Raw genomic sequence first — 144,179 nt, forward strand, 5'->3', positions numbered from 1 at the left:
TAGCTCCTATCAGTTAAAAAGTGCCACAAAAGTTCTCCAAAGACAAATTCTGAAATCAAAACAACAGAAGGGGGGGGGAGAAAATATTTATTTTAAAAACCACTGATTTTGATTACTGATTTTGAATACTGATTACTAGGTGGTAACATGAGGTTGGATTTATCCTGTTTGGGACAGATAGATCTTTCTATAGATTTTCAACCCTCTACCAGAAATCAAATTCAGGGGTCATTTTATACTTGTGGCTCATTTATCAGATTTGATTTTAACAGTAAAATTTGCCTGAAAATTTCATCCCTTGGTTCAGTCTAGGATGACTTGGATCACTTCTTAACTCTAGGTCAGATTCCTAAGTGAATTTTAATAATCAAAATCCTAGGCATCATTTATAGAGCTACAAGCTTTTAATTGCCCTTGAGATGGTGTTTGCAATTTTATATCAATTACTCCATTCTACATTGCCAAATTCCAAGGCAGAGCCAAAACCAACCAACCAACCAACCAACCAACCAACCAACCAACCAACCAACCAACCAACCATCCATCCATCCAACCAACCAACCAACCAACCAACCAACCAACCAACCAACCAATCAACCAATCGTTTTTACTACCGGTTCTGTGGGCATGGCTTGGTAGGCGTAGCATAGCTTGGTGGGTGTGGCTTGGTAGGCATGGTAGGGGAAGGATATTGCAGAATCCCCATTCCCACCCCACTCCAGGAGAAGGGTACTGCAAAATCCCCATTCCCTCCCCACTCCTGGGGGAAGGATATTGCAAAATCTCCATTCCCACCCCACTCTGGGGCCAGCCAGAGGTGGTATTTGCCAGTTCTCTGAATTGCTCAAAATTTCCGCTACCGGTTCTCTGAACTGCTCAAAATTTCCACTACCAGTTCTCCAGAACCTGTCAGAACCTGTTGGATTTCACCCCTGCAACCAACCAACCAACCAACCAACCAACCAACCAACCAACCAAACAAACAAACAAACAAACAAACAAACAAACAAACAAAAGGCTGGGTAAATAAAAGCCTCCCACTCTTAGTTTCCATGCACAGTTTCCATGGCTCGGAAACAGGAGTGGTTTAGTGGATTGAGAATTATTTGGATTCCAATTTAATCTCAGAGCTCACCGAGTGATTGATTTGTCGTTATCTCTCAGTCACTATCAACTTTGTAGGATTGTCACTGAGTATCTAAAAAAGGGGTGATCCTTGGCTACACGCTGCCTTGAGTTCCAGAAGGAAAAGCAAAATATAAATGTAACTTAGTATCAGTTTCGGCAAAATGATTTATAATTAAGAACTAATTATTCCCAGGAAATGACTAAATCCATACAAGTGCAGTGTAATTCTCCTTAGGTGCATGATTCAAATGGGTATGTTGCATCTTTCCATTCTCTTCATAGCAAAGGATAACGGCAAAGTGTTAAATGAATGAATAGTAAGTCGAAACAGATAAATAAGATTTGAAGGATCGATTCCTAATTTAAACCATCTACTGTCTAACTTGCCATTTTGGACTGGCTTGCCTTTGACAATATTCCAAGCTTTTGTCCTGCCAAATTACCTATTTATGGTTCAGTTTTTCTCATGTAAGCTGCTTTAAATCCCTTGTCTTCTATCCTCTGGCCAAATGACAGGCTAGGGAATTTGAAATACAATCTCTCTCTTGGCAGGAGAATTGATGGATGAAAAAATTCTCACACAATTGGGGATGTTTTCACCCTACTTCACTTTCAGAATTGGTTTATCTACTTTATTCACAAATGTTCCCACGAGACCTTATTTGTTATGGCACCTTATTTGTGTGAAATTATTCTCTTGAGCTTGTTAGCTCTACTTGCTTCCCACTGTGGAGTTGTTCTCCTAAAACAGCAAGATGTCATGGATGCTATTTTTCCCAGGTTTTTTTTTTCTTTTCTTGCACGTGTATTTTTTAAAGCCCTTCTCATAATGCTTAAACAACTGTGATGCATGTGAAGCAACCTGATGAAAAGAAAGAGAACATATCAGGGCATTCATTATAATTACAGCAACCTGTACAGTTAACCTGAGAAATGAATTAATCAGTTCCATTGTAGCTTGTTTTCCTTTGCTCTTACCTTGGAATAGAGTAAACAGCCTGGGCTGAAAGTAAGTAAAGGTAAAGGTTCCCCTCGCACATATGTGCTAGTCATTCCTGACTCTAGGGGGCGGTGCTCATCTCCGTTTCAAAGCCGAAGAGCCAGCGCTGTCCAAAGACGTCTCCGTGGTCATGTGGCCGGCATGAGTAAATGCCAAAGGTGCACGGAATGCTGTTACCTTCCCATCAAAGGTAGTCCCTATTTTTCTACTTGCATTTTTACATGCTTTCGAACTGCTAGGTTGGCAGAAGCTGGGACAAGTAATAGGTGTTCACCCCGTTACACGGCACTAGGGATTTGAACCGCTGAATTGCCGACCTTTCGATCGACAAGCTCAGCGTCTTAGTCACTGAGCCACCATGTCCCTCTTCATGCTGAAAGTAAGCCAGCATAAATTCTGAAAACTGATGGGAAAGGTCCTTATCATTCTGTGTTGGAAAATATGTAAACACAGTACTAAGTTTTAAAATAGGCATGTCCCATTTAATCAGCAAAGAAAATAAATCCTACATAGAACATTCCATCTTGTCATTTGTGACCAATAGCCCACAAGGGCATTCTCAAAGGAAGTCAAAATGGTGGGTACGATTGGGTAGCTGAAGCCTCACCTCTTAACATGCATCACAAATGTAGCATAAAAAGGAGCAGGACTTAATTGTCTGGTTGCGCCTGCCAGTTTGATCTTGTTGACCACTTCTGTGGATGCCTCTGAAGGCCCCACTCAATTCTTGCTCCTCGGCTGCTGCAAAGCTTCACACATGACACCTGCCCAATAAAAGATTGCCCAGATTTCCCATAAAGCAAAGGCAGTGAACATTTCTGCAGATAATCATTCAGAAATTGCTTTTCATCAGTGAGTTAGCCAAACCCAGCATGAGTGGAGCCAAAGACGAAAGTATTCAGTTTCTTCCTCGCTGCCACTCCTTTGTTTCTATTATTTCTTTCTGTTTCATGTTTAACATGGTCTTGCATCCTTTCCCCTTTTCCTCCTTTTCCCCCTGCCCAGTGAGAAAATGAGAAAGGCATAAGTTGTTTTTGCAGGAAACTGTAAGGAGCATCTGCAGTGAGTTTGAGAAGATAAGAGAACCATTTGCAATGGTGAGCTACCTCTCATTGGAAAGGTGAGTTGTTGGACAAGAGGCTCCAACAAAAGTCAACCTTTGTGTTGAGAAAAAAAAATCCTTAGAGTGGAAAATTTTATTTATTAGAAAAAGTTGACAGGTAGAGGGACATTTGGCAAAGTCAAGAACAATGCAAAAGAATTGGTTTGGTGGAGCCACAATTTCATCCCTGCCATACAATTTTTATCTAGGTAGCAGGAAAAAAAAGGTTTTACAGACTCTTGTTGAGTGTAAGAAACTGTTGTGAAATCTACTTACAAATGATAGCGCTTTGCTTCTTCTTTGGATATTCTTAATAAGACTTTAGCTATAATAGTAAGGGGCCAATATTTGATAATTTAACATTAACAGAATTGGAAGGGACCTTGGAGGTCATCTAGTCCAACCCCCTACTCACGCAGGAGACTTGTACTAGGGATTTGAACCACCAAACAGCCAATCTTTCTGATCGACAAGCTCAGTGTCTTAGCCACTGAGCCACCTAGTCAGGTTTATATTTATTATATTTATGTTTATAAGTATACTATTTATACAATCTTAATATTTAATATAATCAAAGGTGCACAGAGAGTCCTTTGTTCCAGGATGGGAAATTTTATGCACCTGGAAATTCTTTTCACTCAATCTACTTATCAGGATTAGTAAATCCTTCATAATTTCTCTTTGTTCTGCCACAGTTTAAGGGAAAGATGTCTTCCCAACCTTAGCCCTATTTTTTTTTCTCCAGAATTGTATCCAGTTTTCCTCAGCTTCAATGTTGGCTCTTAAAGTTCACTGAAAAGAATCCATCTCTGCTAGATCATTACTAGGGTTACAAATTGTGCACTTTTATTTTATGATTCTTTCATCATAACATAAAAATCTGGTAATAACTGTTATTAAAACATTTTTGATTAGAACTGAAGCTGTGAATTTATTACAGGAAATGGAAGAGATCAGAGGGTTCTGAAATAAAATGGGATTTGATCTACATTCTAAGGTATATTAGAAGGAACTTTGTACTTCATACAAAAAAGAAATATTGGGAATTAGATAAGCCATCTAATTGCTCTATGTTCTATGTCACCACAGTGTTATGTTTAGAAACAGTGCTGTTCATGCCATCCATTTTAATCCCATAATAAGCCATTCTTCATTTATTGACTTCTGTATAACAGGAGAGTATTCAAGAATACCATTAAAAATGGATCAGCACCTTACACCTTCCAAATTTGCTGAAGCCAAGAGCTATTGGATTTATCTTTGCCAATCCAGTATCCCTGATGGATAATAGTTCACTTCAACCTGACCAATCACAGTGATGTTATCTGGAGCAGGGGTCTCCAACCTTGGCAACTTTAAGCCTGGAAGACTTCAACTCCCAGAATTTCCCAGCCAGCTTTGCTGAATTGAATTCTGGGAGCTGATGTCCGCCAGGCTTAAAGTTGCCAAGGTTGGAGACTCCTGATCTGGAGGATAATGGGGAAGAGTCATCAGACATCTCAATTGAGGAAGACAGCAATGAGCTGTTGCTTTGACTATGATATGCCAAACATATTGATGAGCTTACATAAAGAAGTTAAATTTTATGTAAAATCTGTATTCTATTTTATATTTTATGTTAGGTATATATAGGGCTTTTTATTTTTTAGATACATTTTAATAATGTCTCCCACTGATTATGTGTTTAATAGTTTTAATAATTTTTATTACTTTAATTGCATTTTGTTAGTATGATTTTGCTTAATTTTTTGTAAATTTTGGAAAACATACAGGTGAAATGGGTAGCTATATAAATTGAATGAATGGATGAATGGATGGATGAATGAATGAATGAATGAATGAATGAATGAATGAATGAAATATAAGACATCTTCAAAAAGCAAAATATATTATTCCTGATTGTTGAATTAAAGGAAACACTTTGACTGCCAGATATCAATAATATATGGTGGACGGAGAACAATTCATTCAGTTTTTATGTTTAGCATGAAGTCAGCTAACAGTTTTATTGTACTGAATTAAAGTATCTGCTTGTAAACCACAAGTGGAAATAATAAAATATATCATTATTATTATTTCTGTAACCCTCTGAGTATGCATGATATGTTACAAAATAAAAGGAGTCAGGTCCTTTCCCTCAGTAAGATTATGCACTAAAGCTTGATTTGATTGAATAACAGAGAAAAATAAAGCAGGAGAAGAATGTGTGATTATTACTCATATTTTTAGGTTAAGTTGTACAGAGGCATTTTGACATTATTTCTAAAAATCAAGGGACCCAAGGGAATAAATTCATAGTTAGGAATAAAAGCTACCTTGCACTGAAAGTTCTCTCATTCTGCAACCGTTCTCCCATCTATTATGTTCAAGAATGGGGCCAATTCATTTCTAGCCTTGTCCTAATATTTTTGAAAGTGCAGTAAGTTAGGGTTGATTTGTTTTTTTGAAACTTGCAGCTACGTTGTGCTTGTGGATAGTTCTCACAAAGATGATTTTCCAAAGGTAACTGGACTTTGTTTTTCCTTGAAGATGTTTCATATCTCATCCAAGAAGCTTCTTCATTTCTGACTGTAAAAGCACCATTGGGACAATCAATGGCAGGGGGGCAGAGGTCGACCTCGAGGCCTCTTATATGTGGAGTGCCTCAGGGGTCGGTCCTCTCGCCCCTCCTGTTCAACATTTATGTGAAGCCGCTGGGCGAGATCATCCGTGGCTTTGGGGTGAGATACCATCAGTACGCTGATGATACTCAGCTGTACATTTCCACCCCAGGCCACCCCAACGATGCCCTTGAAGTGATGTCCCAGTGCCTGGAGGCTGTACGGATCTGGATGGGGAGGAACAGGCTCAGGCTCAACCCTTCCAAGACTGAGTGGCTGTGGTTCTCGGCATCCCGATATAGTCAGTTGACTCCATCACTGACTATTGGGGGCGAGTCTTTGGCCCCCACAGAGAGGGCTCGCAATCTGGGAGTCCTCCTGGATACACAGCTGTCCTTGGAGGAACATCTGACGGCTGTAACCAGGGGGACCTTTTATCAGGTTCGCCTGATCCGCCAGTTGCGGCCCTTTCTTGATCGGGATTCCTTGTGTACAGTCACTCATGCCCTCGTGACCTCTCGCCTTGATTACTGCAATGCTCTCTACATGGGGCTCCCTTTGAGGAGCACCCGGAGGCTCCAACTGGTCCAGAACGCAGCAGCGCGGGTAGTGACGGGAGCAGCGTGGCGCTCCCATGTAACACCGCTCCTGCGTGAACTGCACTGGCTCCCGGTGGTCTTCCGGGTGCGCTTCAAGGTGTTGGTTATCACCTTTAAAGCGCTCCATGGCATAGGGCCTAGCTATCTTCGAGACCGCCTACTGCCACCGACGACCTCCCACCGACCCGTGCGCTCCCACAGAGAGGGCCTCCTCGGGGTGCCATCAGCCAAACAATGCAGGCTGGTGACCCCCAGGGGGAGGGCCTTCTCTGTGGGGGCACCTACCCTCTGGAATCAGTTGCCCCCTGAGATAAGGAGAATCCATGACCTCAGTGCCTTCCGCCGTGCCCTTAAAACTTTCTTTTTTCAACAAGCCGGGCTGGCTTAATTTCTTTTTAAGGGTTTTATTAATTGTTCTGTTTTGCTGATCGTTTTTAATTAACGGGGCCAAATCTATATATATTTTTAAATGTGTTTTAATATTTGTATCTGGTGTTTTTATCTGGCTGTTCACCGCCCTGAGTCCTCAGGGAGAAGGGCGGTATACAAATTCAATAAATAAATAAATAAATAAATAAATAAATCATGACCCTGGATGACTGAGAATCTCCATAAACATTGTGGATAGTCCAATTACACATTGAAAAGAATCCTTCCTTACCTCATGAAAATATTGGCACTCAGTGAATTTGACTGGTGAAGAGATTTATTTAATTTGCATTAAAACGTGTTTTCAGGATTGTATAAATGTTAGTCTAGGCAATTAAAATTCTACAAAGCAGTTATGTATAGCACAAATCTCTACCTTGTTTTCTTATTATTAAGTTTAAGTTTTATTTGTCAAGCATATATAAGATAACAGGTAAAAGTATAAACATAATTTGAATACATGAAAAGAGTAAGTAAAAAGGAATATTAGAACAGGGACGGTAGGCATGCTGGTGCACTTATGCACGCCCCTTACAGACCTCTTAGGAATGGGGTGAGGTCAACAGTTGTTGTGGCTCCGTTGCCTGAGCCTGGGCTATCGACAGATGCAGACTCTGAGAGTGAGGGAGAGGAGTTGGCAAGGCCTCCCTCTCCAGGACCCTCCTCTCTGGCAATGCCTCTGAAGGCCAAACGATAGGCTCAGAGCCAAGCACGTCCCCGCAGCCACAGGTGGACAGCGACGAGGAAGATAAGTGCTGGCTGGACCCTTGACAGAGGTGCAGGGAGAAGTGTGCACAGCAGAGGGGAAGGCGTGCCAGAGATTAGCTGAGTCACTGGACCACACCCCACAGGGTATAAATGTGGGTGTGGTGGCCGGTTCAGTTTGTGACGAGCAAAAACTGGAAATACTCCATGATCTCTGCATTACTGGACTTTGCCTGCTTTATCGGACTGCATTTGGACTAATCCTTGTATTATTGACACTCTGCCTGTTTTATTGGAATGCTTGCAGTCTAATCTTTGTTTTGTGTGAGTAAAGTCTGAATTGGCAGCTAGCCACTGGGTTGCTGCCAGCTTTATCTTCAAAGAGTTTTGTCGTGTGTCTTATTAACTCCGGGCCGTCTGTGGGTGTGTGTGCGTGGTACGGAGACAGAACAACAGTGGACAGTTTAAGGTTAAAGTTTGGGGGTTTGGGGATGAAAGCACAGAGTCAGGTAGTGCATTCCAGGCATTGACCACTCTGTTACTGAAGTCATATTTTCTGCAATCGAGTTTGGAACGGTTTACCTTGAGTTTGTATCTATTATTTGTTCATGTATTGTTGTGGTTGAAGCTGAAGTAGTCACTGACAGGAAGGACATTGTGGCAGACAATTTTATGTACTATGCTTAGGTCAGACTGAAGTCGGCGTAGTTCTAAGTGGTCTAAGCCCAAAATTTGGAGTCTGGTGGCATAAGGTATTTTATGGCGGTTAGAGGAATGGAGGACTCTTCTCGTAAAATATCTCCGGACTCTCTTGATTGTATTTATGTCTGATATGCAGTGTGGGTTCATTTATTCTATTACTATCAATTACAGGAAAAGGGCAAATGACAGTCCGGTATAATGAAGGTAGTTACAAAACTATCTGTATTTTGGCAGTTGTAACTGGTTTTTCTAACACTTTCAAGTGCAAATTCACTTGAAGGATTAGAAACCTTTTTTTAATCAGTGAAGAAACCAAATTTTGCTGCTATCACTACCACTAAAAAATAGGCTGTTTGTGTAAACACAGCACATAGACCCCGGCTAGGCTGTGTTTATCTTATCAGACCATATTTCCAATCTGTATCTTTTTTATATGAAATAAAGACTTCACTCTACAAAAGAGAAACATCTAATTATACAGACGCTATAACCAGCAGGCTGATTTCATGGTGACTGCGCCAGATAAGGAAGAGGAAGAGTAGGTTTATTAGTTCCAAATCTGGCAAATGAAATTAAAAAGAAATACCAAGAGGCATCAGCACTTACTGATGCTCAAAAAAAAAAGCAATAGAGCTTATTTATTTTATGCATTCCACAAGCCTGAGGTTCCTTTTGCTTCTAAACAATGTAACATCAGCTTTGTTGTATGGTTAGCAGTCTGAAAAATGGCAAAGCTATTGAAATTCTCTGGCTGTCCCCATATAGCAAGATGTTCTCAGCAGAGAGTGACAAGTCATCAACATCAGGGTAACGTCCTGCCTTGCCATCTGCACAAGCAATCATTTTCTAGTTGCCAGTTATTTTAACATTTCTTAATCAGGTATCTTAAATTCCACTCAAATCAATAACCCAGATCAGCACAAGAAATCTGAGCAGCCTAATCAGCCTCTAGTACTGATCCTTTCATTCAGAAGTGGCCGGTTCCCACTGAGCTAATCTGGCAATGGGCAGACCCAAGGCCAAAGTTGGGTTGAATAATCCATACTCCTTCACTTTTAATTTCATCGTTTCTCCCGTAGACATCCCCTTCTCTTTATTTCCTTTTGATAATGTCTTTCAGCCTAGCAGCAGTATAAATTATGAAAATGCCATTGATAAAACCAGCCAGAGAATGATATACAGAGAGCGTGTCTTAAAAAATTTGCTAAAGTCCATCTGGCTTTCCCTTGGGAAAAATTTCCAGAGCCTCGGTGTATCCTACTGTAATTATAAGTAGACAGAATCTGCTTAAGTCTCAATGGAGATAGGAGGACATGTGGGAGAATAAAGAGAATGTATAATATAGGGATTTAGGAGGAAACAATTTTGAAATTGAAATCTGGCATTGAACATGACCTAGCCAGAAAAGTTTGCTTTCCCTGCATGGGTGGGAAAAATAAGAGGCAGGCAAATGACTTAGTAGGTTTTGCAGGGGTCATAACCCATGATGAGCGTTACCCTGGCCCTATTGCCAGTTCATTGGAACTGGCCCAAAATTTCTGAAGTTGAGCTTAAAAACAGCCTGAAGTGGCACAGGAAAAAAGGAACTTAGGCTGCAGTGTGGAAGTAATGAAGCTTATACTGTAGTAATTTCTAAAACACATAAGTCATACTCATTGTGCTAATTATAAACCTATCTCATTAATACATGTGGATGTTAAAATATTATCTGGGATTTTTGCAAAGAGATTCAAAAAGATATTAATAAGGCCTGATAATTCTTTTCAGGCAGGGTTTATCTATCGTGAAGGACTAAAAAATTGAAACCATTAATTAAGAATTTAGCTTCAAATATGCTAAGATGAATATCGCTAGGATATTGGATTAGATGCAGAGAGATTTGATTAAAGAATTATTAGCAGTGTCTCTTTTTTATTCTTTCCAAATCATCTTGTTTTGTCTCCATGAATTCTTAAAACAGCATGCAATTTTCTATTCAAATCCACATGAGGAATAATGAGATTTTTCCTTTTTATTAGCGGCAGATATGAGGCAAGAATATCCTGTTTCAATTATTATTTGATGTAAATATACTACAGAACCTTTGGAATCTGCAACCAAGCAGAAAAGTGAAAATCCTAGTTTGATATGTACAGGTAAGGAAATTCATTCATTATCTATCCTTTCATCCAGTTATTGAATTTATATGGCTGCACTATTCAAAGTGAGTCTAGGTGGCTTATCACAAATTTAAATCCAATTTAAAACATTAAACCTTGCAAACAAAAAACTCTAACAGCTGAGGAAAATCACTAAAGTCTATAAAACATTTTAAAGATGCATATCTTTATACTAACTTTATACTAACTTTATATAAAATATGTATATGTTCTTACTGTCATTCTAATTATTAAATTGAACTGTCATTATAATTACTAACTTGAATTTCTAAGCCAACATTATTTATTTATTTTATTTTATTGGTTCGATTTATATGCCGCCCTTCTTCAGACTCGCTATGGACAAAATGTCTTTCTGTATGTGAATCTGTGTATTAGTCATATATGTCATAAATGTTATTGTATATATTTTATTATATATACTCTCTCTCTCTCTCTCTCTCTCTCTCTGTGTGTGTGTGTGTGTGTGTATCTATGTATGTATGTGTATCAGAGAGAGAGATAGCAACTATTAAGCAGTGTCTATATACATACTGGGATATCCATCATATGGTGCTGGAGAAGACTCCTGCGAGTCCCTTGGACTCCAAGGTGATCAAACCAGTCAGTCTTAGAGGAGATCAACCCTGACTGCTCTTTATAAGGCCAAATCCTGAAGATGAAACTTAAATACTTTGGCCACTTAATGAGAAGGAAGGACTCACTGGAGAAGAGCCTAATGCTGGGAAAGATTGAGGGCAAAAGAAGAAGGGGACAACAGAGAACAAGGTGGCTGGATGGAGTCCCTGAAGCAGTCGGCGTGAGCTTAAATGGACTCCAGAGGATGTCCAAGGCATGAGCTTAAATGGACCCCACAGGAAGGCCTGCAGGAATGTTGTCCATGGGGTTGTGATGTGTTGGACACGACTTCGCAACTAACAACAACAACAAATATTCATCTTTGATTCCTCTCTCCAAGTAGGTTTTCGCCAACATCTTGACTGTTAGGGATCACAGAAGGAGACCTCTGGCAGAAAATACTTGCTTCTGAATCCCCTTCTGCTTTGCCTCTTTAGGGATGGGATTCTTGGTATTTTCACTCTTATCGGGAGATCTTGCATGGACCAATTTTTGTTTGCAGCAAATAGTTTTGCAGATAGCTAGGTCCCAGGACAGAGAATTTTTAACTTTTTAGTAGCATCATGAATCACACCTAGAAACATACTGGCTGTCAATGCAGTTCTTGTATTACGCACATTACTCAGTGAAAATGCTATGTTGTTCTCCCAAATTACACGGAATTTGTTCTTAGATAAAAAAAAAATATTACATTTGAAATAAATCACATTAATACAGGGTATTTAGACAGTTTGGCTTCCAATGAATATTGATGAAAAAGTTGAGCATGATTTTTAAAGAGAGATTAATATAACAAAGCAGGAATATGAATTTTATAAGGACATGTTTTTGGCATTTCCAATGGACTGCGCCTGTCTACTTGATAATATCTGTACATTTATACATCACAGAGTGGCCTCAACAATATATGGCTGTGCCTTAATTTATATTCAGTTATGTTTGTAAGTGACTAGATTTCTCATGAATCTTAGAGCAACTCTGTTTTTTAAGAAAAAAATATGAAGTATTTTTTTCCTGATATCTTGGAGAATTTTTCTATTGAAAGAAAAATGAAGGAGACTTGCATTTCGTCTTGTCTCTTGGGTTTGTTTTTGTTCACTTATTTGATTTCTGTCTCCCTTGTTGCACAATGTATCTTGGGGAGGGAGCTGATTTGGGATTAACTATTATTAAAAGGCACCAGAACATCAGAAATGAAAGCACAGTATTCCTAAAGCCAATCTCATTCAAATCCACTAATTCCTAAAGGTAGGCCACTCCAGATTCTGACTAATACCCCAGGAAAAAACCAAACCTTCAATGTCTTACAAAAGATTGGTGGGATTGGGACCATTCTGATATCAGGGGTTATGTTGTTCCAGAGGCCAGATATAGAGACAGAAAGGGCATGTCTCCTGGATTTCAATAAAATAAATACAGAGAGGACCACAACATGCTTATTCTGTTGGACTTTGTGGGACCCAGGCAGAAATATTCAGAGATAGTCCCATTAGTAACCTTGTGCCATGAAGGCTGGTTTATTCAATAGTTTGGATGGACATACTAAGATGCATCCATAAGCATCTGGACCACTGCCTTCTGGACCAGTTAAAGTTCTAAGCGGTCTTCAGGAAAGGTGCCCAAAGCATGAATGACTGTGAACTGGACCATTCCTGGATCTAAGAACTGGTACAAAGACCTGCAAAGGTCTTCCTGATTACAGTTGCCACCTATTCCTCAAACTGGATCTAAGAGTTCAGAGGAAGTCCCAATTGTGTATTAGTTCTGTCTGGAGGATTGCTACCTACATCCAGACCAAATAAGGGAATCTCTTCTGATTTGAGTGGATCTAAAACCCACAGTCACTTAGTCTTGTTAGCATTAAGCTGAAGCCTGTTCTTCCCCATCCAGTCCTTCCACAGCTTTAGATGATGAAAGAGAATCTTGGTAGCATTACTTGATCAGCCAGAGGTAACGATATATAGCTGAGCATCATCACCATCTTGATTAATCTCATACCAATGAATGGCCTCACTCAGTTGTTTCTTGTACAATAGGGGTGCCAAACTCGATTTCATTGAGGGCCACATCAGGGTTGTGTTTGACCTCGGTGGGCCAGGGTGGGCATGGCCAGCTCAACGTCACTCATGTTGGGGGCACCTGTGGAGGTCCAAATGCTCTGCCAGCAAAAACAGGCTACCGAGCTCTGTTTTTGGCTGTGACAACCTCCTACAACCCTCTGCCAGCAAAAATGGAGCTCGGGAGGACCACCTTTTGCTGACAGATGCATCGTGGGCTGGTCCTTTGCAGTTTCCAGAGTGGCCACCCAGATCTAAGTGCCCCATGGGCTGGATCCAGCTCCCAGGCCTTGAGATTGACACCCCTATTGTAGAGGTTCAATAATACAGAGTAGAGAGTAGAGTCCCAAAGAACTCCACAAAAATGGTTTAGTCTTAAGACTAAGGTTCTGTCTCCACCAACACTACCCAGAATAATCTTGGAGAAAGGAGGAAAATCACAGTCCCAGAAAATGGTAATGTCAAACCCATTCCACTTTGTTAACAAACCACCTGGACATGCTTAAGGGGTCATTAAGAGTCAAGATTGTCTCAAGAGAATATTTTTTTTAATGTCTAGAGTGGTGTTTCTCAACCTTGACAACTTTAAGATGTGTGGACTTCAACTGCCATAATTCCATGTTGCCAAGTTGAGAAACACATTTCTAGAGCAGGCAACATACTTGACATGATGTCTACAGTTTTTGCTCTAGTGATATCATTTTAAAGATGATAGATTAGACCAGAACCAAACCACCTTTTGTGGGTCATGTAATTTAATTGTTAGTGACCTTTGAGAGGGATTTTAACAAGATGCAGATTGAGATTAATCAAGAATTCACAACTGAACCTTTTTCAGGGTTGAAAAATACTTTCATTTTATTAGTACCTTGTAAATTAGAATGGATGGACAGCAAAATAAAAAAGAGGGTTCTTCATAAATTAAAATGTGTGAATTAAATGCTTAGCTCTTCTGTTGAATGATAACTTTTTGTTGGTGTGTTGTGAATGGCATCAGAGAATATAACATTACAGTGGTTTTATTAATATCTGTGCAGCATGCCTGGTGACAACAAAAGCTTCATGCTCCTTTTAGTAAAGAAGATAGATTGGCCCATTCACATATAGATTTACAAAGGCTCGTGTCTAACATCTGAATCCCATTAAATACACATGCGCATACACTTATATTTATTTTTACTTCCTCTGATGGATAGCTGTTGTAATTGTCAGGTTTCGATGCTATCTCAAAATAAAGGAATTTCCAAACTGCCGATCTTTAAGGAAATTTTCTCTTTATTGAGCATAGTGATCCGACCCTGGCTCGTGCGCGGTCAGTACTGACCTTTGCCCCCCAATCCCTCCCTTTCCGATCCCCAATTCTCTGCATCTCATTGGCTATCTTCCAAGCCACTTTCCTCATCCCTCCTCCGTCAGATCACAGGAATGTTCCCCTCCTCCCATCTCCGAGGAGACAGAATCTTCAAAGAGATTAAGTAGGCAAAAGTTCAAGCTTCTCCTCTCCTAATATATGTCAGTGCTGGGATGCTGACAGTAATATTCTAGATTTCTTCAACCTACAGTTTCCAAATTTTTTCACAAATGTTCATGCTTTTTAGGGGCATTGGAAGATTCAGTACACCAAAGATTAGGAAGCTAGTAGGCTGCCTAACCTCCTCTATGAATAGCATGCAAATTAGTGCTTCAAAAGCCAACTTTACTTTTGTAGGGAGCCTGCCCAAAAGGAAAATCAATGGAGGAACAGTCTTCCTGAAACAAGGCTCCCCTGAAATAAAAGCCAACTTGCATCCTCTCGCTAACAGGGAAATTACTCAAAGAAGTTTTCACAATAAGCTGAGTGCCCGTGAATGAAATACTATGTATCCATTCATAAAAGCAAAGCGCTCCTTATGAATGGATACTCAGTATCCAGACAGCTTCATTCATAAGCAAAGTGCTACCGGCTGCAGGTTTCGCAAGAAGCTGAAATTGAGCAGATTAAGGATAGAAAAACAATAACACTTAAATCTACATTTCCCTACTGAACTTCAAGGACGGCATGACCTCCCAATCACAATAGGAACCAATATACTATAATTAGAATATTAAAAAGCAAAATTCAAGTCTATTGCACAATGAACCCAGATATCTCAATCACAAAGCACAAAAATCATATAAAAATCCTTATATTTACCAGACCCGGTTATCAGCTGTCCCAGAACCGATTGCTGTATGACACTTCATTTCTGTTACAATAAAGAGACTCCTTTCCAGCAGCTGGCTTCTCGTCCTCACCTCATTGCAATGACACACTCTCTCTCTCGGATGGATCCCTTTCCCGGATGGAGAAGCAAGCCCTTTTCTTCCGACACTTGAAACTGCTTACATCCAACCACAATGTCTTTAACACTATTAAGCAACAATATCTGCTTATCCCAGTTCTTTGAGAAGGACTCAATACAGAACTGGTATTCAGCCGGTTCAGATGAACTGGCAGTGGAAATTTTGAGTAGTTCGGAGAAGTGGCAAATACCACCTCTGGCTGGCTCCGCCCTCCCACCCCTGCCGTTCCCTATTTCCTTGTTTTTTAGCTCAGCTGATTCACATGGCAGAGCAGATTGCCGCACCTCAGCTGAGCTTAAACAACATTTCAGCTCACCAGCGCCGACACCGAGTGCAATCCTTGAGTGGTGTGCATGCGCGCGAAGTGCGTTCTTATAGAACCGATAGGAAAAGATTTGGAATCCCACCACTGACTCAATAGGTGAATAAAAAATGACAAATCCAGTCTAAACATCTGGTTGATGCTGCAGCCAACCATAATAATTTTATAAATGAAAAATTGATATGTGATTTGTTCAGAGAAAAATGTGCTCGAGATAGGTCAGGCAATTCAGTAAGACCCTGTGCTAGCAGTAGATTTGAGGTCATAGTTTTACAAAGGGAGAACTTTGCTGCTAATTATATGTTATCTCAACAGAGCTCAAAGGAGGGGGAAGATAAAAGTCTGTATTTCAGTTAGGTGCCCTAGTCTCCAGAGAATGTAACATTACTGCATTAGAAGTAGATGTAGAAAAGGGATGTTACTAACACCTAAAATGTTTACATGGAACGATTTAACACACTCACTTCCCATATTAGCACTCCATTAAAATAAATGATTAGGCAAAGATCTTGAACTAAACTATATGTGAAAATGAAGATCTGGGTAATGATGCAGAAATAGTATCTCTTCTACAGTAATAGCACCATCATTCATAGCTGGAAGCAGAAGCAAGCAATTGTAAATCTAGTGTTGAAACTTACAGCTCCTGATCAAATGCTTATTTCAAATCTGCCTACTCCTTAAATGTTGGACAACCTTAGCCGAGCTGATCGTGGCTAGGAGCAGCCGTCCACGCCATGCCTCCCTGCCACACAGTTGAGCCACATCCATTGCTGTTGCAGCTGTCCCAACACCCCCATCAGTGGTGCTCCATGGTCGCCGTGATAATGGTCCTGACACCCCTGTTCACCCGCCCCACTTTGGCAAGCCCAGGCCTTAGGGCTTGACATACTTATTATAGAAGTGTGTTGGATCTAGTCTTGAATCTACTACTTCCAAAAACTTGGGCTATATACTATACCAGCTGAGGTTGAATAATAGGGTTATCTTTACAGGGGCAGTGAGATTCAAAACAAAAAATATAACATATAACATGGTAAGAGGGTGGTTGGATTACCATCAGTGCTAGTTATAGATTTCATTTTCTTTTTTGGGTGTGTTTTTAACTAAAGTTAGCATTATCAGTGTGAAATGGGCAGCCATATATATTTTGAACACAATAAATAAATATATGAATCACAAATTCTCCAAATCATTTTAGCTAATGTGCTTCACAGACTCCACTAAAAAGAGAAGAAGGTGAAGGAATCTGTGGAATTCTGTAATCTAGAGAGATTTTTCCAGAGAGTACAATATTTCAATCTCAACACTCATGAATGACATTGTTGCACATTTTCTGCTGGTAGATACTGCTTCCAAAAACAATGGATTTAACAGTCTGACATAATTGCTTAACTTTATGTCTCCATAGATTATCTGGCCCATTCAAGCTCATAGGTTAAATGAAACTTGAAGCAGGCAACCAGAGAAAGCTAACTGAGAGAAATAGACATGCATTGCCTCTATATTTTGGTGAAAAGCTATAATAGTTAAATTTCCAGTACAGTGTTGCTAGGGTTTAAGTGAAGAAAGCTTTACTCTATGACATTCTTCAACCAAAGGGAGGTGATAAGAAAATATGAAACAACCAACCATGAATTCAAGGTGTTGGTTACCACCTTTAAAGCGCTCCATGGCATTGGACCTGGGTACCTTCGAGACCGTCTTCTGCCACCAGTAGCCTCCCACCGGCCAGTCTGCTCCCACAGAGAGGGTCTCCTCAGGGTGCCATCGGCCAAATTATGTCGGCTGGCGACACCCAGGGGGAGGGCCTTGTCTGTGGGAGCCCCTGCCCTTTGGAATGAACTCCCCCCAGAAATTCGCAAAATCTCTGATCTCCGTGTATTTCGCTGTGCCCTCAAAACCATGTTGTTCCGCCAGGCTGGGCTATCAATATAAAGATTTTAATTGGTTTTAAATTGGGTTTTTAAATTCGGGGTTTTATAAATTGGGCCTATTATTTAATAATTTTAATTATTTTTAAATATTGTCTGTCTTTGTGTTTTTAATTAGGCTGTACACCACCCTGAGTCCTTCGGGAGAAGGGCGGTATAGAAATAAAATAAATAAATAAATAAATAATAAATAAACGAAGGGACTTTCAAAAAAGGGAAAGAGCCTTGACTAAGGCTTTATAAACTAGATTATGTTCAAAGGCATTAAGTTCCTAAATTAAATTAAATGGCAGTCAGGTTTATCTCAGCCAAAATCTGGAACAATCAAGATGATCTGAATTTCAGTTCAGCTGGGCCACAGTTCACATGTCAGGCTGTATTTTCAAACCACAATTTGTTCTAAAGAAAACCCATTTCTCACTGAGCACCTTACAATATAGAGGTAACACTGATGGAAGCCATGAATGAAAATTCTTAGTGGAATAATAAAGTGAAAGAAAGTGCCAATGAGGGGAAAAAAAAACATTTACAAGATTGATTGCTGCAAAAAATGAAAACCAGAGAAAGAAATTGCCCAACATGTAGAGAAACAAACCAATAATTGTGTGACATGTTGCCAAAGAGAGAAAAGAATGGCTTAGATAGCGTACTAGAGAAATGGTAAAATATGGACATGATTTGTTTATGGTGTGGCCACAAACTTGTTTGTATATGAAGTTTGCATCTGTGCCTGATGTCTGGAAGAATGCTGCAATGGAATTTATTTTCTAGATGTGCCTGAGATAGTGTTGAGCAGAATTTTGATTGAAAGGCTATGGAAGATGACAGCGAATAAAATTTGAGAAGTTTAATGCAGCTTTATGTCAGACAGGGAACATTCAGATCAGATTTTGACTTGTAAGCGGATCATTGAGAAATGGATAAATACAAGAAAAAGAGTTGATTTTTCAGCTCTTGATATGGACAAAGCATCCATAATCAAGTAAATACATTTGAATGATGGGACATTTTATAGGAATATGTAGATATGATTACCATCCAAGTTCTAACCAGGACCAACCATGTTTAGTTTCCAAGGTTGGTTAGGTCGCTAGCAGATGAGACAGAACAAAGCATTACAGGAGAAGCTATGTTTCCAGCATTTTAGGCAAGCTGTTCTAATACTTCTCCTCCAACAGAGCTAACAAGTAGATAAATTAAAGGTACTGCTAATTGGAGGGTCATACTGTGTAGCTTTTATTCCAGAACAGTCACACGCTGTGCAACCTTTAATAATAATGCTATTGATTTTCCCTTTGTCTCTGATTGAATCACAAACACAAAGTCCAGGAATTTAGTTATTGCAAGATCCTGCAGGAGAATTTATAATTTGAAACCTTCAGATTTCCAATTACAGAAGTCCAGTAATCAATCTCCTTCTCTGTTTGTCTGTCTCTCTTTCCCCTTTCCTCCTCCTCTCTCTTTCTATTTCATATATTCCTGTGCCAGCCTAGTGCCAGACTTAGGACATATTACATATTATTTTACAAGATCAGTAACATTGTTTACTTTGGTTCCTTTCAGTGGTGGCCACGAGCCTGTAGCAATATATTTATTTTGAACTTCAGTAGGTTCTAGCACATGATTTTGTGATACGCCTCTTTGCTATCAGTGCCTAGACCTACTCTCTAAACATTGGTTAAAGCATCTGTGGCTGTATTTATTTGAGACCTCCATGGTGAAGGCAGATGCAAATCACTCATTACTTTATTTACTACCGTGTTTTCCTGAAAATAAGAATAGAATAGAATAGAATAGAATAGAATAGAATAGAATAGAATAGAATAGAATAGAATAGAATAGAATAGAATAGAATTTTTTATTGGCCAAATGTGATTGGACACACAAAGAATTTGTCTTGGTGCATATGCTCTCAGTGTACATAAAATAAAAGATATGTTCATCAAGAATCATAAGGTACAACACTTAATGATAGTCATAGGGAACAAATAAGCAATCAAATCATATTAGGAAACAGTCAATATAAATCATAAGGATACCAGCAACAGGGTTATAGTCATACAGTCATTAAGTGGAAGGAGATGGGTGGTGGGAACGATGAGAAGATTAATAGTAGTGTAGACTTATTGAATAGTTTGACAGTGTTGAGGGAATTATTTGTTTAGCAGAGTGATGGCGTTCGGGAAAAAACTGTTCTTGTGTCTAATTGTTCTGGTCTGCAGTGCTCTATAGCATCATTTTGAGGGTAGGAGTTGAAACAGTTTATGTCCAGGATGTGAGGAGTCTGTAAATATTTTTCACAGCCCTCTTTTTGACTCGTGCAGTATACAGATCCTCAATGGAAGGCAGGTTGGTAGCAATTGTTTTGGTAGCAATTGTTTGCGACCCTGTCTTATATATTTTTGAACCCCGAAATAAGTGCTTGGCCTTATTTTGGGGATGTCTTATTATTTTGGGGCACATGGAGCAAGACGGGGCTCCTCTTGCCATCTTACCTGATTTCCAGCTCTGTCTCCCTAACCCTAACAAGAGGAAATGGCGGGGACCGGCTGTGCATGCATTTAAATATTTTTGGGGAGGGCTTATTTTTGGGGAGGGCTTTTTTGAGGGGGGTCCTTATTTTAGCGCATGCACTCAAAAGCCCGATTGGGCTTATTATCAGGGGATGTCTTATTATGGGGAAACAGGGTATCTCCACATCTTCTGTGAACTTTCCTTTCATTCACTTATCACTTCCTGGTCCAGCAGTTCACTGATCAGTTTTATACTTTTAACATAGTTGAATAATGCTTATAGTTGGCTTTTATATTTCTAGCCAAGTGTTCTTCAAACTCTTTTTTTTTGTCTCCCTTATTACTGCCTTACATATACTAATTTAGCCTGTGCTTATGTTTACTTCAAAGTTCGGGAAGACTTTAGATTCACCGAAAGAGCTCTTCTTATGTTTTACAACCAGCTTGATAGCATTTGTCAACCACATGGGTCTCCTCTTGTATCCTTGCCCCACCTCCCTTTTCTGCACTGAGATAGACCTTCTGCCCAGGCTTCCAGGACTGTGGTTTTAAATAGCTTCCATGCAGGTAGAAGGGATTGGATCTTGTTAATTTTCCCCCAAACTTCCTCTTTCTTTAAAATTAATGTCCTAATTTGTGGGAGATTTCCCCTCCTGAAATCTAGGCTTTCGGTACTAGACTTCCTTGGCCACTGATTCATTTTCATTTTTCAAAATTAATACACAATTGAGACCAGAGGTTTATCTTTCAGGATTGATGGACAAACAGTTGGAAAAAAAAATCATGGATCTTTGTTTTTCTGCATGATAACTGCATCAAGATGGCTGTATGTGCAAAGATAGAAAGATTCGATTATATCCATAAGGGAAGAATGGGTGGTGAAGATAACAGAATTTACTGTGATGGCTAAATTGACTTTTTTGGCCAGAAAAACAATAGTATCTATGTTTGTTGCTGGCTGGATAGGTTTTTTTTTTTTTTTGCCAATAGCGAAGGGAGAAGTGAAGACAGAACTCAGATTGGCTTGTATGTGAATGTTACCAGCAGCTTCAGATTAAATCTCACCCTAAACCATGATTATTTAATCTAAATCTATTTTATTGCCGTAATTTGCTTGACTTGAAAGATGAGACTTGAAATATGTTTTAAAAATTGAAGTGACCACAACAGGTTAAGCTATATTGTAATTTGCAAAAGTTCAGAAAGCTGAAGAGGAAAAAGAAAGTCCAGATATTAAAATTTGTGTGCCAATATCTTGGGATATTATCTGCATAAACTGTCTAAAGTAAAAACATGTCATGAACTTTTAAGAATGTGAACGACCTGCACAATGTCATCAAGAAGAAATAAACAATGTGATGTGAAAATGAAATTCAGCACCAACCTTGTGGAAATAGTAGATATTTTGTATTAGTGTCTGGTAATAAAAAGAAAATGTTGCAAAGTGCATTTTACTACTTCCTCTGACAATTGATCTGCTGATTAAATCTATGCAATCTTTTCTGTATTTTGTGTCAGAAAGTCATTGGCTTTTGACTTCTCCACATGATGAAATCTATGAGCTCTATAAAATCCAGGATTTGATGAGTTACTAATAAACACAGATCCTGAATAAATGAATGAGTGAGGGAATGGATGGATGTAGGGACTCGCTGACTCCTAATAACTATGGGTGGATTACAGTTTAAAAAGCAAGTCAGTGAAATGAGTTAAATGCAGGGATGGGCTGCTATGGGTTCACCTGGCTTCGAGAGAACCCATAGCTAATATTATGGCCGGTTCGGAGAACCTCCAAATCCCACCCCTGGCTGGCTCCACCCACCCCACCCCGCACCTCCCAGGAGTCTCCATGCGGCCCATTTTGGATGTGAGATAAGTGCAGGGCCCATACAGAGGCTTGGAGAGGGGGAAAAATGGGCCTCCTGAAGCTCCGGAGGGCCTCCGGAGCCCGGGGGAGGCAGTTTTCGCCCTCCCAGAGGCTCAAGGAAAGCGTCCGGAGCCTGGGGAAGGCAAAAATGGCCCACCTGCCATGGTGCAGGAGGTCGACTAGGCCACGCCAACCATGGCCATGTCCACCCAGCAACCAGGCAGAGAACCCGTTGCTGAAATTTTTGAAGCCCACCCCTGGTTAGATGGTATGCATCCAGAAAAACAAAGAAAGAATAATGCAGAATAAACAGAAAAGCTTACAAGGACTTGCCAATCCTTACCTCAAGGTCTGAGAGAATAGTCAACATTTCAGTATCTTTGAAGTGTCATCAGGGTGGGAACTATGCAGATCTTGACTAGTATGCGTTCTGGAAGGAAGGTGTGTTGTGAAAGAGAAGATGCACATCTGAGGTCCCAATAGGTGACACTGATTAATTGAGGGTACCTGAAGCACATCTACTTTGCCAGAATTTATCTCATGGGCAGAAAGTGTTGGAGATAAGCATCCCCAGAAATTAGCTGGCTTTAGGCCATGAAGTCCTTTACAGAGGAAAAACAGTGACTACCGGATGAATGATCTCAAGTTCTGGCTAATGTTTTGTCTGGGCTTTTGACTTCAGAGCCCCTGCTTCAAATGCATACCCAAATCTGCTCAGCTGTCTCATGTGAACAAGTACTCCTTCTGTAACAGTCAATTATTGTTAATCTTCAAGTCTCCCTGACAAGATTTTCAACAGCCAGTAGTGTTTATGCACATAAAAGCTCCAAAACGTCGTATGATGAGGATTGTATCAAAGCCAAAAAGGCTCTCTTAAAAGGAATAAACTCCTTTTGTCAGGAAAATTCTTTGAGTGCTTCTCAATTACCCAAGGCACAGAAAAAAAGTATAAAGACCCTTTGAAGATAAAGAAAAGACAGGTTGTAAGAGAGAATTGGAGGAATTTAATTTCAGCAAAAAAACTTAAAATCTTCAAATTTAAGGTGTCATATCCAATATTTTGAGGGATGTGGTGGCTCAGTGGCTAAGACCCTGAACTTGTCGATTGAAAGGTCGGCAGTTCAGCAGTTCGAATCCCTAGTGCTGCATAGCACTAGGGTGAGCTCCCAGCTTCTGCCAACCTAGCAGTTCGAAAGCACGTAAAAAATGCAAATAGAAAAATAGGGACCACCTTTGGTGGGAAGGTAACAGCGTTCCATGTGCCTTTGGTGTTTAGTCATGCCGGCCACATGACCACGGAGACGTCTTTGGACAGCGCTGGCTCTTCGGCTTTGAAATGGAGATGAGCACCGCCTCCTAGAGTCGGGAACGACTAGCACATATGTGCGAGGGGAACCTTTACCTTTATCCAATATTTATCTTATTTTTCCAGAAGGGCTCACTCTTCTATTTATTATCCATTAGGATTCAGAATTTTTGCAAGGCTTACGCTTTGGCGAAGCTGGATGCCCAGCCGTTAGTAATCCTTTTTTGGACACTGTAAAGGTACTACAATGCATTTTCTGGTATGTTCATGTGGTGATGATTCAATAGAAACTCTCAGCTATATGCTATGTCTTCTCCCTCCCTATATAAGGACTCTAGACATTTCTACATTTATATTATCTTCAAAAATTTTCTGGGTAGGGTGTGTGATTTCCATTTAATATTACTTCGTTCACACAAGGACTCAAAAATGTCTTCCCAAGTCAATCACTTTTGTGCCATCATCTGTGTAATATGCCACACCATCAGTTAAATTTGGAACTTTTTATAATACTATTTTTATTCTGATTTATTTCATTATCTGTTCTTAATTATTTTTAGATTCTATTATAGTTAATTAGTTTTCTGTATTATACATAGAAGTATGTAACAGTTCTACTATTATTTTATTGTGTCTGGCCTTAGGTCTGTAATAAAATGATTTTATTTGATTTTGAGCACCTTGAAGCCCACTGGAAGCCAGTTGCCAATCAGTGCAGTGCAGTGGTAACATCATTCTGGACCAAGTGTAACTCCTGAGGGCAGCCCTATGTAGAAGGCAGTAGTCCATTCACAAAGTGACTAGGGCTTGAGGAACTGTCTGGAGGTCTCTCCAGTTCTGGAACTGGTGCAATTGGTTCACAAGATGGGTGTGAAAGCCCTCTTAGTCATAATTGCTACATAATTGCTTTGGATAGCTGCTGTGATTAGATCTTCTAAAGATGTCTGATTATTATTTCTGTGGGCAAATCTTCTGAGGGGGTTTGAATAAATCTTCAGAGAGGTCCTTGAGGTTATTTTATAGGCAGACTTTTAAAAAGTTTTTTTTGTGCTCAACATTTAGGGAAAAGGTATATATGTACACAAGACAGAATATGGGAGAGAAGTTCAACATGAAGAAAATAACAGCCATTTCCTATCAGGTATGCATTACTAACTCAAAAATTGCTTCTACCTGGACCAGCAGAGAAGCTAGTAACAATTTGTAACACATGTGCCCTTGTGTTCTTAATAGTGCTAATAAACTATAAAAATAGTTATGCTCTATATTTATTAGCTCTTGCAAGGTAATTCACACAAAAAACACCACAACGAATGCTAACTTTATTTTTATTTTAAGGTTACGTTAACAGAATCTTGCAAGACTGAATGTATTTCTACCCTTGCTTCCTTTCAGTCTCCAGAAAACTAGGGATGGTCTTTCCTGAAGTTTCCTATGCCAGGGATCTCGAACCTTGGCAACTTTAAGACTTTTGGACTTCAACTCCCAGAATTCCTCAGCCAGCTGGCTGGGGAATTCTGGGAGTTGAAGTCCAGAAGTCTTAAAGTTGCCAAGGTTGGAGACCCCTGTTTTATGCCATCTTCCCATCTGAGAGCTGAGATATCTTGAACATACTGGTGTCCAGTCCGTAGCTCGTCCTCCTGTCTCCCAAGATTAATCCCACATACCATTACATTAAAAAATGTGTTTCCAATTAATATAGCAGTGGACTCTTTTTACCAATTTAACAGAGCACATGTTTTCTTCAATACTGATGCTGACAAAAAGATTATAGATTAGCATTGTAGCAAAACAAAATAGAGACTACCCTCTTTCTCCCAAACTGTGTTGACATGACTTGAGCAAATTCCAATTCCCTGTTCTGCATAATCCCGTCCGAATCAGAAAATACCATTTTGCCTTTAGATCAAACTTCAGTGATCCAGTCAGATCAGAAGAGTTAGTTAGTTTACTTTATTGACTAGCCCTTGGGCCATATCAAAGGGCAGCATTCCAGAAACAAATTATTACTAAAATCTGGTAGTTTAAAATGGAATTGGATAAAATACAATTTAAAATGAAATTGGAATAAAATACGATTTTAAATGCAATTGGAATAAAATACAGTTTAAACCAAAATTGGAATAAAATACAATAATTTAATATATAGATAAATAAAATATGATAAAATTATATTTCGGTGTCAGCCCTACAATCTACCCCAATCAGTCCCACATATGCTGATCTCAACCGAACCATTTTGCTCAAGTACTGTGCTGTGTTAAATGTTATTTTCAGATTCTGGCTGAAATAAGATAAGTTGTTTAGATCAGAAGAGAATAAACCCCACATACCACTCACACACTATAACCCAACAGGCAGTCATAATAAGGAAACTGCAACACAGTAACTTCACAGATATTTCATTCCTAATCAAGGAGGTGTACCTGATTATTTTAGCATTCCATCTCCAATTGTTTTCTCCAGTTTCTTCTCAAGTGCAGCTTTTCTTTTACACAGAAATAGATCCTATTTACAATAGGGATTCTGCCCAGCTTCCCCTTTAAATTTGCTAAAGAATCAGAGCCCCAGGATTCCCATCCACAGTCTCCAGTTCTTATCAAAGTCTTCACCTTTTCATTATTCTGTTCATTTCTCTTGTAAAGCCCCACCACAGTTGAATAAACTGTTGGGTATTTTTCCCCAGTGTTGTGTATCTTTCTTCTGAAATTTCCCACAACATAATAAAGACAGTACAATATACTGCTGCATAAAAGCTGATTCATGGAGAAAATCTATTTATGTGGTCCCTAAGAAGTGACACTGAGTTGATGGCACATAATCAGTCAATCGATAAAAGCGGTTGATACTGAATCTACACACTAGATGCCCTTCCACATCTTCTTGGTTTCCCTGAGATCAAGAGAAAAGCTTCTGGAGGATATGATGCTTAATTTATAGTGCAACTGATCAATATACTTGAATTAATTTGTATCTCAAACCGTGAGGCAATATGGCAGTGCTTGGCAGTAACTCATGGCTATTCAGACATTTTACCCCTTACTTTGTAGTGGATCACTTTAGAAGATTCTCAGATATTTCTGCTCCAAAATGATATGGCAATGAAAGATGCATTACACAACAACCTGGGTTGACTTGAGTTTGTTGGTTATTCAGCTTTTGCATAGGCTAAAAAAAAAAATCTTCCAAATTAATTTGTCAGGAGCTATCCCAGGATTCTGCTTTTAGTGTATGTCATTGCTTTCCTAGTGAGAAAATGCAGTGTTGTTTTCTCCTAAACATTTAGACATTTTCTGCAACTTCTTTCTTGCTGAAGGCAAATAAAAAAAACAGCAGCTTGGTTAGCTTGTAAACTCTGAGTGCAAGCCTTAATTGTTAGCGTGAAGACAGTATTCATTCTGGTTCCAGCTCTAAAAGTTGGTGGCTGAGAAGCAATAAATGCTACTAAGTGAATTCTCCCAATTTATTCACATAGATTAGTAAATATAAAGATAGATGTTTTATTTGAAATGGAATGTCAAACTACCTTGTGTATTAAGAGAATTCTCAGACATTGCCATAAGGCAGTGGTTCTCATTCTTTACTTCACCATGGACCTCTTTTAAATACTTTTAGTGGCCACAGTCCCCCAAAACTTAAGTTTTAAATCATAACATTTCTTCAAGCCTTCATGGACCCCCTGTGATCACACAGAGTTCCACAGACCACAGATTGAGAACCACTGCATAAGGATTTTTTTGAATCCCAAGGAAGGAGAACAATATGGTCTACCATTAGATAAAATGAGGTAATTACTTCAGGCAACAGAGGTAGTATATGTTAACAGCAAGTTACTGAAGAGAGAATTATATGCCATGTGGCTTCTCTTTATTTCCAAAGCTAACCTGCAGTCTTCAAGTTCTGTGAAAGATGCCATGCGATCATCGGTTTTGAAAAAAAAATATAAAATACAAGTTCAGTTAGCTTTTTAAAAGACTAGGAATAAGTTTTTTTGCCAACAAAATGTCTTGAGATGGCCGAGGAAAACAATAGCTCATCACATTTCATGTTATTATAGCATTTTTATAACTGAAGAGCTTTTAACAAGGAGCCCATGCTATCATTAAATGCTGCTTCAGGAGGAAATAAGATAGTATAGAGAGTCTTCTGCAGCTTTGTCACTCCAGATTTTTTAGCATTATCACTCCCAGAATTTTCATTGATGATGCTTAATGGGAATTTTGTGAGTTGTTATTCAACACATCTGAAGGTTACTAGACTGAGGAAGGCTGGCCTAAGGGTGCTTTCATACTGTTTAAGAGACATAGCACTTACAACTTTCTGAGATTTATTATCTTGGTCATAAATCAGTGAACACAGTAGTGGGGAAAAAAATAATGTTCCAACTGAGGGAAATAAATTAGGTAGAGGTGTGTATGTAGTTAAAGTCGGTGTTCTTGCCTGGAGTCTTAGCACAGCATCATAATAAATCTGTTTGATGAGAATTGCCAAACAATTACAAGAAAGCTTGTTATTGTTCAGCTGGTGGGTTCCAAAAGACCCCTTCTAATGTCAAAAACCTAATATCCAGCTATAGAGGAATAAGAGAAACTAGGAATATGAAGCCAAAAGTTTATAGATCAAGTAGAGCAGGGTTGTAAAACTGGCAGCCCATGGGCTGGATGCATCACATGCAGGCCACACCCACCCTGGATCCGCAGAAGCAAAAAAAAAGTCATGATATGTCATGTGACACGATTGAGTTTGACACCCATGAAGTAGAGAGAGAGTTATATCCAAGAAGAATGGAAACTTGAGGGAATGTTGATTTATAACCAGAGTAAGTAGAGGATTTAACACCCTTTCTTCACAGTAGCTAATTATCTCAGCTCTTTTAAATAGGCTACATGTACTTGGATTTGACCCTTGCCCAAGTCAAAGCCTGAATCCTTATCAAAGTCAGCACTCATCCATTCTGAGTCTGAATTATTATTTTTAGGAATTGCTTAAGAACTGACCATCAGTGTCCCAATTATAAGATGACAATGCACCAGGCTCTCCCTATTTTTCTCTCCAGCTTCACAGTCTGAAATGGCTATAATAGCTTTGCAATTCATGGCTCTGAGTTGAATCCCTGGCATTAAAAAAAAAAAATGCCAGGTAGCTTCTGGTGGCTGAAATTCCTATAGTCTTATAATACTTTCTTTGAATTATATTATTTGCTTTGCCTTGTATAGAGCGAGATGATTTGGCCCTTGCATTGTTTCAGCTAAGTTGAATCCATAGGTTATCTGCAGAAAAAGCCTGCTAGTGATCTTTAAGAAATCTGCAATTTGATTTTATGACTATTGGATTATGATTGCAAAATTTTCTGGAGAGCTGTTCTTTGGTTTGTCAGAAAGACAGATGAAGTCAATTACACATCTAAAAGTCATCACAGAGGTATGCTTTAAAGATATATTTGCCATTTCTTTAGAAATTATCCCCTTTTTTTGAAGGCTTTGTTTTATTCAGCATATAATTTTTGCATAAATGTCACCTATACTTTTATATTTTTAAAAAAATCAAAGGGAGACATCCTGTGAGCTTTGGAAATTAAAATTTTAAAATAATTAAAATTTTATTTAACTAAGATTTCGTCAGCCATCTGCTGACATCGTCAGAGTATTAAACTACCATTACAGAGATCTCTGCCTTTATATGCCATTAATCAATTTGGCCCTTGTGTGTGTAATAGGCCCTTCCAACTGTCTCCCACTTGTAATCAGCTGTGTTGTTTTTGCTGTCGTCATGCTGGATGATGGAGGCTTACTTCCTACTGTTTTCTCCCTCCTAGCTTGCTTATCAGTGGGGGGTGATGTTAGCCTGTCAGCCATTGCAATTTGCTGCCTTGTCCATGACCTCGTGATCGGCCAGGTTCGTTTCTCATTAATCCTATCTGTTACAGTTTGAGACAGCCCTGCCGGATTGCTCTGTGTTTGGTCAGGACTAACTATGCCTTCACAGGCTGAGTCTGCATGCTCAGAGGTGGGGGTGGGGGTGCCTTTGGTCTCTGCTCACTGATGGAAAGCTGTCTCTGCTCATCCTGCAGGGTCTTTCTTGGTGTCTCAAAGCCTGGTAGGCCGGTGGCAGTTCAATATGCCTGTTAATGGAATTGTTAATGGAGAACCAGGCTTCTTTTAGTAGGCATCCTCCTTTAGTCCTATCATGGGCAATAACCTCAGCTTCTTGAAAATCAAATGTGTGGTTGTGCTCCTTCATATGTGTCCAGATCTGGGAGCGCTGTTCCTTGCATCGGACAGCCAGTTCGTGTTCGTGTACTCTGGTCTGTAACTGCTTGGCCGTTTCCCCTACATAATTGCTTGCACAATTACTACAGTTGATGCGGTAAACTATTGAAGATGTCTCCTCCTTGGATAATGCTTCCTTTGGGCGCATCACTCACATTCTCAGTGTTTGGTCTGGCTTATGCGCCACTTTGACTCCATGTGCCGAGAGGATGCGTGCAGCAGTTTCGGATACCCCCTGTACATATGGGAGCACCCTCCACGCAGCAATTCCACTGGCACCTTCAATAGGCTGCCGAACCCTAGGTGTAGCACACCTTCGGATAAAGTCCATTGAGTATTCGTTGAGCTTGCAGACCTGATAAAGATATGCCCACTCCTTAGCTTTAGCTGCTGGTGTACTACAATGAGTGTCTATCCTACTGAACAGTGCCTGACCAGTACAACTGATTTTATATGCCATGGGGTGATTGCTCTCATTATGTAAAATATGGTCTGTGTTCATAGTTTTCCAATATACACGTGTGTCAAGACTCCCATCTGGGTTGTGATTGACCAACACATCCAGAAAGGTCAGGGTAAAAGGCCAGAAAGGTTAGATAATAGGCCCTTTGCTCTGTTGATGATTTAAGAACTAGTCAGGTCCTGTTTCCTCTTTGTTTTACTTCATCCTCGCTCTCAGCAATGAGTTGCTTATATACATTGTGTGTGCTTGGCTACTAAAGAAATGGGTGTACAGTACACTTGAAAAGCAAGTTATTAAGATGGTGGCACATTAACTTGAATTGATTGAAAAATGGAGTAAATGAGGTTAAATTGCTTGTTATGTGTCTTGGGCTAAAGTAACAATCATAAACATATAATTTAAATTTTAAATATTCTTTGTCTTCCATCCCTTAGAATTTGCTTTAAAAATAATATCCAGGACAACTTTAGTTCTTTATGACACCAATTAAATTCTTTGCACATTTAAAAGCAATTGTTTCTGAGCTAATGAATATTTTGTTGCTGTTGCTTTTAATGTGCATTTATTTTGGAAACAAATTAAAAGCAAAGCAGCAGAATATATAGAAAGAGAACATATAAAAGTGAAATAGTTACAATATATATATATCAGCAGTCATTCATTCTAGTTCTACTTATCTAGATTTGCTTATCTGCAATTTATGATGAAAAAAATGGAACCTAAGATAATAAAAGAAATAATGCATGGTTCTCATATATTTATACTTGCTTTTCCTTTTCAAAGTTATTGCAAACACAAAACAAAGAAAAAGAAATGAATTCTAATGGATAATTTTAGAGATGTTAGTGTTTCTGTAGGAATGGACAGTAAAAAAACCTGATTGCTAATCTGATTGGGCTAGAGATATTCAAAACACCAAATTTGATTTCCCCTTAATTTACATATTCCCTATTTGTTTTCTAGCATCCTTGGTTTGGGCACAATGTCAGCCATATTGGTTATAGGTATCCATCATCTGATACAAATATCCTGCTTTTAATTCAATTGTCACAATATGAATTTTATAACACTGGTATGTTATGGAATTTGGAGTTTCCAGCAGTTGTGAGTTTCAATTTAGTTTGCTACCGGTTCGCTTGTGCACTCGTGCATGCTTGCATGTGCTTGCACGTGCGGGCAGGTGGGCGGAGCCTCCTGCCTCTGCTACAGGTTCACCTGATCCAGGGTAGCAACCCACCACTGTTCTCCTGTTTGAGTTCATTACACAGGCCTCAAATGCAAAACATCTGTTTTTCATGTGGAATCAGTTATCTCAATCACATTGAGATTAAAACTGGGTTTTCAATTCAAAACAAAGCTGTTTAAACTCAAAACTTCCATAGCATTTGAGACAGGCATTTTTGAAAATGAAACAATTTTCACAGTCAGAATAACCCTAAGGTTATAAATTTGAAATGGTTTGCAGTCCCCAACGTCATAACATTCTTTCTTCCTTTAATTAATATTTATATTATTTACAAAATATTAAAACTGTGCCAAACAATAACTGTGCCTCTACATTTAATTAGCCCACATAATCCTTCCTTCTGCTATAATTTCTCTCTCCTTTTGTGGGCAGGAGCAACATGCCCAGTCCAAATACAGCAGTAATTTAAACAGTACAATTTCTGTATGTAGCTGAAAGGCTGATGACCCTGAATTTATGATCCAACCATAGAATACACATAAACATTATAAATACAGACCCAAATTCTATGCAATGAAAACTTCTATAACTTCTTAGTCTAGGCTGATATTTCCAAATGAAACCAGCCCTTTCTTATAATTAATACCAGGTTTCCCCGAAAATAAGACCCTGTCTTATATTTTTTTGAACCCCGAAATAAGTGCTTGGCCTTATTTTTGGGGAGGTCTTATTATATTGGGGCACATGGAGCAAGATGGGGCTCTTCTTACCATCTTATCTGATTTCCAGCTCTGTGTTTAAATATTTTTGGGGAGGGCTTATTTTCAGGGGGAGGCTTATTTTAGCACATGTGCTCAAAAGCCCGATTATCAGGGGATGTCTTATTTTTGGGGAAACAGGGTAAATGTGGTACAATTTTAGGCACATAGAAATTATACACGGGCCTATATGTAATAGGAAACTACACTCAAAAAAGAACAAGAGCAAAGAGAGAGCGATCAAGAAAGATTTCAAATGAATGAATTCAAATGAATGAATTAAAAGTAATTGCCCATAGAGCATTGCCCATTACAGAATTAATTGAATGACCATTTGCATATACCAAACAATTTCTCTTTCATGCAAAAACCACTCCTAATAATAGTAATAAGTATGAAATACGTAATAAGTATAAAATGTCCTCCAAGCAGAAACCATAAAAGAAAAAAGCACATGATGATAATAGCAATAATATGAATTTGGATTTATAACTTTATCATATCAAAAGACCTAGGCTGTCATCATAAAAATACAAAAATAAAATCAAATATACAGAGGCAATACATTAGAGAAAATGTATAAATGTAGAGATGGGTTGGAGCAGAGAGGATGAAAATTGGAAATATACTGGAGGGGCCCAGACAAGGCAGGGGAAAAAGGTAAAGGAAGAGAATTTTGCTACAGTAAGGGTTGAATTCTACAGCCCCTTCTATGCAGTGAACAGTTAAAAGGTATCCCATGTTCTCAGCAGCACATTCTATACAGGTAGTCCTCGACTTACAACAGTTTGTTTAGTGACCGTTCGAAGTTACAACGGCAGTGAAAAAAGTGACTTAGGATCATTTTTCACACTTATGACCTTTGCAGCATCCCCACAGTCATGTGAATAAAATTAGGATGCTTGGAAACTGACTCATACTTATGACGGTTGCAGTATCCCAAGATCATGCAATCCCCTTTTGCAGAACTTCTGACACTGAAAGTCAATGGGGAAACAAGATTCAGTTAACAACCATGTTATAATTTAATAACTGCAGTGATTCACTTAAGCAAAGTGGCAAGAAAAGTCATAAAATGGGTCAGAACTCACTTAACAAATTTCTCACTTCACAACATAAATGTTGGGCTCAATTGTGATGGTATGTCGAGGACTACCCATAATCATTGCTCCTTCCTGCAAATTCCTTTGTTTTTAACAGCTCCTTCTACTGTTATTGGGAACTATTAAGACAATATCCTCAATTCACAAACACTGTAATTATTTGAGGTGGGGGTGAAGCATAATCCTAATGAGTAAATATGGTAATACCTCAGGGGTGGGTTCTAATTTTTTTACTACCGGTTCTGTGGGCGTGGCTTATTTTGTGGGTGTGGCTTGGAGGTCATGTGACTAGATGGGCGTGGCTAGCTGGTCAGAGTCATTTCTGAAAGGTCCTCGCACTTACGACCAGTCCTCGCACTTACGACGCAACTAATTTGTTTGCTTTTAACACTGATCAGCTGTAGGATGGCCCTTTGAAGCCCCACAGCAAGAGTTTAAACAGTTTTTTTCCCTCTAGTCATCAGCTGGGACTCAGGAGGCAGCAACAGATTGGGGGTGGGACCAAATAAAAGGTAAGAATAACGTGGGTTGGTGGGGGGGGAGGGCGGGGGGGGGGAGAACCGGTTCGGTGACATCATATCGTCACCGCTACCGGCTCGGCCGAACTGGACCGAACCGGGAGGAACCCACCACTGTAATACATATAATAACTGCAATTCTTTGGAGTCCTTGGTGCTCGCTGAGTTTGCACTGAAGATGGGTAATGAAACCTATGCAAAAAAGCAACTAAGCTCAGAGTGCCCCAAAGATTCTACAGTTCAACCCAGAATTATAAATATTCTTTTCTATTACTTTCTTCTTTTTCCTACCTGTCCCTTCCTTTCCCTTTATCTTTATTATTTCTCAGAATATTGGTTAATCTTCAAATGCCATAACAAGATCATTCTGTTACTGTTGTTTTCTAGAGTTTGCTATCTCTTTAGAATGACCAGATCTGGACTGCAAAGATCCAGAGAGCTAGTAGAAGGTAGAAATGGGAATATGAAAATTCTAGCTGTTTCTTTTTTGCAGCCCAGATCTGGTAGCTCTAACTTTTTTCCTTTTCTCATTTTAATATAATAATACAATATGCACAAAAAATCCAAGCAAGTAAGATATGTTGGTAACGAAGTAGGGTAACACCATCCTTCAACATAGAATGGAATAGAATTCTTTATTGGCCAAGTGTGGTTGGACACACAAGGAATTTGTCTTGGTGCATACACTGTCGGAGTACATAAAAGAAAATATATATTCGTCAAGAATCATAAGGTACAACACTTAATGATAGTCATAGGAAACAAATAAGCAATCAAATCCTATTAAGAAACAATATAAATCGTAAGGATACAAGCAACAAAGTTACAGTCATACAGTCATAAGTGGGAGGAGATGGGTGATAGGAACGATGAGAAGATTAATAGTAGTGCAGACTTAGTAACTAGTTTGACAGTGTTGAGGGAATTATTTGTTTAGAAGAGTGATGGCGTTCAGGAAAAAATGTCCTTGTGTCTAGTTGTTCTGGTGTGCAATGCTCTATAGCGTTGTTTTGAGGGTAGGAATTAAAACATGGCAAAGTTATGACAGTATGAATATGAAAACATGAAAATGAAAATATGAAAACATGAAAATGAAAATGAAAATATAAACTGTGAGGTGAGAAGAGAAGAGGCCCTAGGCTATTCCACTTATGAGGCCCTTTCACCTATAGTGAAAGTGTAATTTTAATTTTGCTAACAATTTGAATGTAGGCCCCTCTTGATCTTGAGGCCCTAGGCTGAAGCCTAGTTAGCCTATAGGAAAATCCGGCCCTGCTTTAAGGACACAAACTTCTTTATGAGGTATTTTTCTGAGCCATTTATGTGAAGCAGCTTTTCTCTTAAGCACACCAGCAAAGCTCCTCTTTTGAAAGGGCATTTTGCTTACAAGCTTAGAATCAATACAATCCATGCAGGAATTGCTTTATATGAATGGATTCCCCACTGGAAAGGCAGCCATGTGGCTTTTCTTCACCATGGTAACTAATGCTACAATGTGAAATGGCACTTGCTGTTCCAAAGTATGAATGAGGCATGTAAATAGCAACTTGAGACTTATCTATTGTGTTTATTGTAGCATGTTATGAAATGGTAAATGCTTAGTTTAGAATAGAATAGAATAATTTTTTTTTTTATTGGCCAAGTGTGATTGGACACAGAAGGAATTTGTCTTGGTGCATATGCTCTCAGTGTACATAAAAGAAAAGATGCATTCATCAAGAATCATAAGGTACAACCCTTAATGATAGTCATAGGGAACAAATAAGCAACCAGGAAACAATCAATATCAATATAAATCGTAAGGATACAAGCAACAAAGTTACAGTCATACAGTCATAAGTGGAAGGAGATGAGTGATGGGAACAATGAGAAGATTAATAGTAGTGCAAACTTAGTAAATAGTTTCGCTTATAACTAATACCAGAACAAATTTTCCCATCGGTCTCATAGAAAATATGAAAATAAATAGCAGTATATAATGATATGCATTTCTTATAGGATATGTGTTTATGTACATGTATTGTCAGATGTAAATGCCTTATTCTCTAATGTGTAAATAGTGTACAAACAGGGTATCAGGGGTTAACTTATTCTTCACTTCTTAATGTATTCATAACTCACCACTCCCACATATAGCTCCACCCATTGTATATATAAGGAGCTACCTACACCCTTTCCCTTGCTTCTATCTGTGAATATTCAGTGAATATAGAATGCCTATTGTAAATAAAAGAATATATAGTTAAACCTTCAACTCTTGCTAATCTTATTGAGTCTGATCCTGAAAATATTGCAACAAGCTGGTAGCAGAGGATGGTTAATTGACTCAATAAAAACTTAAAAATGTCTAAGAAAGATAGGCCCAACACCAGGGCCTACAGCAAAGAAATGGAAACGGAACAAGAAATAATCAACGAATCCACAAACGCAATTTCGAGAGAATCTGAAGAATACACCACTGAAGACGAAGAAATAATTGATGACCAGGAGGAAATCGAAATAGAGAATAACGAACTCAGGTCAGAGATATTAAGACTATTAAAAAGCCAGAAGAATGATGAAAGCCTCATCGCGAACCTCCAAGATATGCTGAAGAACAGCGGAGCAGCGAGAGAGAAAAACATCACTAATGAAAAGCCTAAAGACCCAAAAATAGTGAGTGATATAATTGCGGAGAAAATCATTACAAAGAAGAAAAACGGTGATCCCGCGCGAAAATTTGAATGGCAGCCATCTTGGTTTCAACAGACCTCCAAGGTGAGCGAAGCAGAGCCAATCAAAATGCTCAGTTCAAAATTTCTGGCGCGAAAAACTTTATCAGACAACGAAGATAAAAAAGAGGATTCAAACTCCTCGGAAGAGTCAGAATCAGAGAGTGATGATGACTCAACAAAATCTCAAGTAAAGTCAGCGATGAAAACGCTTTTTGCTGCTTTCGGGCCAAAACTAAAAATTACCAAAAAGACACCGAAGAAGAGAACGAACAAGCCGATACCTCAAGACCTGCCCGCTCCCACCATGACTTCGAGAGCGACGACGCCCGAACCTAGAGAGCCTTGTCGATTCCGCCCTACACCAAAAACCGAAGCAAGTGACTACACTTCCAAAAAGAAAAGAAGAACAGCCGCCGTCGTCAGAGCTCCCAAGGCCGAAACAGAGACCGACTCGTCTGAAGAAGAGCAGCGCGAGCGAGCCGCGGTGGAGAGAACCTTCCGTAACGAAGTCAAAGAAGAAATGGACAACGCGCATGCGCGAAACTACGCAGACGACCCGGGAAGACATGAACTGGTGAAAGAGCCACGCAGACTCGTTGCGAGCATCCCCATGCCGTTTTGCGATTTTCTACACTTGCGAGACCACGGACTACCTCAGGTTGTAAGTAATGGACAAAATAATGTGGGAAACTTACCCAGTGACTTCCCAAAACTAAGGGTTGATGGCATTAATTTGCAAGAATGGTATCAACAGCTCCAGGTGGTCTTTATGAAAGAAAACTTACTATTCTTTATCACTAGTCCCCCAAAAAGACCTTGGACTTTAAAAATAGATTGTTTACACCATAGAGCTTTTTACTTAATAATATCTAGTATGTCTCCTGCAATGTATCATAGCATCAAACCAAATCAGACTGTTTCTGAAATTATCCAATGTATGTTTAATTTGTTTCACAGCGACAGTGTAGCTACCACCACAAGAATGTCTAAGGATTTCTTTTCATCTAGAGTGAAACCAGGGGTTTCCATAAGTGAGCATTTAATATCTTTAAACAAAATAAGAGCTGAACTGCATTTGAGGGGGGAGGTGATCTCAGACCAAACAATGAAAAGTGTTATTATCAACTCACTTGATCCATCATGGGACAATTTTATGTCACATTTAGACACAATCAATCTAGGATATTTATCCATAGAAAGTCTATCCAACAAATTGATAACAGAAGATAATTCAAGGAGGAATCGTTCTAACAATCACACAGAACACAAACCATATAGGAAAGTAGCTTTCCAAGAAAAATATAGTGGAACATTTAAATGCCATAATTGTGGATCCAGGGAACACAATAGAAGAGGTTGCCCAAAATTTTTAAAAGAAAGATATAGATCAGAATACAGAAACAAATACGATTATAGACAGCCTTCCATAGAAAGGCATAGATATAGGAGCCCACCAAATCACAGAGAAAATAGAGGGGGCAGAGACAATTCAAAGGATAGAAAATCTGGTTCACTGAATGGATTAAATAAACAAGACAACACTAACACACAGCAAAGTGAGAACAATAATTGGCTTATTGATTCTGGAGCAACTAATCACACCACTAATAACAAAAGTATATTATCTTCATTTACAGAAGATAAATTTGTAATTAAGGTAGCTAACCAAGAAAAGGTTCAAGTATTAGGTAGAGGAAATGTAACCTTGCCTGGTCTAGGAAAAATAGAGGGGGTATTGCTAATACCTGAAATACCTCATAACATATTAAGTGCCATAAAACTAAGCAGAGATTCTGACATTAACATTGTTTTTTCAAAAGGAATGGCAACTTTGGAAAAGAATAAAATAAATATAGGCACTGTGGTGATTAAAGGAGGCCTACCTTATCTGATAACAAAAGAAAAATGGTTACATAACATTGATTCAAATATGGAAGATTGTATGGAAATAGATGATGAGAATGTTAGCAACAGTGACAATGATGAATGTAAAATATCTCATGATCACACAGATGCACACAACGATAAGAAGCCAAAAATAGGTAAACCAATTCATGATGAGTGTGCTCACATCTTACATAGGAAGTTAGGACATGCCAGTTTTCCTGTAGTACAAAAAATGACTGAACACGCAGAAGGTGTTAAAATAAAAAATTGTGAAAATTATCTGGAATGCTCAGTATGTAAATCTACAAAACTAAAGACTAGTCCCAGGCCAAGAAAATCTACTAGATCAACTAACAAAATTTTTGATTTAGTACACATGGACTTAGTTGGTCCATTAACTCCATCAGTCACTTATAGAAAACGTTACTTCCTGACAATAGTGGACGATTATAGCCGCTATGGATTTGTTTACACATTAAAACACAAAGATGAAACATTTCAAAAATTTAAAGAATTTTACAAACGCATAGAAACACAACACAACATCAAAATAAAACAAATTATGACAGACAGAGGATGCGAATTCATGTCTAAAGAATTCTCCCAATGGTTAAAAGACAAAGGAATGTTACATTACACATCTAGTCCTTTTTCTCCATTCCAAAACGGGATTGCAGAGAGAAAAAATTCCACATTACAAACCATGATTAGATGCACATTGGAAGATGCTGGCTTAAGCAAACAATTCTGGTCAGAAGCCTTACATTATTCAAATTACACACAAAATAGAACATGGTCCAGCATTGTAAATAAGACACCATATGAAGTGATGTATAATAGAAAACCAAAATTAGCACACATGCATATATTTGGAGTCACAGCAGACGTACACATACCTAAACAATTAAGAAGAAAGGGAGAAAATGTGTCCAGAAGACTCAGATTTATGGGATATGAGACTGGCACTAAAGGGTACAGATTCATTGATAGTAACAACAAATTTATAGTCTCCAGAACAGCTGTGTTCCATGAACAAGCCAACTGGTCTAAATTACATCTTAATGAAATATTCCCAAATAAATATAAAGATACAAAATCTCATGAGAAAGAGACTATAGAAAAGCAAAATATCAACAAATATAAAAACAAAACCAAGACTTGGACAAATAGTCAACACAAAATAAAGACAGACACACTAACAAAAAAGGAAGCAAGATATTTGCATGATAACGATAGTAAACCCGAAAAAATCATTAGAAACACCAGAAATCAAATGCCAAATAAATACAAGGATTATGTAATGCATATGGATGGTGAACCAACAACACCTAATACATATGAGGAAGTGCTAAAACTTCCTCGCGAAGAAAAAGAAAAATGGGAATTAGCAATGAAGAAAGAGATGGAAAGTTTACAAGGATTAAATGTATTTACACCTGCAATTGCACCTAAAGATAAAACAATTATTGGTACCAGGTGGATATATAAAATTAAGAATTTAGAGGGAGGTAATACTCTATACAAAGCTAGATTAGTTGCACAAGGTTATGCACAGAAATATCCGGAGGACTATACCGACACGTATTCCCCCACTGTAAGAACAGAGAGTGTCAAAACAGCTCTAGTGGTAGCATCAGCACTCAATCTTGATGTATTCCAATATGACATACAAACTGCGTACCTACACGCAAAACTAGATAAGGAAATATACGTGAGAGCGCCTCACAGTCAATACACAAACAGAAATGAGACTTGGTTGTTAAACAAGAGTTTATACGGACTAAAACAATCTGGTAAACGGTGGTATGATTGTTTAGTAAAAGTACTTAAAACCATGGACTTCAATGCTACCACTGCTGATAATTGTTTTTTTGTCAAGAGAGGTGATGATTACATTGAATTTGTATTGATTTATGTGGATGGCATTTTATACATAGGAAAACATAAAGAGAGAAGAGAAACATTTGTAACTAAACTAAATGAGCATTTCTCGTTGAAATCTTTAGGCAAGGTAAACAAATACCTTGGTGTCCAAATTAATAAGACTAAAAGGGGATTCAAACTTACCCAGAGAGATAAGATCATAGAACTTTTAAATAAATGCAATTTAAACAATGCCAAACCTTGTGATACTCCTATGCAAACTGACTTTCTAAGAAATAATGATGAATCTTCTCCCGAATTCAAGGACAACACATTTTATAGATCAATCATAGGTTCACTCCTTTATATATCTAATTGGACTAGACCAGATATCGCTTTACCACTCAATTTATTATCCAGGCATGTCAGCAAACCAACAATGTATCACTGGGAAGCTGTTAAAAGAATTTTAAGATATCTAAAAAGTACACTAGACTTTTGTTTGATGTTAGAACCTAATGATAATAAAGAACCTAAGCTTACGTGTTATGCAGATGCAGATTGGGCTGGAGACATCTCATGCAGAAAAAGTACATCTGGTTATGTATTTCTCTTAAATGACTGTCCAGTTTACTGGTACACTGGTAAACAAGAACTAGTAGCCACTTCAACGACAGAAGCGGAATATGTTTGTTTATCCAAAGCCGCAAATAACCTTGTATGGTTTAATGATTTAATTTCAGATGTTTGGAAAAAACCTGTTTTGCCTTTTGTTATGCATGAAGACAATAAAGCAGCCATTGAAATATCTAGATCTGATGCCATTGGACAAAGGTCCAGACATATAGATATAAAATTTAAACATGTGAGACAATTATCTCAGGATGGATTTATTAAAGCAGTGCATTGCGACACTTCAGAACAATTAGCTGATATATTGACAAAGCCTTTACCTTCTAAACAGCACAAATATTTAACCTCTAAGTTGTATGTTTTGTATTGTCCTGAATCTGAGTGTAACTGGTGTTGTATAACGAATCGGCATTTAGAGGGGGATTTGTCAGATGTAAATGCCTTATTCTCTAATGTGTAAATAGTGTACAAACAGGGTATCAGGGGTTAACTTATTCTTCACTTCTTAATGTATTCATAACTCACCACTCCCACATATAGCTCTACCCATTGTATATATAAGGAGCTACCTACACCCTTTCCCTTGCTTCTATCTGTGAATATTCAGTGAATATAGAATGCCTATTGTAAATAAAAGAATATATAGTTAAACCTTCAACTCTTGCTAATCTTATTGAGTCTGATCCTGAAAATATTGCAACATGTATATTAATTATGTATTTATGTATGCATATAAACATAATGTACATAAATTATGTATGTTTTTATATCTCTCTATACAAAAGATGTAGATATAAATCATATAGATATCGATATATGGTTTTGCTGTAATACAAGAATAGATAACGGTAAATAAATGGGGAAATTGTTAATTACAGAAAAGCAAGTATTTAAACTATTTATAAGGGTATACAAGGTTGGTAAATATCATAGTATCAGTTACTTAGCTTCTTAGTAGTTAATTTGCTAGTTATAGAATATAGAACTAACATCTGCTATGTACTTAAATTATTGACTTGCAGACAGTGATGCTTAATAAAGAGGAACAGATTGCAATGTCCTGCTGATAGTAATAGAAAGGGTATCTTTTCACAAGAGGATATTGCCTGCAGCATTGGGTACATCAGTGACCCATTACAGTGTTCAGGAATTCTTCTCAAAGCCTAATCACTTCTCAACAGCATCACATTTCCTTGCAGACTGTAAGACAGTCTTATCATAAATCCCATGAGCATTTTTAGAAAGTAGAGATGGCAGAATGCTTGCAATACAGTACTTTCTCTGGAAGTGTACCCTCATGTCCATAAAAGAAACATTTATTGGGTAGCTGATCATTGTTATAGCCACTTTGGAAATAGGTATGTCAGTCCAAGACTGTTCACAAAAATGCTCAACTCTTCCAGTATACCACTTGCTCCCAAGCTTTGCCAAACTGAACCTAATCTGAGCTTCCAGCTTCAGTGGCAGTTGCTTAGAAGGATACTTTGCAAGTAAAGAAAAAGATATGCTACTAGGCAGAAAATCCCATAAATAATTCTTCCATCCTCTTTCAATAAAAATACAACAAAAATAATTATTGCTGCTCTTTCAGACTTGCTTACCTTGATGTCTGGGTCTGATTTGTGCTGTATCAGTATCAATGTAATACTGATTGCAAAAATGCAATTCCTTAGGGGCAGAAATAGAATTTCAGATTCATATGGGATTCACATTTCACCTGGTATTACTCTTGAGAAGAGTATGGAATAGCTAAGCTTTAAATTATGGTTTTTGCATTAATTTAGTAATGATGGATTTTACATATAGTATACATTTGCTTCATTCGTACAAGTTGTTTGGCAGTGTATAAGTATGTGTTCTCTCTCTCTCTCTCTCTCTCTCCATATATATATATATATGCAAAAAATTAAAATCTTGGGTGTTTTCCCGCGTCATTATAAATAAGTTGGTTAAAATATTTAAAATCCTGGTTAAAATATTTTAACCAACTTATTTATAATGACGTGGGAAAACACCCGAGATTTTAAATTTTGCATATGCACACCCGCGAAAACTTAAGAAGACACACACACACACACACACACACACACAGATTTTTCAAGGATAATTTTTTCTTCATCAGATATGAACAATACAACATTTTCATTTCATTTGTTTTAACAGATCAGAGACATATTTCACAGCACTGGTTTTTTCACAGAATGTTACATTACAGCTTGTCCTTGAATTTTTCATGGAAGGGCAAAAAAGATGATTAGGGGACTGAAAATTAAAACATATGAAGATGTTAAACACAAGATTGCAGTTTAACTTTTAAGCATATTCTGTAACGTAACTGTAAATTTAAGAACAATTTCCAGTCTCAGACCAGAAAATCAGAAATTATGAAAGACTGTCGCCAACCTCCAGGAGTAATTCTTAGCGGCTTAAAATAGCATTAATGTAACTTCCAGGGTGAATGTTGCATGTTGCCATCTGATAATGCATTTCTTTCCCCATCTTCCTCATTGTAATATATACTTACTTCCTTTTGATTTTTAAAAAAGGATATTTTTGGCATGGTCAGAATTATGCATTATACATGAAAAAATGTTCTTTTTTTGTGGAGACAGTAAAGCTTTCCAGCTAGAATGAAGTAAGTCTTTTACATCTATTTTATTGCTGGCTCTGGATAGTGACCTCAGAAATAGTATTCTGTGGGTCCTTGGTGCTCTGTGAGTTTGGTTGTTTTCTTATAGATGTTCTTATAGATATTCATATAAAAAAGATGTTGAGAGTCTAGAAAGAGTGCAGAGAAGAGCAACAAAGCTGAATAGGGAACTGGAGGATAAAATGTATGAAGAGCTGATGCAAGAATTGGGTATGCCTAGTTTAATGAAAAGAAGGACTAGGGGTGATATGATAGCAGTGTTCTAATATCTAAGGGGCTGCCAGAAAGATGAGGGGATCAACTTATTCTCCAAAACACCTGAAGACAGGATAAAAAGTAGTGGATGGAAACTAATCCAGGGGAGAACCAACCTAGAACCAAGAAGAAATTTCCTGTCAATTAGAACATTAATTAGTGAAACGACTTGCCTCCAGAATTTGTGGGTGCTCCAACATTGGAGGTTTTTAAGAAGAGATTGGACAACAATTTGTCTGAATGAGATTTCTTGCTTGAGAAATCTGGTCTGTGGACTGGCACTGGTCCACAGCATGCCAGAAACCGTGCTGCACAAACAAGCAAAGCCCCACCTGTGGGATGCAGGCAGCACACAAAGCAGATACCACACAAAGCTTCCCTTTTAGTCCACGGAAAAATATCTCTCCACGGAACCGGTCCCTGGTGCCAAAAATATTGGGAGCCGCTGGACTAGAAGACTTCCAAGGTCCATTCCAACTCTGTTATTCTATTAGGAAGAGGAAAAAAGCAATTCATTCTAATGGGAATTTCTTATCCCAGAAACATCCCATGGTTTTTTATATAGCTAAATGAAAATATCACCAAATGCAGTGGCACTGAAGAGCTTTTCTTTGGGATATTTAACAACACAGATGGAAGTCATAGGTCATAGATGGAAGTGCCATAAGTCATAAAAATAACAAGCATGAAAAAAGAGCTTAAATTACTCTGTTTCTATGCTTGTTGTTATAGGTACCCAAGTCTGATCAGAGACCTTTTCACTGACAATTTCCCAGACTGACAGAGGGCTGCATCAGTCTATTTGCAGCTTTGGGCATTTTTACCTTTTTCTAATTTTATCTTTGCGAAGTCCTATTTCTGTTATTTTGTTAAATAGAAGGAATTTATAACTACATCATCCCTGAAAAAGGCATGATGAATAGTTTTACATATCTATCTATCTTCTTTTGCAGGTCTTTTTGAACACTTTGATAGGAGGGAATTGCATGCATTAGCCATATTATGCATTTTATGAATAAATTTATGAGTTTGGGGATTTTTATTAAAAAATGAAAGCACATAAAATTCTTATCTATCTCCATTACTACCTTTTTGCTAAATTCTTTAATTATTGAAGAAGCCCAGCTTCATTTGTTCATATTTGTTATTTGTTGCAATGGGGCACATATATCAGAATACAATAAGGATAAGGATCCTATCCAGTGGTGGGTTCCTCCCGGTTCGGTCCAGTTCGGCTGAGCCGGTAGCGATGATGATATGACATCACCGAACCGGTTCTCCCCCCCACCCTCCCACCCACTCACCCACCCATGTTATTCTTACCTTTTATTTGGTCCCACCCCCAATCTATTGCTGCCTCCTGAGTCCCAGCTGATGACTAGAGGGGAAAAAACTGTTTAAACTCTTGCCGCGGGGCTTCCTACAGCTGATCAGTGTTAAAAGCAAACAAATGAGTCAGGTCGTAAGTGCGAGGACCTTCCAGAAATGACTCTGACCAGCTAGCCACGCCCACCTAGTCACATGACCTCCAAGCCACACCCACAAAATAAGCCACGCCCACAGAACCAGTAGTAAAAACATTTAGAACCCAGCCCTGATCCTATCTTAGTTATAAGGACCCGCAGAGAAATGGAAGAGTTCAAATAAGAATGAATTCCAAAACAGAGGAACACATTACTGTATAAAGAAAAGACAGGGCTGACCTTCATGCTTTTGCTGTTGTTGTTGTTGTTGTTGTTGTTGTTGTTGTTGTTGTTAGTTGCAAAGTCATGTCCGACCCATCGCAACTCCAAGGACAACATTCCTCCAGGCCAGGAGTCAGCAACTATAAACACTCAAAGAGACATTTGGACCTGTTTGCCACAGAAAAGAAAACACTGAGAGCCATAAAACCCTTCCTGTGCTATTTCCTGAGCAACCACAAAACTAGCATATGTAGTAGAATTAAACATTCTGTTTTCTTCTGAAACTTTTCTTTTTTTGGGATTTATCCATGGTTGGCCTACTAGGAGTCGAAAAACTCAATAAATCGCATGCCGGTGGGTGTCGCACATTAGTGGTTGTGATGCATATTTTGAGTGACAAGGAGCCGCAGCAGAGGAATGAAAGAGCCACATGCGGTTCCAGAGCCACAGGTTGCTGACCCCTGCTCTAGGCCTTCCTGTTTGCTGCAAGATAATAACATGACTTTCAGGACCTTGGATAGATAATCAGGGACTGAGAATTCCTTCCAACAAGGTTCTTGTCTTCTCTTGGGACATTTTTCTGTCCCTGAATATGTTCTTTTTGAACCCCATTCCTTAAATGGGGGTGCTTAAAGATTCAGGTGCTAGTCATATTTTATTTTATTCAGGTACTAGTCATATTTTATTTTTATTTTTTTAAACAAATATTAAGTTCTGAAGCAAGGGTGAAATGCTCCCGGTTTGGACCAGATCATCCGATCCAGTAGCGATGGAAGCGGGTGGTTCGGAGAACCGGTAGCAAAAATCCCTGCCCCCCCATTGCCCAGCTGAGCCGCGCAATCAGAGGCTTTTAAAAAAATTTTAAAAGCATTTTTTCTACAACCTCTTTGGCCGAAAAAATGCTTTTAAAAGTAAAAAAAAAAAAAAAGTCTCTGATGATCGCGCGGCTCAGCTGGGATCATCAGAGGCTTTTAAAAACATTTTTTCTATAACCTCTTCAGCCAAAGAGGTTATAGAAAAAATGTTTTTAAAAGGAAAAAAAGCCTCTGCTGATCAGGCAAGTCAGCTGGGATCGTCAGAGGCTTTAAAAGCATTTTTTTAAACAAGCTCTTCAGCCGAAGAGGTTGTAGAAAAAATGGTTTAAAAAAAATTGGCCACACCCAGCGAGGGGCCATGCCCCTCGCCCCACCAAGCCACGCCCATAGAACCGGTAGTAACAAATTTTACATTTCACCACTGGTTTGAAGACTAATTCTCTATCACTTTCCTTTACATTGATGAAGTGTAAAGATATTCCAAGGTGTTCAGGAAAGTTTATCTGGTCTGAGCTCAACATGTCCCAAAGGTGCTGTTTTCAGGAGGCAACTTGACTTTCTTGATTTTTCTTTGAAGATGTTTCGTTTCTCATTCAAGAAGCTTCTTCAGTTCTGACAGGATAGTGGGGAATGGAAGGAGCTGAAGAAGCTTCTTGGATGAGAAGCGGAATGTCTTCAAAGAAAAAACAAGAAAGTCCAGTTGCCTCCTGAAAAAAAGCACTTTTGGGACAACCATGACCTGGATGACTGAGAATCTCTACAGACTCTGAGCTCAACAGTTTTTAGTTTACTTGAGAGGTGAGTGGGTAGATCTAAAATAATACTGATCCTGCAAACCTTTGGTTTGTGCTTATATACTCAGATTTCAGCATCTCTGGCAAAATGGTCAGTGGTATCACACGATCTCATAAACATGGTGATTTTTTAGATTAAATCCTATGAAGATGGATTGAAGTAACTGAATTAATTCAGTTATAACAAGCAGAGGCAATCAAGAGATGATATGATAGCCTCTTCAAATATTAAAACAGCAAAACAAGACTACCTGATGTTATAAGTAGTTTAATGACAGACCCGACTGCCTCTGAGGTTGATAGATTATCCCTTTTAATGGGATATAAACTAGAAGCTGAACACTGAGAAATGTAAATTATTTTTAAAAAGAGACCATGATCTCTTTGTAGCAATTCTTGCTGTACTAAAGAGTAATACAAGATATTTCCCTTTGTATTTCAAAACACATTTTACCTTAAGAATCTAATGTAACCCTTTTTCTAGAGAGTGGGGAGAAAATTATTTTGAGTATTTACAAACTCTACAGATGTTTGTCAAATAAAGGCTAGGAAATTATCATTCTTTGCAAATATTTTTGGTAATGTTAGAATGCATTGTCTATGGAGATTCTCAGTCATCTAGATCATGTTTGTTCCCAAAGCATTTATTAAAAGGCAACTGAAGTTTGTTTTTCCTTGAAGACATTTTGCTTCTCATCCAAGAAGCTTCTCCAGTTCTGACTGAATGGTGGAGGATGGAAGGATTTATATTCCTAGCAGTCATGTGGTCATTAGTACTCATTTTGAGGGACATTGAGGCCACTTGGAGGTTTATCTCTGCCCTCATGATCACCTGAGTGGTGAAAATGGGTGTGGAGCTTTTTTGGAACTGCTGAAAGGACTGTGTTGTAAACAGGAGACATGTGGTGTTGTATCCCTCCCCCTGTTAAGACAGGACTTTTCAATCTTAATGTAGACGACCTCTTTGATGCCTCTTTCAAACCAGCAGTCCTCTCTTTCCAGAATGTTTTCAAAAGAGTGGCCTTTGTTTTTCAAATGCAGATGGACTGCTGAATCTTGTCCAGATGGGTTTGTTCTCCTATGTTGTGCCATGCATTTGTGAAGTGGTTGTTTTGTTTCTCCAGGTTACAGATCTGCATATGTCTCATTGCATTGTACTGCATATATCACATTACTGAGTTTATGTCTGTGTGCTTTGTCCTTGGGGTGGACAAGCTTCTGCCTTAGTGTATTTTTGGGTTTAAACTGTGTATATATATTGTGTTGTTTGAAAATACTCTTGAGCTTTTCAGATATTCTTACAATGCACGGAATGACAATGTTGCTTCATTTGTTGTTCTCTTCTTTGATTTTTATGAAGGAGCTCCTGCTGGGTCTTTTTTTAAAAAAATATTATTATTATTTTATTTGATGAAGGCCCCAGTGAGATAGCCACAAGTTCTGAGGACTTCCTAGATGAGGTTTTGTTCTCTCCTCCCCACCACCAACTTTGCTGATAAGCAAACTTTCAGCCCGATGGTGTAGGTTCTGTTCACTCCCCTTTTGTGCTCTAGTGGGTGGTGATAATCAAAATGGAGATATCGACCTGTGTGTGGAGGTTTTCTGTAAACTTCAGTGTTAAGGCTTCTGCTCATTTTTTATTCTGAGATTTCATAAACCTTGTACTGTTCTTATAATTAGTTATTCCACATAACAAATTCAAATGCAATAATTATTGTGCCAAAGTGTGATTGATATGAATATGCTTTGTTAGTTTATGTCTTCTGCTGCAGAATCGCCCAATTATTTCTTTTAAAACACTTTTCTAATGTGCATAGGGTTTTGTTATTGTTGTTATCCTCAGTAATTTTCTAATGATCCACATCTTTTATAGAATATAATTAGCCACTCTCAGAAATACATTCATTTCTGAAATAATCTTTAAAGTTACTTCTATGAGAAAATAGTTGATCACATTGTTGCAGGAAATCACTATCCATCTACCATTGAAACAATATAAAGTCTCTCCTCATTACAACTACAGTATCATGATGATGGTTGGATGATTACAGAAAATCCTGTTGGCATTTTAGAGAAACCATCAACACCAGACTAGATGAATCAACTAAAAAGATTTATTTTTAATATAATAAAGTCGTGTGATGCTATGTGGCAATGACCTTTCAAGACTGGACAAAGAGAAACTGCCTAGGGAACAGTCAGATTAAGAGAGAGCATTGCCCAGAGACTCAGGAGGAACCCTACCTAGGTTATTAGCAGGGGTGAAATCCAGCAGGGTCTGACAGGTTCTGGAGAACCGGTAGTGGAAATTCTGAGTAATTTGGAGAACCGGCAAATACCACCTCTGGCTGGGATCAGAGTGGGGTGGGAATGGAGATTTTGCAATATCCTTCCCCTGCCATGCCCACCAAGCCATGCCCACCAAGCCACACCACACCCCTAAGCCACACCCACAGAACCGGTAGTAAAAAAGAATTGGATTTCATCACTGGTTATCAGCCTGTAAAAGTGACAAAGGGAGAATTGTACTCTCAAACATGCAAGATTCTGTTAATATAGCTTTCAATTGATTTATCTTCCCATATTTCATGTCTGATAAGATTTACATCAATCTTAAGAAGCCTAGAACTGAAGAAGCATTTAAGTTTCAGTTGCTTCCACAAGCTCTTGATGTCTACAAGCTCTTTATTTCTAATAAAGTGCATGTATTTTCTTTAATGCTCACAAAAACTAGCAGATATGTTAGGTTTCTTGCTGCTTTGGTAAAATAGGAATGTTTGTGTTAAATGGGACTGACTGACTATTTTTACATTTTGTAAGCCAGAGCAACAGCTATCTAAATGTACTGTATGTGGTGTCTACCCTACCGGTAGGGTAGGGTACATGTCTTTTAGCAGCTGCTCCCTGGAATTCTAAAAAAGAACTGCCAATGAATGAATTTAAGTTTTTCCACCTGCAGAACACACACTTCTCATTGCAAAGCTCCTCACAGGGCTTTAGACAAGTTATAATCTTCACTCCGGCATTTTCTTTTTCTGGAAGATACTGCGGCTCTCAAATGCACTCTGATTGACGATGCTATTTCAAAACAACGGGTGGAAAGCAGAAGAGCTAAATTGCCCACCTTTAAGAAAATCTTTGATAGAAGTGCATTAAAAATAACAATTATTTCAATGAAAGTAATAGAAACAATGACACAAATTGCGAGACCATGAACTGTGGTGAAGAGTTCACATGCGGCAACCTGAGCAAATTATATAGAAATAAACAACGGAATGAAGAGCAAGTAAAAAATACACGAGGCATTGGTCCAGAAATATTAGTAATTTGAACAATCAGTTTCAGGCAATAAATATTTAGGCATATGATTAAATAGTTTAGAAATTACAGGTTGGATGGATCTTGGATGTCTTCCAGACCAATCTTTTTTAACTAATGCAGGATTTTCAGTACAAAATGAAATAATGTCATCCTTGAGAAATGACTAGCCAGCTTCTGCTTTGCTGGGTACACCAGTCAAGGTACATCTTGTCCGAGGTAGACTGTCATAATCACTTATAAGATAGGTGGTTTTTTATTGTTTATTAATTTATCTCTTTATTTTTTTGTTGTGATTAATTTCCAGAAGTAAGGTGAGGTATATAGCACTCCTTGCTCTATTTTTCTCCTCAATAACAAATAGGGATAAGGCAAAGATATCCAAAGGTAAGCTGGGTGATCAATAGAACTACATTATCTGAAATGAGACAAGATGTTTTTTTCATGGTTCTCTTCTGTGCATACCTTCTTCACTGACAAGCTGCAGCCAATCACTTGATGGCCACTTCGTAATGTGTCATTATTTTTTAAGATTTTCCCATTTTCCCTCTCCATCAGAGATGGGTTTCAGCAGGTTCTGACCAGTTCTGGAGAACCAGTGGCGGAAATTTTTAGTAGTTTGGAGAACCGGTAGTAAAAATTTTGACTGGCCCCACCCCCATCTATTCTCTGCCTCCCGAATCCCAGTTGATCAGGAGAAAATGGGAATTTTGCAGTAATCTTCCCCTGGATTGGGGAGGGAATGGAGATTTTGCAGTATCCTTCCCCCAGAGTGGGGAGGGAATGGAGATTTTACAGTATCCTTCCCCTGCCACGCCTACCAAGACACGCCCATCAAGCCATGTCATGCCCACCAAGCCACACCCACAGAACCGGTAGTAAAAAAAACTGAAACCCACCACTGCCACTATCCCATACTAGTAACCTGAGATATTATTTCCTTTTAAAGTCACTGAAAGTCACAAAATTGGAACTTCAAAAATATATTTGTGAAGTTTGTAACTTTAAATGGATTCTGGTCCTTGAAAATTTATTTTTTCGACTAAATAACAAGGCTTGGGGAGAAAAGGGGGTGCCTTTAGAGTGGAATTCGCCATGTCAAAAATGACAACACATTGACAAATCTGCATCTTTTGTACAAAGAAGCTGCTAATTTTGGATGCAGTTTTAAAATGCAATTAATTCTTTGTATTCAATTAATAGCAGCTGGAACACCCAGAGTCTTCCAACCCTGCAATTTATGATGTGCAATGATTTAGTTCATCTGTAATTGCCCAAATCCTGAAATGTACACATGAATGCAAATGAATCAGAGGTATAGATGGAATCTGAAGCAATGTTACTGTATAGAACTCAACTGATATATAGAACTTTAGCCAAAATCTGGAATATCTCAAATCTGTGTCAATGCCATCAGTATGCAAAAGGAAATGCATGGGCAATGCAGTTTTCAAGCCATTGTTTTCCTTCCCTATAAAGAAGCCATGTTAGATTTTAAATGGATTCTGTCCTAATAAAAGCAATTCTCTTTTTAAAAAATAGTATTTTATTTTATATAAAATAATGTTATTAAAACTTTTTTTAGTTTTTTTCTTTATTTAATATATAAAAGCCTTTATACTCAAGCTAGTTTTTTCTACTTTTGTAGTATAATCCATAAACAGACACCAATATTTAATAAAAACCTCTGTAGATTTCTTTCTACAGACACATCAGTAAGTCATTTCTGACAAGTCCATAACTTTAAATATCTGATCTTCAACGTTTTGAGCTTCTTTATTTTTCCATTTCTGTACTTAACAATAATAATTTTGCCCTAGTTATAATATATAAGAATAAGACACCATGTTTTTTACTCAGGTATTCTTCCATATACCCTAACAAATATGGTTGTAGTTTCATCTGAAAAAGGATTCCAAGTCCACTATATATAATAATAAGTTCTTTATATAATATATAAATTATATGATATTATATTAAATAAAATATACTGTATATTATATATATTATTAATGATATGATATATAATGATATATTTATTTTTCCTCTCTTTTTTGCATTTCCAACATTTTCCTGATATGTTCTTACACATTTTTTAAGGTTATACAGGTGTCAATTGCCATCTATACATCATTTTACGAAAAAAATTCTCTTAAATTATTGCCGTAAATTATATATATTTTAGTCTATATAGCATTTTATATGGAATTTATAGAAACATATTCATCTCACAAATACTCGTATTTATTTGTTTGTTTTGACCAAACAAAGATGGATGCTAGTGAATGCCGTTTATGCTGTCTTCTTTACGGTGGTGAAAAACTACTAGTGAAATCTAGAATGGATTTTTTAAATACTATTTTACATACTATTTAAATACTATTTTATTCTCTCTGCCATACTGGTAAATCAGCTTCTAAGACTTTGTTTTGTTTGAAGGACCCTGTGAGTTCTGGATTAAACTTTCTAAGTAGCTTATAAGAAATGCTACTTGCTCCCTTATGTTGCTTTTTAGGATCTAAAGCAATGCCTAATTTTGAAAATCAAAGCCAGGCTGACTTTCTCATCTCCAGTATATTGCTCTGTTAGTCTGACTGGTTAAGCTTTCTTTTGCATCTCTTTCATTCCCCACAGTGACAACTCTGCTCATTATAGCAACAACATGCTAAATTCTGGGAACTATTGTTTACCAAAAACCTGATGGTCACCAGAATACAGATTTCTGATTTTAAGCCAAAGAGAGCTGCTCAGAGGAAATTCAGTGAAATAAGAGAACAAAAAAGTATACAATTTCTTCCCAAAGCGGGAAGCTTAAAATAATTTCTGACTCTTCAGAAAGCTCTCTCCATGGTCACTGTAACTTATACCTTCAGATGAGGTTCATGCTGTTCACTTCCTACCTAACTCATCATGCTCCTAAAATAAGCCACCTGTGACTCCTCTTATATGGGGATATATAGAGACATGGTGTTCTGAATCTTCAATGGGATATTATAATGTCCTCCAGAAATTGTATGTATGTTTTCTTTTGCCACAGAAGAGAAATGAGAACATTGGTGACAAGGTCACAAAAAAAGGGTAGAACAATTGGATTTTACTGTTGTGTGAGACTGGGGCAGAGTTTAGGAGCTATTTTGATGCTGAACCACATAGACCAGCGATGGCTAACCTTTTTGCCATCGCGTGCCAAAAGCAGGGGGAGCGCAGGGGGAGCACCTGCACATACCCACACCCATAATTCAATGTGCTCCGCCCCCCACCCAAACGCACATGACCTCCCCCACTCTCCCTCTGCTTTTGGCATGCGATGGCACGGTAAACTCAGTAGGCCCGGTTTTCGCCCTCCCCAGGCTCCAGAGGCTTTCTTGGAACCTGGGGAAGGTGAAGACGGCCTTTCCCCCCCCGGAGGCCCTCCAGAGGCTGGAAACAGCCAGTTTCCTGACTTCCAGTGGGCCCGGCAGGCCTGAAAATCAGCTGGCCAGCATGAGCATGCACGCTGGAGCTGAGCTAGGGCAACAGTCGTGTGCCCACAAATATGGCTTCGTGTGCCACAGGTGGCACATGTGCCATAGGTTCGCCATCATGGATATAGACTTTATTTGGCTTGGTATGTACTGAAAAATTGTATATGCATGAAGGGTTGGGTTGGGTTCCAGGCATATTTTAGAATTTTAATCTTGAATCTAGAACTAGGCTAGAATATTTTGAACTTTACTTCTACTTAGCCTGTTTTTGTTTGTTTTTTTACAGAAAAATTGTGAAAAACGGTGTCACTGATTTGCAGCTTTTACTGTGAGGAGGGACTCTAGGAGCTACAGAAAAAGGCCCTGCTATCCTGTTGCTCAATTCTAATTTTGGTAAAAAGCTCCACATTCTTAGATTTTCAGTCTTTAGTTTGGACTGCTGTAGATTTATGCATATTGCTGCTTTTGAAACCATAATCGTGCTGAATTATAATTGTAAAATAAAGACTTGATTTCTTCTGATTTCAGGGGACTTATTCATGTTTTGTAGGCAAAAGTACTACGTGGTTTTTCTATGCATTCTCTCAGGAGAAGTCTATACAATATTCCTGGGATTTCCTAGTGATCTCCCTTCCAAACACTACTCATTACTTAGCATTCTGAGATGTGAGGATTAAGTAGGTTTATCTGAGCTGAACTAGAACTGCCTTTCCCCTCCACTGACAGCACAATGCCAATTATAAAGCAATTTGGTCTTTTATATTTTGGAATAGATGTACCAATTACATGCATAGGAAGAATTATTTTTTTCAGGACTTCTCTCACTTCCCAACTTTTTTCTTATAAATTTTTCATTTATTCAGTTGTCGTTCACCTCCCCTCTAAAATTGGCTTCCAATAAATCTCAACATTTCATGGTAATACAGTATAGTAGTTTCACTTTAATTTCCTGTTTGGAATAAACTTCATTCTTATCCCAGATTGAACGGAGGCTCCTTCTGCTCATTTTTCTTTCTTCTGCTCAGAATGTATGCTAAAAATCCACTCGTTCCTCTGTGAATGATATATTCAAACAAATGGTATTTGAAAACTATCATTAAAAAAGTATCTTTCTGTGAAATTTATGTAAGAAGGACTAATAACAGGGGATTGTGCATTTCAAAGGATTTTGCTGAGGGGTCTGTGCAAAAGAAAAAATAGATATTAGGTGAAGTTGTACACCAAAATTCTGTACATCAAGGAGAATTATGAATGAAAACTGATATATTTCTAAGACAATGATAGAGCAGAATACCACCAAACTAATGTGAATAATACATTTGTGATGCGGATTGGTAAAATGAACTATTTATATCGATCTGCTCATCTCTACTCTTGACTGTTGAAAAATGAACAGCGATCTGGCGATGGATAACAAAGACCTTTTAATGTTATTTGTCAAATTTACAGGTAGACCATTTCTCTGAACCTCTACAGCAGAACAAGGAAGACAAACTTTCCATCAAATATTCAAAGGTATAACTCAATGAGACCATCTCTGAAGGAGCCTGTGTGGGAGGAGTTTTCTCTTGACATGATGATAGTGGAAGTAAAAATACCATTCACATACATGCAGCTTGGCTGTCTTGTAACTAAAAATGCCATAATCCATCCTGCTGAGGTCTCCAAAATGCTTTTCTCTCTTCAAATAATTTATAAAGCAAATTCTTTTATTATAAACCTAATGGGAACTAATCAAAAGAAATATACCTGGCTTTTGTTGTCCAGCATTTTTATAAGCTGAAAGCACAAACACAAGTTAAACTGGGAGTAGCTGTCAGTGCAGTTTCAAACGTGTTCATAGGTGACTGAACTAGTTTCACAATCAATTGCAAATCCAGACAAAGAAAAAAGAAAAGTGGATGATGGAAGGCAGAAAAATGAAGAGCAGAAAAGAAGGCAAGTATTGCAAATTTACCTACAAATGAAAACAGCTATTTAAAGAAACAGAAAATAGTTTGGAAATACAGTGTGTATGTATGCAATTAATATATGACAACATAGCTATCTAATCAATCTGACAGTAAAATGAAATAGAAGTAAAATATAAATAGCACTTATTTGACTGGAGATCTTTTTTAAAGTACTGAAGCCACCATAATTATGGCAGGAAATAAATGGCTCTTAATGTCTTCCTTTACTGATTTCCAGTTTAGGTAAATTAGAATAGTTGGGCTCTGGAGTAATCAAGTGAATCTAATGAGTAAGACTAATTATTATAACTAAATTTCATCTTGTAGATATTCATTTCAGTTAATTAAAGTATAACTATTGGGGATTCCACCATATATTCTCATTCTCCCTCCCTCCCTCCCTCTCCTTGTTGTTACAATATGGACTGGTTGCAGTTATTATTAATATGTGTCTCTGTGTGTGTGTGTGTGTGTATGTATATATATACACATATATATACATATACATATATGCATATTCTTTCTAGCCAGAATATGCACATAAAAGCCTACGAAAAAGAAAAAAGACATATACATACACACACACACACACACACACACACACACACACACACACACACATAGACACTATATATATATATCTATACATATATAAAAGCAAAAATCACTCACGCCGTAATTATGAAATCTCCAGAACCGTAAAGCCTACAAACTTGAAATTTGCCATGTATGTTCCTCTTGGCTTCTAGGTGCTCACTAAGAAAGGATTTTTCGAAATGACCATCAGAGCATTAGTATTTCCTATATTATTATTAACATGCTCTGATGCTAAGGAATTCTACTCCCCCTCCCCATCTGAAAAGAAATCTGTTCCAAATGCAAAACACAAGCAGAGGAGTTTCACTTTCAGTTTTACTTTCACAGCAGCAAGCAGCTTTACTACAGAACAGTTGAGCTAAGCCACCCCCAGCCTCCTTCCTGTCTCCTTCTTGCTCACACAGCAAATACTGTTTGAGTTTCCAAACACCCCTCAACTCACTCACTCACTCACTGATAGGATGCTAGCCAGATGAATACCAATGGATGCTGCAGGCTGGGACATTCTACTCCCCCTCCCCCTCTGTTCCAACTGCCAGTTGCATTATATTAACACACTCTGATGCTACGGAGTTACACATTCTACATTAAGTTTCAGGCTGTGTCAATTTATCAAGCCCGAGTACATAGTTTCATAGTGAAGCACAGGTGTCCAGCTAGTATCTTTAGCAATCTTGCATTTTTCTTCTGAAAAATTCCCATGGAAAGAGTTTGCTTCAGATGTTTCTCCTTAGAATTTAATTGATGTGTGAAGTGCTAGGGAAGGTACAGATTATTGTGAAATGAAAGAAATGACATTCAGCAAACTGCCACTCACCCATCTTTTAATTAAAAGAATTTTTATGTGATAGTTTTCACTTTTCCCCTACCTAATCCTTCAAATACTGGTCTGCAGGTGTCAGGCTTTTGAGAAGAAGCATAAACTATGACTACTAACACCTCATTAATTGTAAGGTTATAGGAACAGAATATTGGAAGTCTGAAAACACCTCTCTCCTCCTTTACTTTTAATTTCCAGTAAACTTAGCATCCCTTGTGAGATGGTTTTCATATTCCCTTTGCTTTTGGAATCTGTAATACCTTTTTCATGAGATATACTGTATTTTTCGGATTATAAGACACTCCCGAGTATAAGACACACATTAGTTTTTGGGGAGGAAAATAAGAAAAAAAATGTCTGCCTCTGCCTACCAGCATTCATCGGTATTCATCTGGCTAGCATCCTTGCAGTAAACAGCAAACATCCTGGTAAGCTTCAGCACGTTATCACAGCCTGATTTAGCACTAACAGCTGATTGGTGGTTGGATCGGCCTCCCGGAATACTATCAATCAGCTGTTCCAGGCTGCAGGGATCGCTAGAGCGTATCGCTGCCTCTGCGCACCATGTTTTTGGCCTCAGCACATTGCATCTTTGGCATTTGTACAATCCATTTTAGACTTGTCCAAGGTGCGGGGATTGCCACAGCACATTGCCACCAATTGCTGCCTTCGCACATTGCGTTTTCGGTCTTCGTGTGTTGCATTTTTGGCCTCTGCATGCCCTGTTTTTGGTCTCCATCCATCGCATTTTGGGCCAGTTCCAGGCAGTGGGGATCCCCGCTGCTACTACCGCTCCCCGCTGCCTGGAATTGGCTGAAAATGCAATGCATGGAGGCCAAAAATGAGGTGTGCAGAGGCCGAAAATGCAACACCCAGAGGCCAAAAATAGCCGAAGGATGGGGGTCGGCGGGTGGGCGGGGCTTCGACAACATTCAGTGTATAAAATACACCACAATTTTCACCCACATTTGGAGTGGGGAAGTGTGCCTTATACTCCAAAAAGTATAGTATTTAGACAGCTTCTCTTCTTCCTGTCTCTCAAGGTCATTCTCACATGCCATTACAAGAGGTTATTGAAGTGTCATTCATTCTTTTTGGGCTCAGAAAGCTAAGAAAAGAAAGCACCCTGAGCCAACCTGTTTTCCATTCTACTGATCAATAATAGAGTAAAAAACAAAATAAAATAAAAGCAAACAAGCAAACAAAAACAGACAAAACCCCCAGAACTCAATCATGGTCCTTCAAGCAACCACAGCTCCTGAAATCTCATAACATACAAAAGAAAAACAAAATAATTGCTAAATCCTCCTCTCCTTTTTTAAAATATATGCCATATGCATGTTTTTTGGCATTTATTTTTGGAAATGGGATCATAAAATTGACTAAAAATTAACTAGAAGATTTAGATTTGGTACATTGACAAGGTTGAACAAAGTCTTCTTCTTCTTCTTCTTTTTCTTCTTCTTCTTCTTCTTCTTCTTCTTCTTCTTCTTCTTCTTCTTCTTCTTCTTCCTCTTCCTCCTCCTCCTCCTCCTCCTCCTCCTCCTCCTCCTCCTCCTCCTCCTCCTCTCCCTCTCCCTCTCCCTCTCCCTCTTCCTCTCCCTCTCCTCCCTCCTCCCATCTTATGCTGAAATACGTTTTGCCCTATGAGGATTTTCAGCAGATGATCTTCATATCTACTCTGCTATCTAAGGGCTAATGATTGATAGGCAACTTCAAAGTCTATGCGGTTATCTATTTTTACTCCTTTCTTTAAAAATATTGGTGAAATATAACAACAAAAGCTATGACAAAATACAACCTAAAATATAAATATAGTGTAATAAAATCAGCAGATAATATACAGAATGGAGATTAACAAGTGACCTATGAAGATACTAAAACTATAGCCATACAAGGTTAGCTTTAACTAGCTCGGTTCTTCGACCTATTATTATTATATATATATATATTTGGGAAGAATTAATTCTCCAAAGTGTGTGTGTGTGTGTGTGTGTGTGTCTGTGTGTATTTGAGCATCGTCTGTTTCATTGCAGCACAATCGTGTTTCTCAAGCAGCTTCTGTTCAAAAACACATTAATCTTCACAATGAGACTATATGGCTTGTAAATTTTTAACTGCAGATAAACTGTTTATATTTTTCTGTATAGCAGCCATTGATGTGATCAATCCAACTTTACAACAAAAAAGAGGCATTTGAAGGAACAGACCCAGCTGCAAAAAGAAAATGCCACATTCTCATAGAAAAAAACCAAACATTATTGCTGGAGATAGCAATTTATTTGAAAGTTAAAAAGGGGGAAATCTTTCTAAAATAGAAAAGGTTCTTCTCAATTATACCACAGACATCTCAATCAGATGCCCATGAAAAGTACTTAACATAAAAATAACACAACAGTAAAAGCTGTTCATAAATGGGCAATATGTTTCCACACTGATGTTTATCATATGATAAATCACTGTTATCACTTTGAGCTTTTCATCTTTTGATAGATTTTAAACTGCATTGCATCATCACTATCATCGTCATCATCATCACCATCATCTGTGGTGGGTAGCATATGCACTGAGAAATGAATTAAAATAAGAACAATACTGCCTCTGATGATTGATCCTTAGGAATAATTATGACCAATAACCTTATTCTCCATCAGTTTTTAAATGTAATTTAATCATGGTCACTATCATCACATAGTATGAAACTAAATTAATTTAATGATCCATTTCTTTCTTCAGTCTAAAATATACCATTGTTCATCTTCATTGGATGTACTTAGTTTTAACATCAAAGTTATGATTGATATGCTTGTTTGTTTAGGAAGAATGCTAGGATGGCTAAGCAGTCATAGAGGATTACCTTAAATTTAAGTGGCAGTTCCTATTCTATTGAACTGTTACTTTATTCATTATCTGTAATATATTTATTATGAATGCAGGCTTTAATGCTTTTCACATGATGAGGTTATACCATACAACAATTTTCCAGAATAAATGATGATGATTTTATCCTTAAAACCTTTGAGTATCAATTGAATAAATAAATAAATAAATAAATAAATAAATAAATAAATAAATAAATAAATAAATAAATAAATAAATAATCTGCAGCATGTTGAGTAATCATGATAATTTTTTTTAGGTAACATTGAAATATTACTTTTGAAAAAAGTTTATTATTGAATCATATTACTAAAGCTATTTCAAGTTCAATAAAATATAGATAGTCATGTATCTCAGGGCTGAACTTAAAAATTCAGCAATGTTGTCAAACAGAAAAAAGAGGCTTATTGTTAACAATCTCACAAGATTCAAACCAGTAGTGGAATTCAAATTTTTTTACTACCGGTTCTGTGGGCATGGTGTGATGGGTGTGGTGTGGTGTGGTGTGGTGTGGCTTGGTGGGCATGGCTTGGTGGACGTGGCAGGGGAAGGATACTGCAAAATCCCCATTCCCTCTCCAGTCCTGGGGGAAGGATATTGCAAAATCTCCATTCCAATCCCAATCTGGGGCCAGCCAGAAGTGGATTTTGCCGGTTTTCCGAACTACTCAAAATTTCTGCTACCAGTTCTCCAGAGACTGTCAGAACCTGCTGAATAGCACCCCTGATTCAAACATTAAAATTGCATTTCAAAACTAGCTGGAAATTTGTACAAGGGACAGAATAGAATAGAATAGAATAGAATAGAATAGAATAGAATAGAATAGAATAGAATAGAATAGAATTTTTTATTGGCCAAGTGTGATTGGACAAAAAAGGAATTTGTCTTTGGTGCATAGGCTCTCAGTGTACATAAAAAGACAAGATACACTCATCAAGAATCACAAGTCACGACACCCAGTGACAGTCATATGGTACAGTAAGCAATCAACTCATATTAGGAAGCAATCATATAAATATAAATCGCAAGGATACAAGCAGCAAAGTTATAGTCATACAAGGGACAGGCCTACATATTTATAGTATTTTAACACCAGCTGAGCAAATTAGAGTCAGCGTGCTTGAGGCAGAAAGCCAGATTCTCAGATCTCTTGGGCCATGTTAGGGGACTGGAGGCTAAAACATATGAAGAAGGGTTGCAGGAATTGGGTATGTCTAGTTTAATGAAAAGAAGGACTAGGGGAAACATGATAGCAGTGTTCCAATATCTCAGGGGTTGCCACAAAGAAGAGGGAGTCAAACTATTCTCCAAAGCACCTGAGGGCAAGACAAGAAGCAATGGGTGGAAACTAATCAAGGAGAGAAGCAATTTAGAACTAAGGAGAAATTTCTTGACAGTTAGAACAATTAATAAGTGGAACAACTTGCCTGCAGAAGTTGTGAATGCTGCCACACTGGAAATTTTTAAGAAGATGTTGGATAACCATCTGTCTGAAGTGGTGTATGGTGTCCTGCCTAAGCAGGGAGTTGGACTAGAAGACCTCCAAGGTCCCTTCCAACTCTGATATTCTATTCTATTCTATTCTATTCTATTCTATTCTATTCTATTCTATTCTATTCTATTCTATTCTATTCCATTCCATTCCATTCCATTCCATTCCATTCCATTCCATTCCATTCCATTCCATTCTATTCTATTCTATTCTATTCTATTCTATTCTATTCTATTCTATTCTATTCTATTCTATTCTATTCTTCCATTCTGTTCTTCCATTCTGTTCTATTCTATTCTATTCTATTCTATTCTACTCTCTTCTCTTCTCTTCTCTTCTCTTCTCTTCTCTTCTCTTCTCTTCTCTTCTGTTCTTCAAGAGAAAAAAGGAAGGTATAAATAAAGTCTAACTGAATTGCCTTTAAATCTGAAGCAATAATCTCCTAGACCTAGACAATAGACTATTCATTTTATTTATTTTGTCGAGTACATACTAGATAATATATATAAGTATAAGCATGAATTGAATACATAAAATGAATACAATTAAAGGGAACATTAAGACAAGGACGGTGGGCATGCTGGTGCTCTTATGCACGTCCCTAGACACTAGAGCTTTAATTTTGAACAGAGAAGAGCTTCATAAGGACATCCATCCTTAGTTATGCATTATCTAGGACAAGAAGATGCAAAAGCTTATAAAAGCTAATGTGACTAGGATGAACTAGGCACGAGGACCGATACCTGAGTGTGAAACACTTCCCGATTGCAATCCCAATTAGCATTTACATGAGAAAACAGTATGGGAGATTCAGACAGGAGAACAGATAACTAATCTGTGTACTCCAGGCAAGATTGCAAAAGGAAATGGAACCTTGACATAGTTGGATCTCTCTAATAGGCAGGCTTGCTAGGATTTTAAAATGTAACTTAGGGGCATTTCAAATGGAAAGTAGGATATCTAAGCCATGAGGTCCAACATTGGCTGGTGCTCCACAATATTGTTATGTACGAATTTGTTTATAATTTCAGGGTTTATGGATATACATGGCACTATTCTATTTCTTACGTGATCCTTATGTGGTTAATATCAGGCATTGAAGGGGATGATAAAGCCGGTTTCAGGGGAGAAACAGCAGGAAAGAGAAACAAGAGGTACGAGCAAGTTTAATCTCACAAATATTTCCTGATGAATATATAAATAATCCTCGTAGCTCGATACTCTTATCTTACACTCTATGACTCCAATGCTTAAACTTGGATATGTTCAAACCAAAAATTCTCTTTAGCTGCAAAATACATTGGAGGCATGTAAACACCCATAAATTAATGGCAGACAGTCACAGTTGTTGTTATCCTGATAACTTTCCTCATAGTTAGATTCTGAAGTAGCTGATGGATTTTCAACTGAGTCAAGAAATGTATTTAATAATTTTTAAAAAGAGATTTCATTTTAAGAGTATGAGTTATTATATGTTGTGGTCCGCTAGCAGCCTGTGGAGCTGGCAGCAGAGTTGGACAGTGAGGACGCTGGGGAGGACTATGGGCCAGTCCTGGAGTCTGGGGAAAGCTTGGATGAGGGCTCTGCATCAGAGGCAGAGATGGGGCCAGGGCCAGGGTCATCTGTGAGTTATGCTCGGACTCTGGAGCCTCCAGAGTTGGACTTCAGAGAGGCAGAGGAAAAGGAGAAGCCTGTTCCTAGTGCACGCATGTGCAGAGCTGCCAGAAGGCAAGAGCAGTTAAAACAAGAGGGACAACTCAGGAATAAGACCTGGAGATGATTGGCCCCTCCCATAAGACTTAAAAGAGGAACAAAGGCACGTGAGTCCTTTGCAGAAAGGCAACATTGTTAATTCTGTTCCCAGTCGGCATCTCTGTGTGATTCTGGACTCTGTGTGGCTTTGCCAAGTAGGTCTTTGGCAGTGTGTCAAGGGAGATAAAGGTTGGTAATTATCCCGAAGGACTTCTCCCGAAGGACTTTTTGCAACTAATTGGGACTCAGCTGTGAATGAAAGTAATTCACAGCTGTTGCAGTAAAAGAGGTTTTTGGGACTACTTGTGTGTTTTATTGACCCAGGAAGCCTAGGTCACAACATCATCTGGAGTTTCCTTTAGCAGACAAAGTCATATTTGTAGATTTAATTGCATGCCCCCTCTGCAATATCCAATAGCCATGACAACCTTTCCTTCATTTCTCTTGTAGTCGGATATTGATAGCAACCCCTATTGTAAAGCACAGCTATTTTTATCATGAGTTATTTGTGCCTTACGTCTGCCTCTGTACAAGACAAAACTCTTACCCTTGTATCCTAGCAAATGATATTCTTAGGTTGGATGATATATCATCAGTAACTGCTTGTTTTTGCACAAGAAATACTCTAATCAGGTGGTTCATAGACTGTCTTGTAGAAGGCAAGGCAATGGTATTTCTTGCAGACATGCCAATGCACCATTGTTGCTACTTTGCCATGCTGTTGTTTGCAATCAGTCTGGGCAATCTTCTTGCAGCAACTAACTAGGTAAGTCCACTGTTTTTTCAGCCTGTTTGCAGAGACAGCATTTGCTATCTGTTGCTGTCTTCTCAATTCTGGCTTTGCATGCATTTGCTCTTAAGGCTTGCTCTTATGCAGCCAGAATTAGCCCCACTATCTCTTTCTTCAATTTTTCTGCTCTTAATCATTGCCAGGTTTTATTGTTATCTGATTATTATTTTACTATTATTGGCCACACAACTTCAGTGGAGTCTGGGCAGATATTTATGAACAGGAGCCCTTATTACTATCATGGCAGCCACTTTGTAAGGGTGAAGTTGAGTTGTCTATCATTCCCAGCAGCAGACTGATTATCATTTTCTTACAGTAAAACCACAATTGGGCCATTCTTTACATGACACAAATGGCCCAGCTATCCCATGTTCCAATCACCTAACTTATCCTTCTCTGGGTCTCTCATGCACCATGCAGTTTTACAGTCCTGCCCTGTTTCCTCCCTGACTTTCCTTTCCCTTAGGGTGATTTTTACAATAATAGGTGAGGATTAGGAGACAGGAGGAAGAGTCACAGCCTAGACAATGATCATGCAAAAGATATCTCAGTCCATAGAAGGAAAGGGAGCATGGAAAGTGTTTCAGAAAGACTCTATTTTCTTAATTTTCTGGAAAATAAAACTAAGATGGGGGGGGGAAGTGCTTTTAAAGTTGCAAGATTCTGTTGTTGTAACCTTACATTAAAGATAGTTGTGATACTTATGGCTTGTGCCTCTTGTCTTAACTACCTCAGAAGGTTGACATTTCTCAACCAGCTTTTTGACAGTTGGAAATAGTTGTCCAATATAGCTGTATCGAGGGGTATTCCCTCGTTGAGGACTTCAGGTAGCATTCTCTTCCACTGCCCATTATGTCCACAAGTATCTTCTCCACAGGAACCAGTCCCTATTGTGCAAAACTAATATGAGTGAGTTCTACTTACCTTTACTACCAGTTCACATCGCGCCTGCGCATGTGCAGATCACCTACGATGACGTCCAGGTCAGTGGGTGGAGCCTCCCACCGATTTTACTACCGGTTCTTGCGAACCGGTCAGAACCAAGGGCAACTCACCATTGATCCTTGGCCCTAAATGACAGAAACTGCTGCTCATTTCTTGAAAATTATGTATGGAAATGTTTACTGTGGCTTCATAATTTCCAGGTCTTCCTCTGAATTTATGGGCTTTGACCACTTTACAAGCCTCTGGGGAAATCCTGAACCACAAAATCACAGCCAGCACATTGATATCACTCCAGCCCAGCCTTATTGATTCCTGATGGATTGGCGAGATGAACGCCCATCAGATTAATCATACAATTGAGAATTACAGGCTTGCTTTAAATAATTTCATGTATAAGGATAAGTAATTTTTTACATATGAAAATCATGTTATCTGAAATGAACTTCTAGGGTTCTGAATAGTTTGCAGAACATTTACATACAAACTACAGTGCTTGAAACCAAATATTTAAAATAGCGCTGTAACTGACAACCTACAATTACTAGCAACACACACTGAATAGAAATGAAATCAATTCCTATCTTGATGAAAGTCCACATAGTTGAAATTTATTTTGATTATTTTTTATTTCCAGTTATAAAGCTTAACAAGAAAACACATACCTAATTGCGACAGATACACATATACTAGAATTGCTCAAATATCTGATGAGGATAAATTCTCTTCGATTATGTTAACTCCAAAATGGAATAAATTCAGTTTTGGGAATCGACATATCCTTGTAATTCAGTTTTCTCAAAAACATGTAATTGAATTATTCCTTCTGCCACTGCAGTTTATAGTCTGTACAGCCTGCCCAAGTTGTCAATGAACACCTTTTACAGTATGTATGTATGTATCTTGGCATGTACATACAGTATTTCCAAACAGCAGTGAACAGAATTTCTGATTATTCATTCATTTGTTCATTGTTGGCTAAGCCCAAGAATGATGTAGAACAATCCAGCCAGATTTCATTTCTTTATTTGCTTACACACAATAGAATATTGTCAGACTAAAATCTCTCTACTCTTACCCTAACAGGTATTCATTGGGAGATTCTATAGCAGTGATGGCTAACCTTTTTGCCATTGCGTGCCAGGAGGGGGGAGGCGGGGGAGGTTCACCCACACGCGTGCCCACACCCATAATTTTATGCGTCCTACCCGGCACATGTGTGCGCAACCCCCTCCCCCCGCTCCTGGCACGTGAAGGCCCGGTAGGCCCGTTTTTCTTTCTCACCTGACTCCAGATCCTCTGCATCTGGGTAGAGCAAAATCAGCCTTCTCCACCCGCTCCGAGGCCCTCCGGAGGCCTGAAACGGCCCATTTCCCAATGTCACTTCCTGTCCAACTGGGAGGTGGGTTTCAGCAGGTTATGACCAGTTCTGGAGAACTGGTAGCAGAAATTTTGAGTAGTTTGGAGAACCGGTAGTAAAAATTCTGACTGGCCCCACCCCCATCTATTCTCTACCTCCCGAGTCCCAGCTGATCGGGAGGAAATGGGGATTTTGCAGTATCCTTCCCCTGGAGTGGGGTGGGAATGAAGATTCTACAGTATCCTTCCCCTGCCACTCCCACCAAGCCATGCCACGCCCACCAAGCCACACCCACAGAACTGGTAGGAAAATTTTTTGAAACCCACCGATTCATGTATTCTGTCTCTAAGTGTCCCAAAGGTGCTTTTTCCAGAGGCAACTGGATTTTCTTGTTTTTCTTTGAAGAAGTTTCACTTCTCACCCAAGAAGCTTCTTCATCTCTGAAAAACCAGAAAGTCCAGTTGCCTTTTGAAAAAGCATCTTTGGGACAACCAAAGGTGCTTTTGGACCTGGGTGACTGAGAATCCCCATTGATATATCTCTAAGTGGCTTTACTGCTTTTCTAAACTAGACTTTTAAAATATGTGTTTTGTGGTCCTTGGAAGACTTTTGATTTATCTCAGTGGTGGTTTGCCCCCGGTTCAGACCAGTTTGCAAGAACCGGTAGTAAAACCGGCGGGAAGCTCCACCCACCAACCCGGACATCACCAGGAAGCTTCTGTGCATGCGCAGAAGTGCGAGTGAGCGAGCAAGTGAGTGAGTGAAGCGGCTGCGTGCGAGTGGCCCCATTGCGAACCGGTAGTAAAGGTAAGTAGAACCCACCCCTAGCTCATCTGTGAACAAAAAGGCTGCTACTGGCACAATGTTTGGCCATTATGTGCACAATTTCTATTATTGTCATGGTGGGCTAAGGTTCAGAGTCAGATACACATATACCCTAAACCAAAAGAGCAGCCAGCTCCAGCATCACCAGATGGACTGCTGTCTGAGCCTCAGAGGAGGTGGGTCAAAATAGCAGGCACTGCTGCCATCACTCTCTGAAGATAAGGATGCAGAATTATCACCCCCTCCCAATGCAAGAGTTTAAGGGGCTGAAAAGAGAGCAAAGACACTCTGCAAGACTGCTCATGTGGAAGCAGTCTTGCCCTGCTAAATGAGCTGCACCAGGGCCACGTCTATTAAAATGGAACAGCAAACACAGGCTCTATTAATGACAAACACATGTTAACTCCTATTCCATACACCTTGACTAACCAACCTCACAATCCTGACTTTGAACATGGAGCGGACAATAAATCTGCCACAAGCGCTGATCCTTAGATTCTGCCTGACTACTTTCCTGTCTGCTGTTTTGATTTGAAGCTCTAGTAAGGCACACTTCTTTATCTACTGCAAGGATGTGTATTTTCAAGCCTCATTTAGCATAGAGAACAAAACCACCCCTTTGTGTATGTTTGCTTGGCCTGGCACAAGACAGTCATTGGTTTGGGAGCAGCCCTATTTTGCCTTCTATGATGCTTGAATGTTCCTTGGACTAGTTCTGGATGCTGCTGGCCACAGGTCCCTCATAAGCACTGCCATTCCTTTAGCACAGTTATTGAATTGTGCTATTTGGGAAATGGAAGGAAGCTGACAAGAATTCTGCCTATGTCCTCTTTTTATGCCTGAGTAACTATCAGTATTGCTGAAGGATGGGATAAAGCAGAAGGGAGACTGCCATCTTGTCTCTCTTTGCATCTGTCCTTTGCTTCAACCTGTCAGCCTGATTCTTTGTGCCCATGGGTGTAGTGCTCCTCCAGAAGAGTGATAGGCCATATTTCAAATCACTTGACTGACAGGCCAGCGATATGAAAAAGTTCACGAGTGACCTGTCATTCTGTCAAGTTGAAAAATGGCCAAAGCCTCCACCTCAAGCACTCACGCATACTGTAGTTAGCCAAGCCAGCTAACTTTCACATGTAAAAGGCAGTCATTTAGGTATGTGTTTCTCACTGGCAAGTTATACTAGATAGGGGAGGAAATACAGCCACAAAAATCCAAAGTAAGGCCAACAGTAATTGCCAATCTCATCACTGAGGCAGAGTAAAATTTGATTATCAGGCTAGCCCAATTTAAACTGGTTTATTTTCTGCTGATTCAAGGACTGTAAGAATGCATGTCAATGTGGAAAACCCTGCAGAATGAAAATTATAATATTGATTTTACACCTCATTATCTCTAGTGCCAACAAAATGATTAATCTCAAAATAAGAGAAAAAAAAATCTTATACCTTAACTGGCAGCCTTGCAGCCACTTATGAGTTAGCAATTATTTAATACCCTACAGGTTTTCATGGACCACTACTCTGATCATTAGTATCAGGATCTTAAGATGGATAAGGAAAAAAAATAGTAACATCAGAGCGAAATGAAATGTAGAAATTACAGACAATGTAATGTAGACATTAGAGACTCATTAACAATAGACAATGAGAATCCTTACCTTTTGTTTAAATTAGACATTCAGACAAATCAATCATCAATAGACAGAGAGAAACATATTTACACACCATTCAAAGGAGACAACAAGAAACATAGGAAGCAAACAAGACTTGATATATCCCCTCCATCAGCCAACACTCAGATAAACATGGAATCTGGCAGAAAACAATATCTAATCAATATCCACCAAGGAAGAAACCATATCCTCAGCAAAACTGGTAGGATAAGGTACTGCATATAATCGGGGAGCAACCCCACATCACTTGCACTGATGATGTTACCTAGTTAGTAATGAAATGTCTCAAAGAAGCAACAAAGCTTAGAAAACCCCACACCTGGAAACTAATTTTCCAGCCTCATTTATACTGAATTCATTAAGATGGAGTTTCTTTGTGAGATTTAAATTACTTCTTCCCACATTTCTCCCTGTTTGGGTTAAATTGCCAATTATGAGACGAGCTGTCAACTGACTTGCCTGCCATGTCTTAGTGGATTAAGCCTGTCTTTTCTTCCATCCCTTTCTCAGTCTCCCAACAAACTTTTCCCTTTAATGGGCTCCCTACCTCATCAGCTATCAAAGCAAAAAATTTTTGATTGGCTAGGTACAGATTTCCCACTGGGCTATATATATATATATGATGGGCAGCTGCTGTTTCTAAGCCCATATATATATATGAGATTCTGGGCTTTTTCTTTTCTGGTAGCCAGCCTAGCAGGAAGAACTTGCTGGCTACCAGAAAAGAAAAAAGCGCAGAATCGAGTGGATGTGATTCTACTGAGCTAGGGCTGCAGAAAAACCTTGTTACGTAGGGAAAACCTGGCTAGAGGAAACACACACACACACACACACACACACACACACACACACACACACACACATGAATGTATGTATATGTGTATGTATATGTATATATGTATGTTCTAAAGGACATATATGTTCTAAGGGCATGTAAATGCATATTAATCAACATGCCAATAACCCAGTGTTTCCAGACAGTTAGCCATTAGCATCAAAGCTTTTTAGTATATTTTGCTTGTAATTCCTTTCAGGACATCTCTTGTCTAGTTGAAGTTTACTCCTGTTGAGTTCATTGTTCATTGGCAAAGAATCACAAAATCAATTGGACCTACACTCCTTGTGAGGACTGGCTAAAGTAAACATAAAAACCAGCATGGAATGGGAAGAGAGACTAAGGCAGGAGTGCCAAACTCAATTTCATTGAGAGCTGCATCAGGGTTGTGTTTGACCTCAGGGTGTGTGTGTGTGGCTGGGGTGGGCATGGCCAGCTCGACGTCATTCATGTCAGAGGTGCCTGTGGTGGCCTGAGCGCTCTGCCAACAAAAATGGAACTCAGGAGGGCCGCGTATGGCCCTCCCAAGCTCCCTTTTCTTTGGCAGAGGTACCACGGGCCTGTCCTTCGCTGTTTCCTAGGCAGCGCTGCGGGCCAGATCTAAGCAACCCATGGGCCGGATTCGGCCTGTGTGCCTTATGTTTGACCAGGGCCGGATTTTCCTATACGCTAACTAGGCTTCAGCCTAGGGCCTCAAGTTCAAGAGGGGCCTACATTCAAATTGTTAGCAAAATTAAAATTACACTTTCACTATAGGTGAAAGGGCCTCATAAGTGGAATAGCCTAGGGCCTCTTTTCATCTAAATCCGGCCCTGTGTTTGACAACCCTGGACTAAGGCATTCATGCACACAAATGCTCATATACAGACAAAGAATATCAATAAACCTTAAATCCCTCGATTTAGCTCAATCTGGACCTACGGAACTCTGCAGAAAACTGAAATTATGACAACTGCATACATGTGGTGATATGCTATCAGTGTTTTGTGCTACACTTGGAAACTTTAAGATATGTTGACTTTAACTCCCAGAATTCTACAGCCAGCATGCATTCATTGATTTGGGACAATTGCAAAGGACAAGAAAACAGGAAGTAGAAACTCAGTCAAAAATAAAGATTTTTTCCCCCCAGAAATAAACAGTAAGTATTGTGTTAGATGTTGTGCCTTTATAAACAACTATAAAAGTAATGAAATGAAAACTTAAGATCAGCATTGTTTAAGCATGGAGGTTCTATGTGTCATGTCATTAAGATTTGGAGGGAACATGATTTGTCCCATCAACGTGCTTTGCATCATTCCAAGGCCTATCCCAGAAATATAAAGATGCACAGAAGTCTCTGCCAGCTGGATGACACCTCACAGAAAGGCAAAGCAAATATAATCCCTTCATTTTGACAAGTTATCTTCACAACATTTGCTTTATGAAAAAGCTTTAAATGGGTGCCTTGCATGAACCGTAATTGAAGTAAAAATCTCTATATAACTGCACAGCCTTATTATTTATAGCACCGTTGAGAGATGGTTATCCTTAATTTTGCAACTCCCATCATCATCTATTTTTGAAATTAATTACAATGTATGATTTAAATCACCTGCCCATAACATTGAAAGACAGATTTATGCTGTTTTTCTGATCAAGGATAAGAATGACTATATGACTATAAGGTTAAACACTTTAATGCAGGGATGTCAAACTCAAGACCCGTGGGCCGCATCCGGCCCACAGGGTGCTTAGATCTGGCCTGTGAAGCCACCTTGGAAATGGTGAAAGACTGGCCTGTGGTGCCTCTGCCAGTGAAAATGACAGTTGGGGGAGCTGCATGCGGCTCTCCCGAGCTCTGTTTTCGCTGGCAGAGGGTTGCAGGAGGCCATCCCAGCAGAAAACAGAGCTCGGGAGCCAGTTTTCACTGGCAGAGCTCTCAAGCAAATCGGTCTGAACCGGCTGAAGACCACTTCTGGTAGGTATGCATATATATCTGTGTTACAGATCTGTGTTACATCTGAGTGTAGGAGCATGGGTGTATGCCAGTGATGGGTTGCTCCTGGTTCGGACCGGTTCGCAAGCACTGGTAGTAAAACCGGTGGGAGGCTCCGCCCACCAACATTCTGTGCATGTTTCTGATCCCAAGCTAAATGATTCAGTGAGGGCTATCCCTCTTAGTGCCACACATTGGCAAGACCTAATAATCAGATTTTCCAAATTCAATTTCATCTCTGAATGTTAAATGGACTTTCTGATTTCACCAGAATAATTGCTTACTCAACTTCTTTCAAAGGATGAAGCTGCTAACTCAGGGCCAGTGGTGTGTTTTTACCGGTTCACCCCGGTTTGCGTGAACCGGTAGCGGCAGCGGCAGTAGGCTCTGTCCACCCACCCGGACATCATCATGGATGCTCTGCGCATGCGCAGAAGCACCACCTGCGCATGCTCACAGTTCTGAACCAGTAGCAGAGGTAGTTGAAACCCACTACTGCTCAGGTTGGATGATGATGATGATGATGATGATGATGATGATGATGATTCATATTTCTATGCTGCCCACTCTCCGAGGACTCTGGGCGGTTTACACCAAAGACAGTATACTAAATAGCATATTGCCCCCAGTGATCTGGGTCCTCATTTTACCCACCTCAGAAGGATGGAAGGCTGAGTCAACCTTGAGCCGATGAGATTTGATCCGCTGATCTGCTGAACTAGCAGTCAGCTGAAGTAGTTGCATACTGCACTCTAACCACTGCGCCACCTCGGCTCTTAACTCTGAAGAGTTCTGGCTGGTACCTGGCTGGGAAAAAGTTTAGGAGTGCTAATTATGAAAAAGGAATAAATGACTCAGGCAAGTTTTACTCCATTCAACTATTCAACAGATAGAAATCTTTGCAAGATCAAAAAATCATCTTCAAGGAATGGACTCAAAAGGACATAAGAGTCCATAATTCTCAAAGAGGCTTTGAGTGAGTTTGGGTACCCTAAGAAGCATGTAAATAAGACTTCTTTTCTCCAAACACCTTGAAAAACACCTTAGGAATGCCTCTATTCTAGAGTTAAAATGAATTTAGATTCATTTAGTTGGAAGTAAAACGGAAATTATGAAAACAGACATACTTTTCTTCATACGTAATTGAAATTATATGTGACAGTTTGATCGTACACTCAGGGTTGATTAATAGGCAATCGCCTTTTATAACCCCTGTAGAGAACAAAAACAACAATAAACCACTGAATTGCAACTTGGTATATTTTCATAGCATTATCTGGAATGGATTTACCAGCGCTATTACACCAGGAAAGCATCTAAAGTCTCAGATGAAGTGTAACTCACAGTTTATATTGTCCATGTAATTTTTTAAGATATCAAAGCCAAAATTGTTTTTAAATCACTAGCTGCCAAGAGAAAAAGACATTGTATATTTACTAATACTGAACTCTTGCAGAGACAAGTCCTATTGAGGGCATATTGATCAAAATATGTCTGTGCCAGTAACATTTTTATGATGGATAATAGCTTTCTGCTTTGACAATATGTTAGGAAATCTGTGATTCAAAATACACTTGATATGAGTGCCAAGTATATCTGGTGCAAAAGGAATACAAGGTTTTTATGAAAAATATTTTATGTACAATCTATTTTCCTGAGCAGTAACCTATTTCGGTAATACCACACAGACACAGTCTGTTTTGTATCTTTTGATGACTAAGAAATTATAGGAATTCTGTAGTTGTAACTCACCATCCATAAGAGTGGGCATTCCTTCTTCACCTAGATATGCATATTTTTTGGCTGGGCACAGGTCTTAAAACAACTCTACCTTTTATGAAGGACACAGCCCATAAAACATACCTCAAGTATAGTATCAGGGTTCCAAGAAACACCCCCAATGAAATAAAACTCTGAGGCAAGATCTTCCTCAAAGTTCCACTTTATTAGAGATGTCATGTTGGCACATCTGGGAAAACCCAAATCTGAAAGCTTCCAGGTTTTCCCATCAACCCTGCTCCACACCCACAAGTTCATCACATGGTCCAATCCAGTGGTGGGTTTCAAAATTTTTTACCAATGGTTCTGTGGATGTGGCTTGGTGGGCGTGGCATGGATTGGTGGGCGTGGCTTGGTGGGCATGGCAGGGGAAGGATACTGTAAAATCTCCATTCCCTCCCCAATCCAGGGGAAGGTTACTGCAAAATCCCTATTTCCTCCTGATCAGCTGGAACTTGGGAGGCAGAGACTAGATGGGGGCGGGGCCAGTCAAAATTTTTACTACCGGTTCGTCAAACTACTCAAAATTTCCGCTACCAGTTCTCCAGAACTGGTCAGAACCTGCTGAAACCCAACTCTGGTCCAATCCATCCTTCAGGTTCAACTGGAAACAACCCCCAGTCACTCCCATCCAGGTGCAGGCAAATGTCCTTGACTCCCAGAGCAAGGAATGTTGTTTTGGCTATTCTTCCACCACCAGCCCTCCCAATTTCCCAGGCTAAAATATGTGGTAGTCAGGAAGCTAAAAGAAAAAAAAATGGCTTCCAAAATTGACATATAGTATATATGCAGGGGTGGTGACAAAGTTGTTGGGATAATAAAGGCAGAACACAAATGAATAAAATGAATAAATAATGGTAACAATAATAATGATAATGATGATAGTAATAGGCACCTTGGGTACAATCCCAAAACAACTGGAGCATCACATGAACACCATCAGCAAAGTCATCATCAGTCAATTGCAAAAGTAGCTTTACTTGGAATAATTTACATCCTACTATATCTTTAATATTATTGAACAACAATATCTCCCTATCCCAGGTCCTTCAATAGGTGAAGAAAAATGCCCAATCTAATCTAAACATCTGGCTGACTATGCAACCAACCATAACAATCAGTGGTGGTATTCAGTTGGTTCGGAGCGGTTCGGGCGAACCCATAGCAGCGACTGCAGGTAGGCCTGCCCACTCGCCCCGGCATAATACAGTCCTATTTAGCCACATTTTCGATGCCTGGCGAATGCGTGGAAGGTGAGTGCGGGGCGAACCGGTGGTAAGAATATGTGAAACCTACCTCTGATAACAATGATATTATTAAACAACATCTGCCTACCCCATATCCTTGGAATGTCTCAATAGGTAGGCAAAAACATCAAATCCAGTCTAAACTTCTGGCTGACTGTAACAACAACAACAACAAAGTTGTTGACCCAACAACTTTGGGTCAACTAGACCCAAAGTCTGGGTCAACTAGAAAAAATAATGAAATACTGCAATCTGCAAATTGAAGTTGAGTGATTGTGGAACAAGAAATCAATGATTGTACCAATAGTAATATGAGCTCTTGGAGTAATACCCAAAGATTTCGCTAGATCCATGATGGTGAACCTATGGCACGTGTGCCGGAAGTGACACACAAAGCCATTTCTCCAGGCACACCAGCTGTCACCCATTGCTCTTCTGGGTTACGGCATGCACATGTATGCAGGCCAGCTGGTCCTTGCGCGCACAGGAGCACTGGAAACTGGAAGAGCAGCTTCCTGGCATGCACACGCGCCATGGGAAGCTGAGCTTCCAGTATGTGTGCATCGGCCAGCTGGTCTTCGCACAAGGATGTATGCCAGAAACCGGAACACCAGGTGACCGGCACATGCCAGTGAGCTGCTGTTCCAGTTTCTGGCGCCTCCATGCGCACATGCTTGCTCTCCCGTTTGGGCACTCGGTGCCAAAAAGGTTTGCCAACACTGGGCTAGATACTTGGAAATTCTTATTAGATCTGAATATTCTGACTTTATAAAAAAACACCTTATTTGAAATTGCCTATAAATATGGATGTTACCTTAATAGCTCTTAGGTCGTTGGTTAGGATTCAAACTGTTACATTTTTCCCAATCCCAGACTATGAATTGAATTAAAGATTATAATAACAACAACAATAATAAATTTATATGCTGCCCGACTCCCAGCAGCTTACAATAATTAAAACATTAAAAAAAGTCACAATACAGAAAATCTGAAAGCAAAATAAGACAAGGCACAACAATGGCAGAGGAAAACAGGAAGGAAGGAAGGGGCATCAATTGTCATCTCCAAAGACTGGATGAAGACTCAGTCTTTAGAGCTCTTGAAAATCCCAGTTGGGTGGGAGCTGTTCAAATTTCCAGGGAGCTCTGGACTCAGAAGGATGAGGATGTCTCTAACTCTGTAGGATTCAAGATGCAACACATAGTTAACCAAAACTGGCAGAAGCCCTAGAAGCACTACCAAGACAATGGAAACACTGTCCTTCTGGAAAGCAAATTGAAACAAAACAAGCATCAGAAAGCCTGTGGAGCAACCAACTGGTCAGTGGTTTTAAGACCTGGCTGTAGTGAGCTGCAGCTTGGAAAGCCTGGTTGCATTCAAGAGATGGAATAACTCACTGTATCAGGGGTGAAATCTACTTACCTTCCTTACCGGTTTGGAAGTGCATGCACCAGGCATGCTTGCTTGCTTCACTCACGCGTACAGACCTTCTGTGCATGCGCAAAACCTTCTAATGGTAATGATACCCAGGTGGGTGGGCGGAGCTTTGCTCCACCATCGCTACCGGATCATTGAACGGGCTCCAGGGCGATCCAGGAGCATTTCACCCCTGCACTGTATGCAAGAGTTTACTTTATGGATTTAAAAGGACAAAATGGAAGACATTTGCCAGAATCCAGGAAAAAGAAAACATTACGGAATCTAAAAGAAGAAGCTTAGATTCTATTTCTTTTGTCAAGCATAGAGTGTAAGTTGCAAACCAAATGGAAACCTCCCTATAGAGTCCTAAAAAGGACACAGTATGTAGATTATCAGTGGAAATTGGTTGGGAATGGGAGGTAATATTTGGCAGCATAATAACAAAAGCCTGTGAGCCATCTCCAGGAAGATGAAACTGTGAATGCTGGAGATTAGAAACAATCTAATGTCTATGGAGATTGTCAATCATCCAGATCATGGTTGCCCCAAAAGTGCTTTTCAGAACTGAAGAAGCTTCTTGGATGAGAAGTGAAACATTTTAAAAGAAAAAAAAAAAGAAAAAAAAAGTCCAGTTGCCTTTTGGAAAAGGACCTTTGGGAAATGATCCAATATTTTGCTGCCTTAAAAAAGTGAAAAGGGAGAAGCCTGAAGGCTGTAGGAGTTAATACTGTAGACTCTCATTGGTAACAAGAGCCAAAGAAACTGTCAAGAGATACCATAACATCGAGACACCATAAATAGTAAATACAAAACTAAAGCAAACAGACAAAATAAAATACAAGAGGGGATAGGAATAAAGAATTAAATTTAAAACAATAGATTACAGAAATATAGAAATAAACATTCAAAAATAAGAAACAATGTCCTATTTTCCACTTCCAGAACCTGGAAAACTTTATATATTTACAATGAATCACTTCTGATGGGGCAACAGCAACCAAATCTTGTGTCTAGAGTCCATATCAAGAAAAGCTATTGTGGAAATTGCTATATTGAAAATAAAAGAAGGCATATGTAATTAAGAACAGCTGAATCTAATAAGCATGGTTAAACAGATATGATTTATTCTCAGCATGAAGTGTGATTTGATTCGGTTACTAGACTTTAGATGGAATCTGTGCTTTGTTTCTTATTTATCCTGTTATTTATTACATTATATTCTTGCATGATTTGTCAGAGGCTTATTCACAAATGGTTTAGAATTCATAAATTCCTTTAGTTGAATTCACTGCTTTATTTAGTGGCATCTATTTTAATTTTAAGTTTCACTTTTTTTTAGTTTATTCTTACATTATTCTAACACATCACTCTTAATGTTTTCTATTCTTATTTTTTTAATTAAAATCTTTATATGTAGGCTTTATTTTTTTATTATTAATCTTATCAGTGTAGCCTATAGAACTATAGTTATATTTACTTCACAATGTGATTTGTGTAGATTAATAACCATTATAAGGATAAATGATGATACTGAATATAAATGGAAGGACAGCTTAAATATAGTAAAAATTCACTGTTATAATATTAAAAGCTCACTCATTTTCATTCTCCCTTTCAGTGCAAATTACAATCATTTGTAATTCTTTTCAAGAAACACACTGACTAAAATGGGAAACTATCCTCTGTCTTAATTCCCATCATCAAGAGGTTGCTTCTAAATTACCTAGTTATATGTAGCCTGCCAACCTCTAATCTACAATAGCAAGGCAACAATTTATTCATGTACTTGTCATAAGTATATCCCATGAATTACATTGTAATCCTTTTGCTGTAATGTAATATAACACTACTATAACCCCCCTCCCATTACATCTGTGTATGTGAATCAACACATTTGTGAATTGATTGGGAAATGCAGAGCTGATATGGTATTATTCACCAGGAATTGAGCTTGAATGAAATAAGATTTCTCCATTGTATACTATTAGTTTAGAAGAGTATCTTATCTATATACAGGGAGTTTTTGACTATGGTTCAGATGCTTGGCCAGACCGACTTTACAAAGAGTACTAATTTCCTTGGCAATACATAAAGTATTTTGATAACTGGTTAGATTCTTACAGTTATTGTAAAATAGGAGTGTCAAACTCAATTTCATTGAGGGATGTATCAGGGCTGTGTTTGACCTCATGGGGGGAAGGGCATGGGGCGTGGCCAGGGGGTGTGGCCAGTTTGTGTCGGGGGCACCTGTGATGGCCTGGGCAGGGCTGGGGGGATCCATTGTCTCCAGCAGAGGAAGGTGAGACCAGGGAGAGCACCAAACCCGTGTCCTCCAGGGGAGCCTTGGCCTCTGCTGGTGGCCAAGTGCTAAGGCAGGACTTTCCTTCCTTCCTTCCTTCCTTCCTTCCTTCCTTCCTTCCTTCCTTCCTTCCTCCCTCCCTCCCTCCCTCCCTCCCTCCCTCCCTCCCTCCCTTTTCTTCTTTTTCCTTCCATTTCCTTCTGCTTTCTTCTTCCTTCCCCTCTTTCCTTCTTTTTTCCTTCCTTGCTCTCTTCCCATCTTCCCTTCTTTTTCTTTTTCTTTTTCTTTCCTCTTTCCCTTTCTCCTTTCCTATCCCTTCTTGGATGCTCAAATGCAAAAGGGGAAACATTTCTCCTTTTGTTTTGTTTTGCTTTTAGTTTGTTTTGCTAGCCCTCGGCCAACAAAAATGGAGCATGTGCCCCTCCAGGCCCTGTTTTCAGCCTGGACAGCCTCCTGCAGCAAAAATGGAACTGGGGAGGGCACTCTCAGACCCCCAGCCCCCATTTTTGGCCTGGACAGCCTCCTGCAGCCCTCTGCCATTTTTGCTGACAGAGCATGCTGAGGAATTTATGATTCTAAGCCGCCCAGAGTTATACTGAGCTCAAATAGCTGGCCAATTTTTTAAAATAAGTAAATAAATAAATATTTTTTTTTAAAAAAACTTAAACTTGCTGAAGATGAAAACCTTTAGTCTGAACCCAAATCTGTTTGTCAGATTTAAAAGCTTTTAAAAAATGGCTCCATTTTGAGAAACACATAGGTACTTTTGATCCGGAACCAGTCAAAATTGGAATAAAAATCTACTCTTTCTCTGCTGACTTTCCCAAGATAAGAAAAGTAGAAGATTATTTTGGGGAAGAAGAAAAAGATGGTTTGAAGGATTCATCAAGTTTCTAGAAACTTGAGGAACAAAGTATAATTTCCCAAAATGATTTATTTATTGCTTTTATATGCCTGCTTACCTCAGAGAATGTCACTCTGGATGGCATTTTAAAAAATCATCCACAAACAAGTATAAAATAAAAACAATTACCATTAAAGCCAACTAATATAATATAACGATGATCAGAATTAAAATTTATTATAACTTGGCATTTTGCTTTTTTCATTAGGTCCACTTGCTATGGACTTTACAACACATCCACAAATGCCTCTATTCTGATTAGCTAGTCTGTACTGAGATAATTGTTGCTGTTGTTATACATCCAGTAGTGTAATGCTGAAACAACGAACCTTTCCTTTTGTTTTAACTGGATGAAATTGACTAGAATTTTGTCAGATTTTCTCATTAGCTCACCTGACAGAAAGAACTGTAATAATAAAGCTGGCTTTATTATTATTAATTTTTCTTCTCCAGGTTTCAAAAAAAATGTTCAAAGAAAGGCAAAAAAAAAGGGGGGGGGTGCTTACTTTTCTGGCGTGGATGGGAAGGAAAAAGGAACAAAGAATCCACTGATTAGGGGTTCTGTTAGCTACTGCCTATACAAAACAACAAGCTGTGGTCAAAACGGAGTAGGAGGATGAAACAGATTGATTAAACCAGCTTCATTTGGTTTGGGTAGACAATTTGCATCAATATGCTCTCTACTTTCCCCTCTCTCTCCCCCCCTCCAATATACCCAGTTAAACACACCATGCAGGCTGAGCTATGATGCTATGTCTCTTCATAGCAGTAGAAAGAAGCACAAGTAAAAGAGGACTACCTGGAATATTTGCTCTAGAGCAGTGGTGTCAAACTCAAGGCCCCCAGGCCAGATCTGGCCCATGGGGTGCTTAGATCTGGCCTGTGGGGCCACCCTGGAAACAGCAAAGGACCAGCCCACGGTGCCTCTGCCACTGAAAACATAACTCGGGAGGGCTCCCGGGTTCCGTTTTGGGCCATGACAGCCTCCTGCAGCCCTCTGCCAGTGAAAATGGAGCTCGGGGAGCTGCATGTGTCCCCCGGGCCTGTTTTTGGCCATGGCAACCTCCTCTGCCAGTGAAAACAGAACTCGGGGGGGGGGAATGCTCCGTTGTCGCTGGCAGAGGGCTAGCAAAATAAACTAAAAACAAAACAAAAGGAGAAATGTTTTCCCTTTTGCATTTGAGCATGCAAGAAGGGACAGGAAAGGAGAAAGGGAAAGAGGAAATAAAAAGGAAAAAAAAAGGAAGATGGGAATAGAGCAAGGAAAGAAAAATAAGGAAAGAGGGGAATGTAGAAGAAAGGAGAATGAAGAGGGAAGGAAAAAGAAGAGAAGGAAGGAAGGAAGGAAGGAAGGAAGGAAGGAAGGAAGGAAGGAAGGAAGGAAGGAGATTATAACGAGAGTGAGGGAGGGTCTGAGGGAAGCCCTGCCTTAGCACTTGGTCACCACAAGTGCCCCCAATATGAGTAATGTCAAGCTGGTCATGCCAACCCAGTGATGCCCACCCCGGGGCAAACACAACCGTGATGTGGCCCTCAATGCAGGGGTGAAATGCTCCTGGTTTGGACCAGATCGCCCGATCCGGTAGCGATGGCAGCGGGTGGTTCGGAGAACCTGTAGCAAAAATCCCTGCACCCTCCCCACCATGCCCAGCTGAGCCGCATGATCATCAGAGGCTTTTTTTTTTACTTTTAAAAGCATTTTTTCTACAACCTCTTCTGACGAAAAAATGCTTTTAAAAGTAAAAAAAAAAAGCCTCTGATGATCACGTGGCTCAGCTGGGATCGTCAGAGGCTTTTCAAAGCATTTTTTTCTGCAACCTCTTGGTTGAAGAGGTGGTAAAAAAATGCTTTGAAAAGTCTCTGACGATCCCAGCTGAGTTGCCTGATTGGCAGAGAGGTATTTTTTAAAAAATACTACTCTGCCGATCAGGCAACTCAGCTGGGATCATCAGAGAGGTATTTTTTAAATACCATTAGAAAAAATGCTTTGAAAAGTTAAAAAAAAAAAAAGTTGGCCACGCCCACCCAGTCACATTACCCCCCCACCACCAAGCCACGCCCACAGAACCAGTAGTAACAAATTTTACATTTCACCCCTGCCTCAATGAAATCAAATTTGACACCCCAGCTCTAGAATAATGGTGCACTGAAGAAGACAGGGAACTGATTTGATGCATCAGGTTTTTCTTTTTCTTCTGACAGTGTCTCGCTGGAAACCTTGCTGTATTTAAGATCTAGTGGAAAGACTGAGCAAATCAAGTTTGCTACTGAGTGAGCATTTTTCTGCTGTCATAGGAATCCTGTAATTCTTTGGCTGTCCTCATCTTACAATTGTTAGTTTATTGACCATTCAAAGTTACAAAGGCCCTGAAAAAAGGGACTCGTGACTGTTTTTCACACTTATGACCATTGCAGCATCCTTGTGGTCACGCAATCAAAATTAGGATGCTTGACAATTGAAATGTATTTATAAAGATTGCAATGTCTCGGGGTCATGTGATTACCTTTTGCAACCTTCTGACGGAGAAAGTCAATGGAGAAACCAGATTCACTTAACAATCCTGGTCCTAACTTAACAACTGCAGTGATTCACTTAACAACTGTGGCAAGAAAGGTCGTAAAACGGGGCAAAACTCAATTAACAGCTATCTTGCTCAGCAAGAGAAATTTTGGGCTCAATTGTGGTCATAAGTCAAAGACTATCTGTATAATACCTGCTTAATGTATTTGGAGTCCTTTTCTTCAGAGTATATCCTCTGAAAATTGACTTAGGTATTTTGCCATTAAGGAAAAAAAACCTTTCTTGTTAAGTAGTATTTGTATTTGGTGATATATGCTGTCTATTTTTTATCTCTTATATAAACACTAGAAAGGTGAGAACTATATATTCCCAATGATTGTTTCTTTAACAAGAAAACAGATGAAAAAATTATCTTCCAGGTGACCAAGAAAAAAAACAGGTGTTTTTTTTTCCTATTCAGAAGATAATAAATACTTTTATATACAGGAAAGCTCTTAGATATGTAAGAATCTGATTTTAGTCTAGATAAACGGGACCAAAATTCCTGTAATGCAAGCAGTAGGAAACTCTCAAAGGACATCTCTAAGTAGTAGTAGTAGAGAAAACGAAGGAGAAGGAGAGGGGGGAAGGGAGAGAGAGAGACATAGAGAGAGAGAAATATGCATGCATTGTTCTTATCAGGCCAGCAAGGAGGTACAAGAAGACAGAAAATCAATGTATTGTGACAGCCCTTTTTTCAAACAATAATTTGTTCAGACAGTATTAGGCAAATCATTTTTAACTTACACAGAGATAAAAATAGCAATAACTTTTAACAAAATTGCATTAGCCTATCATGTTTACACAGACAAAAATACAGCTTGTTGCTGAAACTTGGAATTGAAGACTATTTGGAAAGCCCCCCCCCCATTAAGAAAGAGACTTGACATTGTATCATTTTCCTTTATGGAGTTATTAACCAATCACAACTGATGGATTATGATGTTATTTGACAACTACATAACCCTTAATTAACTAAGGATATGGAGGTTGTAGGTTTTTTTTTTCCTTTTAAATTGAAATATCATCCAGTTAGGAATGGAGGCAATTGGGCAATATTTGGTGGCATTCAAACATGTGTTCTGCAAGGAAAACCGACTGCAGGGATTGTGCGATCTGTTCCAAAGTAATATACTGCCCTCACAAATCTGCTAGGTCTCAGGAGCAACTCAAACGCACAATTTCTGAACTTCAAAAGCAGGATCATCAATATCTGTGAGAGTTTGCTTATTGTACTTTAGGTTCTAAATATCCCAGGCTGCCAAAAAACTACTGTCCTGGTATTAGCAATCAAGTTAAAATGAAACAGGTTTACAATTAAAGAAGCAAGCAACAGGATTGTGTACACTGCCATAAAAATAGCTAAACCTTGACATACAGTTGTTCCCCTGCATCCAGAGACCATAGATGTACGTTCATTATATAAGATGTTTTCATCTTACATTTACACTAAAGATTTTCTGATGATTGAATGTCAAATATATGTAAAATAAGTAATTCCTTCATTCATATTCTTTCTCGCACTTCCCACTCTGCTTTCAGAGTCAGGAAACAAAATTGTATTTTCCAAATTCCTTCTTGGAAATGGTATTTTTCTATTCACAATTCAAATAATCTGTGGGTGGAAGAGTCAGATCTGAAGCATACCGTTTGTTCTAATTCAGGATTGTTCTTATTTTGTATAATTGCTTTGTGCTATAAACAAGGAATAGTTAAAGGGTTAGTAATGGGATACTATTCTTCAAAGATGAAAACTGATGACTCATAGATGACTTCAACACAATCAAATCTCAGCAACTATTTATCATCCATAACTTTAAAACAAAGTTATGGATAATCAATCAATAGCCCAATATGACAGCAAGCAATGGGCAAGGTTAATATCCTGAAATGAAAATGCATTAAATTATTAATAAAACAATCAGAAGCTGAATTTATTTTTCAGATATATTGGGGAAGCAGGGTAAGAATTCTACCGTAGCCCATTCAAGAAAAAGGAAAATAGGTTATAATAAATATATGATTTTGTAGATATGGTACTTTCTCATAAATATACTATTGTTTTCCCTCAGTATTACTACTTGGCTTATTCTGATGAAGCAACAGTTTCCCTCTCCAATTAAAACACTTTTTCGACCTGAGAAACCTAATAGTGTCTTTATCTCTTGTGCAGAAAGGATTCTCTTTCTAGGGATCCCTAATGAATTTCATGTCATTTAAAAATGAATACAATAAAATGCCTAGGAGGCATAGTTTTCTAAATATATTATGAGTTGGTCTAAAAGGCTGATCTTTGGGCAGCCCCATCCTATTTCTTAATATCATGATCATTATGAAATCCAGTTAGGGAGGAAAGCAATCACAAGTCAAATACAAGCTCTTATAGCCCAAATTCATCAAGAATTCAGGCTTTACCCATTTAAATCCCTCTCCAGCCAGGCATTTAATAAGATGTTCAAACTCATTTGGTGTAAGACAGTGGTTCTCAACCTTCCTAATGCCGTGACCCTTTAATACAGTTCCTCATGTTGTGGTGACCCCCAACCATAAAATTATTCCTAAAACCTTTGAAAATATGTGTTTTCTGATGGTCTTAGGTGACCCCTATGAAAGGGTCATTCGACCCCCAAAGGGGTCCCGACCCACAGGTTGAGAACCACTGGTGTAAGACATTCTAAAGAAGGTCTATTTAGGAATTAGAATAGAACAGAACAGAACAGAACAGAACAGAACAGAACAGAACAGAATAGAATAGAATTCTTTATCAGCCAAGTGTGATTGGACACACAAGGAATTTGTCTTGGTGCATATGCTCTTGGTGTACATAAAAGAAAAGATACATTTGTCAAGAATCATAAGATACAACACTAAATGATAGCCATAGGGAACAAATAAGCAATCAAATCATATTAGGAAACAGTCAATATAAATCTTGATACCAGCGACAAGGATTACAGTCATACAGTCATAAGTGGGTGGAAATGGGTGATAGGAATGATGAGAAGATTAATAGTAATGCAGACTTAGTAACCAGTTTGACAGTGTTGAGAGAATTATTTGTTTAGCAGAGTGATGGCATTCAGGAAAAACTGATCTTGTGTCTAGTTGTTCTCATGTGCAGTGCTCTATAGCGTCGTTTTGAGGGTAGGAGTTGAAACAGTTTATGTCCAGGATGGGAGAGGTCTGTAAATATTTTCACAGCCCTCTTTTTGACTTGTACACTATACAGGTCCTCAATGGAAGGCAGGTTGGTAGTAATTGTTTTTTCTGCAGTTCTAATTATCTTCTGAAGTCTGTGTCTATCTTGTTGGGTTGCAGAACCCAACAAGAACCCAAGTTATAGAGGTGCAGATGACAGACCCAATAATTCCTCTGTAGAACTGTATCAGCAGCTCCTTGGGCAGTTTGAGCTTTCTGAGTTTTATTTATTGAGTTGGCACAGAAAAAACATTCTTTGTTGTGCTTTTTTGATGACGTTTTTGATGTTAGGTGTCCATTTTAGGTCTTGAGATATGGTAGAACCTAGAAATTTGAAGGTCTCTACTGTTGATACTGTGTTGTCTAGTATTGTAAGAGGTGGTAGAATGGGAGGGTTTCTCCTAAAATCCACCACCATTTCATTTCCAGATTGTTCTGGTCGCACCATGAGGCTAGTTCCCGTCTGTATGCGGATTCATCATTGTCTCGAATGAGACAGATCACTGTTGTATCATCTGCGAACTTCAGTAGTTTAACAGATGGATTGTTTGAGATGCAGTCTTTGGTATACAGAGAGAAGAGAAATGGAGAGAGCACACAGCCTTGGGGGGCCCCTGTGCTAATTGTACAGGTATCTGATGTGATTCTGCTTAGCTTCACCTGCTGCTTCCTGTCTGTTAGGAAGCTTATGTTCCATTTACAACTGTGTTCAGGTGAGACAGAAGAGGAACAAAAGTATGCTATGTGTGTTAGCTATGCCATCAGCGTTCGTTCGTTTGCTAGCCTATTCTTTTTATTTTTTTTCCTTCCCCTCCCTCTCCTACGTATCTGGTTCATGAGGAAGAGGCCAGTGGTGTTATGGAGCATTACCAGTATTCTCCTGTGCCATCAGACATTAGGGCTGTGTGTATTTTGAAAATGATTTGGAAGAAATGCTTTGGAACTTGAGCATTTCTATGTTGTCCATTAAAGCAGCCACACCTATGCTGAGATTTCCAATGGAAAAAGACATGGCTATTTTAACGAGTAGCCTAAGTTCTGAAATACAGTACTTTTGTATCATTTTCCTGTTGTACATATTTGGTGGTTGGGGGGTGGTGGTGGTGTGAAAATGGAATGTGACTTGCTTTTCCCCAAACTGTCACTTTTTACCTTTCTAATCCTTAAAGAAGGACTAGAATTCATTATCTCCTTGTTTCTAGGCCAGCATCTTAAACACTACACCAAGCTGGTTTTTTATAGGATTATGGTTTATGCTACGTTTTGCAGAAATGATTTTCCATTGTTTTGTTCCATGGACTAAGAGAGGGACAGGCCCACAGTAACACAGCTGGTTTAGACCTAAAGTGGAACTAGAACTCACAGTCTCTCAGTTTCTAATCTTGTGTTTTAACCACTATATCAGCTGGCTCTCCATGGAAGGTAGGTAAGCCATCAAATAACTTGATCCTATGCCAGTTCTCTCTCTCTTTCTTTCTCCCCCCCTCTCTCTTTTTGGAGTTAACGTTGAAAGCAATACAGTATTGGCCTGGTGTGATTAGGTAGATAAATGGTTTTGTAGTTGCAGTCAAAGCCAAAACAAAATGACTGATCCAAAATCATCCAGCCAGCATCTGTGCCTAAGGGAAGACTGAGGACTACAATCTGAATTTCCCTACTTCTATTCCATCAGCTCAACACACATAATATAAAAGAAACCATTCATGCAGACAACGTGGCTATAAAGAACGAGGTTTTTTATTTTCTTTTGAGTTTAAAGTTGGTGAAAAACCTTTCCTTAAATGAAATTCTATTTTAGGAATGAAGTTCCCATCTCAGAAAGAAAAGCAGTTTTGATATCTATTCTTCCCCAGGTTTTTTTTTACACTATGGCTTATTAAGAAAAATATATTTCCTCAAAAGATATCCTTGCTATAAACTTACTAGCGTCAAATGAAAGCAAACTAATTAACATTATAAAATGAAATGTTCCATATCGTAAGGAGCCACCTGTTTGGACATTCAACAGCCCAGCCAGGGTGTTGTTGTTGTTGTTTTTTTGCAGAAGACAGAGATTAGGCTAGTATGGGGATAAACTGCAGAAGATATTTGAGATGTTCATAGAATGTGAATGTTCTATTGTATAGAATCAAACAGTAACTCATGCAGTTCAATATATTCTAGCTTCAATTAATTAAAGAAGATGTATTCAATTAAGATTAGGATCAAAGTTTGCTGGGAATGAAGATTTAATCTTTTTTTCCCCATCTGTGATAAACCTGCCCACTATTCAGCAGGTACTGATAATAAAAAGAATCCTGTTATGTCACAGTGGAAAGAATTACAACACACGCAGGTCAAAACACAATTATTCTTTACAGTCAAACTGACAAGACTGCTGACCAAAACTTTGTAGAACAGCCACAGCTCTTTCAAAACAACACGGGCCAAAAGTTATTACTCTATTACCAACACAGTAATGCTCCTAGTGTGTATAACAGGTCCCTTTATGTATAACAAATTTGGGTCGCTGAAGATTAAGGGCAGATCCAGACTTTCTGCTTGCTCCATTGCTAATATGGGCCACTCATTGCTTCTTCAGGCATGAACAGATGATGTCCTTTCCTCCCTTTCCCAACCCAGTGCAAATGCATCCAGGGCCAACTTCAGTTCAAAACTGCTGTTTTCTAAGCTAAACCATCTTAAGCTTTTCAGAACAGATGGTCTTCGGTGCTTCACTCCATTCTAAAAGGAGCCCCAGTTTCAAATGGCTACAATGCCCAGCATCATCTCTTAGTATAGTTTAGTCTTTATTGTCATTGTACATCATATATACAATGTAATTTTTCCTCCATGGCCTGGTCACTGCCCTGGGCTACTATTTCATCTTGAACTACTGAACTGCTATGTTCTCTGCTTGTTGGCATCTGTCATTTTTTAATTACTTTGCAGTGGATCCAACGATGGCCCATTAAGTTGATGAACCTTCCTTGCTGGTGGGTTTTCCTATCCCTTCTAGAAACGTCTTGCATGAAGAACAGTTGCAGGAACTGGGTATGCCTAGTCTAAGGAAAAGAAGGATTAAGGGTGACATGATAGCAATGTTCCAATATCTAAGGGACTGTCACAAAGAAGAAGAGATCAACCTATTCTCCAAAGCACCTGAAGACAGAACAAGAAGCAATGGATGGAAACTAATCAAGGAGAGAACCAACTTAGAAATAAGGAGAAATTTCCTGGCAGTTAGAATAATCAATCATTGGAACAACTTACCTTTAGATGTTGTGGGTGCTCCATCACTACAGGTTTTTAAGAAGAGATTGGACAGTCATTTGTCTTAAATGGCATAGGGTCTCCTGTTTGAGTAGGGGATTGGACTAGAAGACCTCCAAGAAATAGCAATAGCCCTTAGACTAATATATTGCTTCATTGTGCTTATCAACCCTCTTCAACCAGAGGGTTTATACAGAGTCAGCATATTGCCCCAACAATCAGGCTCCTCATTTTACCAACCTCAGAAGAATGGAAGACTGAGTCAACCTTGAGCCATTCAGAAACAAACTCCTGGAGTGAGCAGTGAATTAGCCTGCATTACTACATTCTAACCACTGTGCCACCACGGCTCAGTTGGAAGGTTGTCCCTTCCAACTCTTTTATTCTTATTATTCTCTCTCAGGATGTATCCTTTTTGTTTCTGGCAGGCTGGATGAAGCATGTTCTTTTTTTATTTTTCTACTCATTGTCCAGTTTTGGAAACCTTCCTTCCTCCCCCACCTTTTTTTCCTTTTTCAGAATCCTCAAGTAAATAAAACCCCAAAGTTTCAGTTGATGCTGCTTTGCTTCAGCTATGAAACTAAATCATCAGTTCTTCCATCCTACAAAGTTTTTTTTATAGGTCTACAGTGGAACATAGGAATGAAAGAAAACTTTTAACTCTTTATCACTGCAACACGGCAATAGTAATACAATAACTGGGGGGGGGGGAGAACCCAAAATAAAACAATAAAAGAAGAGTCTATGCTGTATCACAGAGTAGAGAATATGGAAAGCGGGTATAAAGGTACAAACATCTGAGAAGCAAAGGAAAGGTATGGGGGCTAATTAAGAAGGGACAATCTCTAAAAGGCAAAATCAGGGATTGGCAGGCCCACCCACATAGGAGACAGCCAGCAAGTCTTGCTTTTCCTGGGTGGATGGGAGGGACAAGAATAAGAGGATGACAGAGAGCAAGAGAGACAAACTACTTAGTGAGCGTGCGCTCACATTTGCGAACCGGTAGCGAAGATAAGTCAATACCACCTCAGGTTCTGGTTCATTGCAGAACCCCACTGCTCCAGCTACAAAATTTAAATATCTTATTTAATATCTTATTTAAAAATATCTGTTTACTATTACAATTTCTAACTCAAAAGTAGAATATGGGCAGACATAGAAGATTCATGGCAGAACCTTAATTTAACTAAATGTTTATGGAGATTCTCAGTCATCTGGGTCATGGTTGTCCCAAAGATTATTTTTCTTTCTTTTTTTTAAAATTATTTTTATTATAAATTAAAAACAGAAAACAGAAAAAAGACTATAACAAGACAAAATCACATACATACAACTGAGGTTGATTCAACCCCTGTGGAAATTGGGATCGTAGAAACACCCAGGAGCATAGAAGAGTCCAAAGGCAGATGCACGAACAAATGTGATAAATGTATTTATTCACATAACAAAACATATTAACTATATACAAAGGCTGTCTTAATATCCATTAGGATAGGGGGCACACAGCGTGTGTGACTACCCTTATCAAAGATCATGTCTCATGGAGAACAAACATAAAAGAGAACATGGTGGAAAGGTTAGAGGGGGTTTTATACTCAGTGTAAGCCCCTCCTCTCCACATAGGGGTGGGGGCACTTTCTGCCTCCACTAGTGTCTGTATGATACATGTGCCAATGGCTTGCAAATACTTGACAACCCCCATATATATACAGTTTCTAAATAATATTACATATCATCATACTACAGATTCGATTAGGTTTATCATATTGCATCTTGCTTGTTGTTAATCTTCTTATATCTAATATTACCTTATTTATATTTAGTTTGCTATTTACATATCTATGCCACATGCTTTCCTAACATCTATCTCATGACATTTTTACTTCTATCCATATGTGCAACTTTGTAAAGGGGAAGCAGTACCATTGGATCAGATGATTATTAACAAAATTTTGTAGTGTGCAGAATATGATAGATTAACATATATTCTTAAAGCTAGACAAGAATCAACTTTCAATCAAAGCTGGGATAAATGGTACCAAAGATTATTTTTCAAGAAGCAACTGGCCTTTTTTGTTTTTCTTTGAAGATGTTTCGCTCCTCATCTAAGAAGCCTCTTCAACTCTTCTTCAGCAGAAGAAGCTTCTTGGATGAGAAGCGAAACGGCTTCAAAGAAAAACAAGAAAGCCCAGTGGCCTCTTGAAAAAGCACCTTTGGGACTTAATTCTTTTTTTTTTAATTGAAAAAGTTTTAAAACAAACACAATTTCCCCACAACCCTCCCTCCCAACCCCCCTCCCCCTCCCCGACTTCCCAGAGCAGAACACAAGGTATTTATATTGACCTTTAACAATAAACTAAATTGCATAACCAATCATTAAACTAACACCCCCTAAAAAAAATTCTTAACCCCCCATATATAAAATCCTATTTCTTAAACATAATACTTCTAATATCACTTATATAGCGCTTATACAAATAAAAAAGATCATTCATAAGCTATTTGATATTTTTTGGTCTGATACTTATTTTGTATATAATCAATCCATCTTCTCCAGTCCTGTATATACCTTTCTTGTGTGTGATCCTTCAGATATGCTGAAATTTTAGCCATTTCAGCTAAATTAGTTACTTTCAATATCCAATCATCAATAGTAGGCAAAAAATCCTTCTTCCAGTGTTGTGCTACCAACAATCTTGCTGCTGTTATCAAGTTCAAAATCAATTTAGTCTCTGCAACTGTACAATCCGTAGTTATACCCAGTAAGAACAACTGTGGAGTAAATTTCAGTCTCTTTTTAAGAATATTCTGCATCACCCACCAAATCTTTATCCAAAATGCTTTGATTTTTCTACAAGTCCACCATATATGATAATAAGTTGCATCATCACAGTCACATCTCCAACATTTAGCTTGCACATTAGGATACATACATGATAATTTTTTGGGACTTTGGGACTTAATTCAACTACTGCACCTTCCACTATCCATCCAGAATACAGCATTTCATTTATATAAATACCTGGGCATTTTGCCTAATGTGACCCTGGATATGTTTTTTTTCTTAAATGACATGCATGTAATTAATATCTAGAAAGTAATTAATTAACATTGATAGAATAATTAAGTTCAATCGCTTGCAGTCTTTCATCTTTGTTCTTGCAAACCCACTGTTAGAATTGTAACTGATCACAGACTGAATACAGATCTGCAGTGTGATATGACTACAAATGAGGCAGATACAATTTTAGACTGCATCAAGAGAGTTTCCAAATCGCAGGGACATTTATTTCCTGTCTATTGTGCATTGGCTAGACCCCATTGCAAAGACTGTGTTGAGACAATAATTTTCAAAAGATTCAAACAACTGAATAGGCTAAAAGTAGAGCAATGAGGATGATTGTCTGGAAATTAACTTCTGTGAAAAAAAGATAAGTTCTGAATATGTAGTCCTGAAAAGAGAAGAATGATGGGAATATAATTGCTCTCTTCAACTAAGTACAGTGATTTCACACAGAAGGAAGTCAGGATTTATTTTGTATTATCCCAGATTGGACGCAAAGGAACAGTGGCTTTAAATTTAGTTCTCTTTCTCTTATGTCATTATGCAACGTTACCCTTGTAAACAAATGTATTCATTTATTTTTGCGATATAAAAACAAAGCACCACAACATACTGTGGTTGCAAAAGAAAAAGTGATGACTTCCTTAACTTTTTATTTCTTTCTACAGATATTATTAGTCATTGATGAAATGTTTCTTTTCTTAAAAACAGACCTCAGTTTTTAAATTTTCAAGTTAAACTTGACCTGTATGTAATGTATATATATATATTTCCATGGAAATAATTAGAATAAACAATTATTAAGACAAACTTTTTGTGTAACAGTTTATAGGGAAATGGCTATTATTAACTAGCTAGACTTATTCTTGGAACTATCAATTAAAATATTCTAAAAATTAGTTTTGGTGTATTGGTTGAAGCACCATTTTTCATATTATGAAAAAGAATGCTCAGACAAGAATTTTTTTTTTTGTAGACATTCAAAAATAACAAAAGCTTCAGATAAGACCATGTTATGTCAGATGGGAGGAAGAATGTGAGTGCATAAAGAATTTCTGATAAAGGCAGCAAGATATTTAAAAGAACAATGAATGACTCATTCCAGTTTTCATTTCTAATGTGAATTTCAGTGCAAATAATTAATGAAATGTCTTGTTTATACTAGACTGACAATGTGAAGTTGTCCAGGTTGTTCAGTTGGGCACTTTTGTCAAAAAGAGGGGCATGCAATTTTTTCTTGATTGAGGGCCCTATGTGGTCTTTGAGTGATGTGGTATACAAACAAAGGCTGCATTCCAAGAAGCGGTGGGAGAGGCCACAACAAAAATCAAATTTGTCATCATTTGCATTTAAGTTTGATTAAAATTAATTATAATTAGTCTAATTGTTCTCCTGTCCTTATTCATCATTTTCACCTCTCATTAAAATTACAGCTTGGTAACTATCCAGAGATCTTGGGATTAATTTCATACAGGAAGACAGATTCTGTTGAATGTTAGGAAGAACTTCTTTAATGATAAAAACAAGTGGTAGAACAAATTTCCTAGAGATGGTAGGCTGCCCTTCATTGGATGTGTTTAAGCAGAAGAAGGATTCTTGTCTGAAAGAATTCCTGCACTGATTTGGCAATTCAACACAGGGACCTAAATGGCTCCTTCCTGTCACACCAAACCCAAGGTATGACACAGTGAAATCCAATAGAGTTTAATCCTTTATTTGCTTACACCTAATGGACAGAATCTTGCCAGACTAAAGCCACTGCAAGGTAGCGCAGTGATTAGGGTGCAGTACTGCAGCTACTTCAGCTGACTACTAGTTCAGAAGATCAGCGGATCAAATCTCACTGGCTCAAGGTTGACTCAGCCTTCCATCCTTCCAAGGAGGGTAAAATGAGGACCCAGATTGTTGGGAGCAATATGCTATTTAGTATACTGTCTTTGGTGTAAGCCGCCCAGAGTCCTCAGAGAGTGGGCGGTATAGAAATATGAATAATAAAATAAAATAAAAAATAACTTTCTAATCAAATAGGTGTACCCTGAGAGATTTCAGAGTGCAAGAACTCTGAAGCTCTTTCCCCTCCCCCATTTACAACACTCTTTGGGTGGTTTACAATGTCAGCATATTGCCCCCAACAATCTGGATTCTCATTTTTCTGACCTCGAAAGGCTGAAAGGCTGAGTTAACCTTGAGCTCCATCAGAATTGAACTCCAAGCCATGGGCAGAGTTTGCCTGCAATATTGTATTCTAACCACTGCACCATGAGGGCGCTTTGCAGTCTCTTAATTTGGGATTGATTCTCTCTATTATTTCGTCCCTGAGGAACCACGATGCTGACAAGACTCCCCTCCACTGTGTCTCCAGGTATACATTCCATTTTCATCTAATATAATTCAACAATTCTGTGTTTTTGTGATTTCCAATGAGGTCAAGTTCTTGTATCACCCTTTGTGGAAACAAATAAATTGTGGGAGATGGGGGAAAGAACTGAAATGTTTGGGTTCCTTTTAGTTGGTGATTTCATTAAATATGACTGCTCAGTGTCAGCCTTCCACAATCTACTACTTCTAAAATATGTTGTATAACAGTCCCATTTTCCCCATTCAACACTGGGAAAGGTTGTCCTACATTATTATTTGTTGCTATTAATACTTTGCTGAGCACTTTTTCCCCCTTTCATGAAAATATAGGCACCCTCCAGTCCAATATTGTTATTTTATCCTTCAGTATAAATAAGACTGTTGCACAATAATGATGCTTCAGGAACTATCTAAGGATTTATAAAATGTGGTTGGAAAGTACTTCTAATGGTTTCTTGAAGGTCAAATCAAACTATGGGGGAAAACTCTGAAAAGACATCTAGTGAAGGTCACATATTTACTTTACTTTTACTTACTTTACTTTTATTTGATTTGTATACCGCCCTACTCCCGAAGGACTCAGGGCAGCGAACAGCCAACAATAAAATACATACATACAAAATTTAAAAAGCAGAAATAAAATCGAATTAAATAGTTTGGCCCAGACAGATTAAAACCCCAGTCAATTTAAAACAGATTTAAATTTTGAGGATTAAAAATATTAAACATATTAAAATATTAAAATTATTTAAAAAGAGACAGAAAGTTAGGCCAGGCCCGCCTGGTGAAATAAAAAAGTCTTTAGAGCGTGGCGGAAGGTGCGCAGATCCGGGATCCTCCGTATCTCCGGGGGGAGCTCGTTCCAGATAGTAGGTGCCCCCACAGAGAAGGCTCTCCCCCTGGGGGCTGCCAGTCGACATTGTTTGGCCGACGGCACCTGGAGGAGCCCCTCTCTATGAGAGCGTACTGGCCGGTGGGAGGCTATTGGTGGTAGTAGGCGGTCCTAAGTATTTAAGTATCCTTAAAATACTTGATCTATGCCACTACCTTTTGTTATTTTAACGAAAAGAGATTTGAAGATTATCAATGCTATTGAAATTACAAGAGGGAGATATTGTATTAATTGACAGTGCAGCCATACAAAAATAATTTCAGCAATATTGTTTAATTTGTATAAAGGAAGTGACATCTCTCTAGAGAAAATTCTGCGTTTAGAAAATTTAGAACTACACCCCCTTCGGTATGACCTAAGCATAGTTCATAAAATCATATGCTACAATGTCCTACCTGTCAAGGACTACTTCAGCTTCAACCACAACAATACACGAGCACACAATAGATACAAACTTAAAGTGAACCACTCCAAACTCGATTTAGAAAATACGACTTCAGTAACAGAGTGGTCAATGCCTGGAATGCACTACCAGACTCTATGGTCTCATCCCCAAACCCCCAAAACTTTAACCTAAGACTGTCTACTGTTGACCTCACCCCATTCCTAAGAGGTCTGTAAGGAGCGAGCATAAGAGCCCCAGCATGCCTACCGTCCCTGTCCTAATGTTCCCTTTAATTGTATTCATTTTATATATTCAATTCATGCTTATCCTTATATATATTATCTAATATGTACTCGACAAAATAAATAAATAATAAATAAAATGAATATCTAAAGAAACAAAATTTACCAAGGATTTATTTCATTGACCGAGACAAAGGATCTATAGCAATAGGAGAAATTTCTGAAGTTATAAAAATATTATAAGGAAACATGGATGGATTATCAGGTTTTTATTATAAATGTTTTGAGGATAAACTTTTACAATCTTTACAAAATACAATTAATTTCACAGGGAGGAAAGATTTCAGAGAGATGGAAAGAGGCCAATATAGCATTAATACCCAATTGGGGGGGGGGAGAGATTTAATAAGAAACTATAGCCAATATCATTGACTAATAACTACAAGTTGTTCGTATTGATCCCCACCTGGATTATATATTCTGTAATGCACAGAGATCTACATCAGTCATTCAAACTTACTATTTTTTCAGGGGAGCACAGTTTTGCATGTAGTACAAAATGCAATTGTGTTAAATCAATAAGAGACCATGCAAAGCTGAAGGGAAAAAAGGAAGTGAACTATTAGATCCTAGGAAGAAAAAGTTGTAAATGTTATAATAAAAATAACAAAAAAATCAATTATTCATATTCTGAATATTTGCTATTTTTTTCTAGCCCTTCTAAGGATATAATAAAAAGCCACATTAAAAAAGAATGCACTTTAGTAGTAACTGACGATAGTATATGATGAACTACCAATGTTTTTATATAAGGGAAGGAACTTTTGGCATTCATATTTCTATTAACTATATATGACTTTTTAAGTTCTTTCCTGCCCTAACAGGATTCAAAATTTACACAGAGAAAAGTGACCTGATTTAATGTTCATTTAATAATCCTAAAACATAAAATGTAAGGGCTACTCTGAAGATCTAAATTCTTAATTATGTTGAGTGTGATGTAACCACATCTGCATACTGCAAGATTTCTCCTTTTCCCAGTTCCTTACATATAAATAAAAAGGCACATGGGCATTTATTTAATCCTCACAAAATGCAGATTACAAGGTCATGTTGATTAAGCCTGTCTTCTTTGTACACACCATCCATCAATACAACCAATTGGATGGTTGACTGAGGTCTTCAGAATGGTCTCACTGCTCTGATGGAGCTCCAAGAAGATGAACAAATGTGATTATTAAAGGTATTTATTGATTTGTATATTTATTTATTACTAAATGTTCTTTATCCCTTCTTTATTTTGTACAAACCAAGTTTGTGTATACAATGCTCCTGCTCCTATTTTACTCACAACCAAACTTCGTGAAGTGTGTGAGCTGAGAGAGAGTGATAGGCCCGTGGTCACCTCTCTGACTTTTATGGCTAAGGGAGGACTAGAACCAATAATTTATTGGTATCTATGTCTGCTTTGTGGGGACACGGTGGCTCAGTGGATAAGACGCTGAGCTTGTTGATCGAAAGGTCGGCAGTTCAGCGATTTGAATCCCTAGTGCCCCGTGATGGGGTGAGCTCCCGTTACTTGTCCCAGCTTCTGCCAACCTAGCAGTTCGAAAGCTCATAAAAAATGCAAGTAGAAAAATAGGGACCACTTTGGTGGGAAGGTAACAGCGTTCCGTGCGCCTTTGACATTTAGTCATGCCGGCCACATGACCACAGAGACGTCTTCAGACAGCGCTGGCTCTTCGGCTTTGAGCATCACCCCCCTAGAGTCAGGAACGACTAGCACATGTGTGCGAGGGGAACCTTTATCTTATGTCTGCTTTAGGAAAGGTACCGTAATCATACAGATGGACAAAGATAGGAAGCAGAACAGTACAGGTAGTCCTCGACTTACAACATTTACATTTAGTGACTATTCAAAGTTACAACAGCACTGTAAAAAAAAATGGCTTACGATTGTTTTTCACACTTATGACCATTGCAGCATCTCCATGGTCACATGATCGAAATTCAGACACTTGGCAAATGACTCATATTCATGACGGTTGCCATGTCCTAGGGTCCAGGAGTGGGTTCTACTTACCTTTACTACTGGTTTGCATTGGGAGCGTGCGCTCATGCGCGCGCTTCTACACATGCGCAGATCGCCTATGATGACGTCCAGGTTAGTGCGGAGCCTCCCACCAGTTTTACTACCGGTTCTTGCAAACCGGACTGAACCGGGGGCAACCCACCACTGCTGTGTCATGTGATTCTGTTTTGTGATCTTCAGACAAGCAAAGTCAATGGGGAAGCCAGATTCACTTAACAATTGTGTTACTAACTTAACAACTGCAGGGATGCACTTAACAGCAGTGGCAAGAAAGATCATAAAATGGGGCAAAACTCAGTTAACAAATGTCTCACTTAGCAACAGAAATTTTGGGCTCAATTGTGGTCGTAAATCAAGGACTGCATGTAAATTTCTGTAAGCTAAAGATGCAAAGAGGGTGCCATCTTAATCACCACTTTTACAGATGTTAAAATCTTTCAAAAGTCAGTGATTTTATTGCTGGGCATTATTATTGTACTATTTGAAGACGTCTTAGCTGCCCACACTTCCTAATGCGAAGTCCAATGGGAAGGACTCTTCTGTAATGTCTTCTCTTGACGTTTTATTAAAGTAGACCAGGGAGACTGCAGCCTAAGCATGTGATGATGATTCAGTGAAGCACAGAGCATATCCTCTGGCCAGCTTATAAATAAATAACAGCAAGAACACTCAATCCACCAATGAGAATGTCACCAGAGTTAACTTTTCCTATGAAAAATAATTGCGAGGAGAGACAGGGAGGGAGGGAGGGAGAGAGGGAGAGAGAGAAAGATAAAGCAAGATAATTTTTCTGCAAAGTATTAAATTGGACAGGACCAGTTCAAAATGGGCTTGAGAAAAGATTTTGAATGATTCTCCACAGGAAACTAATATCCCATTATTCAAAGCCTAGAATAGCTGCTGGAATCATTCTGGCATTATCCCTGATGTTCATATTTTTATTGATTTAAGGATTTTGTCCCTTAGTGAGAACTTCCAAGTATGAGATTCTGCCATACAATAGGCAGCTGGGTAGAGTTCCTCCTTAGTGAGAATGATTCTTGTGATTGACAGCTGCAGAAATCATGGGAAGGGTTTTTTTTCCCCAGAAGGTCTGAAGTTGGACCATGACAGAATGCACCATACAAGATAAGAAATTAATTTTATAATATTAATGTTGTAGAAAAGTACAATATAAGATTAGTTGAAGGTTAGTGGCACCTTTTTGTGTGTATTATAGTATTCCCTACCAGATGTTACATTTTTATTGAAATTTTAGTCCAGATGCAATATCCATTAGTGTTGAACAAGAGACTTGGTTGGGAAAGAAATATTAAAAAGCAAATAGAGAGAGACCTGTTAAGCTAGGAACAGATTTGAATTGCAAATTGGCACTCGCTGTTGCTAAACAGAGAGACATTGTGACTGTACATATATAAACATCTGTCCATTTCCACTATTGGGGTATATCCCAATAAAACTCTACCTACAATGTACATTTCAACTCTATAATTGCAGATTCTGTCACTGCCTATGTTATTCTAAACAATCTGCTAGGGAAAATGAGGCAATTCACAGATAAATTCTACTGGAGAATGTAGAATATGTATGAACATGTAGAATGGTTTTACTTGAAAGGTTAGCACTGAGGAGCCTGGAACTGTGATATTACTAATGCTGAATAGCTAGAAGCAATTTTAAGATAATTCAGGTTCAGCTGAAGAATAAAATTTAATTGCCTTAATATACTATTATGTTATTATAATATTACATTATAATAATATAGTGTACTGCCAAGAACTTTTCAATCTGCATTTTATTTCAAATGTAAATAAAGATTCCTTTGAGTTTTGAGTTCAGTTTCTGGTAACTATATGAACACGTCCATGTAATTTTCTTCAGAATAATAGAGAAATGGCTTGTCATTGTTTTCTAGTAGGATATTTTCTCAATTTCCTAATCCATTCTACAGCCCTGGGAAGTTCCTTCAGTTTCCCAACCAAGCAGTTACTTGATCTTCATCTTGCTTAGCTTTATTCGAGGTAAATTAAAGTGGACTGAGAATTCCAGCAGAGCCGGGTTAAAAAATATGACCAGCTAATCTTTGGTAGTGAAATTTCTGAGCAAATCTTAATCTAGCATGATAATGATGAAAAGAAGGACTAGGGGTGACATGATAGTAGTGTTCCAATATCTAAGAGGTTGCTACAAATAAGAGGGAGTCAACCTATTCTCCAAAGCACCTGAAGGCAGAATAAGAAGCAATGGGTAGATTTTATTTTATGATGACAAAGTTCATAAAGTATTTTAAAGTCATATACTTAGAGACTCTTTGATGAGAGTTTGGAAGAAGCACCGATCCAAATGGGATTATAAAATACCGCTATGGTTGAATCTTGGTCATATTTTGTGGAATACAAATATAATGTCACTCGGGGGGTTTTTATACAAAGAGGTTCTTTTTACAGATGCGGGCAGATGGCAGCTGAAGACATTGCAGACACTGTTGGACGAAGGGATTAATTTAACTTGGTTACAATATAATCAATTACAATTGAGATGGAAAGAGGACCAAAAAACTGGTATTATGTTGCACGAGGAAGAATTGGTTAGACATATAAAAGAGAAAGGTCCAATGCATATCAAAAGGCTTTATAATGTTTTGTTAGAAAGGGATTCAGAAACTGAATTAGTTAAAGATTGTATGATTAAGTGGGCACAAAATTTTGAAGAACCAGTAATGTTGGAAACATGGGAAAAAATTTGGGTTCAGAATGTTAAATTTACACAGTCGCAGAATTTGAGGGAAAATTTCTATAAAATGTTTTATAGATGGCATTTAGATCCCAAAAAGTTGTCATGTATGTACCCTAATGTTCAGCCAAAATGTTGGAGATGTGAATGTTTGGATGCTACGTATTATCATGTTTGGTGGACTTGTAGGAAAGTTAAGGCTTTTTGGATAAAAATTTGGTGGGTTATGCAGAATGTTTTGAAGAAAAAAATTCAATTCTCTCCACAATTGTTTTTATTGGGCATAGTTAAGGGTTTTACATTGGGTGAAATAAAACTGATATTGTATATGATAACAGCAGCAAGATTGTTGATAGGTAAATATTGGAAAAATGAAGCCTTGTCCACTATTGAGGAATGGACTTTGAAGATGGCCAGTTTTGCAGAGATGGCGAAGATTTCAGCATACTTAAAAGATTGTTCACAAGAGACTTACGAATGGGAATGGAAAAAGTGGATAGAATATGTTCAGAACAAATATCAAACTAGAAAGTATCAAATAGCTTTTATTTGAAAATAATGTATTAGAAATATTTTAATGTAATGAGGGTAAAAAGAAAAATTATAAAGGGGAGGGAGGGGTTCAAGTTTTTACACAAGTTTTATATTAAGGGTTTTTTTTTAATTTTTTTTACCAGATATGAGTATAATATAGGGAAGCCTGGGGGGAGGGGAGGGTTAGGGAGGGTTAGGGAGGTTGGGAAGTTTGGGGAGGGTGGTGGTGGGGGGAAAAAGGGGTGAAAATGTAATTGTAAAACTTTTGCAATAAAAAAAAAAAGAAGAAGCAATGGGTAGAAACTAATCAAGGAGCGAAGCAACCTAGAACTAAGGAAAAATTTCCTGACAGTTAGAACAATTAATCAGTGGAACAACTTGCCTCCAGAAGTTGTGAACGCTCCAACACTGGAAGTTTTTAAGAAGATATTGGACAACCATTTGTCTGAAGTGGTGTAGGGTTTTCTGCTTGAGCAGGGAGTTGGACTAAAATACCTCCAAGTTACCTATTCTGTTATGGAGTCAATGACAGATGATATTCACATGAGTGTTGAATTACAATGAGGGGGGTTCCATGATCTAAGTGCATAAGGTGAGGCAACATAAACTTGGGCTTCATATATGCCCACAGCTTGGTAGGCATATAGATTAGATGTGGTTCTTCAGGCACATCTAACATGAGATATAGCAGGATCGTTATTTTAGGTGGCAGATCAGGTGATTAGTGGTCTTTTCTCTTTGACACCCATACCATGACTGGTCCTACCAAACTTTCCTTATTGACTAGCAGCTGACACCATCCCAATTGGCAGAATCAAATGCCTCAGTCAGAGAACACATGGTATTACGCCCTCTTCAAAAGCTCCACTCACATATGGTACAAAGGGAAAAGGATGGGATAATATTAAAGCTGAATATCATTATGTGAAAAATCTTTCAGAAGTGGAAATGTGTTTCATTGTTTATTCATATTACACCTTCCAATGCAGACAAAGGAGACACGATGTAAAATATTATGTTTGGTAACTTGAAGAGACAAAAAGAAAATCTCATTTGAGAGGAATTTCTATTCTGTTCAGATACATTTTCCCTGTGTCTTGAAGTTAGGAGGCTGCATATAACCACAAAACTTAATCCTCTACTGTGGATCCTCTACAGATGTATTTCTGCATTATAAATCCTATTATTGTTGGTGAAAGAAATCATTTGACGAACTTGCACAAAAAAAGACACATGGTGTTGTGCATCTTTTCTACTCCTTTGCTCTTCCTATGGGGCTTCTTTACTGCCGATACTGTGATAAACATAAAAGAGCAAATAATGAATATTTTTTTGCCAACTACAAAGCCTTCTGAAAGAAAAGATTTCATAATTTATGGTTATATCCAAATCCAAAATTTCAAGATAATGATCTATCATTAGCAGGAAAATGGAATATACAATTACCATGGAACCTAAAGCATGAATTTGTGAACTGTCAAATCTTGCAATCTGATAGACATGATCCAGACTATATAGGGGAGAATAATTAATCTCTTGTTTGCTTGATTGATAGATCAGCATAGCATTGTCCTTTGAAGTTTCAAAAAGTAAAGCTATAGAATTGCATTTTAAAAAGTAACTACCAAAATAATTACAGCCAAATATTGTCACTAGTGCTGCATTTTAAAAAAACCTCAGGTTTTTGCCATTATTCTATCAAACGGCCTTGACACTTCACTTGACAGAGCACTAAAAATTAAGGTTTCTGAAATGAGCTCCTGAAACTTGGGGATGTTATATATGACGGAAAGTGATTTTTCAGTGTATCTTAGCTATTAGTCACTTAGACAGGGGGAGATAACCTTTTAGCGCAAGCATGACTGTAATCTACAAATGGTCAAGGATAGCAATATAAAGACAGGCATGCACAGAGAAAGACTTTTAAAAATTGAGCATTAAATTTAAAAAAACCCAAAATAAGTATGATTATTATTTTTTTTTAAAAAAGATATATACCGTATTTTTCGGAGTACAAGACACACTGTTTTCCCCCCTAAAAGAGGGTGAAAATTTAGGTGCGTCATATACATCGAATGTAGCCCTGCCCACCCACTGGCCCCCACCCTTTGGCCTCTGCCTCCCAGCAATTTACCTTCTTGCAAGCAAACAGCAAGAAAAAACAGCTCCTTTCAACTTCAGCATAGCCTAATTAGCACAAGTTGATTGGATCGGCCTCCCGACTCTCAGCTGTTTTGCTCTCAGCTGTTTTGTGCAGGCCTCTGCTGCTTGTTGCAAGGAGGTAAATTGCTGGAGCAGATTTTTTTTCCCCTTGTGCTAATCAAGCTATGCTGAAAACGAAAATGAAAGTAAAGCAGGCTGTTTGCTGCAATGAGGCAAAATTGCTCAGAGGCAAAGGCAGAGGTAGATTTCTTTTTCTTCTTTTCCTCACCAAAAAAGTCTTATAGTCCAGTGTGCATATTATACTCTGAAAAATACGGTAATTACTTATTTTCTGGAGCAAAATATGCCACCACATTTTGGCAATAAACAGACACTAATGCCTATTCAGTCTGATTTTATGCCCAAGTCCATGACAAATGATAACCCAAGAGTTATTTATTTATTTATTGCATTTTTAAAACCATCCACCTGCATTGCAACTCTGGGCAGTGCACATTATAAAACCCTTTAAAAAATACAAACAAAAGGACAACAGACATCTGGCAAAACACCCCCTCCCAGAAAATCTTAGTTGATCCACGTGGCACACAAGGGGTCCATATCTATTCTAATCCAAAGACTAGGAAAAAAGCCAGAATTTAATGTCAGCCCTCTGGAATAAATTTATGGAACTCAGCTTGGTCACTGTTAGATGAAAGATCTCAAATATTGGGGGTGGGGGTGGGGAGTGGGAAGTAGAGTTGGTATTCAGCAGGTTCTGACCAGTTCTAGAGAACCCGTAGCGGAAATTTTGAGTAGTTCGGAGAACCAGTAAATACCACCTCTGACTGGCCCCGCCCCCATCGATTCTCTGCCTTCCAAGTCCCAGTTGATCAGGAGGAAATAGGGATTTTGCAGTAACCTTCCCCTGGAGTGGGGAGGGAATGGAGATTTTTCAGTATTCTTCCCCTGCTATGCCCACCAAGCCACGCCCACAGAACTGGTAATAATTTTTTTTAATCCAACCATTGGGGGGAAGGAACAGGGCTATTATAAAAGGCTTATTGAAGGAAACCATTTGTTCTGAAACAGCCACTGAGAGAAAGAAAAGCAGCTGGGTGCTTGTTCTTGGCAGAAGACAAACCGGCCCTACTCGTGCTGGCAGAGGAGGACCAAGGAATTCCTACTGATGGAATCCAGGAGAAAAGCCTTCTTCTGTAGCACTGGCCCTCTGGAATATACTGCCCTCAGGGTGAGGTTTACCCTTACCCTCGTATCCTTCCGCAAGAGCCAGTAAATCTGCCTCTGCTGGTTGGCCTGGGGAAGGACATTACTGGAGGTGGCTGATGGACTAATTATCAGTGGTGGGATTTGAAATTTTTTACTACTGGTTCTGTGGGCATGACTTGAAATATTGCTAGCTTTAGAATAGAATAGAATAGAATAGAATAGAATAGAATAGAATAGAATAGAATAGAATAGAATAGAATAGAATAGAATTTTTTATTGGCCAAGTGTGATTGGACACACAAGGAATTTGTCTTTGGTGCAAATGCTCTCAGTGTACATAAAAGAAAAGATACGTTCATTAAGAATCATAAGGTACAACACCCTAATGATAGTCATAGGGTACAAATAAGCAATCAGGGAAACAATATCAATATAAATTGTAAGGATACAAGCAACACAGTTACAGTCATACAGTCATAAGTGGAAGGAGATGGGTGATGTTTCCAATGAGAAGATTAATAGTAGTGCAGACTTAGTAAATAGTTTGACAGTGTTGAGGGAATTATTTGTTTAGCAGAGTGATGGCATTCGGGGAAAAAACTGTTCTTGTGTCTAGTTGTTCTGGTGTGCAGTGCTCTATAGCATCGTTTTGAGGGTAGGAGTTGAAACAGTTTATGTCCAGGATGCGAGAGGTCTGTAAATATTTTCACAGCCCTCTTTTTCACTCATGCAGTATACAGGTCCTCAATGGAAGGCAGGTTGGTAGCAATTGTTTTTTAATGGTGGCATGCTTTAAATACTCCAAGGAAAAAATTTATTTGCATGATTTTCTTTCAACTCCAACTGTTCATGATTATCCTGCATCTGTTCAGTTACAAGGCAGAAGCGTTTGGAAATCAGGCTTGGTCCATAGGTGGATTACACAAACCCATAATGATTCTCCTGGGGATGGCATTTCTTTGCTAGAATAGAAAATGAATCTTGACTGCTGAAACTAGAGAAGATTCCTTCTAGACATTCCTTCTACGTTACCTTTACATGACACTTTCAAGACTGTCACTCTCAGGGTGTCAGATTCTAAGTAATGCAACCATCACAAATTGAACTCTGTTTTCTCAAAGAACAAATTTATTTAGCTACACCATCTTGGCACTAAGTGGTGAAAAGCCAGTACTGAAGTTCCCGGGCTTTTCACCCCAATATAATTATCAGTTTCTCAAGTCTCCAAAACAAATTGTCACATTGTCCAACCAAGATGGGAGCTGGTTGCTTGGCGACTTCTCTCCTCCTCTTCCAGTCAGCCAGCCGTTGGAATGCACTTGACTCATTGCCTAGCTATGATATTTTGGCTGAAGGCTCTCTCCCCCTTCAGCTCCAAACTGAATTCATGTCAGAATATCCAACGATACAAACAATCCCACACCTCAATCAAATTCAGGCTTGACACAGGGCTGACTAGACAGCATCCCCAGATTAATTTCCCACTGTGGGGCAGACATTTGTCACCTTTAAATTGTCAAGATAAAATTTGACACCACAATTTGAAGTCTTGTTTCAACGGAGAGCAACTGATCTACCTCTATCTTAAGTAATCTTCAGAAAATGAATGGGAATTCTACCACCCAGCCAGTATTTCCCCCCCCCCTCATATGGCATTCAATTCACAGCTTCCTGCTGATATCAAAGTTGCCATCTCTGTCTAGTTTCTGTCAGATTTTAGCTAACCTTGATCTCAAGGACTTCTGATGATGACAAAATCATCAGTCATGGAGCAAAGCTACTCACTCTTGCTGGGCCTAATAGCTTAGCTCAGACGTTCTTCTTATTAAAAGCATGGTCCCTTATGAGAAGTTCTGATTCTGTTGTCAGTATGCCCCAACTGAATTTATCTTGGAACTTTCCAATGAATATTTATGTATCCCAATTTTATGATTCTTCCCTCCCCTATGTATGAAAGACTTCTTGACTATGAAGAAGAAATTGAATTCTTTATATTGTATTGTTGCGGGTAGTAGACAAGAACAGAATCTTAGAATGTTCTTAGAATATTCATATGTTTTTGTGTTATTCTTTTTATTCAAGCCACTGGTTTCCATAGGAGGACAGAATGATGAAAGCAGCATCACGTTCAAGCTTGCCCTTTTCTATTTATTTTATGACCCTGCATACATGTGCAAGAGGTATGAAGATAGCATTCTGATGAGAAAAACAAGCTCCTGCAAATGCCACTGTCCTAGCCTGTGGTTAACTTTCCAAATAGTATTCTGTTGAAACTCATTCTTCTACAGGCAATGTTTTAGCATTGACTGTTATCGTCTAATATCACAACGGCACATATGCTTGCAGAGTGAATACTTCTTGCTCTCTACTGCCATAATGAGTAAATAAAGCTTGCTTTGAGTTATTCTTAAGCCGTGATTCACATCAATGTGGTTGATGTGGCAATGATATGGAAGGATTTTGCCATTGCATTCCTCCAGAATATTTTTGGACTTCCCAATCTGACAATCCTTCCCTGGTATTCCTTTATCCACCACTAACTTGGTGAGCTTGGTGATTAGCTTCTGGGCATAGACAGTAAGCTGAAATTGTTTGGTATTCTTGCTTCACCCCTGTTCTTTCCCTGTCAGAATTCCAATGAGACCCAGTTTGACATTTTTGGAAAAACAAGGGAGCTTTGGATATACAGAGTTAAGGGTGATATCCACAAATTTGGAAACTAGGATTTGCTGTCAGGTACAGTATGTGCCAAAAGGGATGCGGTGGCTCAGTGGCTAAGATGCTCAGCTTGTCAATCGAAAGGTCAGCAGTTCAGCGGTTCGACTCCCTAGTGCTGAGTAATGGGGTGAGCTCCTGTTACTTATCCCAGCTTCTGCCAACCTAGCAGTTTGAAAATGCAGCGTAAAAAATGCAAGCAGAAAAATAGGGACCACTTTTGGTGGGAAGGTAATAGTATTCTGTGTGCCTTTGGTGTTTAGTCATGCCAGTCATATGACCACAGAGATGTCTTCGGACAGCGCTGGCTCTTCGGCTTTGAAATGGAGATGAGCACCCCCGCCCTAGAGTCAGGAACAACTGGCACATATGTGCGAGGGGAACCTTTACCTTTACAGCAATGGTGAAATCCAATTTTTTTTACTACTGGTTCTGTGGGCATGGCTTGGTGGGTGTGGTGTGGCTTGGTGGGCATGGCTTGGTGGCGGGGCAGGGGAAGGATACTGCAAAATCTCCATTCCCTCCCTACTCCAGTGGAAGGATACTGCAAAATCTTCATTCCCAACCCACTCTGGGGCCAGACAGAGGTGGCATTTGCCGGTTCTCCGAAGTACTCAGAATTTCCGCTACCGGTTCTCCAAAACCTGCCAGAACCTGCTGGATTTCACCCCTGCTTTACAGTGTGTGCCAGCCACTTTCTGGCCAAGAATTTTCTGCTCCTTCCTATACCTTGTTTGGTCTTTACCAGGGAGCTTGCTTGCTTTTTCAATGTTACCAAGAAGAGTATACTTTTTCTGATATGTCAGTGATGAACAACATTCCACCTGTTTCCTGTTTTACAAACATGTCAGAATGACATTTTATGAAAGAATGTGAATCTTTCTTTTGTTCAGAAAAAGGAAGATCTTGATTGTTGCTATATAAATATTGATTGAGAAGCAAGGAGCCATACAATTTATTTATTTGGTTCAACTAATGTAATATGAAACCAAACTGGTGCAAATAGGACAGATCCAGGTCTGTATAACTTGCTACCTACAGGGAACAGTTGTTCGGTTTAAACACAGTGGCAAGTATAATTTTGCATAATTACTTCCAATGTGATTTCACCCGGCTCTAATGATGCAGAGAACGCTTCTGAGAGTGGAGGCCCAGCTGGAAATCACTCAGTGACTGAATAGCTGGAACCAGCATGGTGGAACAAATTTCTTTTCATGCACAGAGATTTCTGCGGAGTTTATTTTTCTTAGGTTTGGATTAAGCTGCATTTAAAACAAAGTGAGCTGTACCTTTTGCTGGAGCATAGACTTGCCAAGGATTTGAACTGAGATTATTCTATCATTTTGGTGTTGTATCTGCACACTGATTGTGTTCATAATAATAGGCTACATGTCAGGTTCCGAAATAAAAGACTCCAAACCTTGATGATGATGGTTAGAAGATGCTTTATTGGTACAGACTGACATCCATAAACAATGAAAGGAAATATTGTTGGAGCTATTGCTCTGTGCTCCCCACCACTTTATAAAGTCTTGTGCCTAAGCAGCCATTAAAGCAGCCCCACCCTTCTACACGCGCTCCTAATCCATGGGCTACCCACACACACACACTGGTCACACCCACCTCATTCCTACCTACTTCCTACTGCATACAGGGAATGTCAGCAAACCACAATTACTCCCAATCAGCCCCAGTCCTGCCAGCACTTTCAGCTCCCAATTCAGGCCAGCACTTTCAGGGCTGCTAGGCTTACTCCTTCCCTCCAGGAGCCTCCCATCGCTCAGAGATGCTTGCAATTCAACAGCCGAGAAGGCTGCCGGCCACCTTACGATGTCATCCTTCCCTTCAGGAATGAGAGTAGGCTGTAGCAGCGGCTGGTGGCCTTATGGAGGCAGTAGGATCAAGGTTAGTTCCGTGGGCTGTGGCAGGGCCGGCCGTGCCGGGGCTGACACTACATTTATTCTATGAATTTCTTGTCTGCAGTAAATGAACTCATGTTCCTCTGATGGGAAGTGACCTATTCCAGTTCATTTCTGTTCATAGAGTTCCAGAATGTCAATGTTTAATTATGACATTTTTGGTCTCATACCGCCTTGGTTCATGATTCTGATATTCCATATACTAATGTCACACATTTTCTTTACAGCGCTGAACTTTTCTTTAGCCTCTGGCGGTATCAACATCTGGGTATATTTCAGCTTTAATCTAGTCACATCATAAATACCAGTGTTGCATATACGGTACTTTCCCTCTGGTCTTCTCAATAGCTTGTTGGATGACATTCAACCTTGGAGTCTCATCTTGCAGTATCCTGTTTGGTTGTTAATATCCATCTGGTTTTCTTGGCAGAAGACTTGAAGTGAGTTGCCATTCCCTTTTCCCAGTTGATTATATTTACTCTATGCTATACATTAAACCATTTAATTATTGACATAAAATTATACAGTATAATGTATAATTATGCATACATCAGAGTCTTTAAGTATTTAATTTAATTATCCAATGGCAAAGTAAAGTAAATTTACTTCACAAAGTAAAGATTCACTTTTGCTTCACTATACGGATTCATGCTAAAATATTGGAAATAAACACTATATAATAAAATTAAGGGCTAGCTTCTTGGAAACGGAAGTATAAAAATTGAGATAAATAAAATCCTTTATTTTGTATTGAAATTCTGTGATGACATTTTGTGAGATTCTTCTAACGTGGGGTATTAATTCCATGTGGGGTATTAATTTTATGTTTTATGGAGCTTTCTGAAACTAATCACAGCAAAGAAGCCATGCATAAATCGAACCACCCCATAATTTTTTCCCAGATTTTTTTTTTAAAAAAATAACCAATTTTCCAATTAAAAAATTATTTGTACCAAGGAGACATGCAATGGCATCAACAAAAAGTTCTGCAGACATCATTACTGAATATCACATTAAAATTGTCAAGAATTATTAGAATATCAATATAACTCTGCTCCGTGAGGGATGGGAGCTTTTATAAGGTATCATGAAATGCTATTATTCCCATAAATAATAGACACTGTTCAGTTTGATAATTAAATAGATACTATCTTGTGAAATAGCTACATATATTAGTGAAGAAAAACATCAAATAATATAGCAAGGTCCTTAAGCATGCGCGCACACATACACACACACACACACACACACACACACACACACACACACACAATTTCTTTGGATGTTGCAATGATGATGATTATTATTATTAGTCATATTTCTATGCCGCCCACTCTCCAAGGACTCTGGACGGCTTACACAAAAGACAGTATACTAAATAGCATATTGCCCCCAAAAATCTGGGTCCTCATTTTACCCACCTTGGAAGGATGGAAGGCTGAGTCAACCTTGAGCTGGTGAGATTTGATCCGCTGATCTGCTGAACTAGCAGTCAGCTGAAGTAGCTGCAGTACTGCACTCTAACCACTGCGCCACCTCAGCTCATATGATGAACAAAACTAAATAAACACAAAGAATGGCAGAACTTCCATCGATTTATACAACAACAGAGAAAAGCATCAATGAATTTAAAAGCACACAGACTATATTGGAACAGCAATTATGACATAACAGCCAAGAGGAGATGACACATTGCAGAAAAGGGCATTAAAAATAGTTAAGTCGTTAATTTGGAAGGCAGCAGACATCACATTACGACAGAAAAGGACAGTGGCTGAGTCCAAATCTTTCTTTTAAGCCTCCCAGAATATTATTCCCATTAGATTTCTGCCTTTTCTCATTGCTGAACTGAATGAACTGCTTTCTACACATTCTGAAGAAACGACACCACCATGAAGCTTTCTGTCCCCATTGCTGATTCTCATCCTGATCTTGTTGCTTCTCTTTTGGGTCAGTTTCCTTCCAAAGTATCAGTTGACAAAACCTCACAGATCTTACATACATTTGGGCAGTGTGATAAAACAAGTGAAATCCTACTTTACTATGGAAATTTCTTTTTCTTTCTTCTTTCTTTCTTTCTTTCTTTCTTTCTTTCTTTCTTTCTTTCTCTCTCTCTCTTTCTTTTCTCTCTTTTCTTTTTCTTTCTTTCTCTTTCTCTCCTTCCTTCCTTCCTTCCTTCCTTCCTTCCTTCCTTCCTTCCCTACTTCCTTCCTTCCTTCCTTCCTGCCTGCCTACCTGCCTGCCTGCCTGCATATGGCATCCTAAGATCTTCTCATAGCAATGTGTTTTAAGCCAGGAGATCACAAGGATTGTCTGCTATTATGGAAGAATTAGCAGATGCTGTGTCATTGCCCAGAGGATGCCTGAGTTTCAGGCAGGCTTCTTCCTTGTCCCCCAACAATGGAACAACTAAGAGTGACTTATGTGTGTCTCATTTATGCCTGGTGATAAAATGAAGGCATCAGGTGACTTGGAAAAAAAAAAGGATTTCACCTCTGTTTCAGGTGCCTCTGCCCCTGACAACTTCTGCAGAGGTCACAAGTTGTGGACATCAGGTAATCTGGTCCCTGAAGAACCTATTATTATTTTTTATGACTCTGTTTCATGACCTGTCATTCAGTTTTCAGTTCTAAAGCTGCTAATGGCCTATTTCACTTTCCTGATCTTTGTCCCATTGCTATGCTGGATTTTCTTCACCCAATATATTTAATATATTGAGCCTATATAAGAGCCTTGGTAGTACAGGGGTTTAAGGCACCCTGTTATTAAGCTGGTTATTAAGACCAGCTGCCTGCAATTACTGCAGGTTCGAATCTCGCCAAGGCTCAAGGTTGACTCAGCCTTCCATCCTTTCTAAGGTAGGTGAAATGAGGACCCAGTTTGTGGGGGCAATAAGCTGACTTTGTATAAATATACAAAAGGATGAAGGCTATTGCTGAGCACATTGTAAGCAGCCCTGAGTCTTCGGAGAAGGGCGGCATATAAATCAAATTAAAAAAAAATGTCTTTAATATCTATATTTGTCTGATGTTTTAGCTGCCTTACATTATTTTTGATTTCTCTATTGCATTTGACCATTCTAATTACATCTGCTATTTTAAAATGGACCCTCTCTAAATATTGGGGTAAATATGCTAGCTTGTGCTTCTTCACTTTTTCTATTGTTTCTGCAAATATCTATTAAATTCTAACCAGAGGTGGTATTCAGCAGGTTCTGACCAGTTCTGGAGAACCGGTAGCGGAAATTTTGAGTAATTCGGAGAACCTGTGAATATCACCTCTGACTGGCCCCGCCCCATCTGCCTCCCAGCTGATCAGGAGGAAATGGGGATTTTGCAGTAACCTTCCCCTGGAGTGGGAGAGAATGGAGATTTTACAGTATCCTTCCCCTGCCACGCCCACCAAGCCATGCCCACCAAGCCATGCCATGCCATGCCCACCAAGCCACACCCGCAGAACCGGTAGTAAAAAACCTTTGAATCCCACCACTGATTCTAACAAAGAAGAGGTCATAATATGTTTCAAGAGAGTATAGAACACCATGTCACATTTGGAGTGAATTTTCTAGCCTGGGATTCTTAACTGAAGGATTATGAATACATTGCTCTGGAGATGTTCTTGTACTGCATAATGCAAAAACATAATAAGCTCAAGGTTAGCAAGTTTCCCCTTGATATGTTATCAATCAAGGAGTTTTTGATATAAGGAAAAGCTTACCAAATATGACTTTCTATCTGCGAACTAAAGAAATCCTGTCCTACTTTTTTCTGCATATTTTACTTTTCTCAGTATGATATACATTGATTTGGGATTAATGTATATCCCACTAAATACTTCATATAATATGCTAAGGTTGGACTGTTACAGGAAAGAGACACTGCTGTAGCCATCTGTTTTTGTTTCAATGAATAGACTTAGTAGACCCACAGGTATTTCGTTTGTTTGACATATGGAACTAAAATTGCTGGGCATTCTTCAGTATATATTTGGCAGAGACCCTAAATTTCACACATTTCATTATTGCTTTGCTATTTGGCAGTGGTTCAGTGTTTCTGTACTGGGTGTCATTTGGATTATTAATGGCTTGACCAAGCATCATTCTATAAATATAGCCTCTATAAATATTCCCCTCCTTCTTCTAAAACACTGTTCTATTTAAAGTTTTAATTCTAGCAATATACACCTTCCTGTTTTCCTTTATGTGATAGAGCTAAGTTGAAGACCTTGTGGTAAAAACATTGGCAGGTATCACTTAATTTTATTAAAAAATATAAAAAATAGAAATAGAAAAAGCATAGCAGAAACAACTGGCTTTCAGGAAGCCATGCTGGTTTTTCCCTTCTATCTATACCTCTATCATTTTCTGAGGCACATGAAACACAAATTTGCCTCTTAAGGGAGTACAAAATGCCAATGTAAAATATCCTCAAGTTGAGTCCACTTAATGATTTCCAGGGTACAATTATGCAGTTGTCTTAGCAAATGTACAGAAGCAGTTTGGCACTGCTTTTTTTCTGGAATAGTTTTCAACTATCCATATAGACTACAGCTCTTTATGACTTGGGGTCTCCCATTCAGCCATTAAGTAGCCCAGTCCTAATTAGTTTCTGAGCCCAGAGAAGACAGGTGATGAGGGGCTGCTAACAGCTGCTGAGTAGCAACATTATTTTATGGATCTCTTCAATGTGATACTGTCACATTGTGTGTGCCAGTGTCTATGTCATATGCATATAATATTTCATTTATCTATAGTTGATTAATATACTGTATGAATAGATTGTCATGGAATACACATCATAGAATTTGGAGTGAAGAAAATGTTCTTTTTTCACATTTCTACCTGCATCTGGCAATCAAGATCCATTTTACTAATTTATCAACAATTAATTAAGATCCAGAGATATTAGTTGGTTTAAAAACAAAGGCATTTCTTCTCACCTGAAAGAGCAATTTTTTCATTATTATTTGGTATTCATTCATTCATTCATTCAATTTAGAGATTATCCAGCTTCAAAATGAGTCTTGGTGACTTACAATTAAAAAAACAAAGAAAAAACAGTAAAGAGAAAATCTGAAGCATCTGGATCAATAAGGCTCCCCCAAGGCTTGAAAGAACAGTAGTGTTTTTAAAGACTTCCAGAAAGCCTTCAAGATGAAAGCTAGTCAGGTCTCTAGGGGTTATTATTCCAGAGTGCAGGTACTGTGATTGAGAAAACTATCCAGTAATTTTTAATAATTTTCTCTGCTGCAATGTCCAAGTAATTCTTTTTCAGAAGCACAATCACTGCAGATTGCAGAAGTCTGCAGAAGGAATGCAGGAAAATGGGAGGTTTGAGAAACCTATCATTTGTAAATCCAAATCTGAACCAAATCATCTCCCAGATTAATTTTATTATTTATTTATTTGTTTTGCCTTTGTGTTAGTCCAGGTAACTTGAGTCCTGGTAACTGACTGGATTGCCTGGCAGTTTTCTTTGCAAAATTTTGGAAGTTTTATCATTGCTTCATCATAGGACTGAAAGGGAATGACTGGCCCAGGGTCATCTAACTAAGCCTAAATTAGTTAGTTAGTTGACAAAATGACAAAATTAGTGGACCAGAGGAATGCTGTCGATATAATTTACTTGGACTTCAGTAAAGCATTTGACAAAGTAGACCATAACCTGCTATTAGATAAAGTAGAAAATCCACCAGATGGATTTGTAACTGGCTGACCAACTGCACTCAACATGTAGTCCTCAATGGAACTGCATCTACATGGAGGGAAGTATGCAGTGGAGTACCCCAGGGCTCTGTTTTAGGCCCAGTGCTTTTCAACATCTTCATTAATGACTTGATGAGGGAATAGATGGGGAACTCATCAAATTTGCAGATGACACCAAGCTGGCAGGAATAGCCAACACTCCAGAAGATAGGCTCAAGATACAGAAGGATCTTGACAGACTTGAACATTGGGCGCTATCTAACAAAATGAAATTCAACAGTGAAAAAAGTAAGGTTCTACATTTAGGGAAGAAAAACAAAAAGCACAGGTACCGTATATGTGGTATCTTGCTCAATAGTAGTAACTGTGAGAGGGGTCTTGGAGTCCTAGTGTACAACCATTTCGATATGAGCCAGCAGTGTGCAGCACCTGCCCAAAAAGCCAACACAGTTCTGGGCTGCATAAACAGAGGGATAGAATCAAGATCACATGAAGTGTTAATACCACTTTATAATGCCTTGGTAAAGCCACACTTGGAATATTGCATTCAGTTTTGGTCGCCACGATGTAAAAAAGATGTGGAGACTTTAGAAAGATTTCAGAGAAGAGCAACGAAGATGATTAGGAGACTGGAGGCTAAAACATATGAAGAACGGTTGCAGGAACTGGGTATGTCTAGTTTAATGAAAAGAAGGACTAGGGGAGACATGATAGCAATATCTCAGGGGTTGCCATAAAGAAGAGGGAGTCAAACTATTCTTCAAAGCACCTGAGGGTAGAACAAGAAGCAATGGATGGAAACTAATCAAGGAGAGAAGAAACTTAGAACTAAGAAGAAATTTCCTGACAGTTAGAACAATTAATAAGTGGAACAACTTGCCTCCAAAAGTTGTGAATGCTCCAACACTGGAAGTTTTTAAGAAGAGATTAGATAACCATTTGTCTGAAGTGGTGTAGGGTTTCCTGCCTAAGCAGGGGGTTGGACTAGAAGACTTCCAAGACTTCCAACTCTGTTATTCTATTTCTATTTCTAAGTTAGGACTAGAATTCATATTCTCCCAATATACAGTATTGCAGCCTAGTGCCTTAATCCATGGGTGTCAAACTTGCAACATCACGTTGCCATCACATGACGTTTCATGATGTTTTTCCCTTTGCGGAGGTGGGGTGGGCATGGGCTGCATGTGACGCATCTGGTCTGCCAGTTTGACACCCCTGCCTTAACCACTACACCAAACTAGCTCAAATTAATAGCATAGAAATTAGTTGTCCAAAAATTTACAGACTTCCCAAATTTTAAAAAGCATTTTAAAAGGACACATTTTTTTACTCTTTACATGTAAACTGTTTATATTTTTCTGTTTACATGGCATAACGTGTTAGAAAATGCATTGTTATGCAAATGTGTGCAAAAATTTTTTTAAAAAATCTGTATATTATGGGCAGTGGTGGGTTTCAAAATTTTTTACTACCAGTTCTGTGGGTGTGGCTTGGTGGGTGTGGCAGGGGAAGGATACTATAAAATCTCCATTCCCACCCCACTCCAAGGGAAGGATACTGTAAAATCTCCATTCCCTCCCCACTCCAGGGGAAGGTTACTGCAAAATCCCTATTTCCTCCTGATCAGCTGGGACTTGGGAGGCAGAGAATAGATGGGGGCGGGGCCACTCAGAATTTTTACTACCGGTTCTCCAAACTACTCAAAATTTCTACTACTGGTTCTCCACAACTGGTCAGAACCTGCCGAAATCCATCTCTGATTATAGGTGAAATGAATATATGGAACATAAGAAATAGACTGCTTCACTCATCCCTTATGATGAATCTTTATTCCCTGAATAGATGTCAGTGAACTTGAGCTGGGAGCAATCACTGTTCTCTATTTTTATATGTAGGCATTATAAAGGATGGTAAAATATGTTATATAAATTGAACATTATGTTATTGACATAAGCATTGTATTAGTTGTTAGTCTCAGCAGGTGGCTCTGTATCCCCTAATTGACAGGAAGTGCAAAAGAATACACAGAAAATAAACTTCACAGCTTGTGTTTCATACTTTTACCTCCACCAAAGCTTTGTCTCATATATATATAATGCTAATGCAGAAAAGGAACAATACAAAAGCATAAATATCAACAGCAGTTTTCAAGCAGAGTCTTGATCACAAAGGTTGTAAAGCATGGATTGCTTTCAAGAAGCTGTAGAATGCTGTGTTTAAAACGAAGGCGAGATTAACCAGTAGGTTTTGTATTTAGGCTTAGAATGTTTCTCTGATACTTTTCAACTTATATTTTATTTAAAGCCAGTGAATTGCTCTCAGGGGAAGCTGACTCTTTCATTCAAATAGCTGTTTTATAGTTTATAGGAGCTGGCACAAAAAAAACTATCCATCTGTTTGGCTGTGCTTGATGCAAAAAATCCAGCCAGTCACATAACATGTGCAGGAGTGTGTGATATGTGTCTCTGTGTGTGAGAGAGAAGTGCATACATATACACAGAAGAGATATAAAGAAAAGAGATTGCTTTTTTTATTGTTGACAAATGACTGTATTAGTAGGATGGCTCTTACAATTTACATTCCTGCAAATTGAAATTTTCTGCCCTGTTTGAGGGCAGAAAAATTGGAGGGACAATTTTTTCCAGGTTGTGGAAATTCTCCAATGGTCTCTGATAAGCAAAAGAATCATTTGTTGGTCACTGATTTTTTATTTTATTTCTTAAAGGTTTTCCCTAGTTCATTTGTTGTCCCTGAAAAAAGTGGGGACGATATCCATATGGAACATCTGTCCCCATTTTATATCCCACCATGAGGCTACTACCATTCCAGGGCATTTGGAAATAGTTCTCACAACAACATAATCTCTCTAGTTAGAAAAAATTATTGTTGTGGACAAATGAAATTCAGGCATTCCCACATGGGGGAGTGGATGGGAGTACTTTCTTTCTTTTTGCTCTAGCTGGCAACGTCTTAGCAGGATCACTGAATGCTACGATAGAAAACAAATTATGCTATGAACACTAATATTTCTCAAATACAATGTACCTCATATAGCGTTCTCATTAACTGTCCCTCTGATTATTTTCATGACTATCTGTTCTCTTTCCCTCTTTCTGGAAATTTTTTTTAAGGAATTGTTTTTTGCAAAGTAAAAGCAGTACAATTTTTTTTAAAAAAGAAAGAAAAGTAAAAGAAAAGAGATAAATAAATGGACATGAAAGAAAAATGACAAAAAGAAAAAAGAAAGATAAAAAGAAGTGGCTTCCAATCTTTTTCAAGCAAGTTATAAATGCATTTATATTTAATGTTCTCTCTAATGTTACCTCATGGCTCCCTTCTTTCCACATTATTTCTAATCATTAAACCCATAAATCACAATTTCATCTTTTTCTGTTTTCAGCAAAATGGCCCACTTTTTTAAAAACCTTTTTTATTTTTTCTTTCTTTCTTTTTTGGTTTTTTTTTTTCTATCATGTGCCCACCTGTTCATATGCTTAAAATATATATTCATTCAGCACTGAAACTTCTCTGGTAACTATCTGCTTGATTTTGCTTAAAATCTTGTTTTTACTGGAGAGGTATGTTGGCCTTGGCTTTGAGTATAGATTCAGAGAAGGCTTAATTTGGTATGCATTGTTTCTGGGCAATTTTCTTCTGTAGAGTGGCTCATTCTGTCCTGAAAGAATGAAGTACTTTGCAGAAGTTCCTTACTTCAGTGAACTAAGGAACTTCACTTATTTCAGTGAAGAATCTTGATAGCACCAATCTGTTTAAATCCATCATAACATCAGTGGCTGACAGTTGAGTGGCCTGGGCATTGTAAATATCTTCATAAATGAAGGAGAAAGGATGCCTGCGCATTGCTTGAAGCTTTACCCAAAAACGTACTCTGGTCTCCATCCCTGTGAATAAAATATACGAACAAGCCAAGTATCTACTAAAGATAAGAATTCTTCTCTTCAGACTCCTCTTCTCATCCACTGAGAGGGTGGAAGCACTGAGATACATAATGGAAAACTAGGTGACTCTTAACTTAGCAGGAAGTTTTAAGCAAAAGGCAAATGGATTGATCTGCACCAAAATGAGGAATGATCCAATAAATGGGGGATGTTCCAATCTCAGTTGACAATAGGGATGCTCGTTGGAAGTTTTAGTATGCTCAAAGCAAATTCCAAGCTGCCTGAAGCTTTAGAAGGAAATGGTAAATTTTGGCAGTGGAAATTCTCATGAAGCAATTAGAAAAAAGTGTAGAAGCTATCTATAGAAGGGCTCAAAATATGGCAGCTGAGTAGAGACATGAACTAAGTTGTTATAAGCAAATTCTTCAATATATAGCAGACATGAACAGTTGTATTGCTGAAGGCTAACACAACAATAAAGGTATTACCCCACTGACCAGTTGTTATGGCAGCTGCAAAACATCCTTCCTTCAGAAAGGAGGAATATACATAGCATAGCTATGTAGACTCTTTAGAACTGAAGAAGTTTCTTGGATGAGAAGTGAAATATCTTCAAGGAAGAAACAAAGAAAAGTCCAGTTGACTCTTGAAAAAGTATCTTTGGGACTACCACTGTGGTACTTTTCCTGTGCCCAGGAAAAAGAAAAAAAAATGATAAAGGGTTCTCATGGAGATCACCTTTATATAGCCTCCACAAAAATGTTCTGATCTTGCTCGGCACAGATCTGATTGGTTAAGAAAGAAATTTCAAATCTGGCTTTTAAGAATTTCTAGGGAAGGTCACTCACTTTGAAAGCATAGAATAGAGGGCAGGAGACCAAGACACAAGATATTCCAGCATCATTCTACTAGTTTTGTGTTCTTAAAATATAAGAATCAGAAATTTAAAATGGAGGAAAAAATATGCCCCCTGATCTAATTCAACTCAACTTACAAGACATCTTGTGGTATTCCAGATTCTTGGGCTTGTCTGAACATTTCCAGGGTCAGTGCTCCCTCCCGTAGATGATGTCAGACCTGAAAGACCAACTTGATTCAAAATGTAGTCTTCTGTTTGGTTAGAGTGAAATGTACAGTTGAAAAGTAGTCTGGAAACTCTAAATCGAACTGAAGCAAAGCCATTTACGAAGCCAAATCTGAACCATCTGTTTAGACCAAGGATATCAAATTCACATCGTCACAGTGGCATCACGTGACATATCGGGACTTTTCCTCCCTTCGCTAAACCGGGCATGGCCATGGCCAGCACATGATGCATCCGGTCTGTGGACCGGGAATTTGACAGCCCTGGTTTAGACAATGAAGAGGTAGATGGCAATAGGAGAATGGGCTAAGAGGTGAACACCAGGTCAAGATGAACATTTGAGCTTTGAGATACCAGGCGATGTTTTGTCTTGGCGTGCCAAATAACTTGGGCAATCAACCTTCTGGGCAGTACTGTATAAAATGCCAAACATGGAACCTTTTAAAATCATCTTGCAGTACAGATAGTCCTTGGCTTACAAACATTTTTTATGTAACCATTTATTTTTATTTTATTTTTTATTAATCATATTTCTATGCCGCCCACTCTCCAAGGACTCTGGGCGGCTTACACCAATCAACAGTATACTAAATAGCATATTGCCCCCAACAATCTGGATCCTCATTTTACCTACCTCGGAAGGATGGAAGGCTGAGTCAACCTTGAGCCGGTGAGATTTGATCCGCTGATCTGCTGAACTAGCAGTCAGCTGAAGTAGCTGCAGTACAGCACTCTAACCACTGCGCCACCTCAGCTCCTAAATTTGAAGTTACAACAGCACTGAAAAAAGTTACTTATAATTAATCCTCGTGTTATGATAATCGAGCATCCCATGGTCAAAATTTGATCGCTTGACAGCCACATGTATTTATGATGGTTGCAGCACCTCAGGTCATGCAATTACCATTTAAGACCTTCCCAGTCAACCTCTGACAAGCACAGCCAATAAGGAAAGCTGGATTCACTTAACAACCACATGTGGACTCCCTCAACACTTAATAACCATAATAACCACCTTGCTTGGCAGTGAAAATTCTGGTCCCAATTGTGGTCAGAAGGGCTACTTGTATATCTATATTAATTTCTGCTTTTTTGTGTAATATATTATGAATTTCTAATTCTGGGGCAAATGAAGATTTACCTGAGGTTTTTAGAAATAATGTGGAACTTTGTATCCTGTATTTATCTGATGAGTTTTATCCATAGCTAAAAATAAACAAATAACATCTTGAAATAATAACAGCTTTGTCAAGGGTGTATTTCTTCAGATCAACTCACTTACTGAATTAGCTCTTTTATCTGTTCAGCTGTTTAATATGCCCTTAATTAGGAGATGAAATATTAACAAGAAGCAAAGAAACAAATCAGTTTTTCCGATCTTTAGAGCTTTGATTGTTCCCAACCTCAACAATCCTAATAATTGCTGCACCTGTCTTCGAAGCATCCTATCCCATAAAATTAGAGCCAATAACTCTTGATGAAAAAGTACTGCTGGCATTTCTTAATGCTTTTCCTCCACAACCTAACATGATTCTCTCTCCTTAACTTAAATTCTGGTCTGCCATCTGCAATTGCTACTACTAAACTTTTTAGGAAACTCAACTCTAACCTGAATCTATCACAGACAATAAAATGGCCGAATTTCCGCCCTTGAGGGGAGGAACAGGAAATAAAAATGTGATGCGGCTTGGGCAGGATTTGAGGATATTTGAATCTAGGGCTTTAATCAACAGAATAAACAATCCAAACACTGTTGGAATAGAACTTTTCCCTGTAGTGACTAATACCACCCATCAATGAAGTTACAGAACGTCTATCTTTATTACAGTTACTTTTGCATATTGATGGTTGGATAACTCTGGTGAACAGTGTAAATAACTAGTGGGGAAATGATCTTGATTTATTGCATTCTAAAATGAGAGAGATAGAGAGACAGAGACATACAAAGGGAGAGATTCAAACTAGGAATGAGGAGCGTGCTAATTAAGCAATTGATAAGAGAAGAGCATTTCAGGATTCAGACATACTTCTAGGGATGTCTGCCAGTGATGGGATTCTGCTGGTTCTGTCTGGATCGCACGAACTGGTAGCTGCGACTGTGATAGGCTCCGCCCATCTGCCTGGACATAATGTACAGAAGGCCATAATGTACTACTGCACATGTACAGAAGGCCATGTACATGTGCAGAAGTGGCACATGCACTCACATTTGCAAACCGGTGGGGAAGGTAAGTGAATCCCACCTCTGAAGTCTGCCTTAACTGGAATGACAGTTATTTCCTGAAACATTTTCATGAACAAACTTGCAGTCTCCTTGTGTGGAGCAGCATTTTGGAGCATATGTGGGTGATCCTTGGTCCAGAGAGGTTTGAACAGCCTGTCCATGTACCAGCTCTTCATCCATTACCACTGTCACTGGCTCCATGTTCCCTGCAGCTGTTTTCAGTCAGCGATTTCTTCCTCCAGCGGCCTCTTTATCAATACTCTATTCTTGAAAGTGAGAATCATCCATTGCAGAGTGAACATAATTTTTTTTTAGCCATGCTGCTGTGCTAACTCGATGGAAATTTGGCCACTTTGTTTGTAGGCAGGCTAGAAGGCCTGTATGTGAGCAGAAAATAATCTAATGTCCTATATCACAAAATGGCCAATCACAGCTTAATGAAAAGAAGGACCATGGATGACATGATAGCAGTGGTCCAATATCTAAGGGGCTGCCACAAAGAAGAGTGGATCAACCTATTCGCCAAAGCATTTGAAGGCAGGACAAGAAGCAGTGGATGGAAACTAATCAAGGAGAGAAGCAACCTAGAACTAAGGAGAAATTTTCTGACAGTGAGAACAATTAATCAGTGGAATGACTTGCCTCCAAAAGTTGTGGGTGCTCCAGTACTGGAGGTTTTTAAGAAGAGATTGGATAACCATTTGTCTTAAATGGTATAGGTTTCCTATTTGAGCAGGGGTTTGAATTAGAAGACCTCCAAGATCCCTTCCAACTCTGTTATTATGGTACTCTGTTATTCTGTCCTGTTATCAGAACAGAACAGGTGTTGTATATTGACATCCTTTCTTCAAATACTGGGATGTAGGAAGCATTGGACATTTGGATCAATCCTTGGGGTGAAAAAGAACAATAGTTCCAGAACAACAAGAAAATGGTTTTTATGGTACACTGACTTATGATTTGTTCACCAAAGCAACTTAATTGGTGGTTCTTTTATGAAAAATTGGGACTTCTTTATGAAAAACAATGAATACAATACTATTCACTAAGCAGTTAGTCATGGATGTGATGAGAGATTTCTTAGAACTATAGACAAAAACAAACAAACCACCCCAAGCAATAAGCTGGGAAAAAAAGTAAACGAAGCTATGAATAGGATGCTGTTTACAGTTCAAAATAAATAACAGCCAAGATTAACCAAGAAGTCTTATCCTTCTACAGTTTAATAAGCATCTCATTCATCTAAACAAAATTAGTTCAATGTCTATATATAATTTTCTGTATACTGTATTATCTTTCATAGTTTCTTTGATTAAGACTTCATCAAAACAAATTAGCTGAGTAAATTATAATTTAGGATCTCTGAGGTTTGTTCTCATCTAAGCCTACAGTAGTTTCTAAGAACCCAGAAGAACTTTAGTTTGATTACTTGTTACCAGGCAATTAAAATTTGTCTGAAGTCTTTAACTTTAAAATTTGATCATTTCAGTGAGCTTTCTATTCATAATTCTAAATTATAGCTCAGAGAATAGAGGTTGTTTGCCAAACAAGAAGACTGTGAAAACTTTCCTGAGACTCTTCTTCAAGCTTCACTTAGTAATAAAGTGATTGTGTCATAGCTATCTTCACATACGCAAAGGGCTGGGATCAAAAAAATCAAGATGGCCAATCACAACCACTTGTTCAAATTCCCCCTTCCTTTATTATAAGCCCCACACTGTTAACATTGATGCTTTATTTTTTAATGATTTTAAGTAGGGATTATGATTATGATTATTATGATTATTATGATTATTATGATTATTATTTAATCTTTAGTGAGATTCACAGCCTTTGAGACTGGTTAATAGCTCAGCAGCTCGAGTCCTAACCAAGGACCTAGGAACTGTTAAGGTATCGTCAGAGGATGTAAGCTGTTCCGAGTAAGGTGGTTTTTTGTAGAGTCAAAATGTTCAAGTCCGGCAAATTTAGAATTTTTAAATAGCGGGGTAGCCCTTTGGGTATTGCTCCAAGGGCTCCAATTACAATCAGGACAACACACAATTTCTTTTTCCACAGTTGTTGTTGTTGTTGTTGTTATCATCATCATCATCATCATCATCATCATCATCATCATCATCTCTTTTATTCATTAAACATGAAACTCAGTCAACTGAACATTTAAAAATGTGTCAGAAATACAATTGACTGGTACTAATGATTGATACAGGTTGCTGCCAGCATCCTAGGTATTAACCAAGTATCTTCTTAAAATATATGATGTTCCGAGTAGCACAGTTTTTTGCAGTTCCACTGGTGTTATTGCAGGAAGCTGCAATTTCTTGATGTGTTTTGTAAAATTCTTGGACATGGTGTCCTATGCCCTATGACCCTTCCAAGACCGAGTGGCTGTGGATGCCGGCGTCCCGATATAGCCAGCTGGTGCCATTGCTGGCTATTGGGGGGTGAGTCACTGACCCCCACAGAGGGGGCTCGCAACTTGGGTGTCCTCCTGGACACACGGCTGTTTTTAGAAGAGCATATGACGGCCGTGACCAGGGGGGCTTTTTATCAGGTTCGCCTGATACGCCAGTTGCGCCCCTTTCTGGATCGGGACTCCTTGTGCATGGTCACTCATGCCCTGGTCACGTCACGCCTGGACCACTGCAACGCTCTCTACATGGAGCTCCCCCTGAGGAGCACCCGGAGGCTCCAGCTGGTGCAGAATGCGGCTGCGCGGGTGATTATGGGAGCGACGTGGTGCTCCCACGTAACACCTCTCCTGCGCGAGCTGCATTGGCTTCCGGTGGTCTTCCGGGTGCGCTTTAAGGTGTTGGTTCTCATCTTTAAAGCGCTCCATGGCTTAGGGCCAGGATATTTGCAAGACCACTTGCTGCTACTGATAACCTCCCACTGGCCAATACACTCTCACAGAGAGGGCCTCCTCAGGGTGCCGTCGGTCAGGCAATGTCAGCTGGCGGCCCCCAGGGGAGAGCCTTCTCTGTGGGGGCACCCGCCCTGTGGAATGAGCTGCCTCCTGGAATACGATTGATCCCAGACCTCTGGACCTTCCGTAAAGCCCTGAAGACGTTTTTATTCCACCAAGCCGGCCTAGCCTAAATGGTTTTTAATTGGGATTTTAAATTTTATGGATTTGGGGGTTTTAAAATGGGAAGCTAATGATTTAATTCTTTTTTAATTATCTTAACTTTTGTATTTGTATGTTTTTTAATTTTGGCTGTTCACCGCCCTGAGTCCCCTCTAGGAGAAGGGTGGTATACAAATTAAATTAAAAATAAAAAAAAATTAAAAAAATATGACAATGGGTATCACTGTTGTTGTTATTATTATCATTATTTCCGGTGACCACCTGCAATAGTTGCTGCAGTTTTCTTGGCAAGACTTCTCGTTTCTTGACTGATGTGTCAACCACTACATCAAACTGGCTGTTTTACATTGGTGAAGTAAGAAATTTATTTTCTCCAGAGCATAAGACTGGAAAAGATTTCAAAGTCAATATTAGAAAAGGATTCCTGATTATATGAGCTATTTGACAGGAATACAGCCTGCCTTAGAAGATGATAGATCCTCTTCCTTAAATAGCTTTGAGCTAAACCTGGATTGTCAGAGAACTACAGCAGAGCCTTTCCTGCACCATTTCAGGAGACGGCAGGACTAAAATGTTGATGCACTTTCAATATGGATGAAAGTGGGTTCTGTTCAGTAATGTGAATAATGAGTTATGATGAAGGTAAGTATCAGAATTTCCTGAGGTTGAACCTCTAAATAAGAATGATCCTTAACTCCATTTATTGAGAAAGGTATAGTTTACTAGAAGTCAAGTGAATTACAGTAATTATTGCTAGAACTGAAAAAGCACATTAAATCTCCAAGTCTAATTTTTTCCTCCCTTAATTGCCTCCCACCACTTGGCCCCCATGTCCAATCAAATATAAACAAGATGTTTTTACAACAGTCACTTCAGGCATAGGTTTGTTACGCAGCTGCACTCTGTTCCTAGCTGGTTGTCCTTGAAGCCCATCTAAGAGAGATACAATGAAGTTTTTTTCTCCTAGAAGCACCCCTTCTCCCACCCAGCCCCTTTTGAGTTCATGGCAGCTGATACTGAATGATTATAAAGCGCAAGTGTGAGGTGGCATTCTGCCTTCCTTAGAAAAAAGGACTTGAAATGAAATTGGGTGGGATTTCTTTTTGTCAGCATATTTCTTATATGCTTCTCTGGCCTCAGCCAACATTTTGCATATGATGGGCCATGTAGTTTCCAGTTGTTTTACCCAATCTGCTAGTGAGAGGCATAGAGGTGATTTCTACAGGAGCTCTGGCATGGCTACAAGTCTTAGCTGGTAGTAACCCAAAAAGGGACAAAACCAGTAGTGCTACATACTGAATTGTTGCAGGCTACCTCCACAAATGGAAGCAGATCAGCTCAATCATCCTGTTGATATAACACCTGAGGTATTGTTTCAATATGCCATTGAGACTTTCACATGAGCCATTAGTCTGAGGGTGGTGTGAGGAGCTGAGCCCTTGGGTAATCCCTAGCAAAGAATTCTTGCCAGAATTGGGAGGTGAATTGCACCCCTTGGTTGGAGATAATCATCTCAGGTGTGCCATGTAAGCAATAGATGTGTTGAATGAACAGTCTTTCTAGGGTTTGTCCAGCTAGGATCTTGGAGCATAGCACAAAATGTACCTGTTTCGAGAATTAAGTCGGTGGTGATCCAAATCACAGGGTTTCCTGAGCTCTCCAGTAGTACTACAACAAAGTCCATGGAGATATCTTTCCAAGGTTCTATGGGGTTGGCAACCGGTTGTAAGAACCTCTGTGATTTACTGGCCTGTCCTTTTGCTGACACACAGATAGGACAATTAACCATGTATCCTTCTACATCTTTCTTCATGCTTGGCCACTAAAATTGATGCAGCAAGATGTAGCAAGACATATTATGGCTAAATGTCCAATCAAATTCAAACAAGATGTTTGATCACATTTGTGATCTGCAAATGAAATTACAGAAAAAGCCATTGGTGTGGCGCATTCATGACACAAAAGGAAGACACAAAAGGAAGAGATGCAGCTTCCCAGGGTGGGAAGAAACCCCTTTGTGCCATGCTGCTGGCCTAGGCTGGGGCTGGCTTTATGCTGTTAGAGTCTTCTTGCATCCCATAGCCACAGCATGCCAAGAAGCCTCTCTGGGCTTCCTGGTGTACAGCAGCATTGCACTGTGCTGTTGGGGTTCCCTGGTGCACTATAGCTTTGTGCCAGGATGCTCAGTCAGGCTAGGGCATCCAGGGGTATCTGAAGCTTTACATTACACTGTAGCCCAGGAGCTTCTTGCACCCCAGAGCTTTATTTTCTTTTCCAGCCTCCCTCATACACTCATACACATGCATGCTTTTACCCTCTTTTCTTGGCCTCCCTGAGCTTGTACCATACTGCATCACTCTCTAAACTCACCTGTACCAGCTTCTTAGGGCCTCCCCGCTCCCATGAGAAACCATTGTGTTCCTTACTTGGGATGTGCACTGCTTCCTACTTAATGATCTGCATGTCATTTAAGTTATGATGGCAGCTGGGACTGCTCGGATTCCTGTCCCTAAGCAATGCAATTATGTGACATCACAGTTTACAACTGCATTACTCATGACAGAAATTCTGGTCCAAGCTGTGATCGAATATTGAGGACTACCTGTTGTCTTCATTCTCTAACTCAGTAGACTTTGGAGAAAAAATTAAATGATGTTCCCAATCAAAATATTATGGGTATTAAATTTGCACACACGCCTGTTATTTTAAAACAACAGGAGAGAGTGCAATTTAATAGAGGTCACAGCCCTTTCTGCTTCACTGAGTAGTCCTACCTACTTAGCAATCCTTGGAGTAAAGCTTCTGTCTCTCATGCATATATACATGCATGTAGCTTCTTGGCGGGAATTAAAAGCTCCTTTTTGACAGGAAGCTGTCAAAAGCTGCTTCCTCCCATGGGTTCAGATTTATCCCAGTTAGAAAAAGTAGCAGGTATTTTTTCTGCCAGCAGGTGATGTTTGCTGGAAGGCAAAAAATAAAGACTAGTCCATCAATTACTTTTTTTCCACTTGTTTCACATTAGCTCTTGTATACTCCATACTTTTCTACTGAATTAAGGATTGGAATAAAACATGCTCAGCATTACCATGGCTGTGAGGAAGCACGCTTGTCGTGTGCAAAATGCTTTGCAGATCTGCTTTGAGATTCAATGTTACATAATTGAAGAACTGTTAAAGTTTTACCCAACACTAATTCAAAAGCGAGGTTGGTTATTTTTATTTGTAACCTGTCTATTCCTTTGAGGATTAATGACAATGCCACAAGGAATGATAACTACTGCTCTGGTAATGTATGGATGCAGGAAATCTTTTCACAATATGCCTTTAATTTATTAAGCATCAGATTAAGCATCAGATATGTATTATAATGATGTTCACCTGAAAATTTGTAATTTAATAAGGTTGTTTTAGGCAGGTTTACCATTCGGTATATTAGTTTTTGTTGCTAGAAAACAGTAAATGTTTGTCGATCAATTATATTTTCTGGACTATAAATAAACAATAAATTGTTCAGTAGAACTGAAAGCATCATGGCTTTGACTGTTGCCCGGACTGATACATTACTTTCATATCAGTATAGCATATATTTGGTTCAGAAAGAAAATTTTAATGAAAAGGAACTTACACGCGAATGCCTCACACTCATAGCAGGCTTCAATTTTCCAGTTTGATACCTCTCTCTGAATAGCTATTCCCAGTCCAGTAAACCAAAAATAGACAACTGAAATTGTTCTAGGATTATGTCATGTGCCAATCATTTGCCAAATCCCCCTCTATACCAGGGAGATTTAATTTTTTTTTCCAGGCTGCAGAGCCTACTTTTTTACAAAAAATAAATCCCAGAACCTAGTTCAAAAGGCAAAGTTCTAATTATCAAAAATTGGTTGCATTTGAATATATACCTTTATTTTCTTCTTAGTTTTTTTTTTTTTAGAGAACTTCATAACATTTTGGCAGGACCCGAGGGTCCACAGAACACAGACTGAAAAAACCCAGTTAATGCTGCTAAGTAAACAAACTGCCCAATATTTTCCCTAAATTTTACTGTTAGGTTCTTCAGATAAGTATTCACTTATCAGTTACACTTGATTATGCGGAAGTTCATTGCTGTCCAAGTGGAGCTATCACTGCTTTCAGAGCACACTTTAAATAACAAGAAAATGAAATAAAAGCACTTCTGATTGCTACTTCAGGTTCCATCATAACATAATTGCCTGTGCCTTATTTTATCAAAAAGTTTGCTGCTAAGTAGTCTGCTGCTTTTTATTCAGCCACAGCAAAAGAAAATAACGATCTCAGATTGTCTATTCCTATCAATAGGATTATTTCATAGACCATTTAGACAAATTTTCTTGATAGCATTACAAAAGTTTCTTCCCTGTTACGGAATCCGGTCCATGACCATAATAAAAATTTGGATTGATGGGTTTAATTGATTCCAGTTAATTCTCCTACAAAACAAGGACTTGTTTCTCATATCCCCCCTCTGAAAATTTTGATTATTATTCACAGGAGACAGATTATTCAGTTTACTGAGGACCCAAAATTATTTTTTTATTCAGTTTACTGAGGACCCAAAATTATTTTCTCTATTCAATTAAGAGTCAAATAAAATGAAATCTTCATAACTCTGGATTTATGACCATTCTCCAGTGATGGATCAGACAGCTGCAATCCATTGACTTAAGTAATGTAAAACATTGTTATTTAATTACAAAGAACGCAAACCTACTCACGATAGATGAATTGATAAGTGAAGAGCTGAGGACTGCAAAAAGTCTGCGCATTGCTGCGGCAATATCCCAAGAGTGTTTTCATTAGTCTCACCATTGCTCAGTTTGAGGCAGATATGAAAGACTTTCTAAATTGCTTTGCTGTTCATGGTTTATAATTATTTGCAGAACTATTTATATTACAGTAATCCAGGCAAGTTCATATGTCACCATCAGCAGATATTACATACCTAGGAATGGTTCTATAACTAAAAGAGTCTTAACTAGGTAAATGCACTCTGTGTCCTACTGAGAATACAACAGTTGTTAAATTGCTGTAATTTGCCAATTTGCTACTAATGACTGTGGTGATATTTTTGCTGCTCCAAGATCTCAACTATAATTTTGGGGAGCCCATTTGCACTGGGTTGTAGGTTACCTACAAGATCCAATCTGGGTCGTTCACTGGAACCAGAAGTTTAATCTTCCAAGCTTTCGGACTCATGCTGAAGCCCATCCTCAGGAATTTCTGTCTTACCAGAATGTGAGAGAGAAGTTCCCTGAAGTTGGGCTCCAGCAGGGGTGAAATCCAGCAGGTTCTGACAGGTTCTGGAGAACCGGTCGTGGACATTTTCAGTAGTTCGGAGAACCAGTAGCGGAAATTTTGAGTAGTACCGGCAAATACCACCTCTGGCTGGCCCCAGAGTAGGGTGGGAATTTTGCAATATCCTTCCCCCAGGAGTGGGGACGGAATGGGGATTTTGCAATATCCTTCCCCTGCCAATCCCACCAAGCCACACCACACCAACCAAGCCACATCCACAGAACCGTTAGTAAAAAAAATTGGATTTCACCACTGGCTCCAGCACGAATCCAAAAGCTCAGAAAACTAAATCTCTGATCCCGGTGACCGACCCAGATTGGATTCTGCAACATTTTCCTGGAACATGTATATTTGCCTTCATTTGTGTAGGTTATTTACCCATCCCACAGACCAGTGTTTCTTGTTTTCAGCAACTTTAAGATTTGGGGATTTCAACTCCCATGCTGGTTGGGGAATTCTGAGAGCAGAAGTCTACACATCTTAAAGTTTCTGAGGTTGAAAAACAGCCATAGACCAAGAAATACAACTCTGTACAGGATTATACTGATCTGCATGTACCTATTCCATTTTCCATTTTTGTGCCTGCTGCTGAGTGACGCAGGCTTTTTAGCCTTTTTCTGAGTATATCCTTTTTAGCCTTTATCTGAGTACTGCTACTGCTGTGGTATAATTAGTGAAAAAGCACTTTTCTGCCCCTTCTCCACTGGATTGATGGGATCTTGGCAGAGGGGAGGCTTTACAACAAATGATGAAGTGTTTCTGAGCTCAGTTTTGGGGAAATTAGTTACAAAACATCTGTGCAAAACAGAATAAACATTAATGGTGTAAAACACAGATCCAAAGACTTAAAACATTATTTAGCTGCCTTTCCACTCTTTTATAGCGTATTTGTATATATGCATACACACATGTTCACTGCACACAAAATCTCTCTGCCATTCATGATTTATAAGAAAACCATCAGTTCTCTGAACTTTATCTTAGAAATCAGCGGTCCATTAATTGCATATTTTTGTGTGAATAAAATATTCAATAAGGAATATTTTCCCCATCATTATAATACAGTAATGTGTCCAAATTCATTATTTAACTTGCTGACATTTGTAGACTTCTAAAACAGTTATTGAAGGCAGTCTCTTTGTGTTTAAATTAATGCATTTTACAAAGAAAACAAGGGGCTCAGTGGCTAAGATGCTGAGCTTGTCAATCAAAAGGTCAGCAGTTCAACGGTTCGAATCTTGTCCCAGCTTTTGCCAACCTAGCAGTTCGAAAGCATGTAAAAAATGCTAGAAAAAAATTCTTTTGGAAAGGGGCAAGTTGCAATTGAAATCTCTAGATGAATTAAAAGAAGAACGGATAATTTATACTTGGTTTCAGTATGGTCAGCTCCAAGCTAGATGGAGGGAGAATCAAAAAATTGGGGTTATGCAAAATGAGGAAAATTTGGTGAAACAGATTAGAGATCAAAGTCAGATGCATATTAAAAGGTTGTATAATGCATTACTGGAAATAGACTCAGAAACTGAATTGGTTAAGGATTGTATGATAAAATGGGCACAAAACTTTCAGGAACCAGTGATGATGGAAACGTGGGAAAAGATTTTGGTCAGAAATGTTAAATTTACACAAGCACAAAATTTGAGAGAGAATTTTTATAAAATGTTTTATAGATGGCACTTAGAACCTAAGAAATTATCATGTATGTACTCGAATTTGCAAGCTAAATGTTGGAGATGTGAATGTAATGACGCAACCTATTATCATATATGGTGGACTTGTAAGAAAATCAAGGCATTTTGGATAAAAATTTGGTGGGTGATGCAGAATATTTTGAAAAGAAGGTTGAAATTTACTCCTCAATTGTTTCTATTGGGTATAATTACAGACTGTACAGTTTCAGAGACTGAATTGATTTTGAACTTAATATCAGCAGCTAGGCTGCTGGTAGCTCAATACTGGAAGAAGGATTCTTTGCCTACTATTGAAGAGTGGATATTGAAAGTAACAAACCTAGCAGAAATGGCGAAAATCTCAGCGTACTTGAAGGACCACACGCAAGAAAGATATGTATCGGAATGGAGAAGATGGATTGATTATATTCAAAATAAGTATCAGACAAGAAAATATCAAATAGTTTATGAATGAATGTTAGTATTAGAAGTATTTGGTTATCTGTAGTGGAGTTAAGGTTTCGGTGTGGGATGCAGTACTTTGAGGATAAGTAGATTAATCTAGTTTATGTTTGATTAAATGAAATACCTTGTATTTTGCTCTGGGAAGTTGGGGGGGAGGGTGGGATGAAGGGGGGAAAGGGTAGGGGGAATGGGGGGGAATTTTTTTTGTATTTCCTTTTTGTAAAACTTTTCAATAAAAAAAATGCTAGAAAAATGTGGACCACCTTTCCGTGCTCCGTGCCCCTTTGGCATTTAGTCATGCCGGCCACATGACCACAGAGACGTCTTTGGACAGCGCTGGCTCTTCAGCTTTGAAACGGAGATGAGCACCGCCCCCTAGAGTCGGGAGCGACTAGCACATATGTGCGAGGGGAACCTTCACCTTTACTTTACAAAGAAAACAAAGATGAAATATTGTAGTCCACCAAGGCCATGGTGATACAAAAGATCCAGCATTGACACCAACACTAAGTAAAGCAAACCCATAATAAGTAGGATGTAAGTTTTCTCCAAAAACTATGTCTGATATAAGCAGTGAAATTAACTGAACATATAGTCCACTTGAAACTGCTGCTATTCCTTCTTTCTTCCGCTCTCATTGCAGACTAATTTCTTTCTGGCAAAAATCCATTTGGCAATTGCCAGAGGCTTTTAGATGGAGCATCTCAATCGGTGTATAATTAAGGCTGATGTGTCTATTACCTACTTAATGATAGAATGCCTTGAATCAGTGGTATGTTACTGCTCGACTTGGCTATTAGAATATTTCGGCAGCCAAGACAAAAAGAAGCAGTTAGTAATTAGTCTACTTCAAGTATGTGTTTTAGAAAATACCATAGGAAGTAATTGGGTAGGAAAGATTAATTTCTGGTTCCCATTTAAAGGATGCCTTCAGTCCCAAGTAAAACATATAGCAAACTCATCAGTCAGTAGGGCCTCAAGTTATTGCCTGTGTTGGCTTCTGTGATTGTTGTGTTTCCTTTTTTGGATAGCCAGGGCATTCAGTGACAGTTGCATGTGTTTTTGTCTAACCCTAATTCTTATTAAGTGGATGAAATTTAAATCAAGACTTATTAAAGCTTTTCAGCAGTTAAGTATGGTTAACAACTGCTTTTCTTGTCCCTTCGATTTTTGCTAAGAAAAGCATGGAAAATCAAATTAGATAGGTAGAGGTGTAGAATTCCTGACTTAGCAACCAGATCAGGAAAAACATATCTGCAAGCAATATTTTGGCCATGAATAGGAGGGTTTATTCATAGCCTCTAGCAAAGCAATGGTCAGATAATAATAATTGAACTGGGGACTTTCATATTTACTAGCCATAGAAGTTGATGTCCAACACAATAACACATGGAATGGAACCAGACTGGGGAAATCCAATTTTGTCTAAAAATGTGAAAATGTTTGTTTTATATAAAGGTCTATGTTTCAACATGTAGTCATAGCAAACAGAAACACTAATTTCAAACAAATATTTTTCATACAGAACTATTGTTGAATTGAATTTGATGGATCTTTTTAGCAGCTATTAAGTAAATAAGAGATTCCTCCAGCATTCAAAATAAGTTCATTGATCATAATTCCAATAGTATACCACATCAGCACATATTTGATTGCTTATTTGTTCCCTATGATTATTATTAAGTGTTGTATCTTATGATTCTTGACGAATGTCTCTTTTCTTTTATGTACACTGAGAGTGTATGCACCAAGACAAATTCCTTGTGTGTCCAATCACACTTGGCCAATAAAGAATTCTATTCTATTCTATTCACCAATATGAAATTGATGTGAACTGCATAGCAAAATTTAGAGAACTGCAAATTTTGCATGTGAAATGAAATTTTATGTATTCATTCAAAAACCCAAAGCTAAGCAACTAAATTTTCATTTATTAGACTTAGAAATTGCAAACACAACAGTATCTGGTGGTCAAAATCCACCAAACCTTAGAGCTATCTTTAATTCTTCTATGCATCTTCCAGATGACTTATACCCACTCCCTCTTTTGGGTAGGCTGCCAGTCATTTTTTTCCTAACGTTTTAATGTTCACTGAATACATAATAGATGGGGATTGTTTTGCCTTCTATTCTTTCATCCTCGTTCACAGACATTCGTTCCAAACTATGACACCGGACCAAATTAATGAAATGCATACTATGATGTCTCGATGCAAATGCTGACCTTTCTTATTTGTGTGACAATACTTGCAAGTATGAAAGAGTCAGAGTTTGTGCAGTCGTTTCATAGTTTATATCACAGGTATCAAACTTGCGGCGTCATGTTGCTGTCACGTGATGTTTCATGTTGTTTTTCCCATTCACAGAACTGGGGTGGGCATCACCTGCGCATGACATATCTGGCCCATGGACCTCCAGTTTGACACCCCTGGTTTACATTTTGTCATTTGTTGCTCCTTTCCCCCCTTTCCCTCCACATGGATACTTAGGTCCTCATCCTTATCTGGGAAAATCTGCATCTCCCACTTCTGCCCCATACTTTCTTGAGGAGCAAGGAAATATTGAGCAAGCCCTAACTTACCACAGCCAGTAGACTGACTTAAAGTATCTTCAGGTAAAATATAATTCCTGGTTTTGAAGTTCTCCACCTTCAAAGTGAAGGCAATGAATAATAAGTTACACTTTTATAAAAGTGTTTAATGTATTAAAATGCTATGAAGTTCTTACTGTTTCAAACTGACCACAAATTGTAACTAGTAGAGACAAAAAGCTCCCTTGGAGACAGGAACCTACGCCTTGGGCAAAACCATTATCAGTAAAAAAGGAACATCAGCCCAAGGTGAAGTTAAAAGTAAACATGATACGATAGTTGTTATTAGGCAGGAAATGTCAAGATGACCCTTTAAAGTGTAAAACAACTTGAAGAATAATTTAGGAGAATAAAGGGGAGTTGGGAGGGATTCTTAGGCGTGGCATGCATTGTGTAGGAGTATAAAATGTGTAAGCTTGAAAACTGCTTTTTGCACTCTTTGAACTCAATCCATTTGGGAAGGGTCTAAGAGGCCGCGCTTGCAACCGCTTTTTATTTTTCTTCATTTTATCTCCAATAAACCTTTGATTTTGTGAACCAGACTTGTTTATGAATTGTGAGGATTAAAATATTTGGGTCTTATATCTCACAAAAGTTAGAGTGACACTGAAAGTGGCAGCAATGCCTAATTTATAATTGTTTCTCCTATCAAGCAGAGTAAGGTAGGTGCTTCAACGGCAGCCGCTGAATACTCTCTAACCAGTCTCCAGGTAGGCATAGACATACCCTGTGGTCTCTGTTTTACTTGACTGAATTTCTGTTAGGTTTTTTAAAAAGAAAACCAAAAAATTATCTGCTGTAAAATAAAATATCAAACTCCAACATCACATCTTTACTTTTGGAAAGCTTGGAACTCCACAGAGATTCTACTTTTTAAAGATAACAAGACTCTTTGGGATAGAAACCACTGCTTTGTTGTTAATATTAGCTTCAAGGTTTTGGTTACCACCTTTAAAGCGCTCCATGGCTTAGGACCTGGTTATTTACGGGACCGCCTACTACCACCAATAGCCTCCCACCGGCCAGTACGCTCTCATAGAGAGGGACTCCTCCGGGTGCCGTCAGCCAAACAGTGTCGGCTGGCAGCCCCTAGGGGGAGAGCCTTCTCTGTGGGGGCACCTACCGTCTGGAATGAGCTCCCCCCAGAGATACAGAGGATCCCGGATCTGCGCACCTTCCGCCGCGCTGTGAAGACCTTTTTATTCCATCAAGCGGGCTTGGCTTAATCTCCTCCCTCTTTTAATATGTAAATTTTAATCTGTTTTTAAATTATTGGGGTGTTTTAATCTGTCTGGGCCAAAATGATTTAATTTGATTTTATCTGGTTTTTAAATTTTGTGTATTTATGTATTTTATTGCTTGGCTGTTCACCGCCCTGAGTCCTTCGGGAGTAGGGCGGTATACAAATCAAATAAACTAAACTCAAATAAACTAATATGTAAAAAAAAAAATAGGAGAAATAAAGGACATTTAGCTACTACCAAATTAGACTGCTATCCACCCACAGTTGAATGGGCAGAGACCTATAATAATATCAAACTGGCCAGTTGCTAAATTGCCTCTATTGCCTCTGTTTCAAATCATTTTAGTCATCTGGTACCAAGGTACCACAACACAGGGAAATGAATGGCAAAGACCAATTGATTTTACATGACTTGAGTCTGGTTCATGGATAGTTTCAGAATAAGGAAGAAAATATTACTTTAATATTCTTACAGCTAAAGTGGCCTATATTTATGTCACTCAGTGTCTGCAGACAAGGAAAGGGGGCAATATGGAGATGTGGTAGAAAAGAGCTGAGGTGTTATGGCTGGTTAGATCTCTCCATGAGCAGTTTGCATTCAGAGATAGCACAGCAGTGGAATTGCCAGCCATGTCATCATTCTGATTGGCAGAAATTGGCAGATTTCTGTGGTCAAACATGGTTTGAGTGGGTGGGAGCTGATTAAAATGTGTGGCGGTTGGGAGCTGATTAAAACTTGTGATAAATTGCTGTGTAGCCTTTACCAACATTTGACTGGCAAAAGCCTCACCTCCTTAATCACTTTACAATTTAATTGCTTTACAACCCAATAAAGATATTCTGAATGCCAGTGAAAATTAGACTCTCAGTAAATGCCTTATTTTTTGAAATTAAGAAGAGAGAAAAAGAGCTATTTTGAAGGATTTTAAGTTCAAAGCTTAACAAGAACACGATCTAAGAAAGTTTCAAATGGACAGATGGGATAGCAATTTTTTAAAAAAGAGGAAATAACATTTTCTGATGAAAATACCTTTGCAAAATGTAAAATTAGAATTACAGGGCTGGAAGGGACCTTGGAGGTCTTCAAGACCACCCCCTCCCCAAGGCAGGAGACCTTAGTGCATCCCGAAAAATGGCTGTCCAATCTTTTCTTGAAGACCTCCATCCATGGAGCATCCATAACTCTGGGATGCAAGTTCATTCATTAATTGTTCTTACTGTCAGGAAATTTCTCATTAGTTGCAGACTCTTTAACCAGTTTTCAGCCACTGCTTTTTGTCCTGCCCTCAAGTGCTTTGGAGAATAAATTGACCTCCTCAAGTATCAGAATTTTATTCTGAAACCATCCAAGAACAGAAGTCATGTAAAATCTGTTGGCCTTTGCCATTTGTTTCTATGTATAGTAGTACATTGGTGGAAATCAGATGACTAAATTAACATTAATTAGTTTAATGGACCAGTTCTTCATGAGAATTTTGATTGTTTATTTTTAAGGACAATAATAATTTGTGGGTTTTACAAAACAAGCCTGTATTATCTCTTAAGAAGAGAAGAAGAAAAGAAAGAGGCCAAAAATGGAGACTGCCTAGAACAGGGGTCTCCAACCTTGGCAACTTTAAGACTTGTGGACTTTGCTGGCTGAGAAATTCTGGGAGTTGAAGTCCACAAGTCTTAAAGTTGCCAAAGTTGGAGACCCCTGGCCTAGAAAGAGAGAGAGAGAGAGAAAAAATCAAAGGATGGAATTTACAGTGCCAATTTCCCTTCTCAAGGACACAGAAGCCATTGGACAAGAGTCCCAGTTTTGGCTAGCTCCACTCCTAGTGTAGGAGGAGGTGTGATCCCTAGGCTATCGCTGTTTAAACATCTGGCAGTGACACAATGACCAAGAGAAGATTGGGGGCAGGGGTGAAATCCACCAGGTTCTGACATGTTCTGGAAAACCAGTAGCGGAAATTTTGAGCAGTTTGGAGAACCGGTAGTGGAAATTTTGAGTTGTTTGGAGAACTGGCAAATACCACCTCTGTTTGGCCCCAGAGTGGGGTGGGAATGGAGATTTTGCAATATCCTTCCCCCTGGAGTGCAGTGGGAATGGAGATTTTGCAGTATCCTTCCCTTGCCATGCCCACCAAGCCACGCCCACAGAACCGGTAGTTAAAAAAATTGGATTTCACCACTGATTGGTTGGCCCATTGTTTGACAGGAAACATTTTATAGGTATTCCTGCTCAAGAAATGATGGATTGCAAGAAAGTAAAGGCGATTATTCTCTACCTTTATAAAATTACAAAATACACTTGCAGGCAAAGATTCTGGGAATATTAAGATTAGGAATAGAAGGACTGAGAAAACTTTTTTGTGAATGAAATTGTTTTGGAACAACTCCATGAGGTCCTGCCTGGTTCTGCAAAATCCCGTTTGATTTTGGATACAATAGCATCATCCAGATGTAGGCAGGCAGTGTCCCTATTCCCCTACAGAGGAATTATTGAGTCTGTCATCTGCATGTCTATAACTGTCTGGTTTGGTTCTGCAACCCAACAAGACAGACACAGACTTTGGAGGATAATTAGAACTGCAAAAAAAACAATTGCTACCAACCTGCCTTCCATTGAAGACCTGTATATTGCATGAGTCAAAAAGAGGGCTGTGAAAATATTTACAGATCTCTCGCATCCTGGACATAAACTGTTTCAACTCCTACCCTCAAAACAACGCTATAGAGCACTGCACACCAGAACAACTAGACACAAGAACAGTTTTTTCCCAAATGCCATCACTCTGCCAAACAAATAATTCCTTCAACACTGTCAAACTATTTACTAAGTCTGCACTACTATTAATCTTCTCATCATTCCCATCACCCATCTCCTTCCACTTATGACTGTATGACTGTAACTTTGTTGCTTGTATCCTTATGATTTATATTGATATTGTTTCCTGATTGCTTATTTGTACCCTATGACTATCATTAGGTGTTGTAACTGATGATTCTTGATGAACGTATCTTTTCTTTTATGTACACTGAGAGTGTATGCACCAAGACAAATTCTTTGTGTGTGCAATCACACTTGGCCAATAAAGAATTCTATGCTATGCTATGCTATGCTATGCTATGCTATGCTATGCTATGCTGTGCTATGCTATGCTATGCTATGCTATGCTATGCTATGCTATGCTATGCTATTAAGATTACCTTACATCCAGAAGAGGTGAGGAATCTAGAAGGGGACATGGAGAGGTTGGAAAAGGAGAGACTGAAAAAATGAGATATATAAGGAAAGACAACCACTTTCCAGTCTAATGGAGGTTAAGCAAACCAGGGGAAGATAATTTCTGTTATTTATGTGGTAGATAGGATAGTTAGCTAAGGTTTTTTAAATCACCAGAGAAAAGGACCTTTCTTTTTTACATTGAAACTGCACCAACTATAAAAAGTGTCTCCCAGTCTAAGGGTGAAATTCAGGTTTCACTCTACTGATTTCAGAATAGGCTAACTGTAATCCTAGGTATATTTTCAACCCAATTGGACCTCTCCATTTATTTTGCCAAACAACAAAAATCAAGTAGATTATTAAAACTTAAATGTGTACTATTCATAAAAGGCCTCTCTGGTTCTGACAGTAGTTTCCTTTTCTCCCAGTTATCAAGGTACGCTTAGTCTAAATCCTAGGTGGATTTCTATCCCTACTTTTACATTCTGCTTGTTTGGAAAAATGAGTATAAAATCCTATTTGGATGCAAATCCACCTAGGGATAGGGTTAATCTAGTGTGCAATTGGGGGAAAAAACCTTCAGCCTGTTAGATTCACAGAGACTATTTATACTCCTCCCTTTACATTCCACTTAATTGTCATCACTTGGCAAAATGAATGGAGAAATTCTATCTAGTTTAAGCTATGTTGATTATTAAAGTCTGAAAAAACAAATTCTTAGTTAGATTTTGGGAAGTTGTTTATAGAAGTAGACCTTTTTTGTTTACAATCTGCCTCATTTTCACTGCCTGGCAAAATGAATGACTCCCTTACTGAACAAAGATAATTTGGTAGTGATAGGATGCATATGGTACACTAGAAGTTCTGGCAGAGAAGGATTTGACACATTTGTGCTCAGGAAAATGATAGTTTTGAGGACAGTTGGCAGCAGCTTTATATGGCTGTGTGGAGCACTATTTGGACTTTTTGATTCAATAAAAAATTGCCCGTAGATGAAGCAACCTTTGGAAGCAAAGCATCTAATTGAATTGCAGCTCTGCTTTAAGGGTACCAGTCAGATTTTTCCTTCCTTTTCAATCCAGACATGAAATGTGGCTTCTTGGGTTATTATTTTTTTTTATTGACTTGAAGCAGCTAGCTACCATATCAAACTGCAGTGCTCTACGCAGGGGACTAAATGACTTAATTTTCCAAATTGAGAATTGTATCACTGCATTGGTCCAGACGAAAGCAACATCTTGAGGCAGAGCAGAAATGCTTTGCAGAGGCCTGCTATATTCAGGAAAATTACCACTTCCATCCTCTCAAAAATCCACAAGCACCTTCCATCCAGAGTTATCTGGGTATCTAGATGTGGTGAACAGTCTTTAATAGCCATTGTTGATATAATTGACAAGTCGGTCAGAATCCCTAACTTTAATGAAGGGATGACAAGGCACATTCTGTGACACTTCTGATTTGGGTCAATTCTTTGAAACGTAACCGCTCCCAGCTTCATTTTTTTTTTTTTTTGCAGTGTAGAGTCATTCACTTTCTAATATTATAATGTTCCAATTTCAGATTTGCATTTGTACCTGAAATGATGATTAAATTATATAAAAAAGTTATATTTTTATGCCATTAAATTACATTCATCAATCTAATGAGAGACTTTATGTCAATTCCTTATTATTTCTTTTTGGCCCAGGTACAAGGAATATCAAGTTGTATCTACTTGCAGATAGTCTGAACATTGCTGACATCATGTGGACATCTGAGTGGTAACATATCAATGCTATAATAGTGCAGATCCCATATTTTGCTTTTCAAGCTCTGGATACATGATTGAAAGTGAGGTTATGACAGTTATTGGCTAGAATATGAAAAGGTGATGTATTGCCTAATATATCTTAACTGTATACAAGAAATTTCCATAAATTTTCTTGCAAGAAGTTAGTGGCCCATCTTCTCAAAAACATTTGGGGAAGATAATTTTAAAAAGCATTGGAACTCCATTTACATTTTCAGGGATGTCTCCCTGACAAATGAATGAATTTATCCCAGACAATATTTTTTCTAGGTCATAAATTGGTAATAAAATTTTCTTAATGGATGTATATAATATTCCATCAGATTGTTGAAATGTTAATTGCCGTTCCTTAAGTTTTTCTCAGTTACTATGAACTCAGCCATTTTGAATATCTTATTATACAATCTTTAACATGCCATAGATTTAATTTCCATGAAGCTCAAGGGGCTTACTCCTAAGTAAATTTATATATATAAAAGCGAAAACCATTCACAGTGTAATCACGAAATCTCCAGAACTGTAAAGCCTACAAACTTGAAATTTGCCACATATGTTCCTCTTGGCTTCTAGGTGCTCACTAAGAAAGGATTATTCGAAATGACCATCAGAGAATTAGTATTTCCTATATTATTATTAACACACTCTGATGCTAAGGAGTTCTACTCCCCCTTCCCACCTGAAAAGAAATCTGTTCCAAATGCAAAACACAAGCAGAAGAGAGGAGTTTCACTTTCAGTTTTACTTTCACAGCAGGAAGCAGCTTTAATACAGAACACTTGAGCTAAGCCATGGCCAGGCTCCTTCCTGTTTCCTTCTTGCTCACACAGCAAATACTGTTTTACTTTCCAAACAGCCTCTGATGCCAAGGAGTTCTACTCCCCATCCCCACCTCAAAAGAAATCTGTTCCAAATGCAAAACACAAGCAGAGGAGAGGAGTTTCACTTTCAGTTTTACTGTCACAGCAGCAGGTTTACTACAGAACAGTTGAGGTAAGCCATGCCCAGCTTCCTTCCTGTCTCCTTCTTGCTCACACAGCAAATACTGTTTGAGTTTCCAAACACCCCTCAACTCTCTCCCACGCTGACAGGATGCTAGTCAGATGAATACCGATGGATGCTGCGGGCTGGGATATTCTACTCCCCCTCCCCCTCTGTTCCAACTGCCAGTTGCATTATATTAACACACTCTGATGCTACGGAGTTACACATTCTACATTAAGTTTTAGGCTGTAAATGTCAATTTATCAAGCCCAAGCACATAGTTTCGTAGCAAAGCACGGGCGTCCAGCTAGTTGGTATATACTTTAATCAATATTTCAAAATAATTAGAAATTAACTCCAACAGTGAGCCTAGATACGATATCATAAGCAGTTCCTATATTATAGTCAAAAGTTTCAGTTCATCTATTTTGCAAATAGTTGTATTTCCTAGATTTTCTTGTTCCATAGAATCCATACTGCTCTTTGTTTCTTGGCCTAGCCTGTTTAAAGTGCATTCATCTGTGTTTTTCTTAGGGCAACTCAAAATTTGCATTTGCTAACCTGCTATTTTTTCGTAGGACTGGTATACTTTTCCAGTCTGATTTCCCCCAGATATATTCAATTACAAGTCATAATTGACTGTCCACCTGGACAATGGACAGTTGAGGAACACTGGCACAGGGCTAAGCATGCTCTTTTTTTAAATTTAAACTCAATTTAAATGCTTCATATAAACATTGCACTCGAATGAATAAAAAGTTTAGTATAGTCAAAGGACTCAAGAATAAACATAGTAACAAAGAAAGAAAATACCAAACATTTTGATATTCTGGGGAGGAACAATCATTCATTAAAAAAACATAGTTTCTCCCACCAGAGACACATTATGCCTAAACTCAGATAAGGGAAAATTTGTATATTTGTAGCCTAGTTGAGAAAGCAATAAAACGGAAATAAAGGTTTTCCCCCTAAATTATGGTTATTTAGTAAATAAGTAACATTTAAATCTTGGCTGATTTTCTTTCCTTATAGTTCCTTCTCCCTTAATTATTTTCAATTTATATTCATTGCTTTGGCTCCAAACTTAATCATGTACTTGGAAATCAATGGGACAAATTACTGATAGCACAATTTAATTTCCCGTAAAATCATTGCAGGCTGTGTTCCATTTTTCTGCTTCCTTATTGTTCTCATCCTATAATTGATCAGAATGAAATTACACAGGTGTTCATTTATAGTGAGGCAGCATCCTCTAGTGGAAAACAGAGAAAGCAATAATGACTTTATATTACTGTACAGTTGGAATCAAACGACATGCTCAATTTAGCAAGATGCTCAACTCTAAGTAAAGTTAATCCATTTTCTGAATGAAACTATAACTAATTAATGGGTCTAGATTCACTAAGGTACAAAAAGGCACACCTCTGTTAAAATGAGCTTACCAACTTGTGTGAATGCAACCTCTAATCCATTACCTGATCTGGTAAGGGCATTGTATAACTCCACTTAGATGTCAGCCAACTATTTAATCAGCCTTCTTTTTCTCTGTATCACAACTGAGATGAAATCCAGCAGGTTCTGACAGGTTCTGGAGAACCGGTAGCAGAAATTCTGAGTAGTTCAGAGAACCGGCAAATACCACCTCTGGCTGGCCCCAGAGTGGGGTGGGAACGGAGATTTTGCAGTATCCTTCCCCTGCCACACCCACCAAGCCACACCACGCCCCCCAAGCCATGCCCACAGAACCAGTAGTAAAAGAAATTGGATTTCATCACTGATCACAACATTATATTTGATTTCTACTCCTTCCTATTTCTCTTTGGTAATGCAATATTTAGCTTTGTATTTTCTATACTGAATGTTCAACACTGAGATACAAGGTTGGCAGGATCTGCAAAACCTGATTTGAACTACGTGACACATTGGCTGGATGTAGTCTAACATTTTTAATAGCCCTGTTTGCAAAGCCACTGATGCAAGAGTCCTCACCGCCACTGTTAGGAAAGCCCAACTCCTATAAACCACAACTTTATATTTCACCTTTTGACACTGATAAAATAAAAGTTCATATAGCACACGAGGATATCTGGAAACCTTTGTAGACAATTTATTTTATTAAACAATATTTGCCTATTCCAGTTCCTTGGGAAGAACTCAGTAGGTGGACAAAAATGCCAAATCCAATCTAAACATCTGACTGCGTGACCAACTTTAATAACATAAATCTGATTTTCTGTGAGTGTCATGGCAAAGTGACATCTTGCTGGCTTTCACTGGAGAGCAAGACAGCTTTTGCAAGGGGAATCACCACTGGATGCT

General features: G+C 38.6%; 1 long non-coding RNA gene across 1 annotated transcript; it reads left to right on the forward strand.

The window, feature by feature from the left end:
- The first annotated feature begins 10,322 nt into the window (after nucleotides 1–10,322).
- On the forward strand, nucleotides 10,323–92,535 carry LOC117679969 (uncharacterized). Its single transcript, XR_004595501.1, has 4 exons — nucleotides 10,323–10,400; nucleotides 54,025–54,131; nucleotides 55,188–55,253; nucleotides 92,332–92,535. It is a non-coding gene; the product is annotated as an uncharacterized LOC117679969 (long non-coding RNA).
- The last annotated feature ends 51,644 nt before the right edge of the window (nucleotides 92,536–144,179 follow it).

Source organism: Pantherophis guttatus, chromosome 8 (assembly GCF_059756535.1).
Source record: "Pantherophis guttatus breed Tessera chromosome 8, ASM5975653v1, whole genome shotgun sequence".
Classification (NCBI taxonomy): Eukaryota; Metazoa; Chordata; class Lepidosauria; order Squamata; family Colubridae; genus Pantherophis; species Pantherophis guttatus.